General features: G+C 36.4%; 7 protein-coding genes and 2 pseudogenes across 7 annotated transcripts in view; all 9 read right to left on the bottom strand.

The window, feature by feature from the left end:
• The window catches only part of LOC100854754 (uncharacterized), a 12,537-nt gene extending 114 nt beyond the window's left edge, over window positions 1-12,423 (bottom strand). Inside the window, exons 1-14 of the mRNA XM_059740177.1 lie at window positions 11,181-12,423; window positions 10,586-10,711; window positions 9,710-9,837; window positions 9,400-9,610; window positions 8,928-9,165; window positions 8,672-8,822; window positions 8,244-8,589; window positions 2,313-3,206; window positions 1,986-2,114; window positions 1,613-1,740; window positions 1,284-1,494; window positions 839-1,076; window positions 586-736; window positions 1-504 (exon numbers count right to left, since the gene is read on the bottom strand). The exon at window positions 1-504 is cut by the window's left edge and continues 114 nt beyond it. Of these exons, the coding sequence (XP_059596160.1) occupies window positions 157-504; window positions 586-736; window positions 839-1,076; window positions 1,284-1,494; window positions 1,613-1,740; window positions 1,986-2,114; window positions 2,313-3,206; window positions 8,244-8,589; window positions 8,672-8,822; window positions 8,928-9,165; window positions 9,400-9,610; window positions 9,710-9,837; window positions 10,586-10,711; window positions 11,181-12,057 (4,176 nt within the window). The 5' untranslated portion in view covers window positions 12,058-12,423 and the 3' untranslated portion in view covers window positions 1-156. The remainder of the gene's footprint in view (window positions 505-585; window positions 737-838; window positions 1,077-1,283; window positions 1,495-1,612; window positions 1,741-1,985; window positions 2,115-2,312; window positions 3,207-8,243; window positions 8,590-8,671; window positions 8,823-8,927; window positions 9,166-9,399; window positions 9,611-9,709; window positions 9,838-10,585; window positions 10,712-11,180) is intronic.
• A 1,055-nt stretch (window positions 12,424-13,478) lies between these two features.
• LOC132252507 (cysteine-rich receptor-like protein kinase 44) lies at window positions 13,479-17,763 on the bottom strand. The gene is made up of 7 exons (XM_010648338.3): window positions 16,753-17,763; window positions 16,048-16,173; window positions 15,131-15,252; window positions 14,798-15,008; window positions 14,432-14,669; window positions 14,069-14,219; window positions 13,479-13,936 (listed from the first exon to the last, which is right to left on the bottom strand). The coding sequence occupies exons 1-7, from the start codon at window positions 17,546-17,548 to the stop codon at window positions 13,604-13,606; spliced, it is 1,977 nt and encodes a 658-aa protein (XP_010646640.1). The 5' UTR covers window positions 17,549-17,763; the 3' UTR covers window positions 13,479-13,603.
• A 6,842-nt stretch (window positions 17,764-24,605) lies between these two features.
• On the bottom strand, window positions 24,606-25,528 carry LOC132254463 (nucleolar GTP-binding protein 1-like). Its single transcript, XM_059740176.1, has 3 exons — window positions 25,449-25,528; window positions 25,136-25,395; window positions 24,606-24,904 (listed from the first exon to the last, which is right to left on the bottom strand). The coding sequence occupies exons 1-3, from the start codon at window positions 25,526-25,528 to the stop codon at window positions 24,606-24,608; spliced, it is 639 nt and encodes a 212-aa protein (XP_059596159.1).
• A 12,142-nt stretch (window positions 25,529-37,670) lies between these two features.
• Window positions 37,671-52,940, bottom strand: LOC100241634 (uncharacterized). Its single transcript, XM_059740175.1, has 14 exons — window positions 52,054-52,940; window positions 51,165-51,290; window positions 47,377-47,498; window positions 47,042-47,252; window positions 46,682-46,919; window positions 46,320-46,470; window positions 45,856-46,192; window positions 40,905-41,771; window positions 40,378-40,503; window positions 39,315-39,436; window positions 38,986-39,196; window positions 38,620-38,857; window positions 38,344-38,494; window positions 37,671-38,213 (listed from the first exon to the last, which is right to left on the bottom strand). Exons 1-14 carry the CDS (start codon window positions 52,847-52,849, stop codon window positions 37,881-37,883), a joined length of 4,029 nt encoding a protein of 1,342 aa, XP_059596158.1. The 5' UTR covers window positions 52,850-52,940; the 3' UTR covers window positions 37,671-37,880.
• Window positions 52,941-88,218: 35,278 nt separating this feature from the next.
• LOC100854657 (cysteine-rich repeat secretory protein 38-like) lies at window positions 88,219-88,943 on the bottom strand (annotated as a pseudogene).
• A 1,508-nt stretch (window positions 88,944-90,451) lies between these two features.
• On the bottom strand, window positions 90,452-94,568 carry LOC100854625 (cysteine-rich receptor-like protein kinase 44). Its single transcript, XM_003635112.4, has 7 exons — window positions 93,563-94,568; window positions 93,011-93,136; window positions 92,066-92,187; window positions 91,735-91,945; window positions 91,374-91,611; window positions 91,019-91,169; window positions 90,452-90,888 (listed from the first exon to the last, which is right to left on the bottom strand). Exons 1-7 carry the CDS (start codon window positions 94,356-94,358, stop codon window positions 90,547-90,549), a joined length of 1,986 nt encoding a protein of 661 aa, XP_003635160.1. The 5' UTR covers window positions 94,359-94,568; the 3' UTR covers window positions 90,452-90,546.
• Window positions 94,569-98,488: 3,920 nt separating this feature from the next.
• Window positions 98,489-111,261, bottom strand: LOC100253602 (uncharacterized). Its single transcript, XM_059740174.1, has 14 exons — window positions 110,285-111,261; window positions 109,537-109,662; window positions 109,130-109,251; window positions 108,797-109,007; window positions 108,433-108,670; window positions 108,070-108,220; window positions 107,602-107,942; window positions 102,434-103,545; window positions 101,419-101,544; window positions 100,352-100,473; window positions 100,023-100,233; window positions 99,657-99,894; window positions 99,381-99,531; window positions 98,489-99,250 (listed from the first exon to the last, which is right to left on the bottom strand). The coding sequence occupies exons 1-14, from the start codon at window positions 111,078-111,080 to the stop codon at window positions 98,918-98,920; spliced, it is 4,278 nt and encodes a 1,425-aa protein (XP_059596157.1). The 5' UTR covers window positions 111,081-111,261; the 3' UTR covers window positions 98,489-98,917.
• Window positions 111,262-124,217: 12,956 nt separating this feature from the next.
• Window positions 124,218-124,833, bottom strand: LOC100260488 (cysteine-rich receptor-like protein kinase 29). The gene is made up of 2 exons (XM_059740173.1): window positions 124,690-124,833; window positions 124,218-124,559 (listed from the first exon to the last, which is right to left on the bottom strand). The coding sequence occupies exons 1-2, from the start codon at window positions 124,831-124,833 to the stop codon at window positions 124,218-124,220; spliced, it is 486 nt and encodes a 161-aa protein (XP_059596156.1).
• Window positions 124,834-126,133: 1,300 nt separating this feature from the next.
• LOC132252561 (cysteine-rich receptor-like protein kinase 29) lies at window positions 126,134-128,002 on the bottom strand (annotated as a pseudogene).
• Between the last annotated feature and the right edge of the window lie 16,177 nt (window positions 128,003-144,179).

Here is a 144,179-nt window from a genome sequence, read left to right as displayed (position 1 = left end):
AAGAACTGAAAACAAAACTAATTCATTATGATGACTCCATGTGGCATCTTTTATTTTTAGCACCAAATAGGGAAACAGTATTTGGAGTTGAAACAATGCTACAAAAATTGTACGTAATACACATGCTTTTGACTGTTGTCAACATCTATTGGCACCTTATCGAGGATATGGATCAGTGATTGAAGCCTCATTCACTGAAAAATGGGATGATCTACTCGGCAAATAATTCGACTGGGCCACCCTTGAATTATCCTCCAATTCTAAAGACATGTCCCGATTCATGCTAGTATTCATAAAAAATGCAGGGTGTGAAGGTACTGGGAGACTTAGAGAGTAACTGTTAAGCATGAGAACAATAGAAGCCATGGTCGGTCTGTCAGCTTCGTTTTCTTGAACGCACAAGAGCCCAATGTGGATGCATCTCATTATTTCACTTATTGAACTGATCCTCATTGTCGAATCTATCAAGTTGGTGGTTGTCCCTTCCCTCCAATTTTTCCAGGCCTATAAGAATGCAACAACGTATTAATATTCAACATAAAAAGCAAGATTAGTAATGTTTTCAATGTCTCATGCATTACTTACATAGCTTAGGAGATCCTCAATGTTTTCACTGACACGAAAACAGTTATTCCTTTGACCACTCACAAGTTCCAAAACTAACACGCCAAAGCTATAAACATCTGTCTTAACAGAGAAGTGTCCATGCATGGCATATTCAGGAGCCATATATCCACTGCACATTATGTCAATATAGAATTTCAGTGACAGTAAAGTTTTTAATAAAACAAGAAAAACTAAAATTATTGGTTCAAGCTAACTTGTTTGTAATACTTACTAGGTTCCCACAATTCTATTAGTGTTGCCTTGAGTTTGATCCACTAAGAATAACCTCGCCATACCAAAATCAGAAATTTTAGGGTTCATTTCTGCATCTAAGAGAATGTTGCTAGCTTTAAGATCACGATGAATAATGCGAAGTCGAGAATCTTCATGAAGGTATAGAAGCCCTCGAGCAATGCCTCCTATGATTTTGTAACGCCTTTCCCAATCCAATTGTGCACGTCTAATTAGATCTAAATCATTAATACAAGCACATGTAGGGTAAGAATTAAAGCTAAAACAGGCAATAAACTATCCCAAGAAATAAACCTAGAAAGGTTTAGGAGTATACATCCCATAGTGGCTATTGATTATCAATGACATTGAAGTTAATTCATCAAGGCATGCATCACAAATAAAGTTAATAAAACACAATCTAAAATTAAGTCAAGAGTTGTTACCGAAGATGAAGTGATCGAGACTTGTATTAGGCACAAACTCATAGATAAGAAGTCTTTCGGCTCCATCCAAACAAAAACCCAGGAGCCTAACCAAATTCCTGTGTTGAAGCTTGGCCACTAATACAGCCTCGTTCTTGAATTCCAATTCTCCTTGTGCTGAACCACTAGACAATCTCTTCACAGCAACGTATTGTCCATTAGAAAGCCTACCCTGAACATAAAAATAAGAATTCATGGAAAATAATTGAAGCCGCCTTTAAAAAAATAAGAAAATTTAGATTAATAAGCTCGATGAAATGGTGAAATTTTATAAGAAAATATTGTATTACCTTATAAACAGGGCCAAATCCACCTTGTCCTAGCTTATTAGAATCGGAGAAGTTATTTGTAGCAACTCTAATTGTGTCAAAGTCGAAGTGCAAGGATTCAACATTTGTAATTTCATCCTCATCATGAGCTTCACAGAAGGAGAAGGTTAAATTAGTCAGGCATTATAATGAGTGCTTGGCTACACATGCAGATTATGAAGTCATGAATGTCGATAGTAGTCTTCCCACCAACTTCGTGTAAAGCAAGAGAAGCACATGCATGCATATTTAAATTACTAAAAGGACAATCAGCTGCCCTTGTCACTTTCCAAGAAGATCATGTTTTCAATAGGAAGAAGCAAAGTCAAGAAAGGACGGAGTGTATTTAACTTACTCTCAAGCTTCTCCATTGAGCTCCTTTTTCTGGAAAAGAAACAGATGAAGCCAACAAGGATTATGATTAAAATAATTACGGATGGGACGATTATGAGGATGATGGTTCGGGATGAGTTACTCCTTGTTTCTGCAAAACCCAATTATTAAAGATCACTCAGACCCATGAATGCTGGAAACCCAGTAATCTAGATGATCACTCGACTGCAAATCATAATCAAGGGAGAATGAGCACCACATATATATCTATCTTTTACAATCAAGGATCTACTCGATCTTGGAATTGATTAAATTTCAAGCATGGAGATATGTAGGGATACGTACGTACCTTGTGTAGAGGTGGTATTAGCTAAAGGCGGTGGAGAGAGATCAGCTGAGGGAGGAGAAGGTGGCGGCGCGTTAGCTGCTGTAAAATCATAGAAACGGTATGTTTCGTATCTCAAATTACAGCTGGGTTTAACAACTCTCCCTCCTTTTCTGCTATCACAACATGTTGGAATTTCATTGGTAGCGCCCTCTAAGCAATTACTGCAAGACAACTCAGACAAATCAGGAGTGCACTGCATAAGCCCATATATGCTTTGGAAACTCGTAACATTTGCTTCTCCAGTTGCGAACTTGCGACGCCAATCACCAGACGCAGCTTTGCTTCGGAGGCTGGCCATCATGTTTCCCAGAACCTGATTGAATTCTTCCACATTGGAGGCGTTTTTACTATTCCTCATGTAAAAATAAGGCGAACTTTGTTGTGTTCCAAATATGGAGTCATTGGAGTATCGCAGCATACAATTATCGTACCATCCTATTGCCTCCTTCTGGTTGGGACAGAGCTGAGTGAGTTGAATCCTAGAGTCATTGATACAACTCCGGCACGCGGTTGGCATTACGTCTCCTCTGCAAAGCGCGATTGCGTTGACTTTGTCCGAGTTTTGGCCTGCGGAGAAATTGTAGAAGCCATAATCTATTTCGTTGTTCGAAGAGAGGGAGGTGAGGAGAGTGTTGAGGTTTGCCTTGTAGGTGCTGTTATTGGTATAATTACCAACACCGTTTGAACACCAATAGGAGAGAAACCTTGGCTGAGCATTGGTGACAGCAAGAAGGTGAAGTATGAGAATGGGATAAAGGAAGAAAAGTAATCTTGGAGACTCCATTCGTTTCTCAGCTTGGCTCTCTGTAAGGCTTTTTGAAGGAAAAGGAAGGAGAGAGGAAGAAGATACATGACCTCAAGGATTGACCACCAGGCTCTACAGTTGACCACCAAGTGGGCTGCTTTTTGAATATCACGGGATGAGAGCTTCCCGTTGACGGTTGTTGCTTTTGGTCTTTTCCTTCTGAAGAAGATACTTGCACTAATCATCATTCTTTCATCTATTAGCAATGATACTGGCCATGGAAAAATAACTTGGAAATTTGGCCCAGTTAAGAGACAACAAATTCAGTATTTCATTGACATTTCAAATAGCTATCTGGAATTCATTCAAGTTGATCGAATAAGAAATCAATTCAAAACTATCTTAACAAAACTTTCCCTTAATAGAAATTTCTACATTCCCATGTAGCTATATATGTTTATCCTGATTTTGCTGAACCAAAATTCCGAAATTCCCTTTCCCATACTCCAAAAACCAGGTGGGTTCCTTTCAGTTCCATATGAATGGAAATATGGGGTGGAAATTTCATCAAACCAAACATATTTCCGCCACTTTACGCAGATTTTTTTCCCAAGGAAATAATAATTAATAGGCCCTCAATTTTTGCACCTAACTGGGTTGATGGTTTTTGAATACTTCGCAGTCAAATTTGTCCTCCTCTTTCTAAAGCAAGCCGTGGCGTCTCTTATTAAATTAATCGATTTTTCTCATATTTAATAGAAGAAAGATTTGATTGGGACTGGACTGGTGATCAAAGTTCACGCGGTTCGAACACGCTGACTGGGACAGCAGTGGCTCTGCTTTCCAACGTGGTGTGAAATCATAGTGAGATACCCGTCCCGCGCATAATGGTGACCTTTGACTATTATTATGACAAGGTAAACAGAAAGAATGGACCCCTTCACTGAATACGGTTGGGTGCCCTGCAATGTTTTGATTGTTATTTAACTACTAATTTTTCTAAAATTTAAACTATTAGACGGGCTTTTTTAACTTTTGCGGCAATTTTTAAAAATAATTATTAAAAAATGGTAGTTGGAAAAATATTGATAGATTTGAAACGTGAAAGGTGTCTTTTGAAGAGATACCTTCTACAATTCTTAAAAATTAGATTTATACTAAAGGTGTCTCTTGAAAAGATACCTTCTACAATTCTTAAAAATTTTAATTTACACAAAAGGTATCAAAGGTGTCTCTTTAAGAGACACATTCTATAATTCCAAAAAATTAGATTTATACTAAAGGTGTCTCTTGAAAAAACACTTTTCACAATTCCATAAAATCCAATATGTATTAAAAAATGTGGAAATGATTTTAAAGCTAAAGATGTCTCTCTTCAACATAAATTTGAAATTTTCTAATGTGCATGAAAATTGTGGAAAGTCTCTTCAAGAGACACTTTCAGTAAACACCCAATTTTTTTAAAATAATGGAAGGTGTCTCTCCATTTTTTGGGAATTGTGAAAGGTGTCTCTTGACACCTTCCACAATTTTTAAAAAAATGGGTTTATACTGAAAGTGTCTCTTCAAAAGACACTTTCCACAATTTTCATTCAAACAGTGGAAAATCTCGAATTTATGCTAAAGTTGTATCTTCAAGAGACACCTTCCATAATTACCAAAAAAAATGGAATTATATTCGAACACTTTTCATAATTTTAAAACAATTGGGTTTATATTGAAGAGACACTTTCTACAATTTTTCATACACAGTCGAAAATTTCGAATTTTGAAAAGGGACATTTTGAAAAGTTGACTTTCCATAATTTTTAAAAAAAATTGGGTTTATATTGAAAGTGTCTCTTCAAGAAACACTTTCCACAATTTCCATAATTTTTAAAAAATTTCGGTTTATACTGAAAGTGTCTCTTCAATAGACACTTTCCACAATTTCCATACACAGTAGAAAATTTCGTATTTATGCTAAAGGTGTCTCTTGAAGAGACACCTTCCACAAAGGAAAAAAAAAATTCTATCTCTTAATTAGTATTACCTACTATACAACCAAATGTTTAAATTTTATCACCTGTATACATTATAATCAATATTTTATAATCAATATTTTGACATTCGATCCAAAACCAATGAAAACAAGTAAACCAAATGTCAATTAAGTTAGCACCTTTCCAAAATAGTAACAATACTATTTTGTGTAAAATAAGTCCAAAATAGATAGAATACTATAGAACTTACGTTAATAAAAAGTTAGTTAATCCAAAATATAACAAATAAAAGCATACATCTTGAGTATTTGTCCAAAATAATGATATGCAAAATACTAATAGTATCCAAAATACAAGTCATATGTAGTAACATCCTCAATGTGTACCACACGAAGGAGCCTTCCTCTTTCGTAGTGGACATCCATGATGTGCATGCTCCACTATTGGCTTTATGGGGCTAACATGTAACCCTCCATGAGCTCCATGACCACGTCTCCTACCATGTCCTCGACCACGATCAGTCTTTTGTCCTTGCTGATCATCATTTGCTATATGAACTAACTCTTCATCAACCAATGTAGTCTCTATCGATGGTGGTGATGATGCAACAAGTGGTACTATAGGTGGGGTGGATGGCACCTCCATAGGTGTAATAGGAGTCTCCTCAACAGGTGGCAGGCTAATGTCAGTCGATGGTGCATCTCTAAGAACACATGTATGCCTAGTCCCTCTCGTATGAGCCCCTCGCCCTCTAGTCCATACACCTCCTGATCGAGTAATGGATGATATCGACTGCTCATGAGGTGGTGGACTACTCCTCGTATGAGCCTCTGTCCCTCTAGTCTGTACACCTCCTGATCAAGTAATGGATGATAACGGTTTTTTAGAACAATTTTTTGTGTTTTCAAAAAAACAAATTGTGTTTGGGAACTGAATTTTGGAAAACAGTTTTTGTTCTAAAAAAAAAATGTTTGGTTATGTTAATAAAAAAGTTTTTTAGAATAAGTAAAACAAAAAACATGTTTGAAAGTTGGTTTTTTTTTTAATTGAATGTTTTTTTGTAACTCCTCTAGATTAATAAAAAAAAAAGATATAAATAAAAAATTCAACAAAAGATAATAATAATTGGTTTTGTTTTTTAAAATTGAGTATTTTCTTTAACTAATTGATATTGTAAATATATAAATAATTTTTACATTCACACTTTATAAAAAATAATTTTTTAGAATAAATAAAATAAAAAACTTTTAATTGAAAATCGTTTTTTTAATAAATAAAAAAATAAAAATTGTATGAAAAGAGAATACTTCTCGCTCTACTTTCTCTTCCAACACTCCACGTACTCCCATAGTCCCACAACTACAACCTCTTTATCTTTAAAATCTAAAGAAATTAAACTCCAAAGAGAATAACACAAAAATAAATGGAATCAACGGGTGAAATTTCCAGAATTACAAATTGTCACACAAAAAAAATTGGTTGTTTGATTTACTCTGTTTTTTTTTTCCTTTTTTTTTGTTCCAACTGTTTTTTTCTTCAATATTTTTTTAGGTATGGTCTTGTTTGGTTGTTGAAAAAATTGAGGGAGGGAGAATTTTGAGGTTTTTGTTAATGGTTGTGTGGAAAAAGAAATGAGGAGTTGATGTGTTATCTCGGATCCTAACAGGGATAATCCTAACAAGCCCTTATTTTTTTTCAACTTTCCCACACTTTCTTGCCAACCAAACAGAATCACAACAAGCCGAACCACAAAAAAAAAAAAAAAAAAAAAAAAACTCTCCATAATTTTTAGTCTACTTAGTTTCATTGTAAAAAAAAAACAAAAAATTTATTTTTTTTCAACTTTCCCACACTTTCTTGGTAGCCAAATAGAATCACAACAAGCCGAACCACAAAAAAAAAAAAAAAAAAAAAAAATGAAAACTTTCTCCATAATTTTTAGTCTACTCGGTTTCATTGTAAAAAAAAAACGAAAACTTTATTTTTTTTTTCAACTTTCCCACACTTTCTTGGTGACCAAACACAACCACACCAGCAAATATAACCACAAAACTTACAAAAAACACCGGAGGCCATGGTGTCTCAGATCTGCACTTTACTTCCTTCTTATTGGTATTGAGGCAAGGATCTCCACTCCATGATCAACGTGCGGGAAAATGGGTTTTCGGACTAAGGACAAAATGAGTTTTGAGGTAGAGAAGAAAATGGGTTGGAGGAAATGGGTTTCCACTTCTCATCCTACGTGTTAAAAAGTGTCGTAGAATTGGAATTATTTTCCAATCTACGGCATTTTAAAAATTACTTTCCCCATTAGCCGTACATTTATCAAGAATCCACTATTAGACTATGGGACTATGATATACATCATGCTAACAAAATTAAAAAGAAAAAAAAAAAACAAGGGTAATTAGGGAGACTTTCACCTTGAAAATATTTAGTAGGTGAAGATTAATGTAACATAGTTTTGTCATATGACATATAATATTAATGAGTTGGTGATATAAATTTGAAATTATGAATCTTCAATAATGATGTATATTGTAACGATTTGTTTTCAATCATGTAGATATTGTTTATCATCTAATGAGTTTTTACGATTTTAAAATACATCTATTAAGGTTAAAAAAAAAATATATTAAGAAATGCTTATGTATATATTGTCAAAAAGAAATTTTCTTGTTTGATATCGGATATAATAATCACCCTCATGTAGGTATATGATGATTGAAATATCCAAAAGATAAGGTGATTATGACATTCTACATTGGATATGAGAATTTTTTTTAGTATTATAAATGTAAAAAGTCTTTTTAACCATGTAGATGTGTTTTAAAATTATAAGAGTTCACATAGGACAATACATCTATTGGAATTACTCTGAATTATACCTTAGAAACTTGTCTTATCATCCCAATTACCTATATATGCACTTGCAATAATTTTTTGTTTTAATTAAACATAAAGTAAATAAATGAAAAACTTAAAAATGTCCTGTTGGAAGGGAAGTATATGATAACAATACACGGGATTTAGATACAAAGAACTGAAAGCAATTATGAATTCGTTATGAATGAGTACTCTATGTATCATCTTTTCCTCTTAACCCCATTGGGTATTTAGTTAAAACAAGCATGCTTTTTTATCATAGCCTGCAGCTGGCACATTATCGAGGATACAGATCGGTGATTGAAGCCTCATTTGCTGAAAACTTGGCAGATTTACTTTGAGAATGATCTGACTTGGTCACGCTTGAATTATCCTCTAGTTCAAGAGGCAAGTCCCCATTCATGCCACTATTCATAAAGAATGCAGGTTGTGAAGGTAGTGGGAGACTCAAAGAGTAGCTATTAAGCATGAGAACAATAGAAGCCATGGTTGGTCTGTCAGCTTCATTTTCTTGCACGCATAGGAGCCCAATGTGGATGCATCTCATTATTTCACTTGTTGAGCCAATCCCCATTGTTGGATCCATCACATTAGTTGCTTTCCCCTCCCTCCAATTTTTCCAGGCCTACAAGAATATTTCAACAATATAAATCTTTGGAATCAACAACAAGATTGGTTATGTTTTCAATATCTCAAGCATTACTTACATAGCTCAGGAGATCCTCAACATTCTCGCCGATATGGATACAATTGTTCCTTTGGCCGCTCACAATTTCCAGAACTAGAACACCAAAGCTATAAACATCTGTCTTAACTGAAAAGTGTCCATGCATGGCATATTCAGGAGCCATATAGCCACTGCATATTATAGTTATAGACATCAATACGGAATTTCAATGACAACAAAAGCTTTCAATAAAAGCATGAAAGGTTAAAATGAGCTAGTTTATTTTTAGTACTTACTAGGTTCCTACAATTCTACTGGTATTGCCTTGGGTTTGATCTACTACAAATAATCTTGCCATGCCAAAATCTGAAATTTTAGGGTTCATTTCTGTATCCAAGAGAATGTTGCTTGCTTTGAGATCACGATGAATGATCCGAAGTCTAGAATCTTCATGAAGGTAGAGAAGTCCTCGAGCAATGCCTCCTATGATTTTGTAGCGCCTGTCCCAATCTAATTGCGCACGTTTGATTGGATCTATATTATTAATACAAGTAGAACATATATCACAATGTTAAGGGATGAATAGGTAATAAACTAACAAAAGAAAAATAACTAGAAAGGTTCAGGTTTATGCATCACCAAATGACTGAAATATTGGATGCTTCAGTTTATTATATAACATCCAAGTTGAACTAATCCATCTAGGAATGCATCGCTAATGAAGTTCTGTAAATTATAATCTAGATAAAGTCAAAGAGATATTATTACCAAAGATGAAGTTATCAAGGCTAGTCTTAGGCACAAACTCATAGATAAGAAGCCTTTCTATTCCTTCCAAGCAAAAACCCAAGAGCCTAACCAAATTTCTGTGTTGAAGCTTGGCCACTAATATCACCTCATTCTTGAATTCTAGTTCTCCTTGTCCCGAGCCGCTTGACAACCTCTTCACAGCAATTTCTTGTCCATTGGAAAGGTGACCCTGATGAAAATATGTATAGGGATAAATACAAAATAATTTAAGCCACATTCAACAAATAAGAAAATTGATAACATTTGATCAATTGACCAAATTAATTACCTTATAAACAGGGCCAAATCCACCTTGTCCAAGCTTATTAGCATCAGAGAAGTTATTTGTTGCAACTCTAATAGTGGCAAAGTCAAATTGCAAGGATTCCGTATTTCCAATTTCATCCTCATCTTGAGCTTAATTCACAAAAGGAAGTAAAACCATCAAAAGTGAGCTAGCTTTTATTGAATATGTGCTCGATTAATTACACAGACATGCATATCTAATTATTACAACCTCAGCAACCCAATTATACTGAAATAGAATGGAATTTTTGTTCTATGTATATATGCTCTCATGTTTTCATCATATTAGAAGGAGTGTTTTCAATTAAAGGATCATGTACACCAACAAAATATCATGCAACAACCAAGGATGGAATGGTTTTAAGAATATATTTAAGATATTTTTATGAAATAATAAAAAAAACGTTAAAAATAGATAAAAATATAATATAATGTGTAAGGACTAAGGAGCTAAGGGTTTTCACAGGAAAAAATAAATTTTAAAAATAAGTTCTTTAATATAATTTTATTATTAAAAAATTTAAATTACACGTAAAAAAAAATTCATGAAAGATGAAATGACTTTTTGATAGCTGAAATGACTTTTAGAATCCCATTCCCATTCGAAAGTGGAAAAGTAAATCTACTCTACATACTTTGAAGAATTTGAGAAGATTTTCAGCATTTCTTTTTTTACTTCAATTTAATCCAAGGGTTGACTTTAGAAACTAATATATTGCCGAAAGTGCTGTAAATGAGATAAGTGCTTTTATTTTTAAATTGTTAATGGAGAACAGCTGTCTCTTGTCATTTTCCGACATCATGATGATTTCAATTGCAAGAGGCAAAGTCAACGAAGTATGATCCGTGTTTAACTTACTTCCAACACTTTCCCTTGTTCGCCTCCTTTTTAAAAGGCAGCAGATGAAGGTAATGAGCATTACAGAAATAACAGCTGAGGGGACAACTATTAGGACCACCGTCCGGGAGGTGTTGCTGTTCTTTCCTGCAGAACGCACATAATTAGAGATCCCTCCATTAATTGCTGAATTCTTAATTTTCTCTAAGCGGGAATAGTAAAGAATACAACATATTGCTTTTCTTTTCTTTTTCACAGAAGGACCCATCATTTTCCCCTCTACAAATGGTTGATTTGAAAATTTTTGAGATTTATAATTTGTATTCAAGTAACAATACTGAAGAATCCATCTTTTCATGCGTAGTCATCATGACTTCTTGGATGTCTTCATGCCGAGGAAAAAAAAACAAAAGCATTGATTTAATTGCGGGTCTTAATAATTTTATCAAACAGCTGCCTTCCACTCAAACTCAAACTCGATAATGGACATTGGATGCTAACCATCTGGCTTTAACAATTTGTTACGCTTTGTAAATCATTTTGGTTAATTTGAATAGCGAATCATAAACTCAATAAGATTCAGAACATGGAGACACAGACTGATTAATAAATGTACCTTTTGTAGACGTGGTATTGGATGGAGGTGGAGGAGTACTGACATTAGTGGGAGGAGAAGGCGGTGGCGTTGCTGGTGGTGGTGGAGGAGCATTAGCCGCAGTGAAGTCATAGAAACGGTACAACTCGAACCTAATGTTGCAACTGGGTTTCACAACTCTTCCTCCTTGCTTTCTATCACAACAACCCGGAATACCATTAATAGCCCCCTCTATGCAGTTGCTGCAGGACAACTGGGATAAATCAGGGGTGCACTGCACCAGGGCATATATGTTCTGAAAACTCGACAAATTCACTTCTCCTGTTGCAAATTTATAACGCGAATCACCCGAAGCAGCTTTGCTTTTAAGGCTGGCGAACAAGTTCCCCAGGGCTTCATTGAACTCATCTCCATTGGAGACGTTATTCACATTGTACATAGAGAAGGCAGGCGAATCTTCCTCGGTGCTGAATATGGTGCGATTCGAGTATCGTAACATACAATTATCGTACCATCCTATTGCCTCCTTCTGATTGGGACAGAGCTCAGTGAGTTGAAGCCTGGAGTCATTGAGACAACTCCGGCAAGCATCTGGTGTAACGTCTCCTCTGCAAAGCCCAATTGCGTTGACTCTTTCAGAGTTTTGGCCGGCGGAGAAATTATAAAAGCCGTAGTCGATTGCGTTGTCTGAGGGGAGAGAAGAGAGGAGGGTGTTGAGGTTTTCCTTGTAGGTGCTATTACCTGTGTAGTTACCAACACCCTCTATGCAGAAGTGGTAGAGGAAGTCTGGCTGAGCAAGGACTGTTACGGCAAGAAGGTGAAGTGTGAGGAAGGGATAAAGGAAGAGAAGAAATCTTGGAGGATCCATTATCGTCATCTTTCCCACCTTTGAATTCATAATTTGTAAGATGGATGAGCTCTTCAATCTATTTAGTACTTACAGAGGCTTTATGTATTTCAAAGACTCAGAAAATAGAAATGACGAGCTGAGGAGTTGTGGTCAACTCATTTAGAAACAGAAAAATAAGAGAAGGTTTTCAGAAAATTTGAGAAGAATGGTTAACATGATCAGCTTAACTAGAAAAGTATAAACCGGGAGATGGTTTAAGATTCTGTATTAAAAAAAAAAAAAAAAAAAAGGAAAAAAAGAAAGGGAGTCAGTCTACGATTAGGTATTGGAGGTCCATGTGCAGAGAGTTGATTGAAGAAGGAAAGAGTCCCCTGAAGAAAGGCAGAGGCACAAGGGAACGGTCAATTAAATGCGTTTCCCTCGAAATACGAAATGAGACATTGAATAATGCAGAATTCTATTCAATCTAAGGATGGTTCCCACTGGGCTTCTCAAATATGATAGACAGGAAGTGTGTGGTAAATGATATTTTTACTTTAATTTGTATTTAAATGACATTTACTTGAATATTTATTTAGATTATATAAATACAGACTTAATTATATTTCAGATAGAAAACAAATCTCGCCTAAATTTTTTTCTACTCATGTACACTGTGATTGTGGTTTTGTGAAACAGAAAATCATGTGGCCAAGTTTGACACGCCTTTGCTGAACCAAAAGCTGACATTCCCATTCACATACATGCACCATTAACACCAGATCGGATCCACGGAGTTTCAGGAATAAAAAGATTTTGACTTTATCCAATCAAATATCCTTTTCACCTCTTTCCATAGAAGGTTTTAAGCAAATCATCACTCGAATTTCTAGATTTCACCCACCCAAGTCCCTCTCATCCCCCATCCCCCCACCAACCCCCCACACCCATACAATAGATTCACAATTTTTGTTTAATTTTTTTATTCAAATTTTTTCTCCCCTCTTTGCTTCCTACGTACCCCCAGTGGCTACCTCATATTTAATTAATCAAAGTGCTCAGATTTAATTAATAAAAATGATGAAATCAGACAAGGCTTGGTTTCCAGTGGAGTGGTCAAAGACGCGGTTTGAACAAGCTGATAGGGACAGGAGTCGCCGCACACCGACCAAAACTTGGCTTATCAATTTTCCAAAGGAGCATAAGAATAAACTAACACAGCTTGGAATAATAGGTATCTGCAATACTATCGGTCAAGTATGTTGTTTGTAAATGAGTTAATTGGGATAGATGTGGTTGAAGGCAAGCCAGGAAATCGACCAGTCAACGTGCACTCTTGCTGGCATTAACAACTTTGCATCATCAATGGGCAGTTTTTAAATTCAAATCTCTACATATCTAGATCAATAAAAACTTTGGAGCATTCCCAAGCAAAACTTCTTATTTTAATCCTTGAACAATGATGACGTTTGGGATATCACACATGAGTATTCAAGAAAGCAAAAATCAAGATCGATTTGATATGCAAAATAAATGGGGTCATAGAAATTGATCTGGAACAAAGAAAACAAAGAAGAGTCACATTTCAACATATATAACCTGCTTCCCCACAACACTAACGAGGGTGGAGCTCAGTAATTGAAGCATCATTGACGGACAAAGCATTATCAGAAGACCTAGTTGCCCCAGAATCAGAGTCCTGCAGCAAGGGTGCCTCTGTGTCCATGCTACTGTGCATAAAAAAAGCAGGTTGTGAAGGTAATGGGAGAGTGATAGAGTAGCTACTAAGCATGAGAACAACTGAAGCCATTGTGGGTCTGTCAGCTACATTTTCTTGAACACATAACAACCCAATATGTATGCATCTCATAATTTCACTTCTTGAGCCAGAGCTCACCGAAGGATCTATCACATTTGGAGCTGACCCATCCCTCCAACTTCTCCATGCCTGCAATAATTTGACAATGTACACATGCAATGTCAAAGATAGTTGTTTAAGCCTTTCAATTTTGTGTGCTTTACTAGCTAGTCTAATACTTCTAGGAATTGACTAATTTACCATAGAGATATTCATACTTACAAAGCTTATAAGGTCTTCCACATTCTCCCCATTGCGGAAACAAGAGTTCTTTTGACCGCTAATAATTTCTAAAACCAGCACACCAAAACTAAAGACATCTGACTTAACTGAGAAATTCCCATGCATTGCATACTCTGGAGCCATATATCCACTGCATATTATAATTAATTAGATCAATTTCATTTTTGATAATAGAATTCATGATTATGTTAGGGAGTATAATGAAATATTTGCTAAAATTTTGAGATTACTTTGCTAAGACACTAGTCTTAGAGATATACAGTTTTATCAACAAAAAAATTAAAATTTGAAAACATACAAGATCATCATAATTGTTAGCTGTAGCAAGATCTTAATACTTACTAGGTTCCCACAATCCTACTTGTATCACCTTGAGTTTGATCCAATGAAAATATCTTTGCCATACCAAAATCTGCAATTTTAGGATTCATTTCTTTATCTAGCAAAATATTGCTAGCTTTGAGGTCACGATGAATAATTCGAAGTCGAGAATCTTCATGGAGATACAAAAGTCCTCGAGCAATGCCAACTATAATTTTGTAACGCCTTTCCCAATATAATTGCAGACGCTTAATAGGATCTGCATATTTGTAAATGCATGTCATTGGAATGAACTATATGCTCTTAACTTGATCATTCTCTATTTAAAAGATTACAAAAGAAATGATTCAAAGTAAATATAAAATTTAGGCAAAGGTTAAACCATACCAAATAGAAAATGATCGAGACTTGTATTAGGCACAAACTCATAGATGAGAAGTCTTTCTATTCCTTCTAAGCAGAAACCTAGGAGTCTAACCAAATTTCTATGTTGAAGCTTGGCCACTAATAGAACTTCATTCTTGAATTCTAATTCTCCTTGTCCAGAGCCCTTGGACAACCTTTTCACGGCTATATCTTGTCCATTGGAAAGTGTACCCTGAAATACATCATAACAAACTATAATATTTAAGACACATCAAATCAACTCTTAAAGAAATTTAATAGTTTGAGCTGAGATTATTATTATTATTTTTTCATATAATGGAGATGTTTAACTACCTTGTAAACAGCTCCAAATCCTCCTTGTCCAAGCTTATTAGAATCAGAAAAGTTTTTCGTTGCATTTCTAATAGGACCAAGGTTGAATTGCAAGGATTCCACGCTCAAAATTTCATCTTCAGCTTCACAAGACAAGTATAATGAAGCAAGTGCATCTTTAGTACAAGGGAACTTTTATTGAAGGAGTGTTTGGTTGCATTTCCATATCTACTCAACATAAAATCTTGCATTTAATAGCTAAAACTCAATTATTCCTCATTATAAAATCTCATTCTTTAAAAGGTGTTTGATAAACCAATTTAATGACTTAAAATAACTTAATAAATTAATATAAGTTATTGAGTAGATTAAACAGGTTTGGTAAAATAATTTATAATAAAGTTATTTTTAACTTTAAGAATTAAATCAAAATAATTAACTAATTCTTAATTTCAATTTTTTTTGTCTTATTTATTTTAAATATTAGAAGTATATTTTAGAATTACGATTACATATTTATGATTCATTTTTTATAATAAATTTTTTATAGCTATTTTTTGTATCTATTATACTTTAAATATGAATGTTTCATAAAAAAATTTATTATTTAAGATCAATGAAAATTATGAATTAAAAGCAATAAGAATAAATATTGCTCAAAATTAATAAGGGTAAATGTGTTAATATTTAGTGTAAAAATTAATAAGTTTTAAGTAAATAATTTAAGAACAATTTAACTAAATTAACTCCAGTCATTAAGTAATAAGTATTATATTTTATCAAATAAGGATTTTGTCACTCCAATAGCAACAACACTATGACTTGAGGCATTTTCACTAATATTTTTAAAATTTTTGAGGAGACTAATTCCGTTCCAGCAAAAAATGGAAAGAAACTTTTTGAATGACAAGGAATAGGGGTAGTTCATTTGCACTTACGTTCATCTTTGTCTTTTGGCTTTCTCATTCTCAAAAAGATGCAGATGCAGATGCAGGAGATGAGTATCACAGAAACAACAGTTGCTATAACAACGATAATTATGGTTCGCGTTCTGTTACTTTTTCCTGCAAAAACACAAATTTCCTCTGATCAAATTTCGCGGATACTGAATTTTGGAATTGCATCATCTAGTGGAGAGTTTAGCATGCATCATGGAATCATGGAATTTTGTCACACTAATTCAATCAAAATCAATTTATTTCCTAATTAAAAAGAAATTAGAAATTATATGGGCAAATACAAATAGAATAAGATATCTTTTCAAGAGATACCTTCTATATTAAAATCCAATATTACACAAACGGTCGTAAATTTGATTTTTTTTTTTTAGTCTATTGTATTTAATTTTATTTCCTAATGATCGTACTTTTATCAAAAATCCCCATTTTGGGGTTAAATCATATCTAGGAATCCATTGAGGAGAACAGGTTAGGAAGTTGACCTTGTATTTTGAGTGGGTAAGTTTAAGTCGATTTCTCTACCTATGTTTCCTCTTAGCTACTGGTTGCGTGTATGTAAAGAAAACTCTAAATTCTACATCTGCAAACTAGAAATGATGAGGGAAGCTTGTACTCATACATGGCAGGTTTGAATCTAAAAGCAGTCGGTAATATTTTGAAAGCATGGATGTATCAAGTGCATACCGTCTCCAGTAGTGACATCATTTGGCGGCGGAGGAGAAGAATTAGTTGGAGATGGTGCCGGTGCATCAGGGAGAGGGTCATAGAACGAATAGATCTCGTACCTAAAGTTACAGCTTGGTGCCTTAGCGTTCCCTCCTTGCTTATACTTAAAAGAATCGGCATAGATACTATTAAGGACGGCTAGACAGTTACTGCATTCCTGATCTTCTAAATCAGGCGTGCACTGGGCAAGTCCATATATGGTTTCTGAACCAGCCGATGTCTCGTTTGTTGCATACTTTAGAAGAGGACCACCAGACGCGGCTTTTTCTTGGAGGTCGAGCAACAAGTTGTCCCGCTCCTCTACGGAGCGGTCGATGTCGGAGAAATTTTGGCCGTTTACCAGACCATAAGAATGCGAAGTTTCTACTGTGCCAAATATGGAGCGGTCAGAGTATCGTAACATGCAAAGATCGTAATATAAAACTGCCTCCTTGTAGTTGGGACATAATCGTTGAATGTCCTGGCTGGAGTTATTGATACAACTACGACATGTATCCGGCGTGAGATCCCCTCTACAGAGTCCGATTCCGTTCACCTCACCAACAGAGGAATTGTAAAACCCATACTCAACTTGGGTGTTTGAGAAGGAAGTCAGGAGGCTATTGAGGTCTGCCTGGTATGTACTGTTATCGGTGTAGTTACCTCTATCTGAAATGCATTCTTCTTTAGGGAAATACTGGGCAACAGTGAATGGAACAAGCTGTATGAGAAGACATGAGAGGAAGAAAGTTAGTTCCAAATAACTCATAGCCATTGCCTCTACCTGCCCTGCAGTCTGTAGAATTGCAGAGGTACTCTTTCGTCAATGGTATCAATGGATAGGTGAGAAGGCAGGAGAGGGTCGTTAAAAAGGTGCCATTGCTTCTCCTTTCAAACCATACGAATTAAGAGGCGACTTTCTGCCGCCTATGTGGAAAAAAAAGAAAATGTTCTGCATGCCTTCGTTTCAGCACTATGTATCGAGGATAAAAAGACCCATTCAATCAAAACCAAAATGGATTCAAAGGGTTTGTCTTTAAACGACTATAATGATATATTGCTTACTTTATGATCTTATAATTGTCCAATATTTTATGAGCTTTTTATTTTTTGTATTTGTTATTATTTATATTTTATAAACTCTAGTAATTAGTAATTAATTATTAGCAAATTATTGATCAGATTAATTTTTAAATGTATTTATACTTTGAGTTAGATATTTTAAATATACTTTGAAATTTAAATTCAAATTGATTTGAATTACTTTTAAAAATAAATTAAACTTAAGACCTAAATTAACTTGTATTAGACCATTTAAATGGAATCAAATTAATTTTAATCAAATTTGATTTAATTCAATTCTTTTCGGATTAAAAGATTAATGGGATTTATTCTTCTTTTTTGCAAAAAAGAAGTTCTAAACTAGAATTTTCAAAGCAATTACCTACGTGCGTATGTATTTTGACAGTTTCCATGAAAATTCCTCTGTTGTGTTTTTATCAATAAATACCATACAATGCTACAAAGCAATTGATTTTTCCAACTGGCCTCACCTTAATATGGTCATCTTCTTTAGAAACTCGGGACCTCATATTTAATAGATGGGATGATTCAACAAAATAGATTGAAGTTGTTCAAAATCAAATATGCCATTGAATAAGTTGATTAGGACATGAGTGGGGCAAAAGTCTGGCAGGAAATTTGGTGGGCAATTCTAGAGTTTGACGCCTTCTCTTTACTCTTTTTCTTTTTCGAAATAAAGTCTAAGGCTAAATTCGGGCAGGAAATTTGATGGGCAATTAATCCTAGTTAGGTATTACATTATTCACGTAATTTAAATTCTTGTGAAATAAATTGAAGACATGAAAAACATAATACTCAAATAAATCTAAAAAACATGCAAAAATAATCGAGTTGTCCCTTGTCCAAGATTTTTATCTTGCTTAGATCGGGAAGAAAGAATTTTAATGTTTGTTTGAGAACGTTTTGAAAACAATTATAAAAAGGAACAATTTTTTAAAATAGTTTTTTGATATTTTTATAAAACAAAAATTGGTCTGAGGACTTTGAATGTTCTTAATGTATCTTTGATATTTTATAAAACAAAAACTTGTTTTAGAGCTTTGAATGTTCTTAACATATTTCTAAATGAGTTTTAAAATAACTTTTATTTATAGTACTTTATTTTTAATTATTCTTAATATTTTTATAATTATTTTTTTAAGATAGCTTCTAGGAAATAAATGAAAATAACTAAAAATATATTTTTCAAAACACCTTATTTTGAGAATAATTCTTACAAACCTATTTTGGAAACGATTGATAGTCAAAGGTGTTTTTTTTTTTAAAGTAAAAAAACTATTTTTGAGAATAGTTCCCAAATGTAACCTTAATATTCCATATACAAATTATAGTTATAATAAAATAAAAAAAAGAGAGAGGACTGATTATAGTTCATTCAAAATATTATATTTCTACAAAAGTTAGAGGGAAGGATAGAGTCATATGAGACAAAAAGAGATAACAAGTTATGAAAAATATGGATTCAAATTTTATAAACCCAAAAATTTGGGACATTATGCAACCAAATATTAAAGCAATATTTATAATATCATAGCCAAAATTTTGATTTACTTAAAAGAATAGTGAAGGTGAATATCAAAGATAGAACACACCTAAAAGGGGTGAATAGGTGTTTTCGTCCAAATTTAAAAAAACCAACTACCTAACTTATCAAACCTAGGTCTAATCCACTGAAATCTTTACTCTTTAGTTGAGTCCTAAAACAAACTATTGATCACATGCAACCATGAATGCAACAATACTTCCCTACAAGATTAAAATACAAGTCACATGCACATGTTCCAACACTTTTCAACACAATTTCTTAAATCAATTTCTAATTAGAATCAAGAGTATAATATTTCAAATATACCTATGAACAATAATCAGAAACAACATTCAAATTATCCAAAGACAACTCATATCTATTTTACTTCAACATTCAACCAAGTATTAGATGCCCAAATAATAAAAGATTATTAGAAACTGAAAATGAAAGGAATAAGTACATTCATGAAGATAAAGAAGTCCTTGAGAAATGCCTCCTATGATTTTGTAGCGCTATCCCAATCTAATTGTGCACGTTTGATTGGCTCTGTATTATTAATACAAGTAGAACATATATCACAATGTTAGGGGATGAATAGGTAATAAACTAACAAAAGAAAAATAACTAGAAAGGTTCAGGTTTATGCATCACCAAATGACTTAAACATAGGATGCTTCAATTTATCATATAACATCAAAGTTTGCCCAACCCATCTAGGAATGCATGCCACTGAAGTTCAGTAAATTATAATCTAGATAAAGTTAAAGAGGTATTATTATCAAAGATGAAGTTGTCATGACTAGTCTTAGGCACAAACTCATAGATAAGAAGTCTTTCTATTCCTTCCAAACAAAAACCCATAAGTGTAACCAAATTTCTGTGTTGAAGCTTGGCTAGTAATACCACCTCATTCTTGAATTCTAGTTCTCCTTGTCTTGAGCCACTTGACAACCTCTTCACAACAATTTCTTGTCCATTGGAAAGTTGACCCTGATGAAAATTTGAAATACAAAATAATTCAAGCTACACTCAACAAATAAGAAAATTGTTATTGGAGAACAGTTATCTCTTATCATTTTCCAAGATGATGATGATTTCAATTGCAAGAAGCAAAGTCAACAAAAGATAATCCATGTTTAACTTACTTCCAACACTTTCCCTTGGTGGCCTCATTTTTAAAAGGCAGTAGATGAAGGTGATGAGCATTACAAAAATAACAGTTGAGGGGACAACAATTAGGACCACAGTCCGAGAGGTGTTGCTGTTCTTTCCTACAGAACCCACATAATTAGAGATCCCTCCATTAATTGTTGAATTCTTAATTTTCTCTAAGCAGGAATAGTAAATAATACAACATATTGCTTTTCCTTTCTTTTTCACAGAAGGACACATCATTTTCCCCTCTACAAATGGTTGATTTGAAAATTTTTGAGATTTATAATTTGTATTCAAATAACAATACCGACGAGTCTCCATTTTTTCATGCATAGTCATCATGACTTCTTTGATGTCTTCATGCCGAGGAAAAAAAGACAAAAGCATTGATTTAATTGTGGGTCTTAGTAATTTTATCAAGCAAGTGCTAGAAACATATTTTTTTGTATTGGGTTCATCTTATCTTTACAATGAACTAGATCACCTTTTATATGATGGTGTTCGTTGACTTCCTCAGTCAATTTTGATGGTGATTGCAACTTTTTAACTAGAATCCAAGTTAAAAATCATGAGCCTTGTTAGCTCGGTTAGTATGAACATTCCAGTTATCAGGTGTGGATTTCCAGAGGTACCTATCTACGTATGGTACCTTGGAACTGTGCTTTTCTCTAAATGGTATTTGGTTGGAAGGTACCTATTTTTGGTACCACCAGTTGCCTTTCACTCAAACTCGATAATATACATTGGATGCTAACCATTTGGCTTTAACAATTTGTTGCATTTTGTAAATCATTTTGGTTAATTTGAATAGTGAATCATATACTTAATAAGATTCAGAACATGGAGACACAGACTAACTAATATATGTACATTTTGTAGACAGGGTATTGGATGAAGGTGAAGGAGTACTGACACTAGTGGGAGGAGAAAGTGATAGCGTTATTGGTGGTGGTGGAGGAACATTAGCCACAGTGAAGTTATAGTAACGGTACAACTCGAACCTAATGTTGCAACTGGGTTTCACAACTCTTCATCCTTGTTTTCTATCACAACAACCCGAAATACCATTAATAGCCCCTTCTATGCAGTTGCCATAAGACAACTCGGATAAACCAAGGGTGCACTGCACTGCACTACACCAACCCATTCTATGAGTTGGTACAATTTCTTAAAGGAAGAAAATCATTGAAAAACAAATGGATGTTCAAATGGTTAAGAGATATGGTTGAAGAAAATACAGTCAAGTTGAAGAACATTTGCATAAACAAGAATGCATCAAACATGTTGACAAAGGTTGTTCCCAATCAAAAGTTTCAGTTGTGCATTGGGACAACAGGTTTGAACTCCATGTGATGGAATTATAGATTGGCATTCCTCTCTCATGTACTGGAGGGGGAGATTGTTGGGCTATGTTTGTCCAACCCATGAGCCCATATATTAGGCTATTTTATATTTGGGTATTTCCTAAGCCCAAATATGGATATATAAATAGCATTAGGGTTTTGGTATTGTGAGGAAAGGATATTTGATTGAGAAAATGAAGAAGATCAAGGTTGTTTTCTGGGCAATGTTCTAGGGCTTAATGTCACAAGATGCTTCAAATGACCCTCCCCATGGGCTTATATAGGAGGAGGGATGCTTCTAGAGACTCCTGGAGCCATCTACACTAAGACATTGGTGGGAAGAGTGTGGAAGGTTTTAGAGATGCCTAGAGATGTCCACACATCTCTACACTATGGTGGAAGGCATAAGAGGAGTCCAAGGCTTTCTAGAGAATTCTAGAGATCTCTTATATATTCTTGTACATAGGGTTGTACATAGATTAGTGTAGGGAGTTTTAGAATATTCTTGATTTGTAAGGAACCCTCCAAGGTTCCAGAGAGTTCCATTGGTGCCTATAAATAGGTGAGGCCTCATTTGGCCAAGGCACCACCCAAAATCACTTCCTAACCAAGCAAGTGAGCTTACAAGCACTTGTAAAGGCTTCTTTGTGTTAATAAGAGCTTCCATTCTTTAAAGAGTTGCCTACTAAGTTTCTTAAGCTTTCGAGTCGCGAGCGTCTTAGCATAGCAAGCTAAGCATTGGGAACAAGGCTGACTTAGCAAGATCAAGCGTCTTGACTTGCCTAAGTGCCGCACGAGCTTAGTGAACAACTGAGTCCGTGACATTAAGGTGAAGTTATAAGTTCTTTCATCAACCTTTTGGGGAAGTGAATCTACCTCAAGTGGTAACTTAATTATTGTATCCCCATTTATTGAAGTGAAAGAAATTTTCTATGTGGTTTTTTACTTTTATCCAGAGGGGTTTTCCACATCATATTTGGTGTACTTTTTTTTGGTTGAATGTTCTTGAATATCATTCTTGATTCTTGTTAAGTTGTTATTATTCTTGAGAGGTGGTTATTATTATTGTAGAGGAATCTTTTAACCTTGGTAGGTTAATACTCTATATCTCTCTCTTTATCTTCCCAACAAATAGCCCCTTTTATGCAGTTGTTGTAGGACAACTTGGATAAATCAGGAGTACACTGAACCAGGGCATATATGTTCTGAAAACTCAAACACATTCACTTCTCCTGTTACAAATTTATAATGCGAATCACTCGAAGCAGCTTTGCTTTTAAGGTTGGCAAACAAGTTCCCCAGGACTTGATTGAACTCATCTCCATTGGAAACGTTATCCACATTGTGCATAGAGAAGACAGGCAAATCTTCCTTGGTGCTGAATATGGAGCAATTCGAGTATCGTAACATACAATTATTGTACCATCCTATTGCCTCCTGATTGGGACAAAGCTCAGTGAGTTGAAGCCTGGAGTCATTGAGACATACAACTCCGGCACACATCTGGTGTAACGTCTCCTCTGCAAAGCCCAATTGCGTTGACTCTTTCAGAGTTTTGGCCGACGGAGAAATTATAAAAGCCGTAGTCGATTGCGTTGTCTGATAGGAGAGAAGAGATGAGGGTGTTGAGGTTTGCCTTGTAGGTGCTATTACTTGTGTAATTGCTAGCACCCTCTATGCAGAAGTGGTAAAGGAAGTCTGGCTGAGCAAGGACTGGTACACCAAGAAGGTGAAGTGTGAGGAAATGATAAAGGAAGATAAGCAATCTTGAAGGATCCATTATCGTCATCTTTCCGACCCTTGAGTTCATAATTTGTAAGATGGATCAATGAGCTCTTCAATCTACTTAATTAATTCTTACACAGGATTTATGTATTTCAAAGACTCAAAAAATAGAAATAACGAGCTAAAGGGTTGTGGTCAACTCAGTTAGAAACAGAGAAATAGGATAAGGTTGTCCGAAAATGTGAGAAGAATGATTAACTTGATTAGCTTAATTAGAGAAGTGTAAATCAGGAGAAGGTTTAAAACTGGAATGCATTTATTGCCTAGAAGAAATGCAAAGATGGATTTTTAAAACTGGAATTTTTCAGTTGAAGATGGATTTGAAAATTCAATTCAAAATTGTAAATTCTCAATCAAAGAAACAAATAGAGGAATAGGAAGAGCAAGAGGTATGCACCAAGGTGGCCATGCTGGGATAGAACCTGGGAGTGAGTTTGAGACTACTGCTGGTGATTGCAGCTATTGCTAGGTCCTCGTTACTTGAGTATTGCAGACCCGAGTCGAGAAGGGAACTGATAATGTGACTACAAGCGGATGTCTCCTTGACTTACTACCTGAATTGAGGATGGGGCTTGCTAGGAATTCCTTGACTTGGTGTTGAATTATTCAACCCTACTGCTCCTCTGCATATTTACCATTAATTGCATGAACTGATCCCAAAGATTACTTGTCGTGGTTGAATAAGCGGATTGAAGCCATCTGTATCATTATTAAGGGCAACTAGCAGAGTACACACTGGCACCACCATTATCTTCCTCCAAATCCCTTTCAAGCTTCCTATTTTCCTTTTCGGCTGCTGGTTGCTTTGCCATACCTTCCAAAACTGCCTGAGGTATACAGGGTGGCCACTCCTTTTGGTCTCAAGGTTTTGGCACTGCAACATGAAACTGATTCAAGCAGTCATTCATCTTCTTAGACTTCATCTTCAGTTCCACCCTCTAATCCAATAACCTCTCACAAGCTGCGTTTTTCACTGAAACCACCCACTCCTCAATCAAAGTACTCATGGTCAACAGCACCCCTTCGTCATTCAAAGGATCACCTCCTTGACCTATGACAGTCTTCATAGCTTCAACTTTCATCTGCATGACCAACTTCATGTCTTCTTTTGATATACCCTCCAATGGCTGCAAGTCAGTCTTGTTGCAGATAATGATGAGTGGTTTGTTCATAAACATAGACTTGATGCTGTGAAAAAAAAGAGCTGCCTGTGCAGCAATGCTGTACCCACATGAACCTGAGATGTCCAAGAAAAACAAGACAGCAGCTCGTAGGTGTGCCAAAGCTGTGATACTACACATCTCAATAATGTTACGATCTTCAAATGGCCGACCCAATATCCCTAGTGTGTCTATCACTTAGTATCTTAGGTATTTATAGTCTGTGTGACCTACAAAGAGTGACTTCGTAGTAAATGCATAGGGCTGAAGATCCACATCAACCCTAGTGATCTTATTGATGAATGAACTCTTCCCACTACTCCCTGAAAGAGCCGTTTTGTTGCCAAGGATAACAGCAAAAAAGTTATCAACAAAAACATCTTCTCCAGTATAGTCCTTTGGTACACCTTCATAAACATCTTCGCCATGTGGGCTGTTTATGATAATTCCAGGCCTAGGGTTCTCTTCATTGAATGAGATGTCATCATACATGAAAATAATGATGTTTTCATCTTTCAATCCACCTTCCTTCAAGAGTTGACAAGCATGGTAAATATCAGCCTGGTACCTGGAATTCCAGTAGTCGTTAGACCCAGCTATCAGAACAACCCATCTGGTCACGGCAGATTCGTGGGTATCATCGTCAACATCACCACTGGGACAGAAGAACCTAGAAGTTTCGGAGGGTAGAAGGAGGCCATTATCTCAGACGAAGTGACAGCCGCCAGCGACCAAGGTGGAAAACTCTAGAAGTGCGGCGACGACGGCCGGAAAGACGGTCATCAGAGCCGATAAGAGAAGTCTGATCAGAGAGACGGTAAACCATCTTAACGAAATTTCCAGAACCTCCTTTGCCAATGTAAGTCACACAGGGGCCACTATTAGGAACTTGAGCAGCTACTTTAAGAAGGGTATCTTCTACATACTTGTAAGCCTCAAATGAACCTCCAAGCATCAAAGATGGCCCATGACGATCACCCTCTTCACCACCTGAAACTCCCATGCCAAGATAGAGCAGACCCAGTTCAACCATGGCTTTCTCTCTCCTCTCAGTGTTCTCATGCCGCTCGTTGCTACCATCAATGATAAAGTCTCCTTTCTCCAAGTAACTGGAGAGGGTTTTAATGGCCCGGTCAACCGCTTAGAGAATAGACCTATTGGGCCTTCTGCAAATTTAGTTGGGGGTAAAGGGAGCCTTGTCTCTCTAGGCTGGTGCTTTAAGATGTCTGAAGAGAACCAAACTGGGCCTCCCAAGTTTAGGCCTTGTTTCTCGAACTTAGTATACAGGCCTTTAAGTTTGCCCTGTGGTGGGCCTGTAAGCCCTTATCGTCTTTGGAAGGCCCGAAAAATCGTTGGAGTATCCTGTCGACCCTCTCATAGCTTTCTTTATCCATGCCATTGCCAATCACTATGTTCTTTTCTATCTTGCCACTCTGAATCCAAGGAAACCGAGTACCCTATCAACCATCGTAGCCAACTTGCCCACCATGACGACCACTAATCTGAGTTCCATAATTTCCAGAAACCTGTGACAGATCAGATTTCCATGTCACATTCCTAAATGTGCCAGAACCCATGTTGCAGTTTTCATTGGCACCAAACTGATCAACCTCACCATGGGCAGAGCTGTGTTGGATGCGTCTTCAAGGATCGTTAATTTAGTGGAAATGAACTACCGCCATCAGAAGTACATGAACTCATTTTCTGGTTTGAGGTATTTGAAGGAATGAGCCACTTTATCAACATATGCATCTTTCTAGGTTAATATTGGCAGCTCACTTGACAAGTTTATCTGTCCGAGGCTCGGGATTAAAAGGAGGGGCAGATGGTGGCCATGCAAAAGAGAGGGCCCGGAGTGCAAAATCCCTTGGGTAGATCGAGATGGTTTTAATTACACCAACAGTAATGAATTTGGGCCACATGCACCTAAGGGTCTCCAAAAAGCCCGCGGCCTGCGGGCTAGCCCGCCCGTAGGCTCGCCAACTCACTTTTATTTTTTTTCAAAAATCATACAACATTTCTAATATATATATAACTAATGCAAAATAGTTACACAAAAAAGGGTCAGCTCAGTTGGTAGCTAGCTCCCTTGTGGTTCCATAAGGGAAGGGGTTTGAATCCCCTTCCCTTCAAAACTGAAAATTATTTAAATTTTTACCTCAGCCCGCAACCCGGCCCGCCAGCCCAGCCCAGCTTGAGGGCCCACGGGCTGGGCCACGGGCCTTAGATATACCAAGGCCCGGCCCAGCCTGTTGGAGACCCTTACATGCACCCATCTATCAATAGATCCGAACTGTACGGAATAACTTGACCCTTAACTAGAAAGCATGTTGCCACTAAAATGGCTCATTTCAAATGAACCCAACCCATTTTTGCAGCTTTTATATCCGACGCCTTTAGAGCTACGTAGTCAGAACCATCATTGCCTTTGAAGCTTCTTCCTGAATCTTCCAATCATGAGATTGTAGAGATCCTTCATTGTCACAAGGATGCGGTCTGCTGATTAGAGGGAATGTCATTTAATTCGTCACCTCCATGGAAACAGTCTCTCTTTAGCCTTATTGTGACGCATGCACATGTGGGGGTACGCCGAAAGATAATCACGTATGCAGAAATTGCATACAAGTGAGGCTATTCTCGGGTTTACTATCATCACTGACAGACCTTGTTTCAAACAATGCTATTCTGTATTGACACGCCATGCCTTCTTAGCACTATAATTATATCGTGTCACATTTTCGTAATCGAAAAATGAACCTGAAGCCTCATTTGATTCTATAGGAACTGCAACTTTGCAAAAGCCGTAAAGTTTCCATACACATTGCTCCCTAGTTCCTTGAAGTTTCTTCTCCTTTATCCAATTCCATTAAGCAAAAGTCGATGACTTCCCTATTTGAATCTTTTAAATTCTCCATGATCACCAAAACACAGATACAAGATATATATATATATATATATCAATTCATTTAAAACATGTCCTTTTCCACTTTGGAACATACCCGAGTCCATTATGCACTTGATGAAAAGGTACGGATCTTCTAAGGCTATAGAGGGTACCACCTTACTCTGTATTCTCTCAGGCAATGGGAACGGGAGAGAATGGGTTCAATTCTATTAAAAAAGATGTGATATAAGAACATACACTTTTCCTTATATTTATATCCTCTATGCCTTAGGGACCATACCCTTTAGACTATTGGGCCTCGCGAGTTTTAGGTCCATCATCTAAAACTTGTTATAGCATTGGGCTCTACACATAAGGTGGCCCATACTGTAGAAAACCAATACAAAACAAATACGAAAAGGCGAATAGTTTAGTCATGAACCATTGTTAAATATATGTGAGTCCATATCTTAACAATCTCCCACTTGGACCACATATATTACAAAACAATGTTCATGATAGTACTTTATTGAGCTCATCTTGCTATTCTATCTAAATATTCTTAAACAATCCGGTCTACTAATTATGCTAACACAGGATCAAAGCGGCCTTTGTTAATCATAATTATAACTATACCCATCAATGATCACAACATTAACAAAATTAGCAACATAGATCAAGTATGGATGTGTAGCATGGAAATTACATAGAATGTGATCTTTAATATGTCTATTTCCAATTGGTCCTACTTTATGACTAAAAAATAGTCAAATTCCACTTTCAACACTTGATGTTAAACTGCTTTTGAAAGTCATCATTTCAATTTAGAGTATTCAAATACAGTAGTCTTTAAAATCAAGGTCTGTACAAATAACATAAACATAATATCACATCAAGAAAACAAATACAAACTCCCACTATACTAGCACATCATCAATGTGTACAACACCCATATGTGTGACATGTTCATGATATACTTTGGGTGGTAAACCTTTAGTGAGCGGATCTGCAACCATGGAGTTTGTGCTTATGTGTTCAATTGATACTTGAAGACTCTAAACTCTTTCTTTCACAACCAAGAACTTAATGTCAATGTGTTTGGACTTTGAAGAACTTCAGTTGTTCTTAGAATACAATTCTACGGCCTTATTATCACAATTGATTCTCAATGGTTTCTCAATCCCATTAATTGAGTGATGAAATTCTGCAACCATATCCCATGGTTTGATGTCTCGTAGAAGGCTATGAATTCTACCTCCATGGTGGAAGAAGCAATAAGTGTTTGTTTAACACTTTTCCATGAAACTGCTCCTCCAGCCAACATGAAGATGTAACCTGAAGTGGATCTCCTACTGTCAAGACATCCCACAAAATCGGAGTCCGAATATCCCACAATCTCCAAATGACTAGATCTATGATATGTAAGCATATAATCTTTAGTTCTCTGTAAATACCGCATAACCTGTTTTGCCTTTTTCTAGTGATCCATACCTGGGTTACTCAAATATCTACCTAACATTCCAACAATGTACGCAATATCCGGACGCGTACAAACTTGTGCATACATGAGACTTCCTACTGCCGAGGCATAGGGAAACCTTTCCATATCCTTCTTCTCAAGTTCATTTTTCGGACATTGGTGCAAACTAAATTTATTGTCATTTGCCACAGGTGTGTCTCCTGGTGCACAATTGCTCATGCCAAATCTATTCAACACCTTATCAATGTAGGCCTTTTGTGATAGCCCAAGTATACCTTTTGAATGATCCCTATAGATCTATATACCCAACACAAAAGATGTATTACTAAGATCCTTCATGTTAAATTTACTAGATAAAAATCGCTTGGTTTCATTCAAAAGTTCCACATCACTACTAGCAAGCAGAATATTATCAACATATAGCACCAAGATAATGAATTTTCTCCCACTGAACTTGAGATATTTGCATTGATCAACGGTGTTCTCTTTAAAACCAAATGAATTAATCACTTGATCAAACTTTCGGTACCATTGTCGGGATGCCTGCTTTAAACCATATATGGACTTTTTTAATCTGCATACAAGTTGCTTTGAATCATTAGACTCAAAGTTCTCCGGTTGCACCATGTATATTGTCTCATCAATGTTACCATTAAGAAATGCAGTTTTAATGTCCATTTGATGCAGCTCTAAATCATAATGAGCTAAAAGTGCCATGATGATTCTAAAGGAGTCCTTTGACGAAACCAGTGAAAAGGTCTCCTTATAATCAATGCCTTCCTTTTGAGTGAAACCTTTTGCGACTAGGCATGCCTTATACCTAACAATGGTGTCTTTTGAATCCCGCTTGGTCTTAAAAATCCATTTACAACCAATCGGTTTTACACCTTTAGGCAACTCTACTAGGTCCCAAACACCATTGTCTTTCATTGATTTCATCTTATCCGTCATGGCTTCTATCCACTTTTCAGAGTCAGAACTTTGTTTGACTTGACTAACTGAAATTGGATCGTCTTCCAGACCCATGTCAAACTCATGTTCCTGGAGATATACAACATAATAGTCTGAAATTGTACTTTTTCTTTCTCTAGTGGATCTCCTCAATGGCACTTGTACTTGAGGTTCTTGAGGTTGTTGAGTTACCTCTTCATGAACTTGAACAGGTTTCATAACTTGAGTAGGAGGAATCTCAAGCGTGTCCACAATCTTTGTTATTGGTTGTACATTCTGGATAGTTTCATCAAACATAATATGACCATGTCCAGTTGTAATAATAGAATACTAACAGATTCCTCTTCAAAGACCACCTTTCTTAATGGTTCTCTCCCACTTAACTCAACATCCTCAATAAATTTAGCATTGCTCGTTTCAAAGAAGGATCTAGTTGAGGGATTATAAAATTTGAAACCTCTCGACCTTTCAGAATACCCTACAAAGTAGCAACTCACTATTCTGGAGTCCAATTTCTTTTCATTTGGCTTGTAAGGCCTAGCCTTAGCTGGACAACCCCAGACATGCAAATGCTTAATTCTAGGTTTCTTGCCAATCCATAACTCATATGGGGTTTTGGCTACTGCTTTGCTTGGGACTTTGTTCAAAATATAAACCACAGTTTTGATAGCTTCGCCCCAAAGTGATTCTGGTAAGGTGGAATGACTGATCATACTTCTCACCATATCCTTAAGAGTACGGTTTCACCTCTCTACTACACCATTTTGGCTTAGAGTCCCCGACATGGTGTATTAAGGAATGATACCACACTCTATCAAATATTTGGCGAATGGCCCTGGACGTTGTTCACCGGATCCGTCATATCTACCATAATATTCACCTCTATGGTCAGATCTGACGACCTTTATTTTCTTGCTTAGTTGGTTCTCAACTTCAGCTTTAAAATTCTTGAACATATCCAATGACTGAGACTTCTCATGAATCAAATAAAGATAGTCATAGCGTGAGAAATCGTCAATTAAAGTGATAAAATATTGTTGTCTATTCCAAAAAGAAGTAGGAAATGGACCACAAATGTCCGTATGTATCAATTCCAATACGTCACCGCACCTGTTGGCATCATTTTTCCTCATATTTGTTTGTTTACCCTTAATACACTGTATACAGACTTGAAAGTCTAAGAAATCAAGTGGATCAAGAATTCCTTCTGACACAAGCCTTTGAATACGTTGATTTGAAATATGACCCAAACGCCTGTGCCATAACATTGATGAATTCTCATTTGCTAATTTTTGCTGAATGCCATAAGTACTTGAATGCAAGGTTTCATTTCCATTAGAGGCCTTTATATTCAATTTGTATAATTTGTCTGTTAGACTACCTGTACCAATAACATTTGAATTTAGATAAAGACTAACAATTCCATTTCTAAATGAACAATAATATCCAAACTTGTCCAGACATGAAACAAAAATTAAATTTCGTTTAAACGACGGTACTACAAAAGTCTCTTCCAAATCCAAAGTACATCCAGAGTCTAACTGTAATCTAAAAAGACCAATAGCCTTGATTGCAGCCTTGTTGCCATTTCCCACATAGATGTATCTTTCACCATCAGTTGGCATTCGGCTCCTTAGGCAACCCTGCATCGTGACATTTATGTGAGTAGTTGCACCCGTATCTATCCACCAAGTGTCAGTAGGCACTATAGCTAAATTAATTTATGAACAAACAAAGTTGAGAAGTGTACTTTTCTTTTCATGCCAAGCAGCGTATTTGGTATATGTCTTCTTCATATGACCAACCTTCTTGCAAAAGAAACAAGTGATCTCCTTATCTTGTTTCTTTTGCACTTTTTGCTTTGATGTTCCAAAAAATGCAGTTTGTTTTCCTTTATTGTCCCTCTTTCTTTTCTTGCCGGTACCAAATCCCTAAGATGTGGAAGCCAAGTGAGCACTTTCTATATTTTCTTGTTTCAATCTCTCATCCTCTTGTACACACTGATCAGTAAGCTCATTCAAAGTCCATTTTTTCTTTTGTGTGTTGTAACTGATTTTGAATGGATTGAATTGTGTAAGCAGAGAGATCAAGACCAAGTGCACGAGTATGTCTTTCAACAATTCTAACTTTAGTGTCTTGTGTCTAGTCACAAGATTAGACATTTCCATAATGTATTCCCTTATATTCTCTTTTCCTTTGTACCGCATGAAGACAAACTTACTAAGAATAGTGTTTGTCTCAACCTTTTTCGTTTGCAGCGAATCAGTTTGCTATATGGTCCAAGAATGTCTTAGCTTGGGTTTCCTCAGGTATTGCACCCCTTATAGCTTCTGGAATTGAGTGTTTCATTATATTAGACTCATGCGTTTGGATCGCTCTCATTTTTTCATAGTAGACCTTTGCTCGATAGTGCTGGCACTAGTAAGGTCTGGAGGGTGATTATTTCTTAATGCATAATCTAAATCCATGCACCCAAGCACAATTATAACGTGCTTCTTCCATTTCTTGAGTTGTGTCATTAAGCACAGGAATGTTATTAACATTTGCAGATATAGAAGATGTTGAATTCATAATAATAAAGCTCACAATCAGTCACATAAACATCATACACACATGAATAAATAAACATCATACAAAATACCTAGCACAAACATTAATATTAAGTCTTTGGACAAAAATATCAACTTGTAATTGGTATCATTTTCAAAATTAATTCATAAATATTGACAATAAAACCGAAGCAATATGCTTGTCTTTGGATTGACATACAACATACAAGATATACTTAATATGTCGGATATTTATGAATACTTTATTTATTATTACATTAAAATAATCTTCCTTTGGGCTGATTATTTTATATAATAATAATAACATGTTTACATATTATAAAATAAATAAATTATATAATATAGGTCACTTTGGCAACAAATATACATAATTCATTTATTTTAAAATATTAAACACAAATATAACAAGAAATAATTTAATTAAAATTATTTATTTATTTATTTATTTATGCATAAACCCATGTATATAAGTATATTAATTGATGCATAAAACCATGTATATTTATACAAGCCTTGATACCAATTGATGGGAGAAAAATGGGCAAATTATGGAGCTAAGCGGAGTGATGACATTTGCCATTTAAGCTTGTATTTTTTTTTTTTTTTTTTTTTTTTTTGTGGGCGAACGATAGGTTGGGGGGGTGCGGGGGGCAACGCCCCTCGTGGTAAGGTTCAAGGGTGTTTTTAGCCCAATATTTTTTAAAGGGAATGGTCATGGACTATTGGGCTTTGGCCTAATTTTTTATTTTTTATTATTCTTTATTCACTGCACCCCAAACGACCCGAGGTCACCTGCAGCCGTGTCATCCATGGCGTCAAAACGGCGTTGGTGCAATCGTCCAACATCGCCAGTAGCGGTGCGACGCCGCCAAACTACCCCAAGATAGAGGTCATCTTCTCCGTTTGCCAATGACGCCGAGAGCGGCGTCACAAGGAGCCTGCAACAACGCCTGAAAATGGTGTTTTTCACCGACGTGAGATGGCACCTGAACGTCGCTTGAACCGCACCTGAACCGCATCTGGGATGAATGCCTAAACGATGTTTGGAACGACGCCTGAACATCGTCTTAAATGGCACCTGGAATGACGCCTGAACGTTGTCTTGAACGACGCTTGAAAATGGTATTTTTTTTTTTTTTTTGAACGCTTGAATGGCACCTTGAACAACATCCTAATAGTGCCTGCAGTGCCCAAAAAATGTAGTCGTTTTAGCGACGTTGTGTGCTTCTCAACGGTGTCAGATGGCGCCTGAACGGCGTCCTTTTGAACGCTTGAATGACGTCTTTTAAACGCCTGTAATGGCGCCCTAAACGGAGGACGCCAACTTGAATGCTTGAAACAACGCCTTTTCCGACCACCAAACAGGTGTCGAAACTGCACCCCTCATTGGCATCGCTAGCATCACCCCTGTCACTCGTAGCGTGTCTGACTCCAGATCACATCGGGTTCAATACCCATTTTTTAATTATTTTATTGGCCCAGATTTTCTGTTGTTTTCCTTGGATCTTTTGTTTGTGTTTTTAAAAAAAGTGTTTTGGTGAAAATGGGAACCACAAAAATGCTTTGATACCAATTGTATGAATCTTTTAAATTCTCCATGATCACCCAAACACAGATACAGGATATATGTATATATATATATATATATATATATATATATATCAATTCATTTAAAACATGCCTTCTTCCACTTTGGAACATACCTGAGTCCATTATGCGCTTGATGAAGAGGTACGGATCTTCTAAGGCTGTAGAGGGCACCACCTTACTCTGTATTCTCTCAGGCAATGGGAGTGGGAGAGAATGAGTTCAATTCTATTAAAAAAGATGTGATATAAGAAGAAACATTTTTCCTTATATTTATACCCTTTATGCCTTAAGGACCATACCCTTTGGACTATTGGGCCTCGCGAGTCTTAGGCCTATCATCTAAGACCCATTATGGCACTGGGCTCTACACATAAGGTGGCCCATACTGTAGAAAACCGATACAAAACAAATACAAAAAAGCGAATAGCTTAGTCATGAACCATTGTTAAATATGTGTGAGTCCATATCTTAACATTCTCATTTAAGTAGAAAACATTCTCATCTTTATCAAAAAACTCTACGTCTTTTGAGCAGTCCAATCATCAGTGATCAACTTTTTCGGATCATGAATCATCCCCTGATGTGCGTCAATGTTTTTTCTCGTCATGAGGAAAGCCTTGCTATTGTTGTTTCTGAAGATTTGACTCTAGTAGAACTCCATTACCACATATGTTCCCAGATTGGCAAGTGGGAGAGTTTGAAGCTCAAAATTCACATCCCTATTCTACTTGATCTTTGTAGCCGTAGATAACCATAGGGATGACCGCCTTAAGCAAGGAGGCTAGGTTGGCATTTTCAATGGATCGCCAGAAGAAGAAAAACAGGGGAAGGTGCAGAAACAAGAAAGGAATGAAACAGAAAGGAGAAAAAAAGAACAAGTAAAAACAAGAACACAGTAATGCCACATTTCATGCTTATTCAATGGGCTTGGAATGGTGAGAGAAGTACAAGCAGATTCAAGCAAACAAAGATAACCACGATTCTCATGTAAAGCACAATAAATAATAATAAAAAAAGAACCTTTCATTCTCAAACCAAAATTAAGGAACTTCAAAGAAAATGAAAGCTAACAACAAGAACCATATAAGCAATCTAGCACCAAAGCCAACAAACGTACAACCTCTGTCCTTCTAAACCCAAGCATCAAGGAAACTCAAAATTTAGTGAAGATTAATTTATAATAAGAAGATAATAGGGATGAAGGAGTCTATAACAAAAGTACTTGGCAAAGCCCTCCTTCCAGCAGGAAAATCCCCACTCGTGTGTGGTCTCAGATCTCTCTTTCTCCGCTTTGCATGCTTCCCTCCTCTTCCTCTGAAAACCATCCAAGAAGTCACCCCTTCTCATTTTCTTCTTCGCGTCCTAAAAAAAAAATCTCTCCTTGAAATACTTTTTTTTTTCTTATATCTCTTCTTGTAGCCTCTACACCCATCTACTAGAGCTTTTTATAGCAATTTGAAGTCTTTCCCTCTAAGGAGTCTTCCTCCCTTCTAACTCTCCGTCTCACGTAAAGAGTCTTACCTTCTTCAAAAACTGCTCCATTGGTAGATTTTCCTATAAAAAAAACTTCAAATTATTAAATTAAATAAATGAATAAAAGATAAATAAATAAAATAATAAATAAGTCAGGGAATGATAAAATAATAATAATAGATTAATGAATAAATAACAAGATAACGAACAAATAAATAAAATAAAATAACTAAATAAATAAAAGTGATTGACAATAATAATAAAAAATAAAAATAAATAAATAAATGAGATAAATGAGACATGCAACCAAACAAGTCACGCTAAGAATGTCTAATGGGTCAAGTGTGCCCAAATGGGCCTAAGGTAGTGCCTAATGAGCCGGGTATACCTATACAGGCCTAGGGTGAGACTAGGTGGACCTAACTAAGTCTAACCTAAAGTGCACCTAAGTGAAGCCTAATCTAAACTTGAAAGACAACCAAGGTCATAATGTGGAACTAGATAAACCCCTCAACCAAAGTCTCCAAAGTGGCTCAGAAAAGGTAAGTTACACGAGTAGTAATGGGCCATCAAAGAAACACTATGGAACACTGGAAGTAAACTTAAAGACATGTACTAAAGGGACAAAATGGAGGGTCTACAATATGCTATTTCAATTTGTATTTGATTTTCTTGAATCCCATATTTCTGAAGCTTCAAAGCTTGTTCTTTCTTGAATATCGTGCAAGACATAAATAATTGAAAAGAAAATTTTTCTAAGGGAAAGAAATAAAGGGAGACTTCCCTAGAAAGATTCAACTTCACTTTCAATTTTTCACGATGGCTTCTTGTTCAAGCTAAGCAAGGCTTAGACATTCCCACGGACCACGCCAAATTTGGAATCGATATTTCCTGATAAACTTTGTGTTTCTCATCGTCTCTTTTACAACAGGTTGGCTCGCCCTTTATATAGTAGTGTTCGTTGACTTTTTTGGGTCAGTTATGACGGTGTTTGTAGCCTTTTAGCTAAATTCCAAGTCAAGAAACACAAGCTTTGTCGGTGCAAGCATCCCAATGATCAGGTGGGGATTTATGGTGGTACCTTTGGTGGATGGCACCAAGGGAACATCTCTTTTCTTTGATGTAGGGTTGGAATGAGCTGCATCATTCGACTGTACCCAGTGACTGGTTTTGTGAAATAGAAAATCATGTGGACAAGTTTGACACGTCTTTGCTGAACCAAAAGCTGACATTCTCATTCACATACATGCACCATTAACACCAGGTCGGATCCATGGAGTTTCAGGAATCAAAAGACTTTGGCTTTATCAAATCGATTGAATATCCTTTTCACCTCTTTCCATAGAAGTTTTTAAGAAAATCATCACTCGAATTTCTAGATTTCACCCACCAAAGTCCTACTCTCATCCCCCACACATCCCCCCACCCCCCACACCTATACAATAGATTCACAATTTTTATTTAATTTTTTTCTTCAAAATTGTCCTCCTACTTTCCTTGATTCCTACCCCCAGTGGCTACCTCTCATATTTAATCAATCAAAGTGCTAAGATTTAATTAATAAAATTGATGAAATCAGACAAGGTTTGGTTTCGAGTGGAGTGATCAAAGACGCGTTTTGAACAAGCTGATAGGGGCAGGAGTGGCCGCACACCAGCCAAAACTTTGGCTTATCAATTTTCCACAGGAGGATAAGAATAAACTACCATAACTTGGAAGAATAGATATCTGCGGTAATGTCGGTCAAGTATGCTGTTTGTAAATGAGTTAATTGGGACAGATGTGGTTGAAGGCACGCCAGGAAATCGACCAGTCAACGTGCACTCTTGCTGGCATTAACAACTTTGCATCATCAGTGGGCAGTTTTTAAATTCAAATCACTACATATCTAGATCAATAAAAACTTTGGAGCATTCCCAAGCAAAACTTCTTATCTTAATCCTTGAACAATGATGACGTTTGGGATATCACACATGAGTATTCAAGAAAGCAAAAATCAAGATCGATTTGATATGCAAAATAAATGGGGTCATAGAAATTGATCTGGAACAAAGAAAACAAAGAAGAGTCACATTTCAACATATATAACCTGCATCCCCACAACACTAACGAGGGTGGAGTTCAGTAATTGAAGCATCATTGACGGACAAAGCATTATCAGAAGACCTAGTTGCCCCAGAATCAGAGTCCTGCAGCAAGGGTGCCTCTGTGTCCATGCTACTGTGCATAAAAAATGCAGGTTGTGAAGGTAATGGGAGAGTGATAGAGTAGCTACTAAGCATGAGAACAACTGAGGCCATTGTGGGTCTGTCAGCGACATTTTCTTGAACACATAACAACCCAATATGCATGCATCTCATAATTTCATTTCTTGAGCCAGAGCTCACCGAAGGATCTATCAAATTCGAAGCTGACCCATCCCTCCAACTTCTCCATGCCTGCAATAATTTGACAATGTACACATGCAATGTCAAAGATAGTTTTTTAAGCCTTTCAATTTTGTGTGCTTTACTAGCTAGTCTAATACTTCTAGGAAATGATTAATTTACCGTAGATATTCATACTTACAAAGCTTATAAGGTCTTCCACATTCTCCCCATTGCGGAAACAAGAGTTCTTTTGACCACTAATAATTTCCAAAACCAACACACCAAAACTAAAGACGTCTGACTTAACTGAGAAATTTCCATGCATTGCATATTCTGGAGCCATATATCCACTGCATATTATAATTAATTAGATCAATTTCATTTTTGATAATAGAATTCGTGATTATATTAGGAGATATAATGAAATATACAAGGTCGTCATAATTGTTAGTTGTAGCAAGATTTTAATACTTACTAGGTTCCCACAATCCTACTTGTATCACCTTGAGTTTGATCCAATGAAAATAACCTTGCCATACCAAAATCTGCAATTTTAGGATTCATTTCTTCATCTAGCAAAACGTTACTGGCTTTAAGATCACGATGAATAATTCGAAGTCGGGAATCTTCATGGAGATACAAAAGCCCTCGAGCAATGCCAACTATAATTTTGTAACGAATTTCCCAATGTAATTGTGAACGCTTAATAGGATCTGCATATTTGTAAATATATGTTATTGGAATGAACTATATGCACTTAACTTGATCATTCTCTACTTAAAAGATTTCAAAAGAAATGATTCAATTTAAATACAAAATTTGGGCAAAAGTTAAAACATACCGAATAGAAAATGATCGAGACTTGCATTAGGCACAAACTCATAGATGAGAAGTCTTTCTATTCCTTCTAAGCAGAAACCTAGGAGTCTAACCAAATTCCTATGTTGAAGTTTGGCCACTAATAAAACCTCATTCTTGAATTCTAATTCTCCTTGTCCAGAACCCTTGGACAACCTTTTCACAGCTATATCTTGTCCATTGGAAAGTGTACCCTGAAATATATCATAACAAACTATTATATTTAAGACACTTAAAATAAACTCTTAAAGAAATTTAATTGCTTGAGTTAAGATTGTTATTATTTTTTCATATAATGGTATGTTTAATTACCTTGTAAACAGCTCCAAATCCTCCTTGTCCAAGCTTATTAGAATCAGAAAAGTTATTTGTTGCATTCCTAATAGGACCAAGGTTGAATTGCAAGGATTCCACGCTCAAAATTTCATCCTCAGCTTCACAAGACAAGTGTAATGAAGTAAGTGCATCTCTAGTACAATGGAACTTTTATCGGAGTGTTTGGCTGCATTTTCATTTCTACTCAACTCAAAATCTTGCATTTAATAGCTAGAACTTAATTATTCCTCATTAGAAAATCTCATTCTTAAAGGGTGTTTAGTAAACTAATTTAATGACTTAAAATAACTTAATAATTTAATTTAAATTATTGAATAGATTAAATATGTTTGATAAAATAATTATAACAACTTTAAACTTATTTTTAACTTTAAGAATTAAGTTAAAATAATTAACTTATTTTTAATTTAAAATCTTTTTATCCCATTTGCCCACATTAGTGGTGGTATACTTTACAATTATGATTTCGTATTTTTTTTAAATTTTTTGGAGTTATTTTATGTAATGTATCATGCAACAATCAAGATAGAATGATTTTATGAATATATTTAAGATATATATATATTTTGTAAGAGGGGAAAAAGTAAATTAAAAAATTCATGTTTTAAAATTAAGTTCTTAGATGTAATTTTATTATTAAAAATTTAAAATTATACATAAAAAAAATAAAAAATAAAAAAATCATGAAAGATGGAACGAATGGTTGAAATGACTTTGTGAATCTCATTCGAAAGTGGGAAAGGAAGTCTACTGTTTTTGAAGAATTTGAGAAGATTTTCAGCATTTCTTTTTTTGCTTTGGAAACCGAATAAATATATGACTTCTTTTTTCCCTTGCAAACATAAGCTTTAATTTAATCCAAAGGTGGACTTTAAAAACTAATATATAAGTCTTCCCATCATTCTTGCTGAAAATAAGAGAAGTGCTTTTATTTTTAAATTGTTATTGGAGAACAGTTGTCTCTTGTCATTTTTCGAGATGATGATGATTTCAATTGCAAGAAGCAAAGTCAACAAAAGATAATGCATGTTTAACTTACTGCTAACGCTTTCCCTTGATTGCCTCCTTTTTAAAAAGCAGCAGATGAAGGTGATGAGCATTACAGAAATAACAGCTGAGGGAACAACAATTAGGACCACTGTCCGGGAGGTGTTGCTTTTCTTTCCTGAAGAACCCACATATTTAGAGATCCCTTCATTAATCATTGAATTCTTAATTTTCTCTCAGCGGAAATAGTAAAGAATAATACAACATATTACTTTTCTTTTCTTTTTCACATAAGGATCCATTGACTATCAGGAAGCAAAACTATGACTTCTCTTCTACCCCGTGGAGAACGAGACGATCACAGAAGACTTGAATGAGGGTTGAGGACTGGGCAAGTGACAACTACAACAATTTGCTACGCTTTGTAGAATCATTTTGCTTAATGTGAATAGCGAATCATAAACTCAATAAGATTTAGAACTTGGAGATAGAGAATAATTAATACCTAACTTTTACAATCAAGGATCTACTCAATCATGGAATCAATTAAATTTCAAGCATGGAGATAGGGATACGTACCTTGTGTAGAGGTGGTATTAGCCAAAGGCGGTGGAGCAAGATCAGCTGAGGGAGGAGAAGGTGGGGGTGTTGCTGCTGGTGGGGGCGCGTTAGCTGCAGTAAACTCGTAGAAACGGTATGTTTCAAATCTCAAATTACAGCTGGGTTTAATAACTCTCCCTCCTTTTTTGCTATCACAACAATTTGGAATTTCATTGGTAGCCCCCTCTAAGCAATCACGGCAAGACGCCTCGGACAAATCAGGAGTGCACTGCATAAGCCCATATATGGTTACGAAACTCGTAACATTTGCTTCTCCAGTTGCGAACTTGTGACGCGAATCTCCGGACGCAGCTTTGCTTCGGAGGCTGGCCATCAGGTTTCCCAGAACCTGATTGAAATCTTCCACATTGGAGGCGTTTTCAGGGTTCCACATGTAAAAGGAGAGCGAAGTTTGGGCTGTTCCGAATATGGAGTTATTGGAGTATCGCAACATACATTTATCGTACCATCCTATTGCCTCCTTCTGGTTGGGACAGAGCTGAGTGAGTTGAATCCTAGAGTCATTGACACAACTCCGGCACGCGTCTGTTACTACGTCTCCTCTGCAAAGTGCGATTGCGTTAACTTTGTCGGAGTTTTGGCCGTAGGAGAAATTGTAAAAGCCATAATCTATTTCGTTGTTTGAAGAGAGAGAGGAGAGGAGGGTGTTGAGGTTTGCCTCGTAGGTGCTGTTATCGGTGTAATTACCAACACTGTCTGAGCAGTCGTGGTAAAGGAAGTCTGTCTGAGCAAGGACTGTTACACCAAGAAGGTGAAGTATGAGGAAGGGATAAAGGAAGAGAAGCAATCTTGGAGGATCCATTATCGTCACCTTTCCAACCATTCAATTCATAATTTGTAAGATGGATGAGTTCTTCAATCCACTTACACAGGCTTTTTGTATTTCAATGCCGTGCAGTCTGTAGAATTCCAGAGGTACCCTTTCATAAATGGCACCAATGGATAGGTGAAGAAGGCAGGAGAGGGTTGTTACAAAGATGCCATTGCTTCTACTTTTCAAACCGTACGAGGTGACTTTCTGCCGCCTACGTTGAAAAAAGAAAAGTTCCATCCATGGCTTCGTTTTGGCGCTATGTATCAAAAATAAAAAGATCCATTCAATCAAACCAAACCAAATTGACATTAAGACATCCTTGTTATCTCATAATTGTTCAATATTTTATAAGCTTTATATATATATATTATTTATATTGCATAACTCTAGTTAGTATTTCATTATTAGCATATTATTGATCAAATTAATTTTTAAATATATTTATACTTTTGAGTTAGATATTTTAAATATATTTTGAAGTTTAAATTCAAATTGATTTTAATTACTTTTAAAAATAAATTAAACATTAGACCTCAATTAATTTGCATTAGACCATCTAAATGGAATCAAATTTGGTTTAGTTCAATTTTTTTCATCATTAAAACATTAATTTGATTTATTACTTTATTTTCTAGAAAGGAAAGTACTAAACTTGAATTTTCAAAGCAGAAGAACGCATCAATTGTCTGAAACTACAAATTGAGTCTGAAACTTCGACTAATAATAAATGGGTTACACACTTCCGTAGCTTTGTGTGTATTTTGATGCCTTCCATGAAAATTCCTCTGAGTCATGTCTTTATCAGTATCTTAAAATGCTAGCAACCAATTGATTTTTTCAACAACCAGACTTTAATGCGGTCATGATCGTCCTTGGAAACTCGAGATCTCATATTTAATGGATGGGAATGATTCAACAAAGTAGATTGGGATTGGACTGGTTCAAATATATAGGGAACACTCATAATCAAAGTGCAATATTTATTTACAATGCTTATTTTTAATAATTTGTGTGCTACTTGGAGTCAGAAAATTAAGTCATTTGTTGAAAATATTTATTGTTAGATTATAGTAAATTTCTAATATAATTTAATTTCATATACAAGTCCAAAATCCGGGGTGTAATTTAAATCATTAGAAATGGATTGAAAGTTTTAATAATATTGGTTTAAGAATTATTAACAATACAGATCAGCTAAAAGTTAAGTAATTCATGCAAGAAAAAAATCCTTGGCTTTTTCTAGTAATGTTTTTAAAAATAATTTCTGAGAATATCTTTTAGAAATGGTTTTTAATTTTTTTAGAAATTAAATTAAATTTTAATTTATTTTTTATTAACGAACAATGCACTTATGTGTAATGAAAAGCTTTCAAGATAATTTTCATATTTTAAATTATTTCATTAGACAATATATTTTGAAAACAATTTTTTTTTAAAATTAATTTTAGTAAAAATTTTATAAGTTGAACGTATCTATCAAATTAAAAACAGTGTGAAGCTGAATTTGAAAAGCTTTGGAAGAAGCAACTGGCTCCTTATGATACGTTCTAATGGGAAAAAAGCATATAGAAAGGCAGTTGGAGAAACATTCTAATTATAAATAAACACGTCCACGAATAGAAGAAATGTGGGGCCGCATTGTTGGTCAGTCCATCCTCCTTTCGGCTTCCTACGTTAAGATGATCGAAATCTTAAAAGAATAATTCATAAGCCCTCAATTTTTGCACCCAACTGGTAGCTCCCCGATTAATAATCACCCCACCCATGAATCACATTCCATTGAGGTCACTTATTCATAGGTTTTTTACTACTGCACAGACAACTTTGTCCTCTTCTTTCCAAAGCTAGCTGTACGAGGCGTTTCACATTTAGTCAATCAAATTTTCTCATATTTAATTAGCAAAAAGGGTTAAATTAATAGAAGAGAGATCTGATTGGGACTGGACTGGTGATCAAAGATGCGGTCTGAATACGCTGATAATGAAAGGAGTGATTCCACACATACCACCAATTGGCTGAATACTTTCCAACGTGCCGTGAATGATGGTGAGCTTTGACTATTATTATGAAAAGAACAGAAAGAATAGAATGGACCCCTTCAATGAATACTTTTCAAATCCCCGCAATAAAAGAAACTTCAGCAGGAGAGACATTGATCAGAGAATTAACTTCATATCTATAGGTAATGGTTGTTATTTAACTACTAATTTTTCTAAAATTTAAACTATTATTAGAATATTGAGACTATGATATATATATATATACAACATGCTAACAAAATTCAAAAGAAAAAAGACAAAACGAAGGTAATTAGAGACAGGAAATGTGTGCTAAATGATATTTTTACTTTAATTTGTATGTAAATGACATTTATCGGAATATTTATTTAGATTATATAAATACAGACTTAATTATATTTCAAATAAAAAAACAAATCTCACCTAAATTTTTGTCCACCGTACCCTATTGTGGTTTTGTCAAATAGGCAGTCATGAGGACAAGTTTGACACGCCTTTGCTGAACCAAAAGCTGACATGCCTATTCACATACATGCACCAACACGAGGTCGGATCCATGGAGTTTCAGGAATCTAAAGACTTTGGCTTTATCAATCGAATATCCTTCTCGCCTCTTTCCATAGAAGTTTTTAAGAAAATGATCACCCAAATTTCTAAATTTCACTCACCCATGTCTCACTCTCATCTCCCCCCATTTCATGGTTAATTTTATGCATCCCATCGAGCCACCACCACACCGATATGATAGATTCACAATTTTATTTAATTTTTTCTTTCAAATTTCTCCTCTCATTTTCCTTGCTTCCTACCTCTCGTATTTAATTAATCTAAGTGCCCATCTTTAGTTAATAAAAGTGATGAAATCAGAGGAGGTTTGGTTTCGACTGACCACTGAAGTGGTCAAAGACGCAGTTGAACAAGCTGATAGGGACAGGAGTGGCCACACTCCAGACAAAAATTGGCTGGTCAATTTTACATAGAAGTATAAGAATAAATTAACATACATAGCTAGGAAGAATAGTTGAAAGAATTTAGAGGGAGTGAATTCACATAAAAACATTTAAAGAATATTGTGAAAATTATGAAATTCATCAACCTTTAACGGTTTCACATTCCTAATAACAAATTAACATAATTGAAAGGAAAAAAAAACTATTCTTGACATGACATCAAGTATGTTGAAAAGTAAAAAGATAATGTGGATGACAAAATAAAAACAATAGGGAAGAATAACACATGAGAACTAAAATCCCTTCCAAAAAGGAAAAAAAAGTAATTGAAGTAAGATAGGTGTACAAGACAATGCAAAATGGGAAGTAGAGAGATACTAAGCATGATTGGTGACTAAGGGATATAAGCTCAATAAGGTATCCACTTTGTGAATAACAAATCAACAATTGCATTGTCAAAAAATCCACTTTTCCATGATCAAAGTAAATACATAAATACAAAATATCATTTTATTAGAGAATGCATTATGAAGACAGAAATGTAATTGAAATTTACAAAATTTCAAAATCAGATTGCTAATATTATTACCAAATCTCTCAAATTTGAAAATTTAGAAGGTTAAGAATGCTACTTGGAGTCACAAATCCAGTTTAAGAAGGCATGTTGGAAAATTAAACTTGATTTAGAAACCTTTTTAACTATTAGAACTAGATTTAGTCTCTAAAAATCAAGGGAAAATATTTTGTTTTAAGTGATTATCTTAGTTTTTATTTTTAAGTTGTCAAATCCTAGAAGTTTCATATGTTCTATTATTAGGAGCTAGGTTCTATTTAGCTAAGTGTGAGGATGATAAATAAGAGTGTAATATTTGAAAAAGAGAATTGTGGAAGATAACAAAGTTTAGTTCTCCTCCTTTTTAATTTTCTTTTGTAATTGTTTGTATCTCTTTTAACCTTATTACTCCAACAAATTGATATAAAAACTTATGCATATCCAACAAGTATTCGAAGCAAAAATCAAGACTGGTTTGATATAAAAAAATAAATCATGTGGTAGGAATTGATCAGGAACCAAGAAAACAAGAAGAGTCACACTTCACCATAACTTGCACCTCTATAACATTAACGAGGGTGGAGATCAGTAATCGAAGCCTCATTTACAGACACGGGTGCTGAAACATTATTAGAAGAATTGATTACCCCAGAATCGGATCCCTGTAGCAAGGGTGCATCTGGATTCGTGCTACTATGCATGAAGAAACCAGGTTGTGAAGGTAATGGGAGAGTGAGAGAGTAACTACTAAGCATGAGAACAATTGAAGCCATGGTTGGTCTATCAGCTACATTTTCTTGAACGCATAACAACCCAATATGTATGCATCTCATAATTCCACTTCTTGAACCGGAGTTCATTGAAGGATCTATCAAATTTGAAGCTGACCCCTCCCTCCAACTTCTCCATGCCTGCAATAGTTTGATAATGTATACATAAAATGCCAAATAAAAGGTTTAAGCCTTTCAATTTTGTGTGCTTTACTAGAATGCTACATCTAGGAAATGACTAATATAACATATAGATATTTATACTTACAAAGCTTATAAGGCCTTCCATATTCTCCTCATTGCCAAAACTAGCATTCTTTTGACTACTAACAATTTCCAAAATCAACACACCAAAACTATAGACATCGGACTTAACTGAGAAGTTCCCACGCATTGCATACTCAGGAGCCATATATCCACTGTATATTGTAATTAATTAGATCAATTTTATTTTTGATAATAGAATTCATGATTATATTAGTGGATATAATGAAGTATCTGCTAAGATTTTGAGATTGCTTTGCTAAGACAAAAAGATAGCTAAGCAATATATAATTTTATCAACAAAAAAACAAATATAAAAATATACAAGGTCATAATTGTTAGCTCTACCGAGATTTTGATACTTACTAGGTTCCAACAATCCTTTTCGTATCACCTTGAGTTTGATCTAGTGAAAACAACCTTGCCATACCAAAATCTGAAATTTTAGGATTCATTTCTTCATCTAGCAAAATGTTACTAGCTTTGAGATCATCATGAATAATTTGAAGTCGAGAATCTTCATGGAGATATAGAAGTCCTCGAGCAATGCCTACTATAATTTTGTAACGCGTTTCCCAATATAATTGTGAACACTTGATAGGATCTACATATTTGTAAATGTATGTCATTAGAAAGGACTATAAACTCTTAACTCTTTCTCATGGTAAAAGATTAAAAAAAATTATCAGAAGTACATACGAAACATAGGAGGAAGTTAAATCATACCAAATAGAAAGTGATCAAGACTTGCATTAGGCACGAACTCATAGATGAGAAGTCTTTCTATTCCCTCTAAACAGAAACCTAGGAGTCTAGCCAAATTTCTATGTTGAAGCTTGGCTACTAACAAGACCTCGTTTTTGAATTCTAGTTCTCCTTGTCCAGAACCCTTGGACAACCTTTTCACAGCTATATCTTGTCCATTGGAAAGTGTACCCTGAAATATACCACAACAAAGTATAATATTTGAGACACTTCAAATCAAGTCTAATTGTCTAAAGGAATTTAATAATTTGAGTTGAGATTTTTTTTCCCCCCTTATAATGGCAATGTTTAGTTACCTTATAAACAGCTCCAAATCCTCCTTGTCCAAGCTTATTAGAATCAGAAAAGTTATCTGTTGCATTTCTAATAGAACCAAGGTTGAATTGCAAGGATTCCACTTCCAAAATTTCATCCTCAGCTTCACAAAGTTAACACACAAGTGTAATGAAGTAATTAAGTGCATCTTTATACAGGAGTAACATAAATACAGGGGGGCTTTAATTGAAGGGTGTTGGGCTGCGTTTCAATGTCTACTCAACACAAAATCTTGTATTAATAGCCGGAACTTAATTATTCCCACATACAAAATCTCATTCTTAGTCACTGCAAAAGCAACTGCACCGTGACTTGTCGCTTTTATATATATATATATATATAAATTAGGGTTTAAAATAATCCAATCAGTTAAATTATACTTAAAAGCTATATACTTAATTGTTTCAACATTTTTGAAAACAATTTTTAATAAAAATTCTTGATTTAAAATACTAATTTGAAATTTTGAAATGCGTAAAGAAATGCTTAAAATATCATTATGCATGAACTGGTTGCCTATTATCTTATGAGGAACATCTATACTAACAAGATTAATTCCTTGGTTACAAGGTGTGATGCTTACAGTTGGATTAGCAAATTCAAAAAGAATTTCCTTATCAAAAAGCTTTGTTCTTATACCTTGGTTATCTACCCACAAGGGATAAATAGAGCTTAAGAAGGGTATTCCTAGAAGGGCTTTTTCATTAAGATCCTTAACAAGGATAAAGGTTTGCTTAATACAGACGTCATGGTTACGGATATGAACATCTGTTAATTTATACTTAATGGCAAGTCTTTTTCCATTGGCTCCAAATAGAGACTGACTAGTCTCTTCGCATAAAGGAATAGGTACAAGACCTTCTTGAAGGCAATTTTCAGCTGCGCCTGAATCAATCAGAGCAATAATATCAAAGACAAATTTATCTTTGACTACTATAGTAAGGGAGACTTCCCACCTCTGGAAGATAACCCTACTCACAGTATTCAAAAAAGTATCTGTCTCATTATCATTAACATGAGAAGATTCTGGAATATCCATATGGATTTCTTGGTTGCCAATTCTATTGATTTGATCTTGGAGATCAGAGAGACCTAGACTTATGAATTGTCTTAACTCCTTAATCTCCTTTTTATGCTGCTTAACTTCTTCATGAAGTTCCTTAATGCTGACATCCTTGGGAGACTGCTGGTCAAACCTGTTTAAGATATCGTTAAGGTTATAAGGATTAACAGTCTTCTTGGCTTCTACCTTAACAACAGATTTCTTAAAAACTTCATAAAGATTTTGCTTAGTCTTTTCATCTTCAACTTTTCTTAAAGTATCTAGGATGAATTCCTGATCTTGGCTTATGACATTTATGGTTTTAGGACGACAATTACAATTACCCTTAATACAAACATCTTGGTCACTAGAAGATTGGCTAGAAACATCGCCACTGCTATCTAGTTGATTAATATCATCTTCATTATCTGAATCAGTCCTTGATTCAGAATCTGAGGAGTTTAACATTACCTTACAAAGCATATTTTTTAGGTCATCTGAGACACTTAAGTTATTAATCTTTTGCTTAACTCTACAATCTTTCTTATAATGACCAACTTTGCCACATTTAAAACAGATAATTGGCTTGACATCTAAAGGAGTTTCTACCTTTTTCTGGGTATCTTTGTTGACCCTTCTTTGGACGTGCCTTGAATGCTTAGTATCATTCATCCTATAGTTGTCATGGGTACCTCTCTTACTGTGGTAAAACTTATCTTTGCTAGGCTTCCTGCTTGGTTTTTGCTTAGAGGGAGGCATAGTTTCTTTTTGGCTGAAACCAAACTGGCTACAGAATGATCCAAATTCATTCTTGTAGATTTTTTGTTCATTCTTCATTTGTTACTTAAGCTTGAAGTCATTGCACAACTTAATCCCTCCAGCTGTGACAATGCTTATAATCTCACCATAGGTTAGCTTATCATAAGGGATTTGACCGTTATACTGTTCCCTTATCTTGATCCTAATTCTCTCAGAGAAAAGCTTGGATAAACCTGAGATGAATTTTTCTTTCCAAAAAGACTGGTTACAATCTGACCTTAGCATGACTTTGGTTAGGAAGACTTCCTTATACCACCTAAAATCATGAAGCTTGGGACACTTAAGGTTGGTTAAGAGATCTGCAGTTTTATCCTTAATTTTTGCAAGATCTCCAATGAAGTGCTTGGATATTGAGTAGATTAAAGTAGCCACTGCATCCTCAATATCTTGGCCATCTTCGTCCTTAACAACTTCATTACTCTCATTAATCCTATAGGCTTTAAGGATACTATTCTTATCATCAAAAGTGAGATAATTATCCCACCAACCCTTAAGCTGACCTGTAAACCCAGCAACAATGGTCTGAGCTACAGCATGATCTGGCAGTCTATTGTTTAATTTATAGGCTGTACTTACCATGGTCATCTCTTGAAGCTTAGTGAGTATGTTATACTCGGTCATACCATCTATGTTCCATTCATAGATAGTACCACTGGTGTATGAGGCTTGAGTATACTGATTTCTTTCCTCAAACTGCATGTCAGGAAAAGTAGGTCTAGGATAGTAATTCCTAGTCTTAAAGGCTTCCAAGTTGTTAATAATTTGATTATGGGATTCCTCAAACATCTTAATTAGTTCATCAGCTTCTTCTTCTGAACTAATATCACCTTTAACCATATTGATTCTCTTATGAGGCTGGACAGTCAAAGGAGTAACAAGATTATCCTTAATCTTTTGATTAATCCTATCGACAAAAGCCTGGTTGATTTGGGGATTTTCCTCGAATTCCTTAGAAAATTCAAAGGACTTAGTTTTATCAGTGCTCTTAGTGTTGTTAATACGCTTACAAGGATAATCTGGATATTCCTCTTGTTTGAAGAGTTCAAACCAAATCCAAAACTTAATATTTTTCTTTTCTTGTCTTAAGTAAGCATAAAATTCTTCTTGGTAAATGGTTCTAATGACCTTAGGGACAGTGCTAAAGAACCAATCATTTCTTTGCTTATTGACTTCAGAATAGAAGTCCTTTCTTAAGAGATCCTTGTTGATCTCAAAGTCCTCATCACTTAGGCTTATTGTGTTAATCATCTGGGAATAGGTAGGAGACATAACAGGGGACTCATCCTGTTGGGATTCCTGAGTAGACTCATTTTCTTCACTGTAAAATGGTCTAGCCACGTTGGTGTGACTTCTAACACCTGTTAGCTTAATGTTCCTAGGATTTCCTGAGCTGGATCCTTCTTCTTCCCTAGTGGTTCTAGATCAGAAAAGCATTAAACCATGCTCTCTGATAATCCCAATAATTAAAAATTTTGAAATGCGTAAAGAAATGCTTAAAATATCATTATGCATGAATTGGTTGCCTATTATCTTATGAGGAACATCTATACTAACAAGATTAATTCCTTGGTTACAAGGTGTGATGCTTACAGTTGGATTAGCAAATTCAAAAAGAATTTCCTTATCAAAAAGCTTTGTTCTTATACCTTGGTTATCTACCCACAAGGGATAAATAGAGCTTAAGAAGGGTATTCCTAGAAGGGCTTTTTCATTAAGATCCTTAACAAGGATAAAGGTTTGCTTAATACAGACGTCATGGTTACGGATATGAACATCTGTTAATTTATACTTAATGGCAATATATATATATATATATTTAAACTTCTTGAGGAGAGTAGTTCCAGCAAAAAATGGAAAGCAACTTAATTTTTAAATAACAAGTAATAAGGGCAGTTCATTTGAACTTACTTTCATCTTTGTCTTTTGGCTTTCTCATTCTCAAAAAGATGCAGATGCAGATGCAGGAGATGAGTATCACAGAAACAACAGTTGCTATAACAATGATAACTACAGTTCGCGTTCTGTTACTTTTTCCTGCGAAAACACAAATTTCCTCTCATCAAATTTCCGATGCCGAATATCTAGTGAAGAGTTAGCATGCATATCATGGAATTTTGTCACACTAATTCAATCAAGTCTCTTTATTTCCTAATTAAAGTTAAAGAAATTAGGAGTCGTATGGGTGAATAAGAGTGGAATAAATTTTGATCCTTAATGAATTTTAATTCATACCATGTCACCCTATCTATAGAATGAGCATTCATGTATCCTAAATATACTGATCTTCCACACTACAGATTTAAGGCATGCCATAGCAGATTCCAGTTCACCAAAAACAGAAGCTAGATCAGTAATTTAAAGCTTTAGAGGCTGCTAAGAAATTCAGTATAAAAAAAAAAAACAAGAGTACATTCTTGTCCAACAAAGAGTTTTTTTTTTTTTCATTTGAGTTGTACTCAAAATTGAGAGAGGGGTCTCCACCTTGATCGGATTTCTTCCTTTGAGGAAGCTCATGGTTTCTCTTGGTGACTGTAGAGTCTCAAGTGGAGAGGAATCTCTGTTCTGGGTACAAGATACTGTGGTTTTGGGGGTAAATCATATCTAGAACTCTATTGAAGATTACAGGTTTGGAAGTTGACTTCGTATTTTGAGTGGGTAAGTTTCAGTTGATTTCTCTACTCTGAATTCTATAACTGCAAACTAGAAATGATGAGGGAAGCTTAGACTCATACATCGCAGGTTTGAATCTAAAAGCAGTCGGTGATGTTTTGAAAGCATGGATGTATCAAGTGCATACCGTCTCCAGCAGTGGCATCATTTGGCAGAGGACGAGAAGAATTAGTAGGAGATGGTGGCGGTGCATCAGGGAGAGGGTCATAGAACCGATAGGTCTCGAACCTAAAGTTACAGCTTGGTGCCTTAGCGTTCCCTCCTCGTCCATACTTTAAAAAATCGGCAACTTGACTACTAAGGCCGGCTATACAGTCATCGCATTCCTGCTCGTCTAAATCAGGAGTGCACTGGACAAGTGCATATATGGTTTCTAGATTAACCGTTGAATCCCCTGTTGCATACTTTCGAAGAGCACCACCCGACGCGGCTTTTCCTCGGAGGTCATGAATCAACTCGTCCCGCTGCTGTGTGAAGCGTTCGATGTCCGAGAAATTTTGGGTGTTTCCCAGAGGGTAATAAGGCGAAGTCTCCTCTGTGCCAAATATGGGGCGGTCAGAGTATCGTAACGTGCAAAAATCGTAATACAAAACTGCCTCCTTGTAGTTGGGACATAATCGTCGAATGTCCTGGCTGGAGTTATTGATACAACTATGACATGTATCCACCGTGCGATCCCCTCTACAGAGTCCGATTCCGTTCACCTCACCAACGGAGGCATTGTAAAACCCATACTCAACTTGGGTATTTGAGAAGGAGGTCAGGAGGCTATTGAGGTCTGCCTGATAGGTACTGTCATTGGTGTAGTTACCTCTGTCTGAAATGCATTCTTCTTTAGGGAAAAACTGGGCTACAGTGAATGGAACAAGCTGTATGAGAAGGCATGAGAGGAAGAAAGTTAGTTCCAAATAACCCATAGCCATTGCCTCTACCTGCCCTGCAGTCTGTAGAATTGCAGAGGGACTCTTTCGTTAATGGTACCAATGGATAGGCGAAGAACGCAGGAGTGGGTTGTTTACAAGGGTGCCATTGCTTCTACTTTTCAAACCATAAGAGGTGACTTTCTGCCGCCTATGTCGAAAATAAAAAGATTCCTTCAATCTAATCAAAATGTATTCAATTGGTGACTTCCATGTCTTGTGATGTTATTATTGTTCAATATTTTATAATATTTTTTAATTTATTTATTATTATTTATATTTTATAAACTCTAGTTAGTAATTTGTTATTAGCGTATTATTGATCAGATTAATTTTTAAATGTATTTATACTTTTAATTAGATATTTTAAATATATTCTAAAGTTTAAAGTCAAATTGATTTTACTTATTTTTAAAAATAAATTAAACTTAAGGCCTAAATTAACTTGCAGTAGACCATCTAAATGGAATCAAATAATTTTAATCAAATTTTGTTTTATTCAATTTTTCATCATTAAAAGATTAATTGGATTTATAAATTTTTTTCTGAAAGGGAAAGTTCTGAACTTGAATTTTCAAAGCAGAAGAATGCGTTAATTGTCTGGAAACACAAATTGAGTCTAAAACTTTGATTAATAATAAATGGATTACCTACTTTCGTACCTTTGTGCGTACTCTCAGACGTGTCTTTATCAGTACCTTACAATGCTAGCAAGCACTTGATTTTTCCAAATGTCTCACCTAAATGAGGTGGTGTCATTAAAAACACCAGATCTCATATTTAATAGATGAAAATGATTCAACAAAATAGATTGGGATTGGAGTGGTTGAAAATCAAATATGCCATTGAATACGTTGATTAGGACATGAGTGGCAAAAGTCTGGTAGGAAATTTGGTGGGCAATTATGGAGTTTGACGCCTTCTCTTTACTCTTTTTTATTTTTTTATTTTATTAGAATCAATTTAGAAACTTTTAAAAAAGAAATAAAGTCTAAGGCTAAATTCGGGCAGGAAATTTGGTAGGCAATTAATCCTACTTAGGTATTACATTATTCACGTAATTTAAATTCTTATGAAAGAAATTGAATACATGAAAAACATAATACTCAAATAAACCTAAAAAATATGTAAAAAAAATGTGTAGTCCCTTATCCAAGATTTTTATTTTGCCAAAATAGGGAAGAAAGAATTTTAGTGCTTGTTTGAGAACGTTTCGAAAATAGTTATAAAAATGAATAGTTTTTAAAAGTAGTTCTTTGATATTTTATAAATAAAAAATTGTGTAAGAGCTTTGAATGTTCTTAATGTATTTTTTATGTTTTTTAAAATAATTTTTATATGTAATATTTTATTTTTAATCATTTTCAATATTTATATAATTATTTTTTAAATAATTTAACATCTTGTTTTGAGAAAATATTCTTACAAACCAATTTAGGTAACACTTAATAGTCAAACATGTTTTTTTTATTAAATAACAATAAACTATTTTTAAGAATAGTTCCTAAATATAATCTTAATATTCTATATACAAATTGTAGTAATGACCAAAGAAAGAGGAGTCATACTTAACATATTTGTAGATCCCAAAATTTATCTTAATTTTATTTTTTACATTAATTTTGAATTCAATTTTATCATTAGATTTAAATCTCAATTGATTATATCTATTTTTTTTTTTGTTCATTAACACCCTTTAAATCTTAAAATTTGTTATTTTATTTTATATTATATCATATTGTGGACCACGCATTTCGACTCATGCGTTTCCCACTCGATGGCGAAACTCACTTTTTGTTTGAAAAATGATTTTATTGATTAGGAAAAATGACTTGGAGTCGCCACTTATTTTTGTTTTATTTTTAAAGGGCAAACAAAATAAGAAAGAAAACCCTAAGTGTGACTCCTTATTTTGGAAAAGGTGGTCTGCGAAAAACCGGATCGGGTTCGGGGGTCAGGTTACTTATTAAGAAGGTACGGTAAGGACCGTAGCATCCCTCTAAGTCCCTAAAGTGGGTCTCTACTAATAAAATGAAACTGACGCGGCGATCAACGAGAAAGTCAATGGATACTCACCTAAATCATGCATAATATGAGAATCAAAACATGCAATAGAGATTGACTAGAATGAGAGTGGATGCGTATCTCGACTACGAGCCACAATGTGCTATCAAGAAACGAGATTAGTGCACAATTAATGAATACAAAGTATAACCCATGCATATCGGAGTGCAAAACGAAGCTCAAGCAAAATATATTAAGCACGACAATTGACAGTCAAAATGGATCAAACATAGGGCCCCCATCAAAGCCCAATTTACTGTTCATGAGCTAATATCACAAATCCCGTGTTTTAGAATTATGAAGGAATCATTATTGCTTATGTAAAATCAAGAAGATGAGAAGATTATTTAGGAACTGAAATGGGATTAAAACTATTCGAGTGAAAACTGGATTCTTGGAGTTTATTTAAAAATTGGAGTATTTGGAATTAAATTTAAAAGATTAGAGCTCCGGTAATTAAATTGAAATTTGTTAAAGAAAATGAGAAATGGACTTTAGGAAATTGAACTACGAGAACATAGACTTTTGAAAGTTGAATTTGTAATAATAATGATAATAAGATCTTGAAAGTTTGAATTGATAATAATAATAATAATAATAAGATTTTGAAAGTTTGAATTGATAATAATAATAATAATAATAATAAGATTTTAAAATTTTGAATTAATAATAATAATAATAATAATAATAATAAGATTTGGAAAGTTGAATTAATAATAAGAATGATAATAGGAATAATAATAATAAGATTTTGAAAGTGCTTTGGGTTCCATCCCCATCATAAGCCCAAGTCTATGAGCCCAAATCCATTCATTAAAAGAGCCTTGGGCTCCATCTCCATCAAGCCCAAGTCCATTCATTAAAAGAGCTTTTGGGCTCCATCTACACCAAGCCCAACCTAGGAGGCTCAAACAAACATTACCCATCCGGCCCAAACTAAAAGAAAAGGGCTTAAGGCCCACATGAACCTACTTAAGCCCACAAGTCAATGCCTTGGGAGCCCACCAACAAAACCCACTACCTAAAATATCCACCCAAAGATCAAAAGATGGTTTCACTCTTTTTTTAAAAAGAATTCCGGGTTGAAGATCGGTGGTGGCAGGTTGGCGGTGAAGATGGTAGAACAAAGCTCCAATAATAAGAACCTAAATAAGCTCATATCATCCTCACCCTATATATCCATCAATGAGCTTAGAAAAGAAGTTAAAAAAAACAAGCATGGAGTGGAGAAAAGAAAGTACCCAGAGATGGAAAACAAAGAGAGAGGACGAGAGGTTGAAGAAAGGTCTATTTGGTGCCCGGTTTCCTCTCTTATCCCCAGATTTTTTTCTTCCTTCAATGCATGTGCTGCCCAAAATCTCCTCCAATGCATATGATGCCCGGTTTTCCTCTCCAATGCATGTGCTGCCCGGTTTCCTTCTTCTCCCCCAGCTGCTGCCCATTTTCTCTCTTCCAATGCATGTGCTGCCCGGTTTCCTTCTTCCCCTCTAGCTGCTACCCATTTTCTCTCTTCAAGATTTTTTTTCCAGATTTTTTTTTTCTACCCAAAAACCCCTCCTCCAATCTCCCAGCTGCTCCCGTCCTCTCCATCATTTCCAATCTCACCCACTCCCCTAAAAAAAAATATTTTCTTCATCTCCCTCCAGCCAACCAGGGGGTCTACAAATATGCCCCTCTTCGGTAGAGTTCACGAGTGTAAGGAATATGAACACTAAAGTGATAAAGAAAGTGTGAATAGTGAGTGGAATGAAGTGAACTCTACCGAAGAACAAAGGAGACCCCTAAAAGGACATGAGTGAAACCAGAACTCACTCAAGCCAACAAATGAACAAAGGCTCTAACCCTAAGGGAAAATGATATCTCAAAATGCCTCTGAAGTCACACTAAGGACCCAGACTCCCTCTAAAACGTCTCCGAGAGTGACTCAAAGATCGATGTCAAAGATGAGTAACGGTTGAACCACCTTGAAGTACGAGAAAGAACATGTCCAAAGGAGACTCCCTATGTGACCTACATGAGAATGATAGGTGTAGAGTGTCTGACAACATGACAGAAATATGTGTCATGATCTCAAAAGACCGTGTCATGTGTAGTGAAAGGGGAAATCTAGAAGAGCATGATGAATAAGCAATAAGCACCAGAGTAGCCAGGTGAGGAAAGTGACTCTAAATGCCCAAAATGGATGATACATGGTGACCCAAAAATGCCTGGATGAGTATGCACAATGGCTCTGAATGCCAAAACTAAAGATGTGACTCTGAATGTCATACTGAACAAAGACCCTAGACGTCAAACTGAACTGATAAGATGAATGACCGATTGATATGGGTGCGATCCCGACTCAAGCTAAACATAAACTGACACAGAAAATGATCGATCGATATAGGTGCGGTCCCTAAAATAAAAACTCAAACTGACAAGAAGATGACCGATCGATATAGGTGCGATCCCGAAAACACAAACTGATAGGAAAATGGCCGATCGATATAGGTGCGACCCTGAAAACCTGAAACTGAAATGGAAATGATAGGAAGATGGCCGATCGATATAGGTGCGACCCCGACTCAAACTGACATGGAAAATGATCGATTGATATAGGTGCGGCCTTGAAAACTGGATTCTTGGAGTTTATTTGAAAATTGGAGTATTTGGAATTAAATTTAAAATATTAGAGCTCCGGTAATTAAATTGAAATTTGTTAAAGAAAATGAGAAATGGACTTTAGGAAATTGAACTACGAGAACATAGACTTTTGAAAGTTGAATTTGTAATAATAATGATAATAAGATCTTGAAAGTTTGAATTGATAATAATAATAATAATAATAATAAGATTTTGAAAGTTTGAATTAATAATAATAATAATAACAATAATAATAATAATAATAATAAGATTAATAATAATAATAAGATTTGGAAAGTTGAATTAATAATAATAATGATAATAAGAATAATAATAATAAGATTTTGAAAGTGCTTTGGGTTCCATCCCCATCATAAGCCCAAGTCTATGAGCCCAAATCCATTCATTAAAAGAGCCTTGGGCTCCATCTCCATCAAGCCCAAGTCCATTCATTAAAAGAGCTTTTGGGCTCCATCTACACCAAGCCCAACCTAGGAGGCCCAAACAAACATTACCCATTCGGCCCAAACTAAAAGAAAATGGCTTAAGGCCCACATGAACCTACTTAAGCCCACAAGTCAATGCCTTGGGAGCCCACCAACAAAACCCACTGCCTAAAATATCCACCCAAAGATCAAAAGATGGTTTCACTCTTTTTTTAAAAAGAATTCCGGGTTGAAGATTGGTGGTGGCAGGTTTGTTGAGGCCTTGCGTCCCAATGATCCACATAGGTGCCAAATGGACGCACGCTTTCAACCAAAATCGAGTTCTAGTTCAGTTGTCCCTGCAAAAGATGTCCGGATAGGGTGTCCGGACACACCCTCCGATGGTTTTGTCAACCATGTCTAGAGCGATTAAGCAGTTAGCCTTTTACTAGGTATAGCAAGCTTACCTCCTTCCTTGTGCGAAGGTTCCTTTATATAATGTCAGAAGCTCGTCCTCCCTCTTTAATGATGGAAAGACTTTTTGGCTCATCATGATGCCTCTAGGTGGTGGCAGAGTCATCATGACCCTATAGACGGTTGTCAGAGATCGTGGGAGGTGACTTGCCATCATTCCTGTCCTTCCGCTCTACAGGCGGCGGATCGTCGGAGGTGACTTGCCACCCTCCTTGTCCTTTCGCTCTATAGGCGGCGAATCGTGGGCTGTGGCAGGCTGTCGGAATGATGTAGCAAGACTTACTTGATTACTACTCAAAAAGTGCTATTTGATAGATTGTAATTAACTCTTTTAAACACTTTTGAGTAGTAGTTATTGCCTTTTAACCCAATTAACATGTTAAGGACCCTTGCAATCATTTCTAATCAAATTGTGTAAGTTTTGGTGTTTTTGTTAGTAATTTGATCACCAAAACAATCCAAGATTGAGGAGAGTTATTTGGAATCCATGGCAAAGAAATGAAGAGCTCAAATTCATGAAGAACCAAGCTTTGGAGCTCCATAGCCCTTTGCCAAAGTCGTTCAAAGTATGCAAGGAAAGAACAAAGGAGAGAGGAAAAACAGAGTGAAGAAAACAGAGGACAGCAGCTGCAGTCTTCTTGTGCACTTTTGGAGCACTTCCCGAAGTCCATTTTCTACATGCTATATACCATTTCAAAGCTCAGGAAGTCAAGAATCCAACGCTTCAAACCGTGTACGATTTGGAGCTGAAATGAGGAAGTTACATCCTTTGGAAGATGACTGCTCCAAGCTGAAGGAAGGATTCAGCAAAGTGTTGCGAAATCAGCCTTTTGTTGCGAGAATTTCGCAGCCTTTTTGCACAGTGCTTTGGATTTCCCCTGAAGTTTCACACCGCGATGGAAGCCAAACACCAAAAGATGAAAGCCAACTTCGTAGAGGTGTGGAATCAGCCTTTTGCTGCGAAGTGATTTCGCAGCCCTTCTTGAGTACCTGCGAAATCTCGCAGACACCATTTTCTCTTGCAAAATGGTTCCTGAAGCTTCCCGATATTTTCCACCGACACTTTTGGATATTTTTCTTCAGATATTTTTGTATAAATTTCCATTCTTCTCCTTGTAATCCACCAACCATAAGATTTCTTAGTTGGGAAGGTTGGAAAAACGTCTCTATATATATTCTCTTGCATCCATTGTAAGAAAATCATGTAATCCATCGATCAATATATAGAATATACAGAGCCTTGCTCTGTTTTTCCTTCTCTTTCATTTTTCATTTCTTTTTATTTCTAGCCAACCAAACTCTGAGGATTTTTCCGCAGAGGATGAGAGGCTAAGCTTTTTGTCTCTTGGAGTAAGGAAAGCCGGGTAAGTTTCCAAATGCATAATTTGGAAGTTTTGTTGTTTTAGTTTTTAATGAAGAGAAAGTGTGACCCGTTAATGGTTTTTATCTTTTTAGTTAACTTAAAAAGCCTTTAAATCACCTGGGCCAACACTTGGTAAGGCAAGTGATCTCCGTCCATGGAGATGCACTAGTTTACCCCTTGCGAGCCTCTGGGAGGTGACTTGAAGGTAGGATTTTCTAGAATTGCCAACACTTGGTAAGCTTTTGGACTCTAAGGAGACATCCATTAGTTATCTCTTGCGAGCTTTTGACGGGAAGTCCAAGGTTAAAGATCATCTTGAATGGTAAGTGCTCGTGAGAGGCATGAACCATTGCAAGTTGCATCAGTGAGAGGGATTTAGTGTTTGAACCCATTAATGGGAAGCATCTGTACAACACCGGTTGGAGAAGGAACAATATGTTAATTCTCTAATGCGAGGAAAAGAAACAAGTGACCGGAACTCTCTTTTTTGTATGAGGAACCTGAGCCTAGTGATCTGAACTCCAAGAAACATTTTTCTTTGTAAGTAAAATCAGTTACTATTTTTTGTTAGCTTAAAACCAATCCTTTTTCATTCAAACATCTTTATGTTTTCTTTTAAAGCTAACCTTGAAATGAAAAGGCACCAATTCAACTTTGAATTAATATCATTTGTGAAGTGAAAACCCATCCCAGTGAACGATCCTAGAGCCACTATGCTATAGTAGCTTTGTCTTTGCTACCCTAGTATATGGTGTAATAGGTTATAAATTTTGTTGATTACTCCCTCAATCAAGGAGCACCAGCTGGACACGAATCAGCTGAGACACCAATTGGGCATGAATCAAATGGTGCCGTTGCTGGGGATCGAACCCCGAATCAGATGGTGCCATTGCCACTTCCGCTGCTAGGGACGAATCAAATGGTGCCGTTGCCGGGGATGGTGCCACTTTACAGTGATATCACCTTTTCAGAGTACTTGTGATCTTCATCACAAGTTTGGTGACTTTTCTTTTCCTTTTACTAACTCTTTTTATTTCTTTATTGTTCATATTTTAGTATACCTTTTCTTTAGTTTTTAGTTTACTTTAATTTTCTTTCTTTGAATTGTTTTTCTTTTGTTTTCTTTTGTTTTCTTTTGTTTTCTCTGTTTTTAATTCACAAGTTGCTAGTTGTGCATGCCATATTGAATACCATAGCAGAGGAAGCCATGAACTTCATGAGTTATGTGGTTGAAGTGTCAAGAGGATGGGATGAACCAAATGCTAGAGATAGGGGAAGAATGACGTCTCAACCTAAAGCTAAGGGTGAGATGTATATTTTGAATGATGGTATGAACATGAAGGCAGAGATTGCAGCTATGGAAAGGAGATTGGAAGAGCTAGAAATGAACCAGATGCAAGAAGTGCAAGCCATCTCTCAAACACCATTGCAAGCTATGCCTTGTGCCATTTGTCTATCTTATGAGCACTTGGTGGATGAGTGTCCTACCATTCCAGCCGAGAGGGAAATGTTTGGTGATTGCAACACCTACAATTCCAATTGGAGGGACCATCCAAATTTCTCTTGGAAACCACAGCCGCATCAGTACAAGCAACCTGCTCAAGCACCACAGCAAGCCTCAATCCTTGAACAAGCTATGGTGAATCTTAGCAAGTTCGTGGGAGACTTTGTTGGAGCTCAGGAATCCATCAATGCTCAGCTCAATCAAAGAATTGACAGTGTAGAGAGTTCATTGATTAAAAGGATGGATGAACTGCAAAATGATCTATCTCAGAAGTTAGATATTCTCCAAGATTCAATCTCAAGGCTTGCCAACCTCAACACAATGCAAGAGAAAGAAAACTCTCCTTCTCAACCTTATCAAAATTCCATGAGTATCCATGAAATGGAGGCTCAAGAGGGAGAATCTTCAATGGTGAAGGAAATTGAAGAAGTGATCACTCTGAGGAGTGGTAAAGAGGTTGATCTGCCCACATGCAAGCTAGAGCATAAGGTAGAGAGTGAAACAGAGAAAGAAAATAGGGAGGAAATCAAAGAAAGAAAAAGGGGAAAAGCATAGAGAAAGATGGCTATGAGGTTAATGTACAAAAAGAACCACAGAGGATAGTCATCAAGGAAGAAATGATGAAACACATGCCTCCAACTTTTCTCCAAGCTTTGTATGGGAAAATCATACAAACCAAGTCTCAATTGAGAGATGCAAACTTCATATGGGATCCGGGCAAGCTAAACCACAGGATCAAATTTTTTGATGGACTTAGTCTTTCCAAAGACTAGCTAGTCCATATCTTTTTGTTTTGTTTTTTTTACTTGTTTTAATTTTGATTTCAATGCTTTAATTTTGATTTCAATGCTTTAAATCTAGTTTGTTTTGATGTAATATAGGTTTTTGGATGATCAAAATCAAGAGGAATTGAAAATAAATTGAAGGAAGTCTTTTGGAGCGAAATCGGAGCAAAATCGGAGCGAAAACAGAGCAAAAACAGGGCAAAAATAGGGGTCTGCGAGATTTCGCAACCTCTGCGAAATCGACACTTTGCTGCGAAACCAGTTCGCAGCCCAATAGCCCTCTCTGCGAAAATTTTCGCGGCTGCGAAACCAACTTTGGCACACGAGTGCCACTTCGCAGCACAGGAGCATCTGTTTCGCAGCTGCGAAACGCATTGCGAAGTGGTAAAGCCTGATTTCGCACCAAAAGTCCCATTCCGCAGAGGATTTCGCGGCTGCGAAAGCACTTTTGGCACACGAGTGCCATTCCGCAGCACAGTGACCCTCATTTCGCAGCTGCGAAACGGCTGCGAAGCTCCAAAGCGTGAAAATTCCCAATTTCGCAGCCAAAGCTCCATTCCGCAGGGTATTTCGTGGCTGCGAAAGCACTTTTGGCACACGAGTGCCATTTCGCAGCACAGTGACTCCCATTTCGCAGCTGCGAAACGGCTACGAAGTTCCAAAACGTGAAAAATCCCAATTTCACAGCCGCACCCCCATTTCGGAAATTGTTGGACACATTTCAATCACTTCCCGAAGTTCAAATTATTCATGCAATATCTCGTTTCAAAGATTAGGAAGTCACGAGTCCATAGCTTGAAACGGTGCTCGATTTGGATTTGAAACGGAAAAGTTATGGCTGTTTGAAGATGACTATGCAAACCATGAACGGAAATGTCGCACCTCCATTTTGCTACTATTGGACACATTTTTGAAGCACTTCTTGGAGCTCAAATTATGCATACGATATCTCGTTTCAAAGCTTGGGAAGTTAGGAGTCTAGCACTTCAAACGGTATGTGATTTGGAGGTGAAATGAAGAAATTATGGTCATTTGAAGGCAAGCGCGCAAAGCTGAGCGGGAATTTCTCAGCCGAAACACCATTTGGAAGGGTGTTTCGCAGCTGCGAAACCACTTTTGGCACACGAGTGCCATTTTGCAACACAGTTCTCCTCATTTTGAAGCTGCAATACACCTGCGAAATCACTTTTGAGCTGCGAAATGGCTGCGAAATGATCTCCAAGCTTTGAAATGGCTGCGAAATCACCTCCAAGCTTAGAAATGGCCTTCAAATTGCGAAATAGACTTGCGTAATTGAGGAAGGTTTGCAAAAACACTTTGCAAAGCCAAGGGAAGTTGCTAAAATGCCAACAGAGCCCTGCGACCATGCATCTGAAGAGGAGAGCCCCGCACACCCTGGGATCACACACACCAAGCCTCTCACTCCATTTCTGACCTCCTTAAACCATCAAATCTCATAGCTCCAGCTGAGAGCTCCAGTTGAGGAGACTATGCCATCTAAGGAGACTACCAGAACAGAGGCCAAAGTTCTGATCCAACCCATTCAAGAGGCCACCACAGACGCATCAGCTCCACAAGACCTTACCATTACTTGATCATCTCTTTATTTTTTGGTCTTTACATATTATATTAGTATACATAGCTTTGTTTTGATGTCTTATATTCTGGGATTGGATGCATTACTGATGATACATCATATATAGACATCATTTTTGTTTAAACTTGGCATTTTTTTATTTCCTCTACTCACTAACTCTTTTATGTTTTCTTTGAAACATGTGGTTTCTCCTATATGACTCAGACTCCATGTCACTCAAGAGGTACCACTTCCTCCCTATTTTTCAATCGCTTTTGTCACATTGAGGACAATGTTCAACTTGGTTTGGGGGAGAGTTGAGGAAGTAAGTATTGTTAATAATGCTAAGTTATTTTGGTAATTTAGTTGCTTTTTGCTTAAATTTTAAAATTTTTGCTTTAAACTCCATGGATATTAAGGATTAACTCTCAAAATTAAATGAGAGAAGTCGAGTTTCAACTTGATTACATGAGTCTTAGAGTTTGTATTATGCTCTTCTAAAAATTGATGAATTGTTGAAACTCCCATTGCATGCAAACTTATCTCTTCCACCTTAAGCTATTCGCACACACATACATTAGATTCCGGTTATAAGATGTGAAACTATCTCACCCTCTAAGCTTGAGAAATCATAAATTGACACATTTAACCTCTCTTTAATAGTGTTGGGACACCTCATAAAGACCAATGAGTCTTTGTAGAAAAAAAAAATAGAATAAAAAAAAAATAGAATAAACTTCTTTACTTGCCTTGAAACCTGAGCATGGTCCGAAGGGGTGGCGAAAGCCTTTAAAGCCTGGTGCCTTAAGCCTTTATTGGTTGGGAGTCACCGATCCTCTGCTTGTTACATGGGTGAATTGGTTAAGTTTAGTAAGTGAAAAGAATTGTGAATAAGAGGTGCGTTCCTAGCCTATCAAGAGATGGTTAATTTTGCTAAGCTTAAAGAAAGACTTAGGTTGGGGGGAGATGATAGTTATCCATACTATACTCGGAAGCTAATCACATTAACACTTAGCTTTTAGTGGAAGAATTTGATTTGGATCTTTTGAGAGTGGAAATTCTTTTGATGCTTAAACTTGCATAATATCCATTCTTTGTACTCTATGATCAAGTGAATGCTTTGAAAACTCTTATTATAGGTTGAGTTTCACATCTTTATTGATCCATGGATGTCCATCATGCCACTCATATCATTTTTTGGAGTGATTTTCATGATCCCTTTTATGTATATTATTATAGTTACTTAGTTTTTATCTCCTTCATTGCTAAGGGACTAGCAATATGTCGGTTGGGGGGAGCACTTACTCACTTTAATCAATGATCCGGACAACATATCCGGATAGTATATGCTGTCGTCCGGATGTGATGTTCGCGAGTGTCGTGTGCCTTTCAATGAAGGAGTCCGAATAGGGGAGCGCGCCACGTGTCCTCTTGGGGAGAATCCGGATGGAGTTTCTTCGGATAGAGATGTCGCGATTGTCGTGTGCCTTTCCCTGAGGGAGTCCGGATAGAGGACGCGCCACGTGTCCTCTTGAGGGAATCCGGATGGAGTTGCTCCGGATAGAGATGTGTGCCACGTGTCATCAGGGGGAGGGGTCCCTACAATGCCCCCCTTTTAACCTGCCGATTTTGCCCGGGCAAAATGGGCGGGTTAAAAATGATTGTTGTTGTTGTTTTTTTTTTTTTTTAAATTGAGGTTACTTTTTTCGCTCATTAGGCCACGTGGTGCGCGGGGGCGAAGAGAAAGAAGAGCATTTATGATGAGCCGCCATCTCTGGGAATTCCCAGGCAGCGTGTCTTTTCAATATCGGCGCAGTTGAGCAGTTAGAATTCTGAGGGGCTGTCTCTCTTTAAATAGCAGACTGAGTCTCTCACTCTTGCATTTTTTCTGCTGCATTTTCTGCTGGTAGTGCTTTTTCTTTAGCCTTCTGCGTATCTTCGTCTGTGAGTCAGGTTCGAGGGTTTTCTACTAGCAATACCCGTGCCGTGACGGTGACTATACTGCGGACTTCATCTCCATTTTTTCAGTTTACACTCGGTACGTTTTCTATTCTTACCTTCTTCTCATTGTGCTTGTTTTACGGTTGCTTCTGGCTTGTTGGGCAAGCTACTTGCGACTAGGAGTCGGTATTGGTTTCTAGGGCTTTTTCGGGGGGTTTTGATCGTGTTTTGGGTGCGTTAGGGTTTCTGTTGCCCCCCTACGGCTTTTGTGGGCTACTGATTCTTCTTTGGGTAGAGTCAAGGGTTGGGATGGGTATGCTGGTGATGTTAGGTTTTCTGGGCGTTTTTGCTCTTAGGGTTGTGGGGTCGGGTCCTTGTTTTTTACTGTTGGCATTCTGCCATGCAGGTTCCGTTTCAACCCCACTCTCAAAAATGTCTGCGAAAAAGGACGTTGCTTCGTCTAGCGCGGTCGATCAGAGCGGCAAAGATGCGTCCGGAGAGGTCCACGCGGAAAAATTCGTGGACAAGCTGAACGTGAGGGAGTTCCGCGAACGCTTCTGCATCCCGAATGGCGTGTCCGTCCAACTTGTGGACGGAGAGGCCGTGTCGACTGAGAAGTCTGCAGACAACGCTATCTACTTCACCAAGGAACAATTCAATGTTGGGCTTCGGTTCCCCCTCCCGTCGTTGTTCAAAGAATTTCTTCACTTCACCCAGATCCCTCCGGCCTACATTCATCCGAACATAGTCCGGGTGCTGATGGGGTGCAGCATTCTAAGTATGCTGTTCAACCTGGACCTTTCACTGTTGGAGGTCCTTTTCATCTACTCCATCAAGAAGGGGAAAACTGACCTTTTCAGCCTGGCTGCCCGCCTGTCTTCCCTCCAACTGGTCACTCATCTTCTGGATTCAACGAATGGAGGAGCCAAGGGGCATGTATTAGTCCGGGGTGTCTGGGCTGGGCTACTGGAGCATCCGAAGAGACCGTTTTTCCCAAACCGTTCGCTGGTGCTTCCGAGTAAGGCAGCTTGTGGGATTTGTCCAGCGTTCTTCTGTTGTTCTTTTTATTTTGGGGTTATCAGATGGCTAACATCTTTGGTCGGTGATAATGCAGGTACAGACAAGAGGGGTCGCGTAGTCGAGTGGGTGGAAAAAGCATCCTTCGACCGCTTGAACAAGTTACTTGAGATTGCGGCAGGTGAGAGGCATCATCAGACGCTACTTACTGCGCGAAACTTGTTGGCCGTTGTCCGGGAGCCCTAGGCGTACGTCGTTAATATTCTCCCTAGGAAGTTGCCAAAAAGGTAGTGCTTGGGGAGCATTTCGTTATCAAAGATCTCCATTCTACACGGAGGCGCGCAAGGCAGACGCCTAGGCACGCCTAGGCACGCCAAGCACTTCTCAACGAACGGGAGGAAAAAAGGCAAGAGGGAACTTTGCGGAGGGCCCTTGGTGATAAACGCCCCGCACGCCTTTCTCCCGCTGGCGCCCCAGCGGGAAAGAAGAAGAAGGTTCCTACAAAGGGAATAGCAATAAGATCTCCAACCCCCTCCAGCTCGCCCTCTGTTTCAAGCAGCTTCGGACATATCGCGTGTCTAAACGGATCGGGGCCTTCAATGCCAACGGCTGAACGGGTGGCTCTTCTAGTTGAGGAAGCAACCTCAGTGGATCAGTCCGACTCTCCTCCTTCGAACGTGGGTGTAGCCGGGGCCCCTTGTGCTGAAACGTTGCCTCCTATGGCGCCTCCAATGGAAGAAACGGGGGCTGAAAGGCAGAGCTTGCCCCCTTGTGAGTCGAGCTCCCTTGCACTTGTATCGGTGAAGGGGCTAGCTGCGGGGAGGTCTCGTCCGGCCCAAGATTTAAGGTCCGGCATCAGTGGGCGGCTTCAAGATCGTCTTCTGGAAACCATCGAAGTCAACTGCTCATCAGCCCAGGAAGATCATCCGGAGGAGAGTGAGACAGAGATGGCGAACGAGAACCCAACTGACCCGGTGCTGGTCCCAGATGAGGGTTCGCCCGAAGAGACCCAGCCGGCCGTGCATGATGGGGGCCCGGATCCAGGGGAGGAGCCACACCATAACGCTTTGTCAGGCGGGAGTCCAGTTGATGATGCGACTTGCACCTCCGCTAGCCTTTCCAACTATGCGGAGTTGGAAGAGATGCTGAAATGGATTCCACCAGGCTCAGATGTTGCTCTGCCTTCAGTGAAAATGTTTGAGGCAGCGGAAATGGTATAACTTACTCCTCTTGATTTTCCTTGTCATACTGGTCTGCTTGTCACATGGTTTGTAATTGAACTTCTTGTTGTGGGTTTTTCTGCAGCTGGTGAGCGGTATTCGCGGCATGGTTTGGCAACGCGATCTTTTTTCAGACCTGCTACGGATTTCTGACCACATGAAGGCCCTCGTCTCCCAGCGCATGAGTGGTGAAGAAGAATTGCGCTCGAGATTGGAACAGGCTAAAGCCAGCTTATCCGTTGCCCGGAGAGCCTCTGAAGAGAGTGCCGAGTTTTTGAAGAAGTCGTAAGACGACAACGAGGCTCTTCGGATAGAGCTAGCAGAGGCAAAGAGACGGGAGGAATCTACAAAGGCTCGTCTGCACAAGGTAAAGGACGAGACGACCCAGCTGAGGGGGGAAGTGAGACAACTCCGGACAGAGGTGTCAATTGAGAAAAAACAGAAAAAGGAATTGCAGTTGCGTTTATCAGCATAAAAAGAAGAGTTGAAGGCTGAGTTTGCTGCGCAAAGGGAGGAACTCGAGATGGAATACCAGAAGCAGGTAAACGAGATGTATTTCTTTGGCTACCGTTGCTGCATGAAGAAGCATGGTATCAAACGGGACGTCCCTTCGATTCCCCCGGGTGAGGAGGAAAAGTTGCACCGCAAGCCTTCCCAATGAGAGCTTTTCTTTTTGTAACTTTTACTGCTATTTCACCCTGTATTAGTAGTCCAGAGAAACTTTTTGTACATAATTTCACAAGTATTAATAAAACATACTCATTCACATTGTACTTCTATCTTTCTTTCATTGGTAATATTATTTTAGATTGGATACTGTAGACCCTCAATTTTGTCCCTTTAGCACATTGCTACTCGTATGACTTACCTTTTTTGAGTCACCCTGGAGATTTTAGCTGAGGGATTATCTGACTTCTTATTGCGACCTTTGACAGCCCTATTTTAGACTTAGGCTTTTCATTCATTTTTGAGATAGCTTTTAGGGTAGTCTACTTAGGTCCATTTAGGCACTCTTGGCCCATTAGGTCCACCTTGACCCACTTAGTCTCACCTTAGGCCCGTTTGGGCACACTAGGCCTACTAAGACTTTTATTTTATTCATTTATTTATTTTGTTTACTTGTTTAGTTATTCATTCAATTATTTACTTTAAAAAAAAAATCATGTTTTTGCAAGGAAACTTACCATTGGAGTTTAAGGAAGGTGGGACTCTCCTTGGAAGGTTTTGGAGGAGAATTTGAAATTGGGAAGATTGCTTTTGAATCGGAAGATTTAAAAAAAGGAAAATGAGAAAATAAAGAAAGGAAAGAAAGGAGAAAATGAAGTGGGATTTTCCTTTTCAGCAAGATGGTTTTTTTTTTTGGAAAAGTGGGACTGGCAGCACGCATAAAAGGAGGGAAGACCAGATCCTTGAGGAAGGAAAAAAGGATACCAAAAGCAGAGGAGGAGATATAGGAAAGAAGGGGGGGTTTTTCAGAAAAGACTTTTCAGCACACATAGAGAAAACGTGGGGAAACAGATTCATCCTGGAGAGGAGAATTGGAAAAGAGAAGCAGACTTTACTTCTTTAGAAAAGTTCTAAGGTAAGCTTTCTGTTTATTTTTCTGGCTCACCTTCCCAATATATATTCTTCATTTATGATCGGGAACACTGTTTGCTTGTTGGGTTGAGGATGGTGGAAACTCTATGTGAACGTTGCTGGTTTCTAGTTTGCATATGCTTACAAATATTGTTTCATTCCCTATTACTATATTCATTTATTTATTTTTTATCATTCGAACTCAGTGAGACTCTGTTTCATGGTATATTATTTGATGACATTGTTTGCCTTATCTCTCTTTTACTCTTCCCACCAATCTAAGCCCATGGATTAACACTTAAAATGGGGCTACGTTAATTGGCATCCTCTACTTATTCCTTCCCCGGTTTTTACTATGTGTCTATCCATGTCCTCTGTTCCCCTATTCATACTACCTTCCAGTCTTTGTCTATATATTTGGGTGTGTATTCGGGACTGATAGAAGTGCTAATATGAAAGATAAAGTGTGTTGCAAACGCGGTGTACTCAGTGTATTCCTGGTGGACTGTGAAGAATGAAGGGTAGTGATGGAGATTCATATCGTGTGAATTTGGTTGAATAACATAAGAAGGGTTGCATGGAAACAACAAAGAGAGAAGGATCTTCAGGAATTTCCTCTATGGAAAAGGACTTATGATTACACAGTCCAATTGTTGGCAAGATCTCTGGTCACAATATTCGATCAAATCAAATATGTTTTTGGAATTACTCAGATGACGGATGTTGAGGAAGACATAGATTCGAGGATAATGAACTTTGATTATATTAATCGCAGCCAGTCAGTTTCTGCATTAATGTTATCTTCAGTTTATCCATCTGAGAATAGTAGAGCCAAATTTACTTCAAGTCCACTATCTTGGGACTAGAAGCTCTTCACTTAATCATTATCCACTTAAAATCCAAGTGGCTTTCCATGACTCGTAGACAAGTTACAGGCGTCATCCTTTTCTCACATGATTTCTACATCCAAAGCCTTCCGTGGCATGCATCATAATACATCAAGTGGCTAGTTTAAAATATCGTTAATTATCAGAGGAGCTTTCTGGTATTTGTTAACATAGCACACACCCTGCAATCTACTCACATGGATGATCATGACCTTCTAGTTGGGTCCAAGAACACTCATTGAGTTCAAAGTTAGGTAGAGAATGCATTGGATCGAATTGACGGGTTTGAAAAGATTGTTAGAGCAATTTCTATTGTTGTTAGGTTCCTTGTAACCTTGAAGACCGTGCGTATCATACCTTCACTTGCACTTTTAATGAAATCTGATGAAGTGATTGACAGATCCTTTGTTGCCTAGGCTGATTAGTCTTGTTTGTAATGGAAGTCGGGGAATAAATCTTATAATTGCAAATTCAGGTGCAGTTGCTGGGTTGATAACCCTAATGGATTATATAGAATAAGATCCGCCAAACCATAATTGCTCTATCTAGAGAGTGCATGCAAGATGGATCTTAAACGTGGATAGTTTCCAGTTGTTTCTGCGTATTTTAATGGAGATGGATGTTCTGATGGTGGAGCTTTTGACAATGGACCTTGCTTTTTAGGTGCAACATCTGGCTGGAGATCAGTTTCATGAACAGAAATCTAAGATCTACTTACCTGATGTGTCAGGAAGTCCACTTCTTGTCAATGAGTTAGTTTATGATGATGTTCCCCAGCTGTTTGATTCCTGAAGATGAATGTTTGCCTGCAAAAGAGATGAAGCAGCCCCTAATGCTGCTGATTCTGATACAGCAAGAAACTTCTCATGAAGTCACTCTTATGACACTGCTAATGAGGAACTGATTACTACCAAAAAGTGCTATTTTGTAGACCTAATTATAATGGTTTTAAGCACCTTTGAGTAGTAATCATATTCATTTAACCCAATTAATTCATTAAGGTCCTTAGTAATTGGTTTTAACCATTTTGTGGCAAGTTTACATGTTTTTCATCAGCTTATGAACCAATTCAAGCATGCCAATTGATGGAGGAGCTACTTGGGCGAGTTAAGCAAGGTTTTTGGACATTTACAGGCTTGAATTTCAAGTGGAAACACGAGCACAAGCCATGGGAACACCATTTTGCAAGGAAAGAACAATGGAAAAGAGGAAAACAGAGTGAAGAAAACAGAGGACAGCAGCTGCAGTCTTCTTTCAAACTTTTGGAGCACTTCCCTAAGTCCATTTTCTACATGCTATATACCATTTCAAAGCTCAGGAAGTCAAGAATCCAACGCTTCAAACCGTGTACAATTTAGAGCTGAAATGAGGAAGATATGGCCTTCGGAAGACAACTGCATCAAGCCATGGGAACACCATTTCGCAAGGAGATTTTCTTCATGGTGCGAAATTTGACCATTTCGCAAGGTGAATTTCCCCTTGCGAAAATTTCACAAGGAGATTTTCTTCATGGTGCGAAATTTGGCCACTTCGCACCATGAAGAACCACCTTGCGAAATTTCGCAAGGTGGCTTTTCACCTTGCGAAATTTGGACCCTTCATCTTTCCATTCCACTGCCGGTTCTCCAAGATATTTTGCTTGATTTTTAGCTTTGTAAATACCTATTTTACCCTTGTAATCAACCAATGAATAGGTTGCTTTTGTAATAGCTCTTGTAATTTAGCTTGTTATTGTCTTTAAATAGAGGTGAAGAGCCTCAGACAAAAAAATCTTGTAACCTGTAACTTTATAAGTTATAAGAGCACTTTTGTTCATACGCTTCTTTTCTCTTTTCTTTCTCATTTTCTTAGTATCCAAACATCCTTGGAGGATGAAATCCCCAAGGATGAGAGGCTAAAACCTTTTAGTTTCTTGAAGTAATGGATGCCATGTGAAGCTCCCGTGTCAGGATGGAGATTTCCAAGCCATAAATGTAAGTAGCTGAGCGTCATAAATGTTTTCATTCAAAGTAAAGCTTTTAATCCCTCTGACTTGCTTTGAATGGCCAATACTTGATAACCTTTTGGTCTCAGTGGATTCTTATTGTTAGATCCACTGACGTTCATTAGTTATCTCCTACGAGCCATTGTATTGCAAGTTGAGGAGATGACCTATATCAATAAAAGAGCATTTATGAGGTTCAGCTACCCTTTTTGTAAGTTTTCAAGGACTAAAACTCAATTGTTAAACTCATACCGGTTCGGGAAGTAAGCATCACCTTAGTTGCTTCCCCAACTTGAGGTGAAAAGTCCCAAAATCTCCATTTTTGCACAGTGAGTTAAGCATGGCTATCCAAAGCTTTGAGAAACTTCTTTTTCCATCTTTTAACCTATTTTCATGTTAGTTTAGTTTACAACACCTTCATCTTTTTATGTTTTCATCTTAACCTAATTTTTATTAAGAAAAGTTCACTCCATCCTCCGAACTTCACCAGTTAAAGTAAAAACCCTTCCCAGTGTTCGATCTTAGAGCCACTATGCTATAGTAACTTTGCTACTTTAGTGTAAGGACCTTAGGTATAAATTTTGTTGATACCCTTACATGCCAAGCTACCAAGAGTCGGGTTATCAGGAACTCACGTCAATTGTAATGGAAAACTATCAACATTCAGAGCCTCAACACGGTCTTGAAAGCTTTTCGACTAGAGAAACAATTTCTCCAACTTCTTAGGAAAGGCTATGTCGGGCTATGAATTTGGTCTTGGAATAATGGAGTTTCAAGATAGGCGCTAGAATCTGACCAGAAACAAATGCTTGAACCAGAAAATGGTGTGTTTCATCTGGTTACTAGTAAGCTGAATTTTAGAGTCATGAATGTGTGGTTTCTGTTGAACTCCATTTACCAAAGCAATCATTCCGGTAATACAATAGAATCAGATGATGATCAAAATTCTGAGCCATTCTCTCAAAAGGGTTTTACTGTTAGGTCGTCATAAGAAAAGGATTCTTTCAGAAAGGATACCAGTTGAGATTAATGGAAAAGAAGAAACAGCTATGAAGTTTGATTTGGATGGGTTTTTTTGTCATCGGTAGAGTTGACTCAAGCATAAATGCTTGCCTACTTGCTGAAAACTTAGGAAGTTCTGATGATGGGATGCCTCGGTATTGTGGATTGATTCACAAGGTGATTTTTAGAGAAACTGACACATCGGTAATTCTGTTGGAGCAGCATACTTGGATAAACCTGACCCCAGCAGTGGCTACGTGTAGAAATTCAGGCTTTATAAAACTTGCTCGAACTTCTGTATAATAGGAATAGACAAGAACAGAACCTGCTAGAGAGTGTAAAGGTTAACAGACTAGAACCCTCTGATTTGAACATACTTGAAGATTATATAATATTCTTCAAAATTAAATGTGACTTGTTAAAGCGAATGAATGAAGGAAAGGAGCTAACGGGTGGAGTCAAATTTGTGGCCTCGTGTATTTTGTAGTGGTGACAGAGTTACACAGATTCAAGTTAAGGGATCGAGATTAAAGGGACCTCTCCCTCGGAACTTCAACCAGCTCTGCAATTCGGGGTTTCAGATGAACCACTTCAATGGAAAATTGCCTTCTTCTCGCAAATTGTCTGAATTGCAATTCGCCTTCTTGGATTACAACGAAGTTGACATCATCCCCACTGGTTTCTTTGATGGCCTTACAAGTATTCAGATCCTCACTTTGAATGATAATTCGTTCGATGCAACTACTGGTTTACATTATTTGCAGGGACAATTAGAAAGCTATCAGTCACCAAAATCGAAACGTCAGAATGGGATCTCACTGGCTAGAACCTTGTTGGCAGTTAGCTTAGTTTCTCCTGCGATGGCTCCAGCAGGGACAGCACAGACTGCTGCTAAAGAATTTCTTGATTCAATTTTGGACATTGTTGTTCGGATATTTAAGAATCATGTTGTTGTTAGAGCTTTTGGAATCAAAAGCCACCCAAGCTAATATGAACTTACTTGAGTCAATGCCTGTAGATGTAAACTGGAACCATGATTTTGAAGCATTTCAAGTAACTAGAAACTTTGTGCTTGCAGACCGCAATTCCACCACATTCTTCATAGGTTTCATCCATATTCCAGAAGTTCCAAAAAGGACAAGAAAAATCGATGGTGATTGGATGCACAAATTAGCAATCCGGGCTAACCAATTTTAGTGGCAGCTTGTGTTCGCTCTACAAAAGCAACGAGGAGCTTATATGTTCAAGAAAATGGTCCTGAGAAGTCAGATATGGAGATTCCAGAAATAAGGAAAATTCATAAGGATGCAGCAAGCTAAAAATATTGGAAAGGCAGAAAAAGGCAACAACAAGGGTATGTATTCTAGAGGAATTGATGAATCAAGCCTTGATGATGAGAAAATAGCACAGAATGCAGGAAATATAATAATATAGAAAAGTAAGAATTTTGAGCTTTATGTTCAGTATTTGTCCAATGTCGGGGAGGATCCATCTAAGCTTACGAACCAAGTTATCTTATAAATGGAAATGCTTCTGATTGCTGAATACTTTGGCAACGAATTGGGTCTTTCTATCCCGAATTCCTGAACTTCACTCCATCATGGCAACCTTGCTACACACACCTTCTCCTCTATTCGCTTATTTGATTAGGAATTTATTGTTTTAAATTGAATTTTTGAACCATTGTTCAACTAAACATTCCAGGCTTTGAAAAATTCGTCTTAGATCATTTCTAGGTATGAAATCCATATTCAAACATACTCTTGCTGCCATTTTCCTTCCGGTATGCATTTTCACTATTTTATTTGATTTTCAACCGATTTTCTTGATTTTTCTCAATTTTTTCAAGCATGAACAAATTTCATGATTCCAAATAATGGAATTTATGGAATCAACTCATGCGAAATCAATTAGGGCTTTGGTGGGGGCCCGACATTCATGATACCTTCTTCAATATTATTTGCTTGATATGTTGATTTTTTATTCTTCTTGATGATATACATGAATTTGTTTCGTATTTACTGTTGAGATGCTCTTGATTCCCATAGAGGAGTACTAGCTTGCTATCCAGGTACGCTCTCTTCTCATCTATTCTTTTTTAGAACTCTATGGACTTGTATGCCATTGATGACCATATCCATATTTGACGTGATTCTTGGACGTCTTGATATATGCATGATTCGCTTGAATAAAACAAATGTTGAGTGCTACATTTCTACACTAACTTTTATGTTTTATGATAGCGCTTGAAGAGCGGTTCAGGTACGCACCCTAACTCTCCTTTATTGCAATTTGATTGTGTTTCGCATGCCACTCTTTAAAAGCACCTAGCTTATTTAGGTATCCATAATTAACCGATTAATTGCCATATTCCCCTTAACTTAGTTAATAGAGACCTTTATAGGGCTTAGAGGGGTGCTACCTTTTAAAGGTACCTTCCTAATAAGTAACCTGATCCCCGGACTTAGACTCGGGTTTTTCAAAGACATGCTTTTCCAAAAATTATGGAGTCATTTTTTAGGGTTTTATTTCTTGTTTTATTTTCCCTTTAAAATAAAAATAAAATAAGTGGCGACTCCAACTTTTTTTCCAAAACTAAATAATTTTTCACAAATAAAAAGCGAGTCTCACCGATCGAGTGGGGACGCACGTGAAAAATGTGGGTCCACAGATACATTCCATGGTCGGAGCAATGAGGTTCCGTCTAGCTTCTGTAGATGATAGGCTCCACTTTCACTTGTCTTGGACACTATATAGGGGCCTTCTCAATTGGCTTGAAACTTTCCTGCTCCTGTCTCAGCAGTATTTTCAAAAACCTTCCTAAGGACCAGCGTTCCACTTTTGAAACTCCTAGGCCTTGCCTTGCGATTGTAGTGAGCGGCTTCTCTTTGCTGATAGTCCGCCATCCGGATGGATGCGGTCTCTCTTACTTCGTCCGACCAGTCCAAATTTCTTCCTAACTCCGCATTTGCATCATCCTGCCTTCTTGCCTCGGTCCGAATAGTGGGTAGCCCTATTTCTGTAGGAATGACTACGTCCATTCCGTATGCGAGGGCGAATGGAGTGTTTCCTGTCGGACGTCCGGGTGTGGTTCGATAAGCCCACAGGACGCTGGGTAGCTCATCCACCCACTTCCCTTTGGCTTGCTCGAGCCTCTTCTTTAAGGCAGTTATTAGGGTCTTGTTTGTGGTCTCTACTTGCCCATTGCTTTGAGGATAACGCGGTGTGGAGTATGAATTCCGTATGTTTAGTTTCGAATAGAAATTCCGAAAAGTGATGCTATCAAACTGTGGACCGTTGTCAGCTATAATGGTTTGGGGGATTCCAAAGCGGCAGATGATGTTCTTCCATACGACCTTGGTGACATCTTTGTCTTTGATGCTAGCGTATGCTTCAGCTTCCACCCATTTACTGAAATAATCCGTGGCGACGAGCAGGAATTTTTCTGGGCAGCTACGACTGGTAGGGGTCCTACTATGTCCATGCCCCACTGTGCGAAGGGTCAGGGGCCTAAAATTGGTTTTAACGTCTCGAACGGCACATGCGGTATGGGGGCATGCCTTTGACACTTGTCACATTTTTTTACATAGGCTGCCGCATCCTTTTTCATCGTGGGCCAGTAATACCCTTGCGAATGGGCTTTGTGCGCTAGAGATCGACCTCCGGAATGGTTCCCACATATCCCCTCATGCAACTCAGCTAATACATACAGGGTCTCTGAGTGGTTTAGGCACCTGAGATAGGGACCTGTAAAGAACCGTTTGTACAAGTGCCCCCCGATCAAGATGAAACGGGCAGCTTGTACTTGGGTCTTGTGCGCCTGCTTGGGTTCTTCGGGTAGAGTACCTGTCCGGAGATACCTTATTATGTCTTCCGCCCATTCTTGGCCTTCTGTTTGGTTTGCCTCAATGGTATTGCAAGTAGGGGCTTTCGCGATGGAAGGGTTGGTTTGCACATGTATAGGCAATAATATGGCTTCTTTGATGGGGAGGAAAGCAGCTATGCTTGCCAGGGCGTCGGCATGTCCATTCTCAGTCCGTTTAATTTTTTCGATCGTCCATTCGGTGAACCGTTGTAAGGTGTCCCTTACTTTAGTCAGATATTGCGCCATGTGCTCATCCTTAGCTTCGTATTCTTTCTAGACGTGCCTTACCACGAGTTGGGAATCACTATAGACCCGGAGCCTGGAAACGGATAGAGCCAGGGCGAGGTCTAATCTGGATAGGATGGCCTCATACTCAGCTTCATTGTTAAACGCGGGGAACCCCAACCGAATGGCTTGCTCCAGATGTTCTCCTGTTGGGGATTGCAGCAGGAGCCCTACTCCGGATCCTGATGACCGAGAGGCTCCATCAACTCGCAAAGTCCACCACTCTTTTTCACTTGGTTCCTCGCGCTAGATAGGCCTTCGGGAGTATTCTAGCACGAAGTCAGCCATCACTTGGCCTTTCATGGACAACCTGGGTTGGAACTTGATTCCATATTCGCTCAACTCTATGGCCCATTGAAGCATTCTTCCGGTTATGTCCGGCTTATGCAGGATGTTGCGAAGGGGCTGGTCAGTTAGCACGACCACTGGGTGGGCTTGGAAGTAAGGGCGGAGCTTCTGGGCGGCACTTCGAAGAGCTAAGGCCGTTAGCTCCGTCTTTGAATACCTTGTTTCTACGTCCACCAACGCTCTGCTGACATAGTAAATATGTTTATGCTCCTTGGGCGAGGGGCAGTGGAATAGAACAGCGCTAATTGCCCACCCCGATACAGCCAGGTACATATACAATTTTTCTCCAGGGAATGGGCTGCTTAGAATGGGTGGTTGTATAAGGCAATGTTTAAGCTTTAGTTATGAAAATAGCTAATATTTTTAAATTTATTTCAATTAAAATAATTATTAGGGGAAAATGATCTTGTCCATGCTGTCACACAAGGTAGCACATCATTGTAATTTGTCAGCCACATGATTTCAGAATATGTATGCCATGAGATAGACACGACTTAATTGCCCCTTATCTATCCTATGTATTGAGTAGTATACTAAAAGAAAAAGCATAGGTTCTTGCCTTGACTAGTTTTTCTTCATTTAATTTCATGGCAAAAAATGGAAAGTAACTTACTTTCAAACTTCTCCCTCTGTTTTTGCTTTGTTAATAAGATGCAGATGCAGATGATAAGCATCACCGAAATTACTGTTGGGATAACAATGATGATGGCAGTTCTCCTTGTATTATCCTTTCCTGCAAAAACCAGAAATGTGCTCTGATTCAATTAGCCGAACATTAAACTTTGGAATTGCTTCATGAGAGTTGGCATCATTGAAATTTGCCTCCGTGACTATTTTGTTTCGAAGCATATTTTTGTCTCCAATCCGATTCAGTCAAATCTCATTTTTTTTCTTAATCTAATATTGTTTGAAGATTGTGAAGAGTAGAGCATTTTGAAGGAGGATCAAGAACTATGTGAAAACTTCAAAATTTTAGAGCATGGAGGTTGAGTTCATACCGTTTCCAGTTGTGCCAATGGATGGTGGAGGATGAGGAAGATTAACTGTAGGGGATGGAGATGGAGATGTGATTACTACTCAAAAAGTGCTATTTCATAGCTTGTAATTAACTCTTTTAAACACTTTTGAGTAGTAGTTATTGCCTTTTAACCTAATTAACATATTAAGGACCTTTGCAAGCACTTCTAATCAATTTGTGTTAAGTTTTGGTGTTTTGATAGCTTTTTGATCACCAAAGCAATATGAGATTGAGGAGAGTTATTTGGAATCCATGGAAAAGCAATGGAAAGCTCAGAAGCACGAAGAACCGAAGCTTTGAAGTCCTTTGCCATAAGCAAATCCGGAATGCAAGGAGGGGAAGCAAAGAGAAATCTGCCATGAAGCATTTTTTATTACAGTCATGTCAGCCACTTTTGGAGCACTTTCTGGAGTCCAATTTATACATGCTATATGTCGTTTCGAAGCTCAAGAAGTCAACAATCCAATGCTTTAAATGGTGCATGATTCGGAATTGAAATGAAGGAGTTACAGCCATTGGAAGCCGATCACTCCAAGCTGAAGGTAGAAATTTGCACGGTTGCGAAATCACTCTTTTGCTGCGAAATGATTTCGCAGCCATTTTGCACAGTGCTGTGGAATTTCTCTTGAAGTTTCCCGATATTTGCGACCGACACTTTTGGATATTTTGCTTCAGATTTTTTATGTCTAAATCCCCATTTTCTCCTTGTAACCCACCAATTATAGGATTCCTTAGTTATTAAGTTTGGAAAAGGGATGAATAACCTCAGATATTTTGTTTTGTAATTTTCTTTATATATAACTCTCGGGAGCCTATTCTCAAAAAGAGGACGAGGAGGACGAGAACCTTTTGTAATAGTAAGGAATATATTTTACAGAGCACTTGCTCTGCTTTTCATATATATATTTTTGTTTTCTCGTTATTTTTCTTTCTAGCCAATCAAACTCTGAGGATTTTTCCTCAGAGGATGAGAGGCTAGGCTTTTCGTCTCTTGGAGTGAGGAAAGCCGGGTAAGTTTCCACATGCATAATTTGAAAGTTTTGTTGTTTTAGTTTTTAATGAAGAGAAAGTGTGACCCGTTAATGGTTTTTATCTTTTTAGTTAACTTAAAACACCTTGAAGTCACTTGGGTCAACACTTGGTAAAGCAAGTGATCTCCATCCATGGAGATTCACTAGTTTATCTCTTGCGAGCCTTTGGGAGGTGGTTTGAAGGTAGGATTTTCTAGAATAGCCAACACTTGGTAAGCTTTTGGACTCCAAGGAGACATCCATTAGTTATCTCTTGCGAGCTTTTGACGGGTAATCCAAGGTTAAAGATCACCTTGAATGGCAAATGCTAGGTGAGAGGCATGAGCCATTGCAAGATGCATCAGTGAGAGGGATTTAGTGTTTGAACCCATTAATGGGAAGCATCTGTACAACACCGGTTAGAGAATTAACTATATGTTAATTCTCTAATGCGAGGAAAAGAAACAAGTGACCGGAACTCCCTTTTTGTATGAGGAATCTGAGCCTAGTGATCTGAAACTCCAAGAAACATTTTTCTTTGTAAGTAAAATCAGTTACTATTTTTGGTTAGTTTAAAACCAAACCTTTTTCATTCAAACATCTTTATGTTTTCTTTTAAAGCTAACCTTGAAATGAAAAGACACCAATTTAACTTCGAATTAATATCATTTGTGAAGTGAAAACCCATCCCAGTGAACGATCCTAGAGCCACTATGCTTTAGTAGCTTTGTCTTTGCTACCCTAGTTCATGGTGTAATAGGTTATAAATTTTGTTGATTACTTCCTCAATCAAGGAGCACCAGCTGGACATGAATCAACTGATACACCAAGTGGGCACGAATCAAGATGGTGATGGTGCATCAGGCGGAGGTTGATAGAAACTCGGGACCTCATATTTAATAGATGGGATGATTCAACAAAATAGATTGAAGTTGTTCAAAATCAAATATGCCATTGAATAAGTTGATTAGGACATGAGTGGCAAAAGTCTGGAAGGAAATTTGGTGGGCAATTCTAGAGTTTGACGCCTTCTCTTTACTCTTTTTCTTTTTCGAAATAAAGTCTAAGGCTAAATTCGGGCAGGAAATTTGATGGGCAATTAAGCCTAGTTAGGTATTACATTATTCACGTAATTTAAATTCTTGTGAAATAAATTGAAGACATGAAAAACATAATACTCAAATAAATCTAAAAAACATGCAAAAATAATCGAGTTGTCCCTTGTCCAAGATTTTTATCTTGCTTAGATCAGGAAAAAAGAATTTTAATGTTTGTTTGAGAACGTTTTGAAAACAATTATAAAAAGGAAAAATTTATTTAAATAGTTTTTTGATATTTTTATAAAACAAAAATTGGTCTAAGGGCTTTGAATGTTCTTAATGTATCTTTGATATTTTATAAAACAAAAACTTGTTTTAGAGCTTTGAATGTTCTTAACATATTTCTAAATGAGTTTTAAAATAACTTTTATATATAGTATTTTATTTTTAATTATTTTTCATATTTGTATAATTATTTTTAAAAAAAAATAGCTTCTAGGAAATAAATGAAGATTAACAAGTAAAAATATATTTTTCAAAACACCTTATTTTGAGAATAATTCTTACAAACCTATTTTGGAAAAGATTGATAGTCAACGTGTTTTTTTTTTTTTTTAAGTAAAAAATAACCTTAATATTCCATATACAAATTATAGTTATAATCAAAGAAAGAGGGAGGGATGATTATAGTTCATTCAAAATATTATATTTCTACAAAAGTAAAGGTAGGATAGAGTAGAGAGATAAAAAGTTATGAAAAATATGAATTCAAATTTTATAAACCCTAAAATTTGGGACATTATGCAACCAAATATTAAAGCAATATTGTAATATCATAGCCAAAATTTTGATTTACTTAAAAGAATAGTGAAGGTGAATATCAAAGATGGAACACACCTAAAGGGGGTGAATAGGTGTTTTTCTCCAAATTTATAAAAACCAACTACGTAACTTATCAAACCTAGGTCTAATCCATTGAAATCTTTACTCTTTAGTTGAGTCCTAAAACAAACTATTGATCACATGCAACCATAAATGCAGCAATACTTCCAAACAAGATTAAAATACAAGTCACATGCACATGTTCCAACACATTTCAACACAATTTCTTAAATCAATTTCTAATTAAAATCAAGAGTATAATATCTCAAATATACATATGAACAATAATCAGAAACAACATTCAAATTATCCAAAGACAACTCATATCTATTTTACTTCAACATTCAACCAAGTATTAGATGCCCAAATAATCAAAGACAACTAGAAATTGAAAATGTAAGGAATAAGTACATTCATGAAGATAAAGAAGTCCTCGAGCAATGCCTACTATGATTTTGTAGCGCTTGTCCCAATCTAATTGTGCACATTTGAGTGGATCTATATTATTAATACAAGTAGAACATATATCACAATGTTATGGGATGAATAGGTAATAAACTAGCAAAAGAAAAATAACTAGAAAGGTTCAGGTTTATGCATCACCAAATGACTTAAATATAGGATGCTTCAGTTTATTATATAACATCAAAGTTCGCCTAACCCACCTAGGAATGCATGCCACTGAAGTTTTATAAATTATAATCTAGATAAAGTTAAAGAGGCATTATTACCAAAGATGAAGTTGTCAAGACTAGCCTTAGGCACAAACTCATAGATAAGAAGTCTTTATGTTCCTTCCAAACAGAAACCCAGAAGCCTAACCAAATTTCTGTGTTGAAGCTTGGCTAATAATATCACCTCATTCTTGAATTCTAGTTCTCCTTGTCCCGAGCCACTTGACAAACTTTTCACAACAATTTCTTGCCCATTGGAAAGCTGACCCGATTTCTTGTCCATTGGAAAGCTGACCCTAATGAAAATATGTATAGGGATAAATACAAAATAATTCAAGCTACATTCAACAAATAAGAAAATTGATCACATTTGATTGATTGACCAAATTAATTACCTTGTAAATGGGGCCAAATCTACCTTGTCCAAGCTTATTAGCATCAGAGAAGTTATTTGTTGCAACTCTACTAGTGGCAAAGTCAAATTGCAAGGATTCTATATTTATAATTTCATCATCATCTTGCTTAATTCACAAAAGGGAGGAAATAAAACCATCAAATTAAAGTGAGGTAGCTTTTATTGAATATGTGCTCAATTAATTACACATGCATGCATATCTAATTATTACAACCTCAACAAGCCCAATTTGAAATAGAATGGAATTTTTGTTCTATGTGTATGTGCTCTCATGTTATTAACATATTAGAAGGAATGTTTTCAATTAAAATATCATGTACACCAACAAAATATCATGCAACAACCAAGGATGGAATGGTTTTAAGAATATATTTAAGATATTTTTGTGAAATAATTAAAAACTTTAACAATAGATTAAAAAAAAAACATAATATAATGTGTAAGGAGCTAAGCGTTTTCACTGAAAAAAATAAAATTTAAAAACAAGTTCTTTAATATAATTTTATTATAGAAATTACACGTAAAAAAAATATCAATGAAAGATGAAAAGGGCGCGTAAGGATAGCTGAAATGACTTTTTGAGCCCCATTCCCATTCGAAAGTGGGAAAGGAAATCTACTATACATACTTCGAAGAATTTGTGAAGATTTTTAGCATTTGCTTTTGGGTTACTTCAATTTAATCCAGAGGTGGACTTTAAAAACCAATATATAAGTCATTTTCCAAGATGATGATGATTTCAATTGCAAGAAGCAAAGTCAACAAAAGATAATCCATGTTTAACTTCCAACACTTTCCCTTGGTCGCCTCCTTTTAAAAAAGCAACAAATGAAGATGATGAGCATTATAGAAATAACAGCTGAGGGGACAACTATTAGGACCACAATCTGGGAGGTCTTGCTGTTCTTTCCTACAGAACCCACATAATTAGAGATCCCTCCATTAATTGTTGAATTCTTAATTTTATCTAAGCGGGCCGAATAGTAAAGAATACAACATATTACTTTTCTTTTCTTTTTCACAAAAGGACCCTGTGAGTGTTTAGCTAGGTTGACAATTCCAGACAAAATTCCTAAGTATCCCCTAACTCGGCTTCCTATTCCTCTTCGGACAACTAGACTTTGAAGGCTAAGATTTTGCTAAGAGGCCAAGATATGTAGCTGATTCATGCCCAGTCGGGTGTTTATCAAACCATTTATAAAACCTACAACACCTTATACTAGGGCAGCAAAGACAAAGCTACTATAGTATAGTGGCTCTAGGATCGTCCACAGGGATGGGTTTTCTTTGTACACATGACATTAATGAAATGAGAAATGGTGATTTCCTTTTTCGAAAGTTAATTTTTAATGAAAATAAGATTGATTGGAATGGTTGATTTTAAGTCAAGCAAACATAAACAACTGAAATTACTATAAAGAGAAAGTCTCTTAGAGCTATAAGTTACTAGGATCATGATCTTGTTGCAAAGTGGGAAATTTCGGATCTTCTCCTCGCATTGGGGACAATAACATAAAGGATGGTTATCTCCCGAACTGGATTTTTATTTAGCAAATAAGTTTTGATCCAAAGGGTTCTTGAAAAATGGTAGTTGTTTCCCATTAATGGCTTCAAACAGTAAAGACCCTCACCTTGAACCACTTTCCAGTGGCTCGTACTTGATAACTAATGGACATCCATGGATCTAGCAATAAGCATCCATAGAATCCTAAAAGCTTACCAAGTATTGGCCATTCAAAGTGATTCTAAGGGATTAAAGTTGAAACTTGAAATACAAACCATTAATGATACACAACTACCTTCATTTAAAGCAAGGAAAACTCCCACCTTTGCATCTGAGTCCTTTACCTAGCTTCCATCACTCCAAGAAACGTGAAACTTAGCCATTCATCATCTAAGAAATCATTTTCAAAGGGTGTTTAGCTATAGAAAAAGTGATGAGAAAATGAGAAGGAAAGGTAGAGAAAAACTCTCGTATATTTCCTTCAAAACTAGCCTTTACAAAATATCTAAAACATAACATAATATCATTTGAGAGGTTTTCCAACCCTTATTTGTAGTTCCTAAACAAACCCTAATGTCATTTATCTATTACAAAATGAGTAAAAAGGAAAAATTACAATTTTGGAGATTTTTTCCTAAGGCCGATGCGCACAAAGTGATATTCGCACACCCTGCCAAAATTTGGCACACCCTACCAAATTTTAGCACACCTTGCCAAATTTTGGCACACCTTGCGAAATTGATGATTTTGCCTTGCGAAATGCTCTGTTTTCCTCCATCTTACTACTAATAGCTTTGTCAACCCCTTTCCAATTTTGGCAAAGGGTTTTGAAGTGCTCCAAAGCTTGGATTCTTCATGTGATTGATCTTCAACTTGCCTTGCCATAACTTGCACAAAACTCTCCCTCAATCTTGGCCTGTTTCAGTGATAAAAAAGCTACCAAAAACACTAAAACTTACCAGAAATTGGTTAGTAACATTTGTTAGGTCCTTAACATGCCAATTGGGATAAAAAGGTCTAACTACTACTCAAAAGTGCTTAGTACAATTAAGTTTAAGTTTATAAAAATGCACTTTTTGAGTAGTAATCAGTAGCCAAGTGTGTAGTGATTGAATGTGAATCAACCCGATTTTTAATCTTTAAATGTGTTAAAAAGTTGAGAGAAATGGTTTTTGGTGCAAGACTTTTATTCCCCTGTTTCTGGATCGATCCAGGTGCAAGGATGGATCGATCCAACTAATTTTTTTAGATCAAATCTCAGCCATTAGATTGAGGGCTTCTTTTTACACTTTAAAAAATCAATATTCTCTCATTTTTCTGGAGAGTGACTGTAGAAAACGTGGAGAGAGGAACCACTCCATGTGTTTTTCATTTTCTCATCTTGTTTTCCTAATTTGGGGTTTTTGATTGCAAAGAAAATCCACTTCTCTTAATGTTTTCCAAACTAGTTTTTAATGGATTTTCTTAAGCAATAAATAGGTTGATTCATTCCTTCATTCATATCTCAATCTCTCATTCTATTTGGGTTTGTGCAAAACTCATTTTCTTCTTGTATGGATTCAAGAAGAGGCTAAGATTGAACTTGGTGCGGACTCCAAGTGTGCTCAGAAAAATGAAGGTGAGAAGCTGAAAGTGAAGGTACTAGTCAAGTGGTCCGAGAAGGATTGGTTGGCTTGAGCTAGGTAAAACCTTGTACTCAGTTTTTATTCTTCATAGTGGAGTTTTTCAATCGGTGGTAGGCCTGTGGTTTTTGATCTCTTCGGAGGTTTCCACGTTAAAATCCGGTGTTAATTGTCTCTTTCTCTTACTCTACACTTTGATTTAATTTTTTTTTTTGATATCATTGATTACTTGGGTATAGATGTTGAATAGAAGAAATATGAGATGATATAAGTGTGATGATCCATGGAATATCCTTAATAATTTTTCTGCTCATTTTGGTTAATGATATCATGAAGTGAATTTATGTGAGTTGAAGAGATAATTGTTCTTTTGATTTATTTTTTAGGATTGTTGAAGCAGTTGCATGTGGTTTGCATTTATAAATTATTGGGAGAGTGTTGTTCCACACATTCTTACTTGTGGATTTTATGCTTTGTTGAGTAGTTGTTGGAAGAGAAAATTCTTGACATTGAGAAAGTCTAATGTTAGGTAATCTTTGTTGGGAGATTTTTTAAATTGTTCTACAACACCTATTCAACCCCCCTCTAGGTGTAGTCCATTATTGAGATTCACTTTTTCAGACCTTACCATTTTCCCCTCTACAAATGGTTGATTTGAAAATTTAGGTGAGATTTATAATTTGTATTCAAGTAACAATACTGAAGGGTCTCCATCTTTTCATGCATAGTCATCATGACTTCTTGGATGTCTTCATGCCGAGGAAAAAAGACAAAAGCATTGATTTAATTGCGGGTCTTAGTAATTTTATCAAACGAGTGCTGGAAACGTATTTTTTGTATTAGATTTATCTTATCTTTACAATGAATTGGATTACCTTTTATATGGTGGTGTTCGTTGACTTCCTCGGTCAATTTTGGTGGTGATTGCAACTTTTTAGCTAGAATCCAAGTTAAGAATCACGAGCCTTGTTAGCTTGGCCAGTATGAACATTCCAGTCATCAGATGTGGATTTACAAAGGTACCTCTTTGCATATGATACTTTGGAAATGTGCTTTTCTCTAAAGGGTACTTGATGGGAAGGTACCTATTTTTGGTACCACTAGTTGCCTTTCACTCAAACTCGATAATATACATTGGATGCTAACCATCTGGCTTTAACAATTTGTTATGCTTTGTAAATCATTTTGGTTAATTTGAATAGTGAATCATATACTCAATAAGATTCAGAACATGGAGACAAACTAACTAATATATGTACCTTATGTAGACATGGTATTGGATGGAGGTGGAGGAGTACTGACATTAGTGGGAAGAGAAGGCGATGGCGTTATTGGTGGTGGTGGTGGAGGAGCATTAGCTGCAGTGAAGTTATAGAAACTTGAACTTAATGTTGCAACTGGGTTTCACAACTCTTCCTCCTTGCTTTCTATCACAACAACCCGAAATACCATTAATAGCCCCTTTTATGCAATTGCTGCAGGACAACTTGGATAAACCAGGGATGCACTGCATTGCACTAGTCCCTTTTATGAGTTGGTACAACTTCCTGAAGGAAGAAAATCATTGAAAAACAAATGGGTGTTCAAGTGGTTAAGAGATATAGTTGAAGAAAATGCAGCCAAGTTGAAGAACATTTGCATAAACAAGAATGCCTCAAACATGTTGACAAAGGTTGTTCCCAAGCAGAAGTTTCAATTGTGCATTGGGACAACATGTTTGAAATCCATGTGATGGAATTATAGATTGGCATTCCTCCCTCATGTGCTGGAGGGGGAGATTGTTGGGCTATGTTTGTCTAGCCCATGAGCCTATATATTAGGCTATTTTATATTTGGGTATTCCCTAAGCTCAAATATGAATATATATATATATATATATATATATATAAATAGCATTAGGGCTTTGGTATTGTTAAGGAAAGGCATTTGATTGAGAAAAGGAAGAAGATCGGGGTTGTTTTCTGGACAATGTTTTAGGGCTCAAGATGAAGTTACAGGTTCTTTCATCAATCTTTTGGGGAAGTGAATCCATCTCAAGTGAGAAATTAATTATTGTATCCCCATTTATTGAAGTGGAAGAAATTTTCAATGTGGTTTTTTCACTTTTACCGAAAGGGTTTTTCCACGTTATATTTGGTGTATTTCTTTTGGTTGAATGTTCTTGATTATCATTTTTTATTCTTGTTAGGTTGTTATTATTCTTGAGAGTTGGTTATTATTGTTCATTGGTTATTATCATTGTAGAGGAATCTTTTATCCTTTTCAGGTTAATACTCTATATCTCTCCCCCAACAAACAGCCCCTTCTATGCAGTTGCTGTAGGACAACTTGGATAAATCAGGGGTGCACTGAACCAGGGCATATATGTTTTGAAAACTCAGACACATTCACTTCTCCTGTTGCAATTTTTTAAAGCGAATCACCCGAAGCAGCTTTGCTTTTAAGGCTGGAGAACAAGTTCCCAGGACTTGATTGAACTCATCTCCATTGGAAACGTTGTTCACATTGTGCATAGAGAAAGCAGGCAAATCTTCCTCGGTGCTGAATATGGAGCGATTCGAGTATTGTAACATACAATTATTGTACCATCCTATTGCCTCCTTCTGATTGGAACAGAGCTCAGTGAGTTGAAGACTGGAGTCGTTGAGACAACTCCTGCACGCGTCTGGTGTAAGGTCTACTCTGCAAAGCCCAATTGCATTGACTCTTTCAGAGTTTTGGCCGGCGGAGAAATTATAAAAGCCGTAGTCGAATGCGTTGTCTGAGGGGAGAGAAGAGAGGAGGGTGTTGAGGTTTGCCTTGTAGGTGCTGTTTCTTGTGTAATTGCCAACACCCTCTATGCAGAAGTGGTAGAGGAAGTCTGGCTGAGCAAGGACTGTTACACCAAGAAGGTGAAGTGTGAGGAAGGGATAAAGGAAGAGAAGCAATCTTGGAGGATCCATTATCGCCATCTTTCCCACCCTTGAGTTCATAATTTGTAACATGGATGAGATCTTCAATCTACTTAATTAGTTCTTACACAGGGTTTATGTATTTTAAAGACTCAGAAAATAGAAATAACGAGCTAAAGACTTGTGATCAACTCAGTTACAAACAGAAAAATGGGAGAAGGTTGTCAGAAAATGTGAGAAGAATGATTAGCTTGATTAGCTAAATTAGAGAAGTGTAAATCAGGAGAAGGTTTAAGATTCTGTATTAAAAAAAATGGAGTCAACGATTAGGTATTAGAGGTGCCATGTGCAGACAGATGATTAAAGAGGAGAGAGTCTGCCTCAACAAATGCAGAGGCACAAGGGAACGTCGTCAGTCTCATGTGTTTCCCCCAAAATACGAAATGAGACATTGAATAATGCAGAATTCTATGCAATCTAGGATGGTTTAACGTGGGCATCGATAAATATATCGATAGGTACTTGAAAAATAAAACTTTCAAATGTTAGAAATATAAAAAAAAACGCTTATCAGAATCACTGCCAAACACATTTTAAATGACATTTCTATTCTAATTTGTATTTAAATGACATTTACATGAATATTTATTTAGATTATATAAATACAGACTTAATCATATTTCAGATAAAAAAACAAATCTCACCTAAATTTTTGTCTACTGTACTCAGTGACTCTGGTTTTGTGAAATAGAAAATCATGTGGACAAGTTTGACACGCCTTTGCTGAACCAAAATCTGACATTCTCATTCACATACATGCACCATTAACACCTGGTCGGATCCATAGAGTTTCAGGAATCAAAAGCCTTTGGCTTTATCAAATCGATTGAATATCCTTTTCACCTCTTTCCATAGAAGTTTTTAAGAAAATCATCACTCGAATTTCTAGATTTCACCGACCCAAGTCCCACTCTCAGCCCCATCCTCCCCAACCCCTCACACCCATACAATAGATTCACAACTTTTGTTTAATTTTTTTATTCAAAATTCTTCTCCTCCTTTCCTTGTTTCCTACCCGGCTACCTCATATTTAATTAATCAAAGTGCTCAGATTTAATTAATAAAAGTGATGAAATCAGACAAGGTTTGGTTTCGAGTGGAGTGGTCAAAGACGCGGTTTGAACAAGCTGATAGGGACAGGAGTGGTCAAAGACGCGGTTTGAACAAGATGATAGGGATAGGAGTGGCCGCACACCAACCAAAACTTGGCTTATCAATTTTCCACAGGAGCATAAGAACAAACTAACATAGCTTGGAAGAATAGGTATCTGCAATACTGTCGGTCAAGTATGCTGTTTGTAAATGAGTTAATTGGGACAGATGTGGTTAAAGGCACGCCAGGAAATCGACCAGTCAACGTGCACTCTTGTTGGCATTAACAACTTTGCATCATCAATGGGCAGTTTTTAATTTCAAATCTCTACATATCTAGATCAATAAAAACTTTGGAGCATTCCCAAGAAAAACTTCTCATCTTAATCCTTGACGAACAATGAAGACGTTTGGGATATCACACATGAGGATTCAAGAAAGCAAAAATCAAGATCGATTTGACATGCAAAATAAATTGTGTCATAGAAATTGATCAGGAACAAAGAAAACAAGAGTCACATTTCAACATATATAACCTGCATCCCCACAACACTAACGAGGGTGGAGCTCAGTAATTGAAACATCATTGACCGACATCTGTGGTGAAGCATTATCAGAAGACTTAGTTACCCCAGAATCAAAGTCCTGCAGAAAGGGTGGCTCTGGGTCTATGCTACTGTGCATAAAGAAAGCAGGTTGTGAAGGTAATGGGAGAGTGACAGAGTAGCTACTCAGCATGAGAACAACTGAAGCCATTGTTGGTCTGTCAGCTACATTTTCTTGAACACATAACAACCCAATATGTATGCATCTCATAATTTCACTTCTTGAGCCAGTGCTCACCGAAGGATCTATCAAATTTGAAACTGACCTATCCCTCCAGCTTCTCCATGCCTGCAATAATTTGACAATGTACACATGCAATGTCAAAGACAAAGTTCTTTAAGCCTTTCAATTTTGTGTGCTTTACTAGTCTAATACTACTAGGAAATGACTAATTTAACAAAGAGATATTCATACTTACAAAGCTTAGAAGGTCCTCCACATTCTCCCCATTATGGAAACAAGTGTTCTTTTGACCGCTAACAATTTCCAAAACCAACACACCAAAACTAAAGACATCTGACTTCATTGAAAAATTCCCATGCATTGCATACTCTGGAGCCATATATCCACTGCATATTATAATTAATTAGATCAATTTCATTTTTTATAATAGAATTCATGATCATATTAGGGGATATAATGAAATATTTGCTAAGATTTTGAGTTTACTTTGCTAAGATGCTAACCTTAGGGATACAATTTTTTCAACAAAAAGTTAAAATTAGAGAAATATACAAAGTCGTTGTTAGTTGTAGCAAAATTTTAATACTTACTAGGTTCCCATGATCCTACTTGTATCACCTTGAGTTTGATCCAATGAAAATAACCTTGCCATGCCAAAATCTGAAATTTTAGGATTCATTTTTTCATCTAGCAAAACATTGCTGGCTTTGAGATCACGATGAATAATTCGAAGTTGAGAATCTTCATGGAGATACAAAAGCCCCCGAGTAATGCCAATTATAATTTTGTAACGTCTTTCCCAAGATAATTGTGAACGCTTAATTGGATCTGCATATATGTAAATGTATGTTATAGGAATGAACTATATGCTCTAACTTGATCATTCTCTACTTAAAAGATTACAAAAGAAATAATCTAAAATATAAAATATAGGCAAAAGTTCAAACATACCAAATAAAAAATTATCGAGACTTGTATTAGGCACAAACTCATATATGAGAAGTCTTTCTATTCCTTCAAAGCAAAAACCTAAGAGTCTAACCAAATTCCTGTGTTGAAGCTTGGCCACTAATAGGACTTCATTCTTGAATTCCATGTCTCCTTGTCTAGAATCCCTAGACAACCTTTTCACAGCTATATCTTGTCCATTGGAAAGTGTACCCTGAAATGCATCATAATAAACTATAATATTTAAGACACATCAAATCAACTCTTAAAGAAATTTAATAGTTTGAGTTGAGATTATTATTTTTTTATATATATAATGGTGACATTTAATTACCTTGTAAACAGCTCCAAACCCTCCTTGTCCAAGCTTATTAGAATCAGAAAAGTTATCTGTTGCATTTCTAATAGGACCAAGGTTGAATTGCAAGGATTCCACGCTCAAAATTTCTTCGTTAGCTTCACAAGACAAGTGTAATGAAGTAAGTGCACCTTTAGTACGGGGGGACTTTTTATTGAAGGGCTGTTTGGCTGCATTTCCATATTTACTCCACAAAATCTTGCATTTGCGAGGACTTAATTATTCCTCATTATAAAATCTCATTCTTAAAAATTGTTTGATAAGTCAATTTAATGACTTAAAATGACTTAATAACTTAATCTAAGTCATTGAATACATTAAATATGTTTGGTAAAATAATTTATGACAACTTAAAGTTATTTTTAACTTTAAATAATTAAATAAAAATAATTAACTTATTCTTAATTTCATTTTTTTAATTTCATTTACCCACATTAATAGGAGTATAGTTTAGAATTATGAATTCATATTTTTTACTCATTTTTTGTAGTTATTTTAGTATTTATAATACTTTAAATATAGATGTTTTATAAATAAATTCATTGCTCAAGATCAATAAAAATAAATGAATTAAAATCAATAAGAGTAAATATTACTTTAAATTAATGATGATAAATATGTCAATTTCATTATTTAAAATAAATTTTAAGTTTACTTTACCATAAAAAATAAATAATAAGTCTTAAATTAATAACTTAAAATAATTTAACTTAAAGTCAATCTAAATGGTTGAATAATAAGTATTAAATTTTATCAAATATCAATTTTGTCAGTACAAAAGTAACAACACTATGACTTGTGGATTTCTTTACTAATTTTTTTATTTTAGTTTTTAAAATTTTTTTAGGAGACTAGTTCAGGAGAAAAATGGAAAGCAACTTTTTAAATCACAAATAATAAGGGTAGTTTATTTGAACTTACTTTCATTTTTGCCTTTTGGCTTTCTCACTCTCAAAAAGATGCAGATGCAGATGCAGGAGATAAGTATCACAGAAACAACAGTCGGGATAACAATGATAATTACAGTTCGCGCTCTGTTACTTTTTCCTGCAAAAACACAAATTTCCTCTCATCAAATTTCGCGGATGCTGAATTTTGGAATTGCATTATCTAGTGGAGAGAGGGCATGTATCATGGAATTCTGTCACACTAATTCAATCGAACTCTCTTTATTTCCCAATTGAAAAGAAATTAGGAGTCGAGTGGGCAAATAAGAATGGAATAAGGTATCTCTTAAAGACATCTTTTATGTCTGAATCCAACGGTTGTAAATTTGAAAAAGTTTTCAAAAAATAAAAAACAAAAGTCCCAATGACCGTACATTTATAAAAAATTTGCGTGTATGTGAAGAAAACTCTAAATTCTATATCTGCAAACTAGAAATGATGAGGGAAGCTCATACTCATACATGGCAGGTTTGAATCTAAAAGCAGCCAGTAATATTTTGAAAGCATGAATGTATCAAGTGCATACCGTCTCCAGTAGTGGCATCATTTGGCGGAGGAGGAGAAGAATTAGTAGGAGATGGTGCCTGTGCAACGGGGAGAGGGTCATAGAACGAATAGATCTCGTACCTATAGTTACAGCTTGGTGCCATAGCTCTCCCTCCTTGCCTGTACTTAAAAAAACTGGCATACGTATTAATAAGGCTGGCTAGACAGTTACTGCATTCCCGATCTTCTAAATCAGGCGTGCATTGGGCAAGTGCATATATGGTTTCTGAACTAGCCGACGTCTCGTTTGTTGCATACTTTCGAAGAGGACCACCAGAGGCGGCTTTTTCTTGGAGGTCAAGCAACAAGTTGTCCCGCTCCTGTGTCGAGTGGTCGATGTCCGAGAAATTTTGGGTGTTTACCAGAGCGTAATCAGGCGAAGTCTGTGCTGTGCCAAATATGGGGCGGTAAGAGTATCGTAACATGCAAAGATCGTAATATAAAACTGCCTCCTTGTAGTTGGGACATAATCGTCGAATGTCCTGGCTGGAGCTATTGATACAACTACGACATGTATCCGGCGTGAGATCCCCTCTACAGAGTCCGATTCCGTTCACCTCACCAACAGAGGAATTGTAAAACCCATACTCAACTTGGTTGTTTGAGAAGGAGGTCAGGAGGCTATTGAGGTCTGCCTGGTATGTACTGTTATCGGTGTAGTTACCTCTATCTGAAATGCATTCTTCTTTAGGGAAAAACTGAGCAACAGTGAGAGGAACAAGCTGTATGAGAAGGCATGAGAGGAAGAAAGTTAGTTCCCAATAACTCATAGCCATTCTCTTACCTGCCCTGCAATCTGTAGAATTGCAGAGGTATTTATTTCGTTAATGGTAGCAATGGATAGGTGAGAACGCAGGAGAGGGTTGTTAAAAAGGTGCCATTGCTTCTCCTTTTCAAACCATACGAATTAAGAGGCGACTTTCTGGCGCCTATGTGGAAAAAAGAAAAATGCTTTGCATGCCTTCGTTTCAACACTATGTATCGATGGTAAAAAGACCCATTCAATCAAACCAAAATGGACTCAAATGGTTTGTCTTTAAACAACTATAATGATACATTGCTTACTTTCTGATCTTATAATTGTTCAATATTTTATGAGCTCTTTTTTTTGTATTTATTATTATTTATGTTTTATAAACTCTAGTAATTAGTAATTAATAATTAATTATTAGCAAATTATTAATTAGATTCATTTGTAAATGTATTTATACTTTGAGTTAGATATTTTAAATATATTTTAAAATTTAAATTCAAATTGATTTTAATTACTTTTAAAAATAAATTAAAATTAAGACATAAATTAACTTGCATTAGACCATCTAAATGGATTCAAATTTGATTTAGTTCAATTTTTTCGCATTAAAAGATTAACGGGATTTATTTTTCATTTTTGAAAAAGAAAGCTCTAAACTTGAATTTTCAAAGCAGAAGAATGCATCAATTGTTTGGAAACACAAATTGAGTTTCAAACTTCCATTAATAATAAATGGATGACCCACTTGCCTATGTATTTTGATATTTTCCAGGAAAACTCCTCACAGTCATGTCTTTATCAATACTGACAAAGTAATTGATTTTTAATTTCCAACTGGCCTCACCTTAATATGGTCATCTTCTTTAGAAATCTGGGACCTCATATTTAATAGATGGGATGATTCAACAAAAATAGATTGGGATTGGAGTGGTTCAAAATCAAATATTGAATTAGTTGACTAGGACATGAGTGGCAAAAGCCTGGCAGGAAATTTGGTGGGCAATTCTAGAGTTTGACGCCTTCTCTTTACTCTCTTCTTCTTCTTCTTCTTCTTTTTTTTTTTCTTTTTTATTTTTGAATTTTTATTAGAATCAATTTAGAAACTTTTAAAAAGAAATAAAGTCCAAGGTTAAATTTGGGCAGGAAATTTGATGGCAATTAATCCTAGTTAGGTATTACATTATTCATGTAATTTAAACTTTTGTGAAATAAATTAAAGACATGAAAAAACATGATACTCAAATAAATCTAAAAAAGATATAAAATAAAATGAGTAGTCCCTTATCCAAGATTTTTATCTTGCTAAGACCGGGAAGAAAGAATTTTAGTGCTTATTTGAGAATGTTTTGAAATCAATTATAAAAATGAACAATTTTTTAAAAGTTGTATAATTGATGGAATGATATAAAATATGAAGATATCAATATACCCTTCAAAACCTTTTTATCTTAATTTTTTTTAATAATTATTCTGAAAATTTATTATTTTTAGAAAACTATTTTTTTTCAAAAATATATTATAAAAATATATCATTTAAAAAAAATAAATTTGACATATTTTTAGTTATTTTTTATATGCACAATTTTAAAAATATATATTTTTTAAGATATTTGATTTTTAAATAATAATAATTTATTTTTATTTTTTGAAAAACAGTGTACTTTTTTTCAAATCACTAAATTATATTAAATTTTATTGAAGTTTGCAAAAGAAATAAAATTTAAATTAATCTTTTTCTACTTTTTTTTTTTCATAGTCAATAAAGATCATTTTTTGAAAAATAAAAAATTCATATCCTTATTCTCAATTTTCACACTTTCTCTAGGTCTTGAGTTTAAATAGTGAATTTATATAGACCAAAACTTAATTTTTTTGCCCAACTAGATTCAAAACACAATTATCCCTTTAAATTATTAGAAATAGATTAAAAGCTTTAATAATATTTGTTTAAGAATTATTAACAAAGTCACGAGTATTAATTTCAAATAGCTATATGGAATCCAAGTTGAATAAATAACAAATTAATTAATCAAAACTGTCTTACCAAAACTTCCCCTCAATTTTGTCAAACAAAAATTTCTATATTCCCACGTAGCTATATATGTTTGTCCCGATTTTGCTGAACCAAGATTCCGAAATTCCCATTCACATACTCCAAAATCAGGTGGGTACCGTGGGTTCCACGCAGTTATGAATGGAAATATTGGGATAGAAATTTCGTAGATTTTTCCTCTAAGAAAATATCTTTCTTCAATTAATAGAAGAAAGATCTGACTGAGACTGAAGTGGTGATCAAAGACGCGGTCTGAATACGCTGATAGGGAAAGGAGTGTGTCCACACATACCACCAATTGATAGAATACTTTCCACCGCGCCGTGTATGTAGGATGGTAATGGGGCGGGTCGCCTAGGAATGGCAACGGGACGGGGTATGTAATCTCATCCCCATTTTGAAATAATAATCAAAATTCCATCCCCGACCGTTCCGACCCGGGTTGCCCAAAAACAGGTGAAAACAATGAGTTACAGAATGCTGAAATGAGGAAAATAAATTAGCAAAAAGACCACCTTGTTGCCACCAGATTACAAATATGGACAATCCCAAATATCACCAATAAATTTCTTATCTTTTGCCCAAAAATTGACAAAAAAAACACCCTAAACCAAACAAATCAACATTCAAATCTCTCATCTTTTGCCCAGAAACCGACAAAAAAACACCCAAAACCAAAAAATCAAAATTCCAAAAAAAAATACCTAAAACGATTCCCATGGAGAAAATGGCAATTTCGGGTGGATTATCTGATGGATTTCTGCATTGAGTACTCCAACTGTCCAAAACACACCATCTTTTAGCATTTTGACGAACACTTGAGTTGCTGATTGCAGATTAGGGATGAGTTTCAGGGACGAGAACGAGGATGAAAGGGATTTGCGGAAGCCATTTCTTCACACTGGAAACTGGTACAGAAAGGGGTCGAGGCAATCTAGTATGATGAGGTCGTCTCAAGTGATTCGGGACAACCGTCTCCATCATCACTTGTGTTCTCATCAACAACCCCAGGAACAAGAACCTTAAAACGAGAGAAAAAAAACCTAAAACGGGAGAGAAAACGGGATAGGAAGACCAGAAAGGATAGGAAGCAAATATTCATAGGTGGGGGTAAACTTGTAATTTCATATTCGGGGCGGGGCGGGGCGAGGCATATTGTTACTAAACCCGATCCCGCCCCGAACCCGATTCGGGTTTTTTTTTAAAACCTGAACCCGTCCCATCCCCGTTTCTATGCTCTCATACCCGTTCTAATCGAGGCGGGGCGGGGCGGGGCGGGTGACCCGAAAAACCCGCGAAATTGTCATTCCTAGGGTCACCCCATCCCAATCTCGTCCCGTTTATTTGAAACAATTTTCATCCCCGACCCATTTAAAAAATTAAACGGGATGGAGCGGGTAGGTATGATAAATTCTCATACCGCCCCGTTTAACTTTTTTTAAAAATTTTAATTATTTTTAAAAAAATTATTTTTAAATTTTTTAATCATATTAAAATAAATATATTTTATAAATAATTAAATTATTATATTTTTTTTAACTTATTTTATTATTATCTATATATTAAAAATAAAAAATAAAAATTGAATTAAATTAATTTTAAATTAAATTTTTTATATAATCGGGGCAAGGCAAGGTGAGGTGGGGCAATACTTGAACCCACCTTGGTTTTTTAAAAAAAATTCTCAAACTCGTTTATTAAAATTAAACTCCGTCCCATTAGAGGCAAGTACCTAAAAAAACTCACTCCATTGTCATCCTTATGTGTATGATGGTGAGCTTTTATTAGAGAATTTATTATAACATATTTTTTTTTTCTATTTTCAAATTCTTATAATTAGTTGTAATTTTCTATTTTTGTTGTAATTCTTAATGCTAGGATTGTTTCCTATTTTTGTGTTTTGGGCTAATTCTAGTTTCCTATTTTTGTTGTAATTCTCTAATTCTATTATTATTTCATATTTTTATGTTTTGGGTAAATTATTTCCTATTTTTGTATGTTTAGGTTTTGTGTATATATATTCATTCTTAATCAATTGAAAAGTAAAGTTAATAATCCTCTCCCTACTTCATCAGATTTGACTATTATTACGAAAATAAGAACAGAAAGAATGGACCCCTCCAATAAATACTGTTCAAATGCCCCGCAATACAAGAAACTTCAACAGGAGAAACATTGAGAACTTCGTATCTGTAGGTAATGGTTGTTATTTACATACATGTGGACAAGTTTGACACGCCTTTGCTGAACCAAAAGCTGACATGCCCATTCACATACATGCACCAACACGAGGTCGGATCGATGGAGTTTCAGGAATCTAAAGACTTTGGCTTTATCAATCGAATATCCTTCTCGCCTCTTTCCATAGAAGTTTTTAAGAAATCTAAATGCCCATTCACATTTCTAAATTTCACCCACCCATGTCCCACTCTCATCTCCCCCCATTTCATAGTTAATTTTATGCGTCCCATCGAGCCACCACACCAATACGATACATTTCAACATATATAACCTGCATCTCCACAATACTAACGAGGGTGGAGCTCAGAAATTGAAGCATCATTGACGGACAAAGCATTATCAGAAGATCTAGTTGCCCCAGAATCAGAGTCCTGCAGCAAGGGTGCCTCTGTGTCCATGCTACTGTGCATAAAAAACGGAGGTTGTGAAGGTAATGGGAGAGTGATAGAGTAGCTACTAAGCATGAGAACAACTGAAGCCATTGTGGGTCTGTCAGCTACATTTTCTTGAACACATAACAACCCAATATGCATGCATCTCATAATTTCACTTCTTGAGCCAGAGCTCACCGAAGGATCTATCAAATTCGAAGCTGACCCATCCCTCCAACTTCTCCATGCCTGCAATAATTTGACAATGTATACATGCAATGTCAAAGATAGTTTTTTAAGCCTTTCAATTTTGTGTGCTTTAGTAGCTAGTCTAATACTTCTAGGAAATGATTAATTTACCGTAAATATTCATACTTACAAAGCTTATAAGGTCTTCCACATTCTCCCCATTGCGGAAACAAAAGTTCTTTTGACCGCTGATAATTTCCAAAACCAACACACCAAAACTAAAGACGTCTGACTTAACTGAGAAATTTCCATGCATTGCATATTCTGGAGCCATATATCCACTGCATATTTTAATTAATTAGATCGATTTCATTTTTGATAATAGAATTCGTGATTATATTAGGAGATATAATGAAATATACAAGGTCGTCATAATTGTTAGTTGTAGCAAGATTTTAATACTTACTAGGTTCCCACAATCCTACTCGTATCACCTTGAGTTTGATCCAATGAAAATAACCTTGCCATACCAAAATCTGCAATTTTAGGATTCATTTCTTCATCTAGCAAAACGTTACTGGCTTTAAGATCACGATGAATAATTCGAAGTCGGGAATCTTCATGGAGATACAAAAGCCCTCGAGCAATGCCAACTATAATTTTGTAACGAATTTTCCAATGTAATTGTGAACGCTTAATAGGATCTGCATATTTGTAAATATATGTTATTGGAATGAACTATATGCACTTAACTTGATCATTCTCTACTTAAAAGATTTCAAAAGAAATGATTCAATTTAAATACAAAATTTGGGCAAAAGTTAAAACATACCGAATAGAAAATGATCGAGACTTGCATTAGGCACAAACTCATAGATGAGAAGTCTTTCTATTCCTTCTAAGCAGAAACCTAGGAGTCTAACCAAATTCCTATGTTGAAGTTTGGCCACTAATAAAACCTCATTCTTGAATTCTAATTCTCCTTGTCCAGAACCCTTGGACAACCTTTTCACAGCTATATCTTGTCCATTGGAAAGTGTACCCTGAAATATATCATAACAAACTATAATATTTAAGACACTTAAAATAAACTCTTAAAGAAATTTAATTGCTTGAGTTAAGATTGTTATTATTTTTTCATATAATGGTATGTTTAATTACCTTGTAAACAGCTCCAAATCCTCCTTGTCCAAGCTTATTAGAATCAGAAAAGTTATTTGTTGCATTCCTAATAGGACCAAGGTTGAATTGCAAGGATTCCACGCTCAAAATTTCATCCTCAGCTTCACAAGACAAGTGTAATGAAGTAAGTGCATCTCTAGTACAATGGAACTTTTATCGGAGTGTTTGGCTGCATTTTCATTTCTACTCAACTCAAAATCTTGCATTTAATAGCTAGAACTTAATTATTCCTCATTAGAAAATCTCATTCTTAAAGGGTGTTTAGTAAACTAATTTAATGACTTAAAATAACTTAATAATTTAATTTAAATTATTGAATAGATTAAATATGTTTGATAAAATAATTATAACAACTTTAAACTTATTTTTAACTTTAAGAATTAAGTTAAAATAATTAACTTATTTTTAATTTAAAATCTTTTTATCCCATTTGCCCACATTAGTGGTGGTATACTTTACAATTATGATTTCGTATTTTTTTTTTTTTTTATAGTTATTTTATGTAATGTATCATGCAGCAAGCAAGATAGAATGATTTTATGAATATATTTAAGATATATATATTTTGTAAGAGGGGAAAAAGTAAATTTAAAAAATTCATGTTTTAAAATTAAGTTCTTAGATGTAATTTTATTATTAAAAATTTAAAATTATACATAAAAAAATAAAAAATAAAAAAATCATGAAAGATGGAACGAATGGTTGAAATGACTATGTGAATCTCATTCAAAAGTGGGAAAGGAAGTCTACTGTTTTTGAAGAATTTGAGAAGATTTTCAGCATTTCTTTTTTTGCTTTGGAAACCGAATAAATATATGACTTCTTTTTTCCCTTGCAAACATAAGCTTTAATTTAATCCAAAGGTGACTTTAAAAACTAATATATAAGTCTTCCCATCATTCTTGCTGAAAATGCTGAAAATAAGAAAAGTGCTTTTATTTTTAAATTGTTATTGGAGAACAGTTGTCTCTTGTCATTTTTCGAGATGATGATGATTTCGATTGCAAGAAGCAAAGTCAACAAAAGATAATGCATGTTTAACTTACTGCTAACGCTTTCCCTTGATTGCCTCCTTTTAAAAAAGCAGCAGATGAAGGTGATGAGCATTACAGAAATAACAACTGAGGGAACAACAATTAGGACCACTGTCCGGGAGGTGTTGCTTTTCTTTCCTGCAGAACCCACATAATTAGAGATCCCTTCATTAATTATTGAATTCTTAATCTTCTCTCAGCGGAAATAGTAAAGAATAATACAACATATTGTTTTTCTAATTTTTTTTCACATAAGGATCTATTATTTTCCCCTCTAAAAATGATTGATTTGAAAAATTTTGAGATTCTTAATTTGTATTCAGGCAACAATACTGAAGAGTCTCCCATGGATTGTCGGGTTCGATGGGTGCCCAAGTTGGGCTAATCCAACCAAATAAGAGATTAAGAAAAAATAGTTTCTGGGGTTTGGAATTGCTGAAAAACTATAAAAAAATAAAATAAAAATTATAGAGTACTCAAGAAGAAAAGTTGTTTGGAAAAGAAAGTGAAAAACTTTTGTACTCTTAAACAAAGTGATTCCTGATTTTGGTGTAATTTCATTAATGACTTGAGGCAAAGAATTAAACAGTGAAATAACTTTTTCAGGATCTTGGGCAATTTTAAAAAAGATAATCTGAAATCTTTATTAACAATATTATTATTCTTTCAAGTTATGGTTCTCTGCAAGCTGTAATTTTTAAATTAGGTGTGACAAAAAACAAAAACTATTCTAAATTGGCCTTAACCTTATAAATATCAGGAAGCAAAACTATGACTTCTCTTCTTCCCTGTGGAGAACGAGACGATCACAGAAGACTTGAATGAGGGTTGAGGACTCGGCAAGTGACAACTACAACAATTTGCTACACTTTGTAGAATCATTTTGCTTAATTTGAATAGCGAATCATAAACTCAATAAGATTTAGAACTTGGAGATAGAGACTAATTAATACCTAACTTTTACAATCAAGGATCTACTCAATCATGGAATCGATTAAATTTCAAGCATGGAGGTAGGGATACGTACCTTGTGTAGAGGTGGTATTAGCCAAAGGCGGTGGAGCAAGATCAGCTGAGGGAGGAGAAGGTGGGGGTGTTGCTGCTGGTGGGGGCGCGTTAGCTGCAGTAAACTCGTAGAAACGGCTTGTTTCAAATCTCAAATTACAGCTGGGTCTAACAACTCTCCCTCCTTTTTTGCTATCACAACATTTTGGAATTTCATTGGTAGCCCCCTCTAAGCAATCACGGCAAGACGACTCGGGCAAATCAGGAGTGCACTGCATAAGCCCATATATGGTTACGAAACTCGAAACATTCGCTTCTCCAGTTGCGAACTTGTGACGCCAATCTCCGGACGCAGCTTTGCTTCGGAGGCTGGCCATCAGGTTTCCCAGAACCTGATTGAAATCTTCCACATTGGAGGCGTTTTCAACGTTCCACATGTAAAAGGAGGGCGAAGTTTGGGCTGTTCCGAATATGGGGTTATTGGAGTATCGCAACATACATTCATCGTACCATCCTATTGCCTCCTTCTGGTTGGGACAGAGCTGAGTGAGTTGAATCCTGGAGTTATTGACACAACTCCGGCACGCGTCTGTCATTACGTCTCCTCTGCAAAGTGCGATTGCGTTAACTTTGTCGGAGTTCTGGCCGTAGGAGAAATTGTAAAAACCATAATCTATTTCGTTGTTTGAAGAGAGAGAGGAGAGGAGGGTGTTGAGGTTTGCCTTGTAGGTGCTGTTATCGGTGTAATTACCAACACTATCTATGCAGAAGTGGTAAAGGAAGTCTTTCTGAGCAAGGACTGTTACACCAAGAAGGTGAAGTATGAGGAAGGGATAAAGGAAGAGAAGCAATCTTGGAGGATCCATTATCGTCACCTTTCCAACCATTAAATTCATAATTTGTAAGATGGATGAGTTCTTCAATCCACTTACAGAGGCTTTTTGTATTTCAATGCCGTGCAGTCTGTAGAATTGCAGAGGTACCCTTTCATCAATGGCACCAATGGATAGCTGAAGAAGGCAGGAGAGGGTTGTTACAAAGATGCCATTGCTTCTACTTTTCAAACCGTACGAGGTGACTTTCTGCCGCCTACGTTGAAAAAAGAAAAGTTCCATCCATGGCTTTGTTTTGGCGCTATGTATCAAAAATAAAAAGATCCATTCAATCAAACCAAACCAAATTGACATTAAGACATCCTTGTTATCTTATAATTGTTCAATATTTTATAAGCTTTATATATATATATATATATATATATATATATATATATATATATATATTATTTATATTGCATAACTCTAGTTAGTATTTCATTATTAGAATATTATTGATCAAATTAATTTTTAAATATATTTATACTTTGAGTTAGATATTTTAAATATATTTTGAAGTTTAAATTCAAATTGATTTTAATTACTTTTAAAAATAAATTAAACATAAGACCTCAATTAATTTGCATTAGACCATCTAAATGGAATCAAATTTGGTTTAGTTCAATTTTTTCATCATTAAAACATTAATTTGATTTATTACTTTATTTTTTAGAAAGGAAAGTACTAAACTTGAATTTTCAAAAGAAGAACGCATCAATTGTCTGAAAATACAAACTGAGTCTGAAACTTAGGTGGTGTTTGTTTTTTTGGCTTTTTACTGAAAATCATTTAGTTTTAGAATTTAGGTTGTTTGTTTTTTTACTTTTTCATGACTTATTATAAACTTTTTACTAAATAGAAAAATCCAAAATATGTGGCTTTTTTTAAATAGAAAAAATAACACAATGATTTTTTTTACTTTTTAATACTTAATAAAAATAAAATACTACAAAAACAAACAACCTAATATTTAATACTATTAAGTATTAAGGTTCTATTTAGAATTAAGTAAAAAAACAAACATCACCTTATACTAATAATAAATGTGTTACACACTTTCGTAGCTTTGTGTGTATTTTGATGCCTTCCATGAAAATTCCTCTCAGTCATGTCTTTATCAGAAGTATCTTACAATGCTAGCAACCAATTGATTTTTTCAACAACCAGACTTTAATGCGGTCATGATCGTCCTTGGAAACTCGAGATCTCATATTTAATGGATGGGAATGATTCAACAAAGTAGATTGGGATTGGACTGGTTCAAATATATAGGGAAGACTCATAATCAAAGTGCAATATTTATTTAATTACAATGATTATTTATAATATTTTTTATAATTTGTGTGCTACTTGGAGTCAGAAAATTAAGTCATTTGTTGAAAAATATTTATTGTTAGATTATAGTAAATTTCTAATCTAATTTAATTTCATATGCAAGTCCAAAATCCGGGGTGTAATTTAAATCATTAGAAATGGATTAAAAGTTCTAATAATATTGGTTTAAGAATTATTAACAATACAGATCAGCTAAAAGTTGAGTAATTCCTGCAAGAAAAAATCCTTGGCTTTTTCTAGTAATGTTTTTAAAAATAATTTCTGAGAATATTTTTTAATTTTTTTTTAGAAATAAAATAAAATTTTAATTTATTTTTTATTAACGAACTATGCACTTATGTGTAATGAAAAGCTTTCAAGATAATTTTCATATTTTAAATTATTTCATTAGACAATATATTTTGAAAATAATTTTTAAAAAAAATTAATTTTAGTAAATATTTTATAAGTTGAACGTATCTATCAAATTAAAAACAGTGTGAAGCTGAATTTGAAAAGCTTTGGAAGAAGCAACTGGCTCCGTATGATACGTTCTAATGGGAAAAAAGCACATAGAAAGGCAGTTGGAGAAACATTCTAATTATAAATAAACACGTCCACGAATAGAAGAAATGCGGGGCCGCATTGTTGGTCAGTCCATCCTCCTTTTGGCTTCCTACGTTAAGATGATCGAAATCTTAAAAGAATAATTCATAAGCCCTCAATTTTTGCACCCAACTGGTAGCTTCCCGATTAATAATCACCCCACCCATGAATCTCCCTTATGAATCACATTCCATTGAGGTCACTTATTCATAGGTTTTTTACTACTGTACAGTCAAATTTGTCCTCTTCTTTCCAAAGCTAGCTGTATGTGGCGTTTCACATTTAGTTAATCAAATTTTCTCATATTTAATTAGAAAAAAGGGTCAAATTAATAGAAGAGAGATCTGATTGGGACTGGACTGGTGATCAAAGATGCGGTCTGAATACGCTGATAATGAAAGGAGTGATTCCACACATACCACCAATTGGCTGAATACTTTCCAACGTGCCGTGAATAATGGTGAGCTTTGACTATTATTATGAAAAGAACAGAAAGAATATATAGAATGGACCCCTTCAATGAATACTTTTCAAATCCCCGCAATAAAAGAAACTTCAGCAGGAGAGACATTGATCAGAGAATTAACTTCATATCATTTTTAAATGTGTGCTAAATGATATTTTTACTTTAATTTGTATGTAAATTAAATGACATTTACGGGAATATTTATTAGATTATATAATTACAGACTTAATTATATTTCAGATAAAAAAACAAATCTCACCTAAATTTTTGTCCACCGTACCCTATGATTGTGGTCCTATGATTGTGGTTTTGTCAAATAGAAAGTCATGAGGACAAGTTTGAGACGCCTTTGCTGAACCAAAAGCTGACATGCCCATTCACATACATGCACCAACACGAGGTCGGACCCATGGAGTTTCAGGAATCTAAAGACTTTGGCTTTATCAATCGAATATCCTTCTCGCCTAGCTATTTCCATACAAGTTTTTAAGAAAATGATCACCCAAATTTCTAAATTTGACCCACCCATGTCCCGCACTCTCATCGCTCCCCATTTCATAGTTAATTTTATGCATCCCATCGAGCCACCACACCAATACGATAGATTCACAATTTTATTTAATTTTTTCTTTCAAATTTCTCCTCTCATTTTCCTTGCTTCCTACCTTTGGTAGCTACCTCTCGTATTTAATTAATCTAAGTGCTCATCTTTAGTTAATAAAAGTGATGAAATCAGAGGAGGTTTGGTTTCGACTGGAGTGGTCAAAGACGCAGTTGGAACAAGCTGATGGGGACAGGAGTGACCACACTCCAGCCAAAAATTGGCTGGTCAATTTTACATAGAAGTATAAGAATAAATTAACATACATAGCTAGGAAGAATAGTTGAAAGAATTTAAAGGGAGTGAAATCACATAAAAACATTTAAAGAATATTGTGAAAATTATGAAATTCATCAATCTTTAACGGTTTCACATTCCTAATAACAAATTAACATAGTTGAAAGGAAAAAAAATTATTCTTGACATGACATCAAGTATGTTGAAAAGTAAAAAGATAATGTGGATGACAAAATAAAAACAATAGGGAAGAATAACACATGAGAACTAAAATCCCTTCCAAAAGGAAAAAAAAAGTAATTGAAGTAAGATAGGTGTACAAGACAATGCAAAATGGGAAGTAGAGAGATACAGAGCATGATTGGTGACTAAGAGATATAAGCTCAATAAGGTATCCACTTTGTGAATAACAAATCAACAATTGCATTGTCAAAAAATCCACTTTTCCATGATCAAAGTAAATACATAAATACAAAATATCATTTTATTAGAGAATGCATTATGACAACAAAAATGTAATTAAAATTTACAAAATCTCAAAATCAGATTGCTAATATTTTTACCAAACGTCTCAAATTTAAAAATTTTAGAGGGTTAAGGATGCTACTTGGAGTCATAAATCTAGTTTAAGAGGGCATGTTGGAAAATTAAACTTGATTTAGAAACTTTTTAACTATTAGAACTAGATTTGGTCTCTAAAAATCAAGGAAAATATTTTGTTTTAAGTGATTGTTTTAGTTTCTATTTTTAAGTTGTCAAATCCTAGAAGATTCATATGTTCTATTATTAGGAGCTAGGTTCTATTTAGCTAAGTGTGAGTATGATAAATAAGAGTGTAATATTTGAAAAAGAGAGTTGTGGGAGACAACTTTTAATTCTCCCCCATTTTTATTTTCTTTTGCAATTGTTTGTATTTCTGTTTCAACCTTATTACTCCAACAAATTGATATAAAAACTTATGCATATCCAACAAGTATTCGAAGCAAAAATCAAGACTGGTTTGATATAAAAAATAAATCATGTGGTAGGAATTGATCAAGAACCAAGAAAACAAGAAGAGTCACATTTCAACATAACTTGCACCTCTATAACATTAACGAGGGCGGAGCTCAGTAATCGAAGTCTCATTTACGGACACGCGTGCTGAAACATTATTAGAAGCATTGATTACCCCAGAATCGGATCCCTGTAGCAAGGGTGTCTCTGGGTTCGTGCTACTGTGCATGAAGAAACCAGGTTGTGAAGGTAATGGGAGAGTGAGAGAGTAACTACTAAGCATGAGAACAATTGAAGCCATGGTTGGTCTATCAGCTACATTTTCTTGAACGCATAACAACCCAATATGTATGCATCTCATAATTCCACTTCTTGAACCGGAGTTCATTGAAGGATCTATCAAATTTGAAGCTGACCCCTCCCTCCAACTTCTCCATGCCTGCAATAGTTTGATAATGTATACATAAAATGCCAAATAAAAGGTTTAAACCTTTCCATTTTGTGTGCTTTACTAGAATGCTACTTCTAGGAAATGACTAATATAACATATAGATATTTATACTTACAAAGCTTATAAGGCCTTCCATATTCTCCTCATCACCAAAACTAGTGTTCTTTTGACCGCTAACAATTTCCAAAATCAACACACCAAAACTATAGACATCGGACTTAACTGAGAAGTTCCCACGCATTGCATACTCAGGAGCCATATATCCACTGTATATTGTAATTAATTAGATCAATTTTATTTTTGATAATAGAATTCATGATTATATTAGGGGATATAATGAAGTATTTGCTAAGATTTTGAGATTGCTTTGCTAACACAAAAAGATAGCTAAGCGATATATAATTTTATCAACAAAAAAAACAAATATAAAAATATACAAGGTCATAATTTTTAGCTCTATCGAGATTTTGATACTTACTAGGTTCCAACAATCCTTTTCGTATCACCTTGAGTTTGATCTAGTGAAAACAACCTTGCCATACCAAAATCTGAAATTTTAGGATTCATTTCTTCATCTAGCAAAATGTTACTAGCTTTGAGATCACGATGAATAATTCGAAGTCGGGAATCTTCATGGAGATATAGAAGTCCTCGAGCAATGCCTACTATAATTTTGTAACGCCTTTCCCAGTATAATTGTGAACACTTGATAGGATCTACGTATTTGTAAATGTATGCCATTAGAAAGGACTATAAACTCTTAACTCTTTCTCATGGTGGTAAAAGATTAAAAAAAAATGATCAAAAGTACATACGAAACATAGGAGGAAGTTAAATCATACCAAATAGAAAGTGATCAAGACTTGCATTAGGCACGAACTCATAGATGAGAAGTCTTTCTATTCCCTCTAAACAGAAACCTAGGAGTCTAGCCAAATTTCTATGTTGAAGCTTGGCTACTAACAAGACCTCATTTTTGAATTCTAGTTCTCCTTGTCCAGAACCCTTGGACAACCTTTTCACAGCTATATCTTGTCCATTGGAAAGTGTACCCTGAAATATATCACAACAAAGTATAATATTTGAGACACTTCAAATCAAGTCTAATTGTCTAAAGGAATTTAGTAATTTGAGTTGAGATTTTTTTTCCCCTTATAATGGCATTGTTTAGTTACCTTGTAAACAGCTCCAAATCCTCCTTGTCCAAGCTTATTAGAATCAGAAAAGTTATCTGTTGCATTTCTAATAGAACCAAGGTTGAATTGCAAGGATTCCACTTCCAAAATTTCATCCTCAGCTTCACAAAGTTAACACACAAGTGTAATGAAGTAATTAAGTGCATCTTTATATAGGAGTAACATAAATACAGGGGGGCTTTAATTGAAGGGTGTTGGGCTGCGATTCAATATCTACTCAACACAAAATCTTGTATGAATAGCCGGAACTTAATTATTCCCACTTACAAAATCTCATTCTTAGTCACTCCAAAAGCAACAGCACTGTGACTTGTCGCTTTTTAATTTATTTATTTTTATTTTATTTTTTAAATAACAAGTAATAAGGCAAGTTCATTTGAACTTACTTTCATCTTTGTCTTTTGGCTTTCCCATTCTCAAAAAGATGCAGATGCAGATGCAGGAGATGAGTATCACAGAAACAACAGTTGCTACAACAATGATAACTACAGTTCGCGTTCTGTTACTTTTTCCTGCAAAAACACAAATTTCCTCTCATCAAATTTCCCGATGCTGAATTTTGGAATTGCTTTATCTAGTGAAGAGTTAGCATGCATAATGGAATTTTGTCACACTAATTCAATCAAGTCTCTTTATTTCCTAATTAAAATTAAAGAAATTAGGAGTCGTATGGGCGAATAAGAGTGGAATAAATTTTGATCCTTAATAATGATTTTTAATTCATTTCATGTCACCCTATTTATAGAATGAGCATCCATGTATCCAAAATATACTCATCTTCTGTTTTTCTTCCTTTGAGGAAGCTCATGGTTTCTCTTGTGACTGTAGTGTCTCAAGAGGAGAGGAGTTTCTGTTTTGGGTACAAGCTGCTGTGGTTTTGGGGGTAAATCATATCTAGAACTCTATTGAGGAAAACAGGTTAGGAAGTTGACCTTGTATTTTGAGTGGGTAAGTTTAAGTTGATTTCTCTACCTATTTTTCCTCTTAGCTTCTGGTTGCGTGTATGTAAAGAAAACTCTGAATTCTATATCTGCAAACTAGAAATGATGAGGGAAGCTTATACTCATACATGGCAGGTTTGAATCCAAAAGCAGTCAGTAATATTTTGAAAGCATGGACGTATCAAGTGCATACCGTCTCCAGCAGTGGCATCATTTGGTGGAGGAGAAGAATTAGCAGGAGATGGCGGCGGTGCATCAGGGAGAGTATCATAGAACCGAGCGGTCTCGAACCTAAAGTTACAGCTTGGTGCCATAACTCTCCCTCCTTGCTTATACTTTAAAAAATCGGAATAGCTTTTACTAAGGTCGGCTACACAGTCACTGCATTCCTGATCATCTAAATCAGGAGTGCACTGGACAAGCGCATATATGGTTATGAAATCAGCCAATGTCTCGCCTGTTGCATACTTTTTAAGAAGACCACCTGACGCAGCGTTTCCTCGGAGGTCAAGCAACAAGTCGTCCCGCTTCTGTGTGAAGAGGTCGATGTCTGAAACATTTTGGGTGTTTGCTAGAGCTAAACTATACGAAGTATCTACTGTGCCAAATATGGAGCGGTTAGAGTATCGTAACGTGCATCGATCGTAATACACGACTGCCTCCTTGTAGTTGGGACATAATCGTCGAAGGTCCTGGCTGGAGTTACTGATACAGCTACGACATGTATCCGGAGTGAGATCCCCTCTACAGAGTCCGATTCCATTCACCTCACCAACAGAGGAATTGTAAAACCCATACTCAACTTGGGTGTTTGAGAAGGAGGTCAGGAGGCTATTGAGGTCTGTCTGGTATGTACTGTTATTGGTGTAGTTACCTCTCTCTGAAATGCAATATTGTGTAAGGAAAACTGACTGGGCAACAGTGAGAGGAACAAGCTGTATGATAAGGCACGAGAGAAAGAAAGTTAGTTCCAAATAACTCATAGCCATTGCCTGTACCTGCCCTGCGGTCTAGAATTACAGAGGGACTCTTTCGTTAATGGTAGCAATGGATAGGTGAAGAAAGCAGGAGAGGGTTGTTTAAAAGGTGCCATTGCTTCTACGTTTCAAACCATACAAGATGACTTTCTGCCGCCTATGTTGAAAAAAGAAAAATGCTTTCCATCTTTTTTCAACATTAATTTTAATCAAATTTGATTTAGTTCAATTTTTTTAGCATTAAAAGATTAATTGAAATTTATTTATTTATTTTTTGGAAAAGAAAGTTGCAAACTTGAATTTTCAAAGTTGAAGAGTGTATCAATTGTTTGGATTACCTACTTAGGTATCATTGGGCGTATTTTGACATTTTTCTTGAGAATTCCTCTCAGTCATGCAAGAAAAAATCCTTGGCTTTTTCTAATAATGTTTTTAAAAATAATTTTGAGAATATTTTTTAGAAATGGTTTTTAATTTTTTTTAGAAATAAAATAAATTAATTTTTTTTTTAGTAATAAAATAAAATTTTAATTTATTTTTTATTAACAAACTATGCACTTAAATTATTTCAATAGACAATATATTTTGAAAACAAATTTTAAAAAAAATAATTTTAGTAAAAATTTTATTAGTTGAACGTATCTATCAAATTAAAAACAGTGTGAAGCTGAATTTGAAATTTTCAGATTTTCCTTCATCACTCGTAATTCTTTGGAAGAAGCAACTGGCTCCTTATGATACGTTCTAATGGGAAAAAAGCACATAGAAAGGCAGTTGGAGAAACATTCTAATTATAAATAAACACATCCACGAAAAGAAGAAATGCGGGGCCGCATTGTTGGTCAGTCCATCCTCCTTTTGGCTTCCTACGTTAAGATGACCGAAATCTTAAAAGAATAATTCATAAGCCCTCAATTTTTGCACCCAACTGATAGCTCACCGATTAATAATCACTCCACCCATGAATCTCCTTTACGAATCACATTCCATTGAGGTCACTAATTCATAGTTTTTTACTACTGCACAGTCAAATTTGTCCTCTTCTTTCCAAAGATGGCGTTTCACATTATAGAAGAAAGATCAGATTGAAACTTGAGTGGTGATCAAAGACGCGGTCTGAATACAACTGATCAGGAAAGGAAAGGAGTGATTCCACACATAGCACCAATTGGCTGAATACTTTCCAACGTGCCGTGAATAATGGTGAGCTTTGACTATCATTTTGAAAAGAAGAACAGAGAATAGAATGGACCCCTTCAATGAATACTTTTCAAATCCCCGCAATAAAAGAAACTTCAGCAGGAGAGACATTGATCAGACAATTAACTTCATATCTGTAGGTAATAGTTGTTATTTAACTACTAATTTTTCTAAAATTTAAACTATTAGAATATTGAGACTATGATGTACATCATGCTAACAAAATTAAAAAGATAAAAGACAAAACGAGGGTAATTAGAGACAAGAAGTGTGTGCTAAATGATATTTTTACTTTAATTTGTATTTAAATTACATTTTTTTGAATATTTATTTTGATTTATATAAATACAGACTTAATCATATTTCAAATAAAAAACAAATCTCACCTAATTACCTGGTTTTGTAAGTAGATGATTTGTTTACAACCATTTATTGGCTTAGATAACCCATTTAAGGTTGTAGTGTACTACATTTTAATTAGAAGGATGATTGGTTTTGACCATTAGGATAAGTTTCCCATGGCAAGTACAATAGTATGTATGGTCACACATTTGACAGGATCTATGGTGAATTATTACCTAAGGCTATCTAGTTGTTATGATTTCATCAAGTTACTTTGTTGTATTATCTCTCAACCTTAAGAGAATACCTATATTATACCTAAATTAAAAGTGACTTTGACCTACGAGCGATATCCTAAAGTGATCATCTATTCCATATGGATTAAGTCATTGTTGATGGAAGTTGATAGTAATAGGTATTCTTAATAGATGTACTATGATATCTTTTGGGATTGAGACACATGTTTCATTGGGTGATTCTAAGAAGGTGTGTTCATGTAAACCATAACTATAGTAGTTTTTTAAGTGAAACTTAACATAAACTTTTGATGAACTAAAATATGTTAGTTGATCACACTATAAAAGGAACTAGAACTCAAAGATAATAGAGGTAGTCTTAAGAGACTGATAGTTTTTATATGAATACTAGTTGGGGAGACTACGTACAACAAATAATAAGTCATGAAATAGAACACTTAGTTTATCATTGTTATTTAAATAAGGTACTGGAGTATTGTTAATTCTCTATAGTAGAATGTTGAATAAATTTCAAAATTGGATTTTAAGAGGGCTAGTATTGTCCTATAGGTCTTAATAGTCCCTGTTCAAGCTCATATACTTTGATAGCATCGTTTATGATGATTTGATCAACTCTTAGTTCACTTATGTGCATAAAAACATTTAAGTAATTTCGTAAGGTTACATAGAGGTTAGTGAATGACAAATCTAGATTGGGCTAATTGATTCATTAAATGGCCCTATTAAGTTTATTCAATTAATGATCCTAATTGGGTTAGATTAAATAACACAAACCTTTTGTGAGCTTAAGTCACTTAAACCTATTAAAAGAATCCTATAAATACTCCCTTAGGGATTAGTGTTTCAAACTTTTGTTTTCTTCTACCATCCAAAGAAACAGAGCCCTAACCTCCACCTTACAAATCCCCCATTGTTTGAGTACTAAGGATTAAGAAAGAGCCATTGGATGAAAAATCATGGGTGTATGAGACTTCTAGAGTCTTTAGATTTGATCTTCATAAAATAAAATAAAATTAGGAACATCCAAATCCGTCTTAAGTTTTTCTAAACCATTTTTCTAGATACTTTAATGTTTAAAGATACATTTTTACTTCTATTATTAGGATCTAGATGTCCTAGGGAGGAATCCATGTACCTCACTCGATCTTAGAATAAGGAACAAAATGATTCAGGATTCTTCATACAAGCTTCATTGTTGGGCATAAAAAGGCATCCAATACAAATGGTACAAAATGTACTTTAAAATCATTCCCATAATTTATATCCTTCTTAATTTGATTTTCTAACATGACAATTGATAACCTTCCCTTTTTATCATAATATTTATTATACAAGTAATTCATATTACTAGTTTCTTTGTTTAGATTAACTCTCAATCCTTTTGCCTTCACACTTAAAATAAATTTTACATCCATGAGTCACAATTTAATGGGAGTGTCATGCACTTCTAACATGTGAAAGTATGGATTGAAGTTATTTACCAACCAAAGACATAAAGCACGATCTATTTTGGCATATTAAAGTTGTAAAAGACTCCTAAATCCAATTTTTTCAATTACCTCTTTCTATTTTATTTGTAAGCCTTGAAGAATTCTAAACATCATAATTGAGTGAACAACGTGTGTGAAGATACAACTGAAGAGACATACAAACATGTTTGCTTAAAATTTATTTTCAACAAATATTCTAGTAACGTAACTATTTCTTAATAAATAATCATTTTACCTTTGATTCATTTGACGGACTCACACTTTTTAATCAAATATTGTTTAGAGCCTTCCTTTGACTTTACCACAAAGCTTGTCTTTCTTTTTCTAGAAGTGCATCCCACTTCTTGCTTAAATCTTTCCTCAACTACATTTATTTGCTAGTTAATACAAATTTAATTTTTACAAAAATAAATATATTTTGACTTCAAGTAACAATACCGAAGAGTCTCCATCTTCTCATGGATAGTCATCATGACTTATTAGACATGTCTTCATGCAGAGGAAAAATGAAAAATACATTGATTTGGCTCTTAATAATTTTATTAATATAAATAGCCAGCTTTCACTAATTAAAATATATATATATATATTTTATAACGTTGGAAAGTGGTTAATTATTAATGTTTAATAAAGATTTTACAATTTTATTATTCCTCCTTTCTAAGTTCTGCTAGCTGTAACTTTTAGTTTAGGTAAAACCAAAACAAAAACTAATCTAAATCAGCCTTAGACCTTAAAAATTCAGGAGGGAAAACTATGACTTTTCTTCTTCCCTGTGGAGGATGAGACAATCACAGAAGACTTAGATAGGGGTTGAGGGGAGGTGATTACTACTCAAAAAGTGCTCTTTTATAGCTTCAAATTAACTGTTTTAAACACTTTTGAGTAGTAGTTAATACTTTTTAACTCAATTGGCACATTAAGGAACCTAACAAGGGTTACTAATAAGTTTTTGGCTAGTTTTAGTGTTTTTGGTAGCTTTTTTATCATTGAAACAAGGAAAGAATGAGGAAGAATTTTGTGTAATCTATGGCAATGCAAGTTGAAGCTCAAATACATGAAGAATCCGAGTTTTTGAGCACTTCATAGCCTTTTTCCAAGCTTGGCAATAGGTTGCCAAGCCAATCAGAGATGCAAGGAAGAAAACCAGAGGAAAAAATCCAACATGTAGCAATTTTGCATGTCTATGCGAAAATTTCGTATAGCATGCGAAATCAAGAGGAGGAGCAGTTGTAGGACTGAGTGAAGGACAATTTCGCACACCTTGCGAAATCACAAGATGCAGCAAAAAATGAAATTCACACACCATGCGAAATTTCATATGGTCTGCAAAATCTTCCTATGCACTGACTTCGTTAGATTTTTATCTCCATATTTTTGTGTAAATTACTATTTTCTCCTTGTAATCAACCAATGATAGGATTTCTTGGTTAGGAACTATAAAGGGGGGTTGGAAAGACCTTTCTATATAATATCTTTTTGTATAATCTTTTAAAGAGAAAAGACGACACTTGTAATTCTCGTATGAAGAACTATACAGAGCCCTTGCTCCGCCTTTCCTTCTCATTTTGTTTTCATTTTTCTTTCTAGCCAAACAACCTCTGAGGATGATTTCTCAGGGGATGAGTGGCTAAGTTTTACGCTTCTTAGAGTGATGGAAACTAGGTGAAGGACCCAAATGCAAAGGTGGGAGTTTTCCTTGCTTTAAATGAAGGTAGTTGTTAACCATTAATAGTTTTTATTTCAAGGTTTAGCTTTAAATCCCTTAGAATCACCTTGAATGGCCAATACTTGGTAAGCTTTCCGAATTCTATGGATGCTTATTGCTAGATCCATGGATGTCCATTAGTTATCAAGTACGAGCCATTGGAAGGTGGTTCAAGGTGAGAATCACCTTGAATGGCCAATACTTGGTAAGCTTTCCAGATTCTATGGATGCTTATTACTAGATCCATGGATGTTCATTAGTTATCAAGTACGAGCCATTGGAAGGTGGTTCAAGGTGAGGGTCTTTAGTGTTTGAAGCCATTAATGGGAAGCAATTACCATTTTTCATGAACCCTTTGGATCAAATCTTAATCGCTAAATACAAAACCGGTTCGGGAGATAACCATCCTTTATGTTATTGTCCCCAATGCGAGGAGAAGATCTAGAATCTCCCCCTTTGCCTAAAGAACCCAATCCTAGTGACTTAAAGCTCCAAGAAACATTCTCTTTGTAGTTAACTTCAATTACTATTTTTCCTTAACTTAAAATCAACTTTTTCAACCACAATTCCATTTTCTTTAAAAGCTAATTTTCATAAGGAAAAGCATCATTTCATTACCTTCACTAAAGTCACTTGTACGAAGAAAACCCATCCCTGTGGACGATCCTAAAGCCACTATACTATAGTAGCCATGCTACCCTAGTGTAAGGTGATTTAGGTTTTATAAATTTTGTTGATAACACCCGTCTAGCGCAAGAATCAAATGACGTCGTTGCTGGGGATGAATCAAGAGGCTCATGAGATTCCAAGTTTCGTGTTCTTAATTGAAAACTAGCCCAGTTAAGGACTAGCTAGCCAATCATTTGTAGTTTCCATTAGATGCCAACCAATTTGTAGATGTGGTATATATTGGATGCTAACCATCTGACTTTAACAATTTATACACTTGGTAGAATCATTTTGCTTAATTTGGTTAGTGAATCATAAACTCAATAAGATTTCGAGTATGGAGATAGAGACTAATTAATACCAACCTTTTGTGGGCGTGGTATTGGATGGAGGTAGAGGAGCACTAACATTAGTCGGAGGAGAAGGTCATGGCGTTGCTGGTGGTGGTGGTGGAGCATTAGCCGAAGTGAAGTCATAGAACCGGTACAACTCTAACCTAATGTTGCAACTGGGTTTCACAACTCTTCCTCCTCGCTTTCTATCACAACAACCCCGAATGCCATTAATAACCTCCCCTATGCAGTTGTTGCGGGTCAATTCTTATAAATCAAAAGTGCACTGCACCAGGCAATATATGATCTAAAAAGTTGTGACATTCACTTCTCTTATTGCAAATTTATAACTCGAATCACCCGAAACAGATTTTCTTTTAAGGCTGGCAAACAAGTTCCCCAAGGCTTGATTGAACTTAACTCCACTGGGGACGTTGTTCACATAGTGCATAGAGAAAGCAGGCAAAGTTTCCTCAGGGCTGAATATGGAGCGATTCTGAGTATCGTAACATACAATTATCGTACCATACTATTGCCTCCTTCTGATTGGGACATAGAGAAGCATAGAGTCATTGAGACAACTCCGGCACGCGTTTGGTTTAACATCTCCTCTGCAAAATCCAATTGCGTTAACTTTAGTAAAGTTTTGTCTGGCAGAGAATTATAAAAGCCGATTACATTGTCTGAAGGTAGAGAAGAGAAGAGGGTGTTGAGGTTTGCCTAGCTTGTAGGTGTTGTTTCTGGTGTTGAAGTGGTAGAGGAAGTCTGGCTGAGAAATGACTGTTACACCAAGAAGGTGAAGTGTGAGGAAGGGATAAAGGAAGAGAAGCAATCTCAGAGAATCCATTATCATCACCTTTCCAACCATTAAAATCAAAATTTGAAAGATGGATGAGCTCTTCAATCTACTTACTCAGGCTTTATGTATTTCAAAGACTAAGAAAACAGAAGTAACAAGCTACTTGTGATCAAGTCAATTAGAAACAGTATAAGGACAGCTAGTTTCATGCAGAAAATCAGCATCAAAATTCGTAATTGCATTTGATCAGCTAGTTTAGGAAATCTGTACAGCTCATTCTTTCCTTTATTTCCACATATGTTGTTATACGTTAGCACAAGTTTAGGAGTAATTTTAGTTTCTCAAATCTGTATTTATACCTCTTCTTCTAATAAGAATTGAGTGAATCATTTTGTCTAAACCTCTTTATGGTATCAAAGCACACCTCAAAACTCCAACGAGTATTTCCTGTCTTTCTCGCTTCTGCTATGGCCACTTCTTCCTCTGATAGTTTTCCAATAGCCATCAATGCCACCCAGCAAATTACTGCACGTCTCACACCAACCAACTTCCCTTCATGGCATGCCCAATTTGAGTCTCTCCTCCTCGGCTATAACCTCTTTGGCTATGTCGATGGCACTCATACCTGCCCACCCCTACCGATGTCAACTGATGCAGCTGCCACTACCGCTCATCACCTTTGGTTCCATCAGGACAAACTTATTCTAAGTGCAATTCTGACTTCAGTGTCCCCAGCTATGATACCACTCATAGTAACCTCCCAGACGTCATATCAAGCCTGGACTAAACTGACAAAACTGTATGCTAGTCGATCCAGGACTCGTGTCATGCAGCTCAAAGAGGATCTCACCCTCATGCAACATGGCAATCGCAACATTACAGAGTACCTACACTTTGTAAAAACCATTGCCAATGAGCTTGCTCTCATTGATGCCCCATTATCTCAAGATGACATCACTCTATATGATCTTCATGGCTTAGGATCAGATTTTCGTGACATTGTTGCCCCGATTCAAGCCCGAGAGTCTTCACTCTCATTTGAAGAATTACATGATCTGCTACTTGGTCATGAGGCATATCTTCGAAGGCTTGACTCCACTGCTCAATCCTTGGTAGTTACTACCAATACCACTCAATGCAGGGACTCACGCTCCTCAAAGAGTCAGTCTTCATCAACTTATCAACAATCCAAGAATGACTCCAGATCAAAGTCTCGACAATTGAAACAATACAAGTACCCTCCAAGGTGTCAATATTGTGATCAACAAGGCCACATTGCAAAATACTGTCCGAAATTGAAAACCTCTGAAGCCACTATGAATTGCACAACTACTACTTCTAGTCCAGACAAATGTTGGCTCATTGATTCTGCGGCTTCCCATAATATCACTTCTCAGGTTTCAAATTTACAATTTCACTCTGAATATGATGGTACTGATGAAGTTATTATTGGAGATGGATCAGGTTTGCCCATTACTCATTCTGGTTCTCTTACTCTTTCATTTCCAAACAGAAAATTTCAAGTTGAAGATACTCTATGTGTTCCTACCATTAACAAAAACTTGATACCTGTTCACCACTTCACAAAGCAAAACAATGTTATCCTGGAATTTCACCCAACTTATTTTCTTGTGAAGGATCGGAGAACGGGGGAGATTCTTCTTCAAAGACCGTGTGAAAATGGAGTCTACCCTCTGCCCTCATCGCCTGCTGCTACTCCAATTGCTTTTTTCCATGAACGCACATCAGTAGCTGGTTGGCATCAGTGCCTTGATCATCCATCATTCAAAGTTGTCACTTGCCTCATTAGTTCTTTCTCCCTTCCCACCACTTCATGTCTTTCTGGTTCTACTAATTGTCATTCGTGTTCTACCAATAAAGCTCATCAGTTACCCTTTCATAAACACGGTCTAACCAGCACAACACCATTTGATTTACTTTACACTGATGTATGGGGACCTTCTCCCACTCCTAGTCTCAATGGCCACAGATATTATGTTATTTTTGTTGATCACTTTACCAAATATGTGTGGTTCTTTCCATTGCATCAAAAATCAGATGTTAAAACCATATTTCCTCATTTATACAAAATGATTGAAACTCGTTTTAACATAAAAATTAAAGGAGTTTATTCCGATAATGGAAGAGAGTTCACTGTTCTTCAACCCTTTTTCACAACCCATGGCATTAGTCATTATACGACAGCCCCTTATACACCCCAACAAAATGGAGTGTCTGAGCGTCGTCATCGCCATATTGTGGAGACAAGTCAAACCCTTCTAAGTCATGCCTCTCTTCCATCAAAATATTGGGCTTATGCTTTTGCAACAGCCACATATCTAATCAATCGACTTCCATCACCTGTTCTTCATCATAAATCACCTCTTCAAGCTCTCTTCAAGCAACAACCTCGGTATGAAAATTACGTTCCTTTGGATGTCTCTGCTTTCCCTTGATGAAGTCGTATAACACAAACAAATTTCAAAAGAAATATGTTCCTTGTATCTTTGTTGGCTACTTTACTAGCCAAAGTGCATATCTGTGTCTTTATCTACAAAGTCAGCGCATATACACCTCCAAACACGTAACCTTTGATGAATCTGTTTACCCCTTCAAACAGGTTTCCATGCAATCACCCACTGACTCATCTCCACCATAAACCTCTTCTTTTTCAGGACCAATTTTGCAGCTTGCTTCCAGGGAGCTTCCAGCAATCACACGGGCTCAAGGAGATATCATCTCTGCTTTTTCGACTCCAAGTGAAGATACAGCTCTTGTGCAACCTCAAGAGGCACCACTCTCCACTTCAGATCAGGTACCTCTTAGACCTTCTACTTCTGTTTCTCAACCAGAAAATTCATTACCATCCTCTCCACCACCATGTCCACGAACCATCATCACTCGCTCCATGAACAATATCTTTCGGCCAAAACAACTCCACACCACCACCAAGCACCCCTTACCTGAACCACCCGAACCAAGTTGTGTAAGTCAAGCTCTTAAAGATCCTCACTGGCGCAAGGCTATGTCAGAAGAAGTGACAGCCCTCCTTCAACATGGGACGTGGGAACTGGTTCCTCCCACTCCTGGACAGAATCTTGTTGGGTGTAAATTTGTGTTTCGGAAGAAACGAAATCCAAATGGAACAATCAGTCGATATAAAGCTCAACTTGTCGCTAAAGGATTTCATCAACGGCCAGGTATTGACTACTCTCAAACCTTCAGCCCCGTCGTAAAGCCAGCAACAATTAGGCTTCTTTTAACCATTGCTGTCATGCATGGCTGGCCCCTTCATCAGTTAGACATCAATAATGCATTCTTGCATGGTAATCTTGAAGAAACAGTCTTCATGCATCAACCTCCAGGATTTGAAGATCCGTCTCAACCTCAGCATGTTTGCAAGCTAAAAAAGAGTATCTATGGTCTTAAACAAGCCCCACGACAGTGGTACAAGGCCCTTTGGGATGCACTCCTCAGCTTTGGTTTTATTCACTCGGCCACTAACAACTCTTTGTTCATCTATAAGTCTCATGATATCTTGTGCTACTGCCTTGTTTATGTTGATGACATAATTGTCACAAGCAACACACTCAGCTTTGTGAATAACATTATAAACAAGCTTGGCTCTACATTCTCAATCAAATATATGGGCTCCTTACATTATTTCTTAGGAATAGAAGTGATTCCAACGCCATAGGGGCTCTTTCTATCTCAACATCAGTATATACGGGATCTCCTTTCACGAACCTCCATGGAAAATGCTAAAGAAACACTCACTCCAATGTCCACTACAGCCAAGCTTACGATTCACGATAATTCTGAATGTGTTGACAGCACTGAGTATCGCAAGATCATTGGAGCACTTCAGTATTTGGGACTCACTCGTCCCGATATTGCCTTTGCAGTCAACAGATTAGCTCAGTTCATGCAGAAGCCGACAACAAACCATTGGGCCGCAGCAAAAAGACTACTCAGATATCTTAAACAAACCATGTTTCATGGTATCCTTCTCTAAAAGCATGATCAATTCCAACTCAAGACCTATAGTGATGCGGACTGGGCATCAAATACGGACACTCGTGTTTCAACCACTGCTTTCATCACATTCATTGGTCCTAATCCAATCTCATGGTCTGCACGCAAGCAAAGGGCAGTCTCAAGATCATCTACAAAAGCAGAGTTTCGGGCACTAGCTACTGCCACATCAGAAATAGTTTGGCTTCATTCTCTTATCAAGGAACTTGGTCTCACTCTCAGAGAAGCACCTCAAATGTTTTGTGATAATATTGGCGCCAACCATTTCAGTTTAAATCCAGTCCAGCACACACGGATGAAACACATTGAAATTGATCTCCTCTTTGTACGAGATCTTGTCCAAAAGGGAACTATTCGTGTTCAGCACATCCATATCATTGATCAACTAGCTGATCTCCTTACAAAATCACTCTCACATCAACGCTTTCAACTATTAAGATCCAAGATTGGTGTTGCAGATGGCACCTCCATCTTGAGGGGGCATATAAGGACAGCTAGTATTCATGCAGAAAATCAGCATCAGAATTCGTAACTGCATTTGATCAGCTAGTTTAGGAAATCTGTACAGCTCATTCTTTCCTTTATTTCCACATATGTTGTTATACGTTAGCACAAGTTTAGGAGTAATTTTAGTTTCTCAAATCTGTATTTATACCTCTTCTTCTAATAAGAATTGAGTGAATCATTTTGTCTAAACCTCTTTAAACAGAAAAATAGGAGACGGTTGTCAAAAAGTGTGCGAAGAATGATTAGCTTAATCAGAAAAGTATAAACTAGGAGAAGGTTTACGATTCTCTATTAAAAAAATGGAGTCAACAATTAGGTATTGGAGGTGCCATGTGCAGACAGATGACTGAAGAGGAAAGAGTCTCCCTCGACAAATGCAGAGGCACAAGGGATCGTGGTCAGTCTCATGCGTTTCCCTCAAAATAGGAAACTCACATTGAATAATGCAGAGTTCTATGCAATCTGAGGATGATTTCCACGTCGGCTTTTCCAATATGACAGACAGGAAGTAAATGATGCTTTTACTTTGATTTGTATTTAAACATTTATTTTAATATTTATTAGATTAGATAAAAACAGACTTAATCATACTTCAGACAAAAAGACAAACCTCAACTAAATTTTTTCCACGCCCTACCTATGATTGTGGTTTTGTGAAATAGAAAATCATGAGGACAAGTTTGACACGCCTCAGATGAACCAAAAGCTTACATGCCCATTCACATACATGCACCAACACCAGGTGGGATCCATGCAGTTTTAGGAATCAAAAAGGCTTTTGCTTTATCAAATGAATATCCTTTTCACCTATTTCCATAGAAGTTAAAATGATAGCTCAAATTTCTAAATTTCTCCCACCCATGTCCCACTCTCATCCCTCTCATTTTATATAGTTAAATTTTATGCATCCCAACGGACCACCACACCTATATGCTAGATTCACTATTTTATTTAATTTTTTATTCAAATTTCTCTAATTTTCCTTGTTTTCTACCGCAAGTGGCCGCCTTTAATCAAAGTGCTCATATTTAATTAATAAAAGTGATAAAATCAGACAAGGTTTGGTTTGTACCAGAGGGCCAAGGACGTGGTTTTTGAACAAGCTGATAGAGATTTTAGTCATGATTTAACTATTAATGTGACTCTTCTCTCTGTATAATACACTAACACTAAAAAATCCATTAATTAAATGAAAGAGAAACAGTACAATGCTGAAATTCTCACTCTCCACTCAACTGCAGCGTCTCTCTGTATAATACACTAACACTAAAAAATCCATTAATTAAATGAAAGAGAAATAATACAATGCTGAAATTCTCATTCTCCACTCAACTGCAGCCGCACACTCTAAAAAATAAAACTCTAAATCATAAAAGGATTTAATATACAATAGGAGCAAACTCATCATTCGTTATTGTAAGCTCAATAAGGAGCTTGACCCTAACATTCCCTGCAAAACACAACTAAACTGATCTGAACTACACAATCCAACAAATAGGAGTGGCCACACATCAGCCAAAAATTGGCTGGTCAATTTTCCACAGGAGTATAAGAATAAAATTAACATAGCCTGGAAGAATAGATCTCTGTAGTAATTGACATTGCTTCGAAGAATAGAACTCTGCTGTACTGCATGTCCACTGTTGGAGAGGACCCCTTTGTAGAAGAATTTTTTTTTTTCCCTCTAGAACCCAACCAAAGTTGTTTATCTTAAGCCGTCAACAATGAATCGTGCGATAGAAATTGATTTGATCAGGAGCAAAGAAAACAAGAAGAGTCACATTTTAACATAACCTGCATCACCATAATGCTAACGAGGGTGGAGCTCAGTAATTGAGGTCTCATTTACGGACATGCCTGCTGAAACATTATCAGAAGACTTGGTTACTCCAGAATCAGAATCCTGTAGCAAGGGTGTCTCTGGGCCCATGCTACCGTGCAAGAAGAAAGCAGGTTGTGAAGGTAATGGGACAGTGAGAGAGTAGCTACTAAGCATAAGAACAACTGAAGCCATTGTTGGTCTGTCAGCTACATTTTCTTGAACACATAACAACCCAATATGTATGCATCTCATAATTTCACTTCTTGAACCAGAGCTCACAGAAGGATCTATCAAATTTGAAACTGATCCATCCCTCCAACTTCTCCATGCCTACAATAAATTGACAATATACACATACAATTTCAAAGACAGGGTTCTTTAAGCCTTTCAATTTTGTGTGCTTTACTTGTCCGATACTTCTAGGAAATGACTAATTTAACATAGAGATATTCATACTCACAAAGCTTATAAGGTCTTCCGCATTCTCCCCATTGCCGGAACAATTGTTCTTTTGACCGCTGACTATTTCCAAAATCAACACACCAAAACTATAGACATCTAACTTAACCGAGAAGTTCCCATGCATTGCATATTCAGGAGCCATATATCTACTGCATATTGTGATTACTTAGGTCAATTTCATTTTTAATAATAGAATTCATGATTATATTAGGGGACATAATGAAATATTTGCTAAGTTTTGAGATTCCTTTGCTGAGATAATGACCTAAGAGATATAGAATTTTATCAACAAAAAAAAATTAAAATTAGAAAAATACAGGATGTCATCATAATTGTTTACTCTAGCCAGATTTTGATACTTACAAGGTTCCCACAATCTTACTCGTATCAATTTGAGTTTGGTCTAGTGAAAATAACCTTGCCATACCAAAATCTGAAATTTTAGGATTCATTTCTTCATCTAGTAAAACATTGCTAGCTTTGAGATCACGATGAATAATCCGAAGTTGGGAATCTTCATGGAGATATAGAAGCCCTCGAGCAATGCCTACAATAATTTGTAACGCCTTTCCCAGTATAATTGTTGACACTTAATAGGATCTGTGTATTTGTAAATAATGTATGTCATTGGAATGGATTATAATCTCTTTAACTCTTTCTCAATGAAAGAGATTATAACAGACATGGTCTGAAGTATATATGAAATTTGGGGAGAAGTTAAACCATACCAAATAGAAAGTGATCAAGACTTGAATTAAGCACAAACTCATAGATGAGAAGTCTTTCGGTTCCTTTTAAGCAGAAACCTAGGAGTCTAACCAAATTCCTGTGTTGAAGCTTGGCCATTAACAGGATCTCATTCCTGAATTCTAATTCTCCTTGCTTGGAACCCTTGGACAGCCTTTTCACAGCTATTTCTTGTCCATTAGAAAGTGTACCCTGAAATATATCACAACAAAGTATAATATCCAAGACACTTTAAATCAAGCCTGAAGGAATTTAGTAATTTGAGTTGAGATTTTTTTTTCTTATTATGGTAATGTTTAATTACCTTGTAAACAACTCCAAATCCTCCTTGTCCAAGCTTATTAGAATCAGAAAAGTTATCCGTTGCATTTCTAATAGGAGCAAGGTTGAATTGCAAAGATTCCACATTCAAAATTTCATCCTTGGCTACACAAGGCAAGTTAACAGACAAGTGTAATGAAGTAAGTGCATCTTTACACAGGAGTAACATAAATACAGGAGAGTTTCAATGTCTACTCAACACAAAATCTTGTATTAATAACCGAAATTTAATTATTCCCAATTACAAAATCTCATTCTTAGTCCATACAAAATTTCATTTATTTGTTTTTATTATATTATTTAAACTTTTTAAGGAGAGTAGTTCCAGCAAAAAATGGAAAGCAACTTTTTGAATAACAAGTAATGGGGGTAGTTCATTTGAACTTACTTTCATCTTTGTCTCTTGGCTTTCTCATTCTCAAAAAGAGGCAGATGCAGGAGATGAGTATCACAGAAACAACCGTCAGGATAACAACAATGATTACAGTTTGGGTTCTCTTACTTTTTCCTGCAAAAACACAAATTTCCTCTGATCAAATTTCGCGGTGCTGAACTTTGGACTTGCTTTATGTAGTGGAGAGTTGGCATGCATCATGGAATTTGGCCAAACTAATATTTTTGTTCCAGTCCAGTCCAGGATGATATTATATTTTACATTTTCTAGATGATTCAATCGAGTCTCTTTCTTTCCTAATTAAAAAGAAATTAGGAGTCGTATGGGCAAATATAAATGGAATAAATTTTTGTCCTTAATCATGATTTTTAATTTATATCACGTCAACCTATTTATAGAATGAACATGCATGTTTCCTAAATATACTGATCTTCCATACTACAGATTTATTTATTTATTTTTTGGTCCAGGTCTGTCGGTCATGGCACTGCATATTCAGTTCACCAAAAGCAGAAACCATAACAACCTTGGGGCATGATTTGCCATTCTTGTCTAACAAAGAACCTAAACACCAGAAAGAGCTTTGGTGTTTCATTTTAGTTGTTCTCAAAATTGAGAGAGGGATTTCTGTTTTGGGTACAAGATGATGTAGTTTTGGGATAAAATCCTTATCTAGAACTCCATTGACGACAACATGTTAGGAAGTTGACCATTGGTCGTTTTCAGAAAAAATGGATTTCTTCCCAAAGAAACCATGTAAATTCCTTGTATTTTGAGTGGGTACGTTTTAAGTTGATTTCTCTACCTATTTTTTCTCTTTGCTACTGATTGCCTATACGCAAAGAAAACTCTAAATTCTATATCTACAAACTAGAAATGATGAGGGAAGCTTATACTCATACATCTCAGGTTTGAAGTATAAGCAGTCAGTAATATTTTGAAAGCATGGATGTTCAGGTGCATACCCTCTCCAGTAGCGGCATCGTTTGGCGGAGGAGGAGAAGCATTAGTAGAAGATGGTGGCGGTGCATCATAGAGAGGATCATAGAACCGATACGTCTGGAACCTAAAGTTACAGCTGGGTGCCTTGGCATGCCCTCCTTGCTTATTCTTAAAAAAATCGGAAACAAGCCCACCAAGGACGTCTAGACAGTCACGGCATCCCTGATCTTCTAAATCAGGAGTGCACTGGACAAGTGCATATGCGGTATCAGAGTTAGTAGTAAGTGCCTCGCCTGTTGCATACTTTCGAAGAGAACCACCTGACGCAGCTTTTCCTCGAAGGTCAAGCAACATGTTTTGCAGCTGCTGTCTGAAGGACTCCAGGTCCGAGACTTTTTGGATGTCTGCCACAGCGTAATGAGGCGAAGTTTCTTCTGTGCCAAATATGGGGCGGTCAGAGTATCGTAACATGCAAAGATCGTCATACAAAATTGCTTCCTTGTAGTTGGGGCATAATCGTCGAAGCTCCTGTCTGGAGTTATTAATACAACTACAACATTTATCCGGCGAGAGAACCCCTCTACAGAGTCCGATTCCGTTCACCTCGCCAGCAGAGGAATTAAAAAAAACCCATGCTCAACTTGGGTGTTTGAGAAGGAGGTGAGGAGGCTATTGAGGTCTGCCTGGTAAGAACTGTCATCGGTGTATTTACGTCTCTCTGAAATGCATTCTTCTTTAGGGAAATATGACTGGGCAACAGTGAGAGGAACAAGCTGTATGAGAAGGGATGAGAGGAGGAAAATCAGCTCCAAATAACTGGTAGCCATTGGCCCTACCTGCCCTGCAGTCTGTAGAATTGCAGAGGGACTCTTTCGTTAATGGTACTAATGGCATTGGTAGGTGAAGAAAGCAGGAGAGGGTTGTTTAGAAATGTTGCTAGTGCTTGCACTTTTCAAACCATGGCCGGTGACTTTCTGCCGCCTATGTTGAAAAACGAAAAATGCTATCTACTCCCTTTAAGCAATCTGTCTGAGATAGATCATGTAACGACAATAAAATGATCCATCCAAATTCCAATCTAACGAAAATGGATTCAATTGGTTTGGTCTTTGAACTACTATAAAGATCCATTCGTTTGAGGATTTTAATAACCTATTTTATTCGTTAGGTTTTCAGTTTCTTTTTTTCTTAACAGATAATTATCAAATCAAGTTGACATATTAAGACTTCCGTGTCTTCTTATTTATATTATTCAATATCTTATGGGATTTTTTATATTTATTATTTTTTGTATTTTGCAAACTCAAATAAAATAATAATAATAATAATAAGTGGTGATGTGTCACCACTTTTTAAGTCTTTCAAATTAAAACATTATAAGTCCTCCACCAATATGAGTAAAATGGATGTATTAATGGTGGACCTTTGTAAGCCTTAAAAGGCTTTGGAATGAAACAAAAATTCATCACCACGAAAGAAAAGGTTTTTTCCCATTCACTCTGGTTTTCTCAATTCTCCTCTCCTTAATACATTTATGAGATAATTTATATATTTTCTATATTCTTCTTTATTATTCATATTTCATGTATTCTCATTTTTATAACACGTTATCAGGACAAATTATTCCAAAAGTATTTTTTTATATCTTAAACTTGGACCTTTTTTTTTAGAATAAATTTTGCTTATTTACATTAGTATTGATTTTGTTCATTTAAATTGCGTCATATATTGTCAAACCCTATAAGAAAATTATTTGATTTTGTCATAGTTAAAAGTTAATCTCATTTAATAGATGTAGATCTACATCTATACCATCATTTAATGTATCATATATGAAAATTTGCTGGTGAAGAAGCGAATGAAAGTCAACGTTCTTGGAATGTATCATACGTATAACTTTGATGGAATACATGAAAGCATATCTCATCCAGTGGATCAAAATTCTATGCTGACCAACTGGGCTTGACTTGAAAATAGTAGTCATGAGAATTGTTCAACACAATGAATGTAATTTATGAGAATTGACTATTTACAATTAGACTTTCCAAGACATGTGGATGGAGATGCTCGCAGAGAGTCGAGAACGAAGGAGATTAAAAAAATAAAAAATAAAAAATTGGGAAAAGAAGTGATTAAAATATAGTCCGAATCCTTAACATGGATGTAACATAGTGAACGGACATATCTATCTTTATTTAATGAAAATGATTTAATTTTTGCCAATATATTGAATCATTCTTTTCTTGCTGTTTGCATTATTTAAAGAATGCTTAGTCTTGACCTTCTTACTCTGACTGTTGGCCTGCTACCAATTTTCCTCTGCCAGTACTGCATTAAACATGCCTACCAGGCAAACTAATATGGTCAATGACCAAATTATAACTAACTTATCGATATCATTACCTATTAGAGTAACATGCCTAATTATTCACTCCAATATGCAATTCTATATAGTCACATCAGAGAGAAAGATATAACTGTCAGAATTTTCAATCTTTTGACAATTGTCAGTAATTGAGCTTTTAATTAGTTTGTGAAAAAGGGGCCCGGCTGCAGCTTACCTAATATCCCATCAATGGTCATCTAGCAAGCCAAGAGAAGATAGATCGAGGAACATCTACATCTAGCGCGTATGTGTGGTGCAGTATTTGATCAAATTGTATTGTAGGGTCAAGATTTAAAGGTTATTTTATTGAAGAAATATAATTGGCTCAAGATATATTAATTTATATTCTTCTGCTGTGACATGTGATTTAGAAATTTAATATCAAAGACACACATAATCAAATAAAACCTGAAATTACATTTGAAAAATCCTCTTGATCTAAGATATGAATAAATTGGCGCCCACATCTTGAGAAGCTAAAAAATAACAATAAAGAAACACTTCATATTTTAGAAGGTGACTCCTTTATACGAAAGGATTTCCAACCAATTCTATGCCAAAGATTGTAAATATATTTGGTATCTAAAATATTTTTAATATGTATTCTATGTTTTTAAATATATTTTAAAAATAAATTTTATACATAAAACAATTTTATAGAACAAAAGTCTGTTTGGCATTTAAATTATCTTACATATTTTTAAAATAACTTTTATATGCAGAGCACACCCCTTAAAAAATAAAGTGAAAACAATCAAAAACAATTAAAAAATATTTTTTGAAATGCTTTTTTTGTTTTAAGAACATAAAAAAAAAATTCTAATTACTTAATCTATTTTTTTTATTTTTGTTCTAGAAAACAAAAAGTTATTTTCAATTATCAAATAGCTCCAAAATTCTTCAATGAACAAATTTCAACAAGGGAGTTCAAATTGTTTAAGATGATCCAACCACAGTCATGCCAAAAAGGAATTTTCAAATAAATAAGCCAAAGTGCATATTTAAAATCTTAGGATATGTTTGATAATTTTTTTTAAAATAATTTTTAAGAATGATTTTTAAAAACTATTTTTTAATTTTTTATAAAACAGATATTTGTTTGGAAACTTAAAATATTTTTAATTAACCTATATACTATTTTTTTTTTTAAATATGTTTTAAAAATAACTTTTATATACAATATTTTATTTATAATCTTTTTTCATATTTATATAATTATTTTATAAATTAATTATAAAAAACTTTTTTCTATTTTTCGGTTACTAAATATGTTTTCCTTTTTACAGTTGTTCAAAATTTGAAGGTCGGACAACTAGGTTTGACATGCTAATCAATCATTAGGTTTCTTTGGCAAGGAAAAAATTCATTAGAATTCTTCAACACAAGAAATGCATTAATTAATAGGCATTGACCAATTTGGAATGGGAGTTTTAAGGCCGAGAATAAAGGCCCCCTTATTTTTCAAAAGAAAAAAAATCATTATTGTACTTTTTTGGCCGCCATTTGACATAGTCAACATGCATATCTGACTACATTGCACAAAAATGATGCTTCTTAACCTGCGTTTTCTTTATTAAAAATGAAGTATTTATAAGTCTGCTTCAATATATTTTAAGCATTTTAATTTTAAAATCACAAGTTTCTATAAAAAAATATATTTTGTAAAAAAATATATTTGTAAAAAAATATATAAATTTATTTTATCTCCTATAAATATTAATTTAAAAAATATAATAAACATTCTTTAATACCAATTTTTTTAAATAGTTTTAAATTTTTTTTTTCAAAATAAGTTTCTAAAATTGGTGTATCCTATATCAAACTTATTATTATTTTCTAATTTTTAAAACATAAAATTGGAAGTGTACACAAATTATTATTATTATTAAATTTTTTATAATAATCCGATTCAATGAATTAAAATACTCCTTTTGCCTTGTATTCTTTAATAATAAACTAAATGAGTATATTATCATTGTATTCAATATAATTGAAATTTTTTAGTATGCAAGTAACATGATGAAGCATCTACAATTCTCGATGATAACCTGATTCAATGAATTAAATGCTCTTTTTGACTTGTATTTTTTAGTAATAAACTAAACGAGTATATTTGTTTATACCATTGTACATGAAAGTGGTCAAATGAGCAGTCAGAAAATGGGTAAATTCCAACAACTATGGTTGTTGTCACACCCCTGAAGATCACTCTAAATTTTTCACGAGTGTGCGATGCTAAGGACCCTTCCTTATCCAACCTTCCTTACCAGCTCTTAGAAAAACAGAGTAAAAGCAAAGTAATAGGGATATAAATGTTTACAGGAAACCTTTCCCAACTTGTATTATTTCACTTTACAAGACAAAATTGTTCCCCTGAGTTAAGAGTACAATGTTTACACCTCTAAGCATTCAGAGAACCCTTTTCCAATCTCTCATCCCTCTGCCTCTCAAGGATGCAAGAGCCCTTTTAAAAGACTTAGCCTGTAGTTACATTTTTGAATTTCCAAATTCAAACTTGAAGCCAATCTGGTGGTTATGCAACTAGCCAGAACCGCCCATAACTGCCTTGCATAACCACCCACCACCCAGATAGTGGCCTGCTCGTGAACCACCCACTTGCACCAGCCATCAGCACCTCAGCGAACTACAAGTCAATTGACTGCTTGACTTGATCACTTGTTGTCCCAGCTAGCTGTCACTAGCTAACTACACTGTCATCTCCTCAAGCCTTTCTCACCAAGTTGTTGGAAAGTCCCCCTAACAAGTTGTCTCCTTCCCCGCAAGGTGCCTCTTGTAACCTGGTAGCCACCAGCGTGTCTTTAGTCAAGGCCTTCTGAACTAGGCAGTGTGCACCAACTAACTGATCAAGTGTCTGGTGCATCAGTGTGTCTTCCCCACACTGATGTGTGAACCCATGCCATGTCTAGGTGCCCATGGCCTGGGCGTGTTGTTTGCTTCCACTATCGTCCAGCTCCATAGCAACGAGCCATGGCATTGCACCCATGGCTGATCCTTCTTGGTGCACAGGGCATTACGCCCTTGTGCTGTGTGTAGGCATCATGGGTGCGAGTCAGCTGATGTCTAGTGCCCCATCAGGCCATGGCATTGCGCCCATGGCTTCCTCAGCTGGCTCACCGCATAAGGTTTAGGCGCCCCCGTGCCTACACAGGGATGAGGTAGGTCGCACCAGGCCCCGTGTCGTTGCGGCCACGGGGTGCACACCACACATGTCGTGGAGCCCATGTGTGCGTGCTCATGTGTCGTTCATGTGTCCTAGGCACGCCCAAGGCCATGCCATGGTGCCCCCTTGGTGCTATCAAGGATTTCCCTTGGTGCTCCCCTCTTTAAGTCACCTACCCCCCCCCCTCTCCCTTTTAAAGAGTAATACAGGTCGTTTTCATTGTTACTAGAGGAGACATCAATATACCTAAGGAGACATAATCGAATATTAAATAAATATAAAGTAAATTCCAAAAATATCCCCCAGCCTTCATCTGTACCACATAAGCCTGGTGTGCATGCGATGCCCATCTAGTACGTGCTAGGTGCGCATGATGCCCATCTGGTGCGCACTAGGTGCGCATCTGGCTCGCCCGCGGTGCGCGTCTGGCTTACCCGTAGTTTATGTCTAGCTCGCACATGACCTCCTCACTTAGCCCCTGGAGTTTAAACCACTAAACCTCCAGACTTTCCTTGCTTTCTGCCTAGGCTCTCATGGGTCCAAGGCCTACCCATGAGGCTATTTTCTCCCAATTTGAGTCAAGTGGCTAAGGGGCTGACAAACCCACCCCTGCCTGCTGAAGTCGACGCCCTCATCGACTTAGTTTGCCAGTATGCCTGGACCGCCTTCTCAAATTGCCACAAGGTAACATATCTCTCCCATGTAACTTCTGCTTCTAAAGTCCCCTTCCACTGAACCAAGAAATCAGTTCGTCGATTCTTTTTGCTATGTCCCATGGTCCTAGATCTAAGATCTTCTCTATCTCTAGATCAAATTGCTTCATGACCAAGGGGGGGCCGCTTTGTCTGCACCCTCTCTACATCCAAATCCTCATGGTAAGGTTTCAGAAAGCTAACACGGAAAGTTGGGTAAAGCTTAAGCCTCTCAGGCAGCTTCAACATGTAGGTCACCTGCCCAACCCATTTTATCACCTCGAATGATCCATCATACATAGGAATTAGACCCCTCTGCCTTGTCTTGCTGCTGATTTTCTTCCATATCTAAGGAGTCAATTTCAGGAGGACCTTGTCCCCAACCTGAAATTCCAAGGGTCTGTGATCACGATCCGCATACTTCTTCATTCGTCTAGCTGCCTTCTCTATACTGTCCCGGGCTTCATCAAACATCTCCTACTAGGACTGAGCCATCTTGTAAGTTGCAGGACTATTTCCTCCTACTTTTTGCTTAGCCATCTCCAAAGGTATCCGTGGTTGCACCCCAATAGCTAGCTCAAAGGGACTCATCCCTGTTGCTGAGCTCCTCTGCAGATTATAGCACAACTAGGAAGTATCCAACAAATCCACCCAATTCTTTTGTGTTGCTATCACATATTGTCTGAGGTATTCCTCCAACAAGGCATTGATCCTCTCAATCTGCCCATCAGTTTGAGGGTGGTTGGTTGTAGAAAACTTCAACTTTGAACCCAAGAGTTTGAATAGCTCAACCCAAAATCAGCCTGTGAATTGTGCATCCCGATCACTGACTATGTCCTTAAGCAACCCAAAGTGCTTGACAACATTACTGAAAAACAACTTAATCGCTTCCTCCTCAAGGCAAGCATTAGGGGTAGGTATAAACACAGCATACTTAGAGAATCTATCTACAACAATAAAGATAGATTTAAAGTCACAAACATTTGGAAATCTAATGATGAAATCCATGGAAATGCTCTCCCAAGGTCTCTCTAGAATGGGGAGGTGCCGCAGCAACCCTGCAACCTTCTTCCTCTTGGTCTTGTCCATCTGACAAACCAAGTAGGATTTCACATATGCTTGGACATCCTCACCCATCTTAGGCCAGTAATAGGATCTGGCTAGCAGTGCTAGAGTCCTTTCTTCATCGGGATGGCCTGCCCACTTCGCATCATGAGTTTCCCGTAGTAATTCCTTTCTCATGATGCCTACAGGAACATACCATCTTCCTCCTTTTGCCACAAGGAGGTCTCCCTCTAGCCAATACCTTCTAATCACACCCTCCTTAACTTGCTGCTTCAGCCTGCCATATGCAGCATCCTATTGTGCAACTTGCTTGATTTTCTCATTGAAGTTAGAGATGACTTCTGAGAGGGTCGTGATGTAGGCAATTACCTCTTTCCTACTCAAGGCATCAGCCATAGTATTATGTCTTCCTGGTCGATGCAGCCATTCAAATTTGAAATCGGCCAGGAACTCTTGCCATCGTGCTTGTCTGGGACTCAGCTTCTTCTGAGTTTTGAAAAAGGTGTTGGCCACATTATCAGTAACCACTGTAAAAAAAGCTTCCCAATAGGTAGTATCTCCATTGTTGCAGGTAGTGAACCATAGTTGTCATCTCCTTCTCATGAGTGGAGTTCCTCTGCTCAACATTGTTTAGCTTCCTACTTTCAAACGCCATAGGGTGCCCTTCTTGCACCAAAACTCCACCCAAGGCTCTATCTGAGGCATTCGTTTGGACTTCAAAGGGCAAGTCCAAGTCTGGAAAACGTAGCACAGGCTCAATGGAGATGGCTTCCTTCAAGCCTTCAAAGGTCATCTGACACTACATGCTCCAATCCCACTAGTTGTCCTTCTTCAACAGGTCAGTAAGGGGAGCCACCTTCTTTGAATACCCCTTAATGAACCTTCTATAGTAGTTGGCCAAGCCAAGAAAGGACCGTAACTCAGTCACTTTGCTAGGGACTGGCCACTCCATAATAGCCTGCACCTTGCCTTTATCCATCCTGATCAGGCCTACACTAATCTTATGTCCTAGAAATGTGATCTCCTCTTGAGCAAACTCACATTTCTATGGCTTCACATAAAGCCTATTCTCCCTCAATCTCTGGAACACTAATCTCAAATGTTTCTCATGTTCTGTTAGGGTCTTACTATAAACCACAATATCATCTAGATACACTATCACAAATGCATCTAAATAGTCAAACAAAACATCATTCATCAAATTGCAGAATGTAGCAGGGGCATTAGTCAGTCCAAAGGGCATTACCAGAAACTCTTATGATCCATACTGAGTTACACAGGTGGTCTTCCCCTCATCTCTTGCTGCAATTCGCGCTTACCAGTAGCTCGATCTCAGGTCCAACTTGGTGAAGTAAGAGGCTTTTGACAGTCTATCAAACAGCTCAGCAGCCAAGGGGATTGAGTACTTGTTCTTGATGGTCACCTTGTTGAGAGCTCTATAATCCACACACATGTGAAGAGATCCATCATGCTTCTTTTGGAACAGCACTGGTGCACCATATGGGGCCCTTGAGGGCTGGATCAGGCCTGCATCCAACAATTCCTTCAATTGCTTACGTAACTCCAACAACTCTGGAGAAGGTATCCGATAAGGGGCTTGAGTCGAGGCCTTTGTTCCAGGCAACAGTTCAATCTTGTGGTCAATAGGTCGTCGGGGTGGCAATTTCTTGGGGAGTTTTGTAGGCATCACGTCTCTGAACTCCTTAAGGATTTTGACCATTGAATCAGGGACTTCCACAGACTGTCCCTCCTTGATCTCGATCAAGGCTGCAACATAGGTCTCCTAACCCCTCTTCAGTCCCTTCTTCAATTGGATAGCAGACAGCATCTCAGGCTATCTCTTACCACCATCCTTCGCCCTCAAGGCCTTCACGAAACAAGGCTACTTCTCTTCTAACACCATTAGTCCACCAAGATGTGGAATCAAGGCCACCTTAGCCCTCAAGAGGAAATCTACATCAATGATCAAGTCAAAGTTGTCCAATGGTACACAAAGTAGGTTGCACGTGTCCTTCCATTCACCAATTTGCATGGGGACATTCTTTGCTACCCCTTGGATCTTCTGGGCTTTGCTTTTAACTGCCTTGATCCGACTGGTATCCTTTTCCAACTTCAATCCCAACCTGGTTGTTTCTCTAGTGGTCACGAAGTTGTGAGTGGCACCACTGTCCACCAAGGTCTTTACTTACACACCATTTACAACTGCATGGACATGCCTCAGGGACTTCTAGACTAGGGTCTCACCATTAATCACGTTCATGAGTTGCAATGGGTTGACTCTATGAGGGGTCTTTGAGTCAGACTCTCCCTTGTCGTCTGTAGTCACAAGGGCTGAGAGTTTCTCTCTTTTGGGGCAATCTCTGGCTGGATGAGGGCCATTGCAAATGAAGTATCTTGCCATCCGGGTGGTCTGCTGCACAAACTTTGTGGTCTTCTCCACTGGTTTTCCCCCTACAGCAGCCTTCTTATTCTATTTCTTCCACCCAGACTTCTTAGAAGTCTTGCTCTCAGCCTTAGCCTTCTTGCCTTCTTCTGACTTGGGTCTTTGCATTGTGGAGATGGCGCCACCCATCTTGTAGTCCACCAAGCAATCTGCTGCAACCATGGCAGTAGGGAAATCACGAACCCCTTGCCTCCTAAGTTTCGTCTGAGCCTACCCTTGCAATCCAAACATGAAATTGAAGAGTTTGTCATCCTCTAACATGTTCTTTATATCGAGCATCAAGGAATTGAATTCCTTGACGTAGTCCCTCACAGATCCGGTATGTCTGAGCCTTTTCAGCGTTTCCCTAACCACACAAGCAGTGTTGGTGGGAAGAAACTAATCCTTCAATTCTTTCTTCAGAGTCTCCCAAGTGGTGATTTGGGGCCTTCCAGACTCTACATTGTCTTCCATCCTTGTTCGCCACCACAGTTTGGTATCACCAGTCAAATACATACTGGTGATGGACACCTTCTCGCCATCAGGAATGTGAACAGCTTTGAAAAACTGCTCCATGTCCCAAAAGAAGTTCTCCAACTCCTTTGCATTCCTGTTACCGTTGAAGCCCTTAGGCTCTGGTACCCAGACTTTGAAAGGGGCTTCAGGGCCTAACAAGGACCCCTGCAACACAGCCTTCTTGAGGACTGCAATGTCCTCTCCATAAGATTGCACGGCGCCCTTAAAGTCATCCATCAAGGACAAAATCTCTGTTTTCAACCCAGTAAACTTCTCCTCAAAGAAATTGTCATGGGTCTCCAGCAAACTCCTTTACACTTGGATTTCTCCCATGGTGTGTTCTGCCCACGAAGCCACAGTGCCATTCTCACGTGGCCATTCTCCCAACGCTTCTTCCATCCGAGCCATTCTTTCCCGCAGGGCGTCCATTGCACTACCACCAACCATCTCTAGTACAGGCTCTGATACCAATTGTCACACCCCTGAAGATCACTCTAAACTTTTCACGAGTGTGCGGTGCTAAGGACCCTTCCTTAGCCAACCTTCCTTCCCAGCTCTTAGAAAAACAGAGTAAAAGCAAAGTAACAAGGACACAAACGTTTACAGGAAACCTTTCCCAACTTGTATTATTTCACTCTACAAGACAAAATTGTTCCCCTGAGTCAGAGTACAATGCTTACACTTTTAAGCATTCTGAGAACCCTTTTTCCAATCTCTCATCTCTCTGCCTCTCAAGGATGCAAGAGCCATTTTAAAAGACTTAGCATGTAATTACATTTTTGAATTTCCAAATTCAAACTTGGAGCCAATCTGGTGGTTATGCAACTGGCTAGAACAGCCCATAACTGCCTTGCATAACCACCCACCACCCAGATAGTGGCCTACTTGTGAACCACCCACTTGCACCAGCAATCAGCACCTCAGCCAACTACAAGTCAATTGACTGCTTGACTTGATCACTTGTTGTCTCAGCTAGCTGCCACTAGCTAGCTGCACTGCCATCTCTTCAAGCCTTTCTCACCAAGTTGTTGGAGAATCCCCCTAATAAGCTGCCTCCTTCCCCGTAGAGTGCCTCTTGTGACCGGGTGGCCACCAGCATGTCTTTGGTCAAGGCCTTCTGAACCAAGCAGCATGCACCAACCAGCTGACCAAGTGTTTGGTGTTTCTGTGTGCCTTCTCCACACTGATATGTGAACCCATGCCATGTCTAGGTGCCCATGGTCTGGGTGTGTTACTTGTTTCCACTGTTAGGTCCAGCTTCATAGCAACAAGCCATGGCATTGCACCCATGGTTGATCTTTCTTGGTGCACAGGGCATTGCACCCCTGTGTTGTGCGTAGGCATCATGGGTGCGAGTCAGCTGTTGTCTAATGCCCTATTAGGCCATGGAATTGCGCCCATGGCTTCCTCAATTGGCTCACCGCACAAGGTTTAGGCGCTCTCGTGCCTACACGGGGAGGATGTAAACCGCACCAAGCCTCGTGCCATTGTGGCCACGGAGTGCACACCACACATGTCGTGGAGCCCATGTGTGCATGCTCATGTGTCGTTTGTGTGTCCTAGGCACGCCCAAGGCCATGCCATGGTGCCCCTTTGGTGCGGTCTAGGCTTTCCCTTGGTGTTCCCATCTCCCTTTAAAGAGCAATACGGGTCGTTTTCATTCTTTCTGGAGGAGACATCAATATGCCTAACGAGACATAATGGAATATTAAATAAATATAAATTAAATTCCAAAAATAGCCCTCAACCTTCATCTACACCACATAAGCTTGGTGCACACTCGGTGCCTGTTTGGCTCGCCCACAGTGCGCGCGTGGTGCGCGTCTGGCCCGCTCGCGATGTGCGCGAGGTGCATGTTTGGCACGCCTGCGGTGCGCGTCTAGCTCGCCCACAGTGGGCATCTGGCTCACACATGGCCTCCTCACTTAGCCCCTGGAGTTTGAACCACCAAACCTCCAGGCTTTCCTTGCTTTCTGCCTAGGCTCTCATGGGTGCAAGGCCTACCCATGAGGCCCTTTTCTCCCAATTTGAGTCAAGTGGCTAAGGGGCTGACAGTTGCCATATATTGGTCAAGATTCGAGATCGGTAGTGATGAGTGAGAGTAGGTTTTTTCATTAGCTCTCTTATTTTGTATGTATAATTTATATTGGAAAACTGCAATCTTCCAACAAATGGAAATTAAAATAAAATTTATTCTTTTTCAATTAAACAGCTGGAAGCAACCCAATCATTTCAAAATATCTACTCCATTCAAAAGCTTTGAGCCCTCCTCAGCCCTCTAAATATTTCGTGGTTTTTTTACTGAGCCTCTTGTGGGCTAATGCAGATTTTTCTAGATTAGCCGCCTTTAATCTTTTTTCCATGAAAATATTAAACTCAATTGAGCATATATATATATAACATTGTTAATTTTGTTGGAAATTCAAACTTGATTTAGAAAATTTTAAAATATTAGAATTAGATTTAGTCTCTAAAAATCAAAGGAGAATATTTTATTTTGAGTGATTATTTTAGTTTCTATTTTTTACTTGCCAAATCCTAAAATGTTTTTATATTTTATTATTAGGAATTTTTTTTATTAAGTATTTATAAATAAGAGATTATGTAATATTTAAATAAGAAAGAGTGGTGGAATATGATAAAGTTTAACTCTCCTCAATTTTATCTTCTTTTGTAATTTTGTGTCTTTCTCTTTCAACATTAGTACTCCAACAAATCAGTATTAGAGTGTCCGCACACCTAACAAATTGGTATTAGAGTCATACGAAAAAGACAAGTGAGATATATATGTTTCAAATTCCTCAACTCAACAAAGACAATTACAACAATTGGAGTATCAAGATGAAGGCTTTACTTGGTTCAGATGATGCATGGGAGGTTGTAGATAAAGGCAATAAAGAGCCATAAGATGAAACCACTTGATCCCTAAACAAAAGGGATTTTTTGAAATATATGAGGAAGAGGAACAAGAATGCTTTCGCCATCATCTATCAAACAATAGATGAAGGTACTTTCAAGAATATTTCAAGTGTAACTACCTCTAAGGAAGTTTGAAAAATATTACTAAATACACCAAATAAAGTTGATAATGTGTAAAAAGTTCATCTTCAAACTCTTAATTGGAGAATTTGAAGGTTTGAATATGAAAGAATTAGAATCAATCTTTGATTATTTTTTTAGAGTATTGGCTATTGTTAATTTATTAAAAAGAAATCGTGCTATTTAAATGATACTTGTGTTTAAAAAATGTACTTTGATCTTTAGATTCAAAGTTTGATTATATTCTTGTGACCATTGAAGAATATGAGGATTTAGATTCTATGATCATCAATCAACTTATGGGATCATTGTAAGCCTATGAAGATTAAAAAAGAACCAAGAAAAAATTATTAGAACTTCTTCAAACATGAGAATGAAGAAAATTTTAATGAAAGAAGTTAGAATAAACATGACCATGGAAATGATTGTGGATGTAGCCCAGGAAATAAAGGAAGAGGTAGTTTCATCAATGGATGTGTTGTGAATTTAAGGTTTGACTTCATATTGGTGAAGTTCTCGTTAACCTATATGTTTAGAGTGGATATTTTTAAATACATCTTTTACAGGTATAGAATCCTACTAATTTTTAGTCCACAACTAAAATCAATAGAATTTTAAATTGATATGATATAAAAATTTGATTAATAATATTAAGACCTTATTTAAATTTAGGGCTGAGAGACCAAATTTTGCGGAGCCGCCCACGTACTTGCTTTAAAAAAATAGAGGTCAAAAGACGCATCATTTTCATTGAATGTAGGCAGTCACACGCATGCTAAAATATTACGACAAAATGTTAATAGCTTTTAATTTTACCCTTACTCTGGGCTTCTCTTTGAGAAATTCCATGTACATGATCAATCTTCAAGTTTTGTACCCGGTTGGCCAAGCATATATAAACATTTTTCATATAAAAGATTCAGCATGATGAGATTTGATATTTATATTTGGACTCGGCATTTCTTGGCAACTTTGGCATTTTGACTTTGGGTTGGATGGATGATCCGAAACCATTCGGAATTTCAACTCTTTATTGAAATGCATCAAACCATTTATTTAAATAGGTTACAGATGTAACTATAATAAAGCACCTTCAAGAAAGTTGACTTCCATTCTCCCCATAGGCGTATTTATAGGCATTAGAGGAACGTATGGATTTTATCTAAAATTCTTTGCAATCACATTGACAATAGGGCGGCCTGAAACAAAGAAAATGGGTTGTTTGGGACTGCTTTTCTTCATTTCATCCATTCAAATGCACCTTCTCACTATCGCTAGCTCTTGGCCAAAGTTTACTAATGCAATACTGCATTCGGGAGAGAGGTAACTACACCAACAACAGTGCCTACCAGGCAAACCTGGACAGCCTCCTCTCCGCCTTCTCTAACACCACAGTTGACTACGGGTTATTTACAATTCCTCTGCAGGCCAAGGCATTTGCACTCTGTAGAGGTGATCTCACGCCAAATACGTGCCGTAATTGCATTGGCACCTCTAGTCATGAACTTAGACGGCTTTGTCCCAACTACAAGGAAGCATATATATACTATGATAATTGTATGTTGGGCTATTCTAATCGCTCCATATTCAGCATCGACAAACTTTCTCCAATTTATATTTCGCCAAACTTGAAATTTTCTATTGATGAAAGTAATTTCAAAACTTTGAGATAGTTTAATGAGATTTTCAAATGGAAGGAAGAATAAACCAATAAAGATAGAGCCAAATCTAAGTGATAATGCTTTTTAGAGCATACAACATCTTAAACATCGATCCATGTTTGACTTTAAATCTCAACATAATCTACATTTGCAAAACACTAACGAGGATAGAGTTCAGTAATCAATGCCTCATTTACAAAAATATGCTCTAATCTATTGTCACAGGGCTCAGAGGTCTCTGTTACCACCAAATTAGATTCAAGCAAGAAGGGTATCTCTCGTTCCATGCTACTAGCACATGTGTTATGTCATGTTGTTGTATATCTTGTATAAATGTGTTATTTCAATCCCCTTGTGCATGATTTTAACCTTCTTTTATTATTGATTTGTCTTATGGACATCTTGTACATGTTACAACAATCCACCTTTGTATATTATCTCCTTTTTATCTAATTTATTAGGATTTATTTTGAGATTGTTCGTTTGCTACCAATTCTGATCTTTGTGCATGTTTAGTATACTTCAACTCACCTTGATCCATATTTAGCCATTCTTTGATATTTTTTTTTTGCTTTGATTGTATGTTTCTTGTGTACATTGAGAGGCTTTTATTTTGGTTTTATATCTTTTATCTCATTTGTGGGCTAACCCTTTTTTCTATGTAAGCAGGTTGTCCTATTTTTAGGCACTTATTAAGGTACACTTCCTCTCTTTCTTAATTTATTCCTTTGATATGCAAGCCTTGTTTTGGTTGTTCCATGCTCTCATTTGTTCTCACTTTCATCTTGTTATATGTTACTCTTGTTATCTCTAATATTCATTGGTTTATTTGTCAATTGTCTTAGTTCCCTCCACTTATTTAGTAAAGTTTTGTTTTAAGGTTTAGAGGAGTACTATCTTATAGTATTTTCCCAATAGGTAACCTAACCCCTAAACTTAAACTTGATTTTCAAAGACATGTTTTTTCAAATAGAGTCATTTTTAAGGTTTTATTTCTTATTTTGTTTTCCTTTTTAAAAATAAACAAAAATAAGTGGTGACTCTAATTTTTACAAAAATTAGTTTTTCACAAAAAAAAAAAAAAAAAAAAACAAACAAACTAGTCTTGTCATCGAGTGGGGGCGCACGTAAAAAATGCGAGTCCACAATTCTCATTCTTAATTTTATGTTTTTGTGATCAATATTAGTGCTCAACATGCCTCAAACATAGAGAGTCCTTTAAGGTTCTTGTGCTATAGAATGGTGCTTGATTAGTAAGGAGTTATAACAAATAAATATCCACTAAAACTCTCTATCTTTTCGCATATATTGACTACTTGCTTCTACTACTCACATGTAAGTGACAATAGTGAGAAAAAATGGACTAAGAGCTTAGAAATACATAAGAGAGGAGTGCTCAACTATAGTGTCCAACAAGCAACAAGCAAGCGACCCATGCAGGCAACCCCTTTTTCTTTAGTGAGAAATTTTAGCTTTTTAGCTCCTTGTTGCCACCTTGTCTGTATATCCTGAGGCATCACTCCTATGCGACCCTATTAGTAAATTGGTTGGAAAAAATGTCAACTCAATCATTATATATATAATATTGGGCATACTAGGTTATCACATGAATGCCTCAAAATAGCCAGGGACATGTAATAAGATACAATTCTCAATGTTTATCATTGGTATTTTTTCACAAACTTACGAGGGCATTGTTTGCTTCTTTCTCAAATTGAGTTAAATGAAACAAAAAAAAAAAAATTGTTATCAACTAAACTTTTGAAGCTCTTTCTTGATTGTTCAAGGAACAAAAAAAGAAATTTCTTTCTTGAAGTTGTCCTGCTCTTTAGTCTTGAAAGTAGAGAAGTGGCACTACATTGCTTCTAATACTATTTCATAGATTGGTTTTAAATTGTGGAGCTTCTTCTTTGAAGTAGTCTTGTAAGTCTTCTCTTCTTTTTCTTTTTCTTTTTCTATAGCCTTCTACTAAAGGAAAACATTTATAGATGTAGCTAGTTAGAACATTTAATTTGGTATCCTAAGATTTGAACTCTCTATTCCAAGGAATTTTGATCCCTAATTCTATTGATTTGTCTTCTTTACAAAAATTTGGCAACAAGAGAACTTATCTTTATTTTAT

Source organism: Vitis vinifera, chromosome 10, assembly GCF_030704535.1.
Source record: "Vitis vinifera cultivar Pinot Noir 40024 chromosome 10, ASM3070453v1".
In the NCBI taxonomy this organism is placed as follows: Eukaryota; Viridiplantae; Streptophyta; class Magnoliopsida; order Vitales; family Vitaceae; genus Vitis; species Vitis vinifera.
Note: the sequence above shows the minus strand (reverse complement) of the source record. Positions and strands in the feature narration are given on the sequence as shown.

Excerpts from the sequence above, each read along its gene's own strand:
- LOC132252507 (XM_010648338.3), bottom strand. The coding sequence starts at position 17,548 with ATGGCTATGAGTTATTTGGAACTAACTTTCTTCCTCTCATGTCTTCTC. Across the intron at positions 14,670-14,797 it reads TCTCGATCATTTTCTATTTG|ATCCTATTAAGCGTCTGCAA; the intron begins GTATGGTTTAAC and ends ACAAATATGCAG. Across the intron at positions 13,937-14,068 it reads TGGAAGACCTTATAAGCTTT|GCATGGAGAAGTTGGAGGGA; the intron begins GTAAGTATGAAT and ends AAATTATTGCAG.
- LOC132254463 (XM_059740176.1), bottom strand. The coding sequence starts at position 25,528 with ATGGCCTCCTTCTACCCTCCGAAACTTCTAGGTTCTTCTGTCCCAGTG. Across the intron at positions 25,396-25,448 it reads ATGATACCCACGAATCTGCC|GTACCAGGCTGATATTTACC; the intron begins GTGACCAGATGG and ends CTGGAATTCCAG. Across the intron at positions 24,905-25,135 it reads TTCAGGGAGTAGTGGGAAGA|GTTCATGTGGGTACAGCATT; the intron begins GTTCATTCATCA and ends TGGACATCTCAG.
- LOC100241634 (XM_059740175.1), bottom strand. The coding sequence starts at position 52,849 with ATGGCTATGGGTTATTTGGAACTAACTTTCTTCCTCTCATGCCTTCTC. Across the intron at positions 47,253-47,376 it reads GATTTGGAGCTGTTTATAAG|GGTACACTTTCCAATGGACA; the intron begins GTAACTAAACAT and ends GGTATATTTCAG. Across the intron at positions 38,214-38,343 it reads TGGAAGACCTTATAAGCTTT|GCATGGAGAAGTTGGAGGGA; the intron begins GTAAGTATGAAT and ends AAATTATTGCAG.
- LOC100854625 (XM_003635112.4), bottom strand. The coding sequence starts at position 94,358 with ATGGCTATGAGTTATTGGGAACTAACTTTCTTCCTCTCATGCCTTCTC. Across the intron at positions 93,137-93,562 it reads TGATGCCACTACTGGAGACG|GAAAAAGTAACAGAGCGCGA; the intron begins GTATGCACTTGA and ends GTGTTTTTGCAG. Across the intron at positions 91,170-91,373 it reads AGTAGGATCATGGGAACCTA|TGGATATATGGCTCCAGAGT; the intron begins GTAAGTATTAAA and ends TATAATATGCAG.
- LOC100253602 (XM_059740174.1), bottom strand. The coding sequence starts at position 111,080 with ATGGCTATGAGTTATTTGGAACTAACTTTCTTTCTCTCGTGCCTTATC. Across the intron at positions 100,474-101,418 it reads ATCAAGGGAAAGCGTTAGCA|CTGAGGATGAAATTTTGAGC; the intron begins GTAAGTTAAACA and ends TGTCTTGTGAAG. Across the intron at positions 99,895-100,022 it reads TCTCGATCATTTTCTATTCG|ATCCTATTAAGCGTTCACAA; the intron begins GTATGTTTTAAC and ends ACAAATATGCAG.
- LOC100260488 (XM_059740173.1), bottom strand. The coding sequence starts at position 124,833 with ATGGCTCCTGAATATGCAATGCATGGGAACTTCTCGGTTAAGTTAGAT. Across the intron at positions 124,560-124,689 it reads CGGAAGACCTTATAAGCTTT|GCATGGAGAAGTTGGAGGGA; the intron begins GTGAGTATGAAT and ends AATTTATTGTAG.